At 38.4% G+C, this 144,179-nt stretch overlaps 8 protein-coding genes across 13 annotated transcripts in view; 2 read left to right on the top strand and 6 right to left on the bottom strand.

Annotated features, from left to right (window-relative positions):
* Nucleotides 1-22,319, bottom strand: part of camsap3 (calmodulin regulated spectrin-associated protein family, member 3) — a 40,080-nt gene extending 17,761 nt beyond the window's left edge. For all 3 annotated transcript variants that reach the window (XM_084423880.1, XM_084423881.1, XM_084423882.1), the window contains exons 1-2: nucleotides 21,083-22,319; nucleotides 1,506-1,858 (exon numbers count right to left, since the gene is read on the bottom strand). In XM_084423880.1, the coding sequence (XP_084280006.1) occupies nucleotides 1,506-1,858; nucleotides 21,083-21,215 (486 nt within the window). In that variant the 5' untranslated portion in view covers nucleotides 21,216-22,319. The remainder of the gene's footprint in view (nucleotides 1-1,505; nucleotides 1,859-21,082) is intronic.
* A 202-nt stretch (nucleotides 22,320-22,521) lies between these two features.
* xab2 (XPA binding protein 2) lies at nucleotides 22,522-31,898 on the bottom strand. The gene is made up of 19 exons (XM_084423907.1): nucleotides 31,723-31,898; nucleotides 31,208-31,356; nucleotides 30,987-31,110; nucleotides 30,673-30,870; nucleotides 30,392-30,526; nucleotides 29,398-29,562; nucleotides 28,970-29,114; nucleotides 28,737-28,888; nucleotides 28,532-28,651; nucleotides 28,324-28,455; nucleotides 27,144-27,275; nucleotides 26,938-27,051; nucleotides 26,625-26,787; nucleotides 26,292-26,482; nucleotides 26,081-26,203; nucleotides 25,822-25,993; nucleotides 23,194-23,320; nucleotides 22,930-23,039; nucleotides 22,522-22,817 (listed from the first exon to the last, which is right to left on the bottom strand). The coding sequence occupies exons 1-19, from the start codon at nucleotides 31,762-31,764 to the stop codon at nucleotides 22,756-22,758; spliced, it is 2,556 nt and encodes an 851-aa protein (XP_084280033.1). The 5' UTR covers nucleotides 31,765-31,898; the 3' UTR covers nucleotides 22,522-22,755.
* An 885-nt stretch (nucleotides 31,899-32,783) lies between these two features.
* LOC311305414 (uncharacterized protein) lies at nucleotides 32,784-43,999 on the bottom strand. 2 transcript variants are annotated; one of them, XM_084433107.1, is made up of 11 exons: nucleotides 43,753-43,999; nucleotides 43,477-43,600; nucleotides 41,148-41,323; nucleotides 40,092-40,268; nucleotides 39,866-39,986; nucleotides 39,589-39,749; nucleotides 38,610-38,762; nucleotides 37,212-37,353; nucleotides 36,798-37,117; nucleotides 36,653-36,691; nucleotides 32,784-33,399 (listed from the first exon to the last, which is right to left on the bottom strand). In XM_084433107.1, exons 1-11 carry the CDS (start codon nucleotides 43,777-43,779, stop codon nucleotides 32,992-32,994), a joined length of 1,848 nt encoding a protein of 615 aa, XP_084289233.1. In that variant the 5' UTR covers nucleotides 43,780-43,999; the 3' UTR covers nucleotides 32,784-32,991. The 2 variants fall into 2 exon arrangements, with proteins under 2 accessions (XP_084289233.1, XP_084289232.1); XM_084433106.1 differs by having other exon boundaries at nucleotides 41,148-41,326; nucleotides 43,753-43,938.
* A 1,431-nt stretch (nucleotides 44,000-45,430) lies between these two features.
* stxbp2 (syntaxin binding protein 2) lies at nucleotides 45,431-58,648 on the bottom strand. The gene is made up of 19 exons (XM_084429477.1): nucleotides 58,549-58,648; nucleotides 57,555-57,604; nucleotides 57,363-57,444; nucleotides 57,041-57,117; nucleotides 56,827-56,902; nucleotides 56,610-56,713; nucleotides 55,747-55,901; nucleotides 55,584-55,668; nucleotides 53,162-53,292; nucleotides 52,946-53,053; nucleotides 52,813-52,870; nucleotides 50,872-50,937; nucleotides 50,692-50,772; nucleotides 49,292-49,433; nucleotides 49,092-49,198; nucleotides 47,681-47,779; nucleotides 47,509-47,597; nucleotides 46,469-46,629; nucleotides 45,431-46,223 (listed from the first exon to the last, which is right to left on the bottom strand). The coding sequence occupies exons 1-19, from the start codon at nucleotides 58,583-58,585 to the stop codon at nucleotides 46,150-46,152; spliced, it is 1,782 nt and encodes a 593-aa protein (XP_084285603.1). The 5' UTR covers nucleotides 58,586-58,648; the 3' UTR covers nucleotides 45,431-46,149.
* A 2,911-nt stretch (nucleotides 58,649-61,559) lies between these two features.
* pet100 (PET100 cytochrome c oxidase chaperone) lies at nucleotides 61,560-63,401 on the bottom strand. Its single transcript, XM_084430539.1, has 4 exons — nucleotides 63,011-63,401; nucleotides 62,682-62,768; nucleotides 62,404-62,436; nucleotides 61,560-61,902 (listed from the first exon to the last, which is right to left on the bottom strand). Exons 1-4 carry the CDS (start codon nucleotides 63,035-63,037, stop codon nucleotides 61,813-61,815), a joined length of 237 nt encoding a protein of 78 aa, XP_084286665.1. The 5' UTR covers nucleotides 63,038-63,401; the 3' UTR covers nucleotides 61,560-61,812.
* Nucleotides 63,402-68,474: 5,073 nt separating this feature from the next.
* Nucleotides 68,475-123,096, bottom strand: brd4 (bromodomain containing 4). 3 transcript variants are annotated; one of them, XM_084423847.1, is made up of 20 exons: nucleotides 122,915-123,096; nucleotides 111,691-111,838; nucleotides 83,380-83,749; nucleotides 82,764-82,901; nucleotides 82,537-82,672; nucleotides 81,762-82,144; nucleotides 81,301-81,666; nucleotides 81,083-81,211; nucleotides 79,913-80,134; nucleotides 79,546-79,766; nucleotides 79,058-79,437; nucleotides 77,849-77,959; nucleotides 77,351-77,737; nucleotides 75,428-76,126; nucleotides 74,401-74,495; nucleotides 74,107-74,263; nucleotides 73,616-73,752; nucleotides 73,308-73,513; nucleotides 72,967-73,225; nucleotides 68,475-70,595 (listed from the first exon to the last, which is right to left on the bottom strand). In XM_084423847.1, the coding sequence occupies exons 3-20, from the start codon at nucleotides 83,617-83,619 to the stop codon at nucleotides 70,527-70,529; spliced, it is 4,335 nt and encodes a 1,444-aa protein (XP_084279973.1). In that variant the 5' UTR covers nucleotides 83,620-83,749; nucleotides 111,691-111,838; nucleotides 122,915-123,096; the 3' UTR covers nucleotides 68,475-70,526. The 3 variants fall into 3 exon arrangements, with proteins under 3 accessions (XP_084279973.1, XP_084279974.1, XP_084279972.1); XM_084423848.1 differs by lacking the exon at nucleotides 111,691-111,838 and having other exon boundaries at nucleotides 122,915-123,001; XM_084423846.1 differs by lacking the exons at nucleotides 111,691-111,838; nucleotides 122,915-123,096 and adding an exon at nucleotides 100,720-101,342.
* Nucleotides 123,097-124,510: 1,414 nt separating this feature from the next.
* LOC311306960 (epoxide hydrolase 4) lies at nucleotides 124,511-129,871 on the top strand. The gene is made up of 7 exons (XM_084435622.1): nucleotides 124,511-124,856; nucleotides 125,241-125,326; nucleotides 126,924-127,081; nucleotides 127,159-127,287; nucleotides 127,387-127,490; nucleotides 128,508-128,656; nucleotides 128,749-129,871. The coding sequence occupies exons 1-7, from the start codon at nucleotides 124,614-124,616 to the stop codon at nucleotides 128,984-128,986; spliced, it is 1,107 nt and encodes a 368-aa protein (XP_084291748.1). The 5' UTR covers nucleotides 124,511-124,613; the 3' UTR covers nucleotides 128,987-129,871.
* Nucleotides 129,872-131,358: 1,487 nt separating this feature from the next.
* Nucleotides 131,359-141,654, top strand: lpar2a (lysophosphatidic acid receptor 2a). Its single transcript, XM_084435209.1, has 3 exons — nucleotides 131,359-131,623; nucleotides 132,093-133,015; nucleotides 141,072-141,654. The coding sequence occupies exons 2-3, from the start codon at nucleotides 132,262-132,264 to the stop codon at nucleotides 141,401-141,403; spliced, it is 1,086 nt and encodes a 361-aa protein (XP_084291335.1). The 5' UTR covers nucleotides 131,359-131,623; nucleotides 132,093-132,261; the 3' UTR covers nucleotides 141,404-141,654.
* Nucleotides 141,655-144,179: the final 2,525 nt, after the last annotated feature.

The following is a 144,179-nucleotide window of genomic DNA, read 5'->3' as shown; positions in this document are numbered from 1 at the left end:
GTGAACTAATCCTTTAAAGGTGCAGTGTGTGATTTTTAGCGGCATCTAGTGGTGAGATTTGCGAATTGCAACCGGTCAATAATTCGCGGCCTTTCCTTGAAATTTCAAACTCGAATGAGAGGCTACGGTGGTCGACGTAGGAAGCCGCGTCTTTTTCTGCTGCTTCTCATTCAAGTTAGTGATGAAACGCGCTCTGTAGCGCTGTCTGTTCGCTGTCGGCTACGGTAGAAACATGACGTCACGATATGGCGACCTTCATAGAAGGGGTGGCCGCGGTTATGTACATATAAATGACTCATTCTAAGGTAATAAAAACATAACGGTTCATTAAGTAAGGTCTTTATACACCACTGAAAACATAGTTATGGATCTTATATTGCATTTCTGTCAATAGATCCTCAGAAATATCACACATTGCACCTTTAACAGCAGCATTCAAGAAAGAAATGTAATCTTATTAAAGCTATTAAAGTTATTCACTCTAGAGCAGTGTGTGATTTTCTATTTTTCCATATTAACAGCATATATAGCAGTAGGCACAGTATATAACGCTGCTTTCACTTTAATACGCTGATCTAATACACACATGCGATTTCTAAATTGCTAATTACTAAATTACCTTACCAGTGCTAATGCTACTCTCTCTCCTTTTGCAGTCTTTAATCTTGAAATTAGCAGATGATAAATGAAATGCAGCACATATCTGTTGCTTTTGCTGACGTGAACTCTGTTAGATTTGTATATAGCGTGCAAATTGAAGATCAGATTTATATTAATTTCGCAGAGATACATTCATGTGGTCAAGTGCAAATGGAACAGCTTTAACAAATCCGATAGCTATCCGATCAGGAAAAAAAAATGCTGTGACCAGGTTGTATAGGCCCTTTAATAAATAGTTCAAATCTATTCCATTCAATAAGTAAGTGTACTACAAATAGTGTTTAGAGAATCAGGATTTAAAAGAAAATTTATATTTAGTAATATTATTGATTTAACTGCGCTGACGCTATCGGAAGAGAACAAAATTGGACTTAAATGGAGCTGGATAAGGACACTTAAACTAAATCAACATTGAAATAATGATGATACTTTCGCCTTATGGCCTTATCGCTTACAGCTGCTTATGGCTGAACTGAACTCATTTTATAATTGATGCAACATTGACAGTTATTGAACTGAATTGAATCAATATTTAACTAAATTGAGCTGAATAATGATACTTACCTTCTGTTCAGCTGCTGCTTTTTGATGAATTTAATAACATTAACACTGTTATTTTCCTGCTAGAAACAATCTGTACTGTATAAAACACTGCATAAACGTGACCGGACTATCAACTCTTTACCTTAGCTACCATCAGAATCAATCGTGATTGATAGTTGAGTCTCCCAGGCGATTCATAAGCGGAAGGATATTAATGTGGTGCACATGAGAGCACTTGAGGCTGAAATTCGATTCGACAGCAGACAGCAAGTCAGTTCTGGGTTTTGAGATACAAAGGCTACGGTATCAACTCCACATTTCTGTTTAATGAAACTCAGCTCTGCACATAATTCAGACAGGAATGTGCTGACTCCGCTCATACGTCTTACCATTTTTATGGGCTTCTGTTGGAGCTCGGCCTCCGTCACAGGGGCATTCTGGTCTTTGGGTGCCAAGCCCTTCCTGCCCAGGACCTGTAGGAGCGCTGGAATGTCTTTGGGGGGCCCCTCGGCCCCAGGGCTTCCCCCCAGCAGTAGGCCGTAAGCGCGACAGTAGAGTTCAGGGGACAGCAGCAGGCGTGTGACGGGAGGCTTCAGGTGTTCCTGCTCATACTGATCACAGTAGAACGGCTCTCGCAGCTCCACTGGAACATTCTCTGCAAGCAAGAGAGAGAAACACGTGTTCAGAGTGCATACTACATAGTATATACTGTATACAATTTATTAAAACAGTAGCCTATGTGGTACAATATGCAACAAACCATGTTAAATTCTATCATAGAAGTGTTGATTGGTCGGTATAGCGCTCACATGTGCTATGTTATTTCACAAAGGAACGTTTGCCGAGCTACTTGTTTCCATCACTGCGCAGCACCTCAAGTTTACATGTCAAAGACCATATCTTAAAGTGGAAGAATGACATTTAAATTTGCTTAATAAAATAAAACAATAAATTTTTATAATTAGCCAATAATAAAGCGATAAAGCACTTGAGTTTGTACATCTGCGAAAGGCATCGAGTTTTCACTATGGAATCAAATGTAACTTTTCTAGGGACTTTAACAAAAAAAAAAATACTATCAAAACATGATTATTGTTGATAATTGTTCTGCTTCAAGTTAATTTGCAATTATCTGTCATTTACTGTCTCAGCTTCACAGACTATTTCACGGCAGATTCCACATTAAAAATTACAAACAATATAATAATTAATAAAAAAAATTATCTATACAATACACAAAAATATATACATAACTCTGTAAGAGATTCTTTAATTGTGCTTAAAAAAAAAAAAAAAAAAAAAGTATGATAAAAGTTAATGGTTTTTACCTTAAAAAAAAAAAAAAAAAAAAAGTCCTTCAAATTTTGTCCTGATCCCATTTATTGAGAATGAAAATGTAAAATTGTGGGATTGAGTACACAGGACGGTGTGCCCTTGTCACATGCTGCACACTTTGGCAAATAAAGTAGGTCAACCGGGAGTGTATGTAGCAATCAGCCCTATTAATGTGATTAGATACAGTAGATCTGAGTGTCATGAAAAAATAAAACAACAGAACAGAGAATTTACATGTGCAAACTTTATGCTTAATGATAAGCCCCCCAAAAAATAGATTGTGTCATGATGGCAAGCCTCATCAACAGATGTAAATTTTCAGCTGCTATTATGGTATACCTTTGCATGCAACTTTAGCAGCGTTTAAGGCATTTACATGACCTGGGGGCTTTTAAATAGTATAATCAGTCTAAACATGACTTTTGTGTTTTTATAATGAAGTGATTTTATGATGAACTGAATAGCTGTCAGCATTTTATTGTGTGTATGGGGTCAGCAAGATATAAGTGAGATCTTATGCACATCAAGGCTACATTTATTTGATCAAAAATAAAAGTAAAATCAGTAATATTGATCAGTAATATTATTGTTTTCTATTTAAATATATTTATTCCTGTGATCAAAGCTGAATTTTCAGCATCATTACTCCAGTCTTCAGTGTCACATGATCCTTCAGAAATCATATTCATATGCTGATTTGATACTCGGGAATCATCAATGTTGGAGAAACAGCAACGCGTGTTTGTAATGGATTCTTTGAAGAAATAGAAAGTTCAAAGAATAGTATTCAGATCTTACTGACCCCAAACGTTTGAATGGCAGTGCACTGTACATAAACACTCCTTAACAACATTAGAACAACCTGGGAAAACATAAGAGAAAGATAAATCTATCTAACAGAAGAAAACATGTTACGTCTAGTGTTGAGGAAATGCCCTACAGCCCAAATCATCTGATCGAGTGAGCAGAGCAAGAGTTCAACAAACCACACACACACGCGAACACGCATGTCGCCAGAAACCTACAGACACTCAGGAGTTGAAGCAGTAGATGTGATGGTGAAGACACTCCTGGTCCCAATTCTGCTAATTGGTCGTTTGCTTCCACTCGCTGCCTCTCCAATAATCGGCTCTATGGGCAACGGTGACATCACTTTCCCCAGGGTGCACCACAGCTGAGCGCACATACACAGGCACAAAGAGCCCAGTTTTAGAAAGCCACACACCCCGGGATGGCTTCAAAAGCTAAGCAGTTCAGGGCCGAGGTCTGTGGAGCCAATAAGAGGCAGGTGTGTATCGTCTGCAGAGCGTTTGATGTGCCGTACAATAGGAGACATCCAACCTGTCTGGATCTCTTTTCTTCACACAAACACACAGACACACGGCCCTATGATTTCAGTGATGTGGCACAAAAATATTACTATTGAAATAATAATGATCATAAACTATTTATTTTTTAAAGATCACACAATTTTTCTTCTATCCTTTCATTTTAACAGTAAACCAGCACTTTGTTGGCAAACAAATTAAAGGAATTGTAATTAAATTTTCATTTGATTACATTTTAAAAGATTAATTAGATTAGTGTCCCATGCCTTGATTTGATTACCACCGTTTTTGATAATAAACTCGTATTACAATAATTACATCATAAACCCATAAAAAGGTACAAAAAAAAAAAAAGACAGCACAAAACATTTCATAGGGCCCTATTATTGTAAAACTTTATAAATTATTGAATTTTTAAAGTCTAATGAATTCAACTGATAAAAACTGCTTTGGATTATTAATGTTATTAAACCATTAAAACGGAATTCAGAAAAATGTAAACAGAAAACACAGAATTTGATTAAAAAAAATTAAAAATTTTGTTTGATGTTTTTGATTAATAAAATTTAATTAAACGCAACATTTCTTATAAAAAAAAGGAAATTAAAAATGGATTATGAAGGGCTCTAAATATGTCATTTTTTTTATTATACTTTCAATAGTGTTGTACATTAGGTTTCATGATTTCAAATCATTAGACATGTTTTTTTGTGTTTTTTTTTACTAAAATTTTATTTAACCATACAACCAAATACAGACATTTATGGAAAAAATTCTAATGGAATTTGGGAAAAAATATATTTCTTAGGGCCCTACAGACAGTCCAAGTGAGGTGTAATCTGAAGCACGTCGACTGGAGAACAGCGATCCACATACGCCACAATAAATGATTATTTTACACACTCGTGCTTTGTCAAGCAGATAGTTTGAATTTAAATGTCAACACCTGTGAAAGGTCAGAACAGGGAGACAGCTCCTGGGCTGGTGTGAGACCAAACACACACAAAACCTTGAGAAACGCAAACTTGAAATGTACACCTCACACGCCCACTGTGAACTGGTTCTGCTGCATTCAGGGCCAATCATGAATCCACAATAAGAATGGCACCTCTCCACCACATCCATGTTTAACCAGCAGCCAGAAGTCGTGGGACCAGTTCTAGGACACATTAGAGGACAAAAACCCTATGATAGGAGCAGCTAAAATATGTGATACCAGTGTACATAAACAATGTAGTTTGTATTTGACCTTATATTGCAATCAATGCGTACGATCAGTAAATCCCACCCATCCTGAAGACGCCGATCACTCTCAAAACACAGTTACACTATGAATCATGTAATTGTACACCTGTACACAGAGCTTCACGCCAGCAGGAACACCAATTCATTGTGTCCTTGAAGTCAACTGAAACATTTTACTTCCATTATGGGAGTACACTACTATTCAAAACTGTGGGGTCAGTATTTTTTTTTTTTTTTTTTTTACTGCTTTCTATTCAAAGAATTCTGAAAAAAATGTTGTACAACCGTTTTCATTAATAATAATAATAATCAGATATGTTTCATCAAATCATCATATTAGACTGATTTCTGAAGGATCATGTGACACTGAAGACTGGAGTAATGATGCTGAAACTTCAGATTTGCCATCACAGGAATAAATTCAATTTAAAATATATTTAAAAAAAGAAAGTAGTTAATTTAAACTGCGGTAATATTTATATAGTTCCCCAATAACTATAATCTGTCTCGCCACAGTTTCATAATGAACCGAAAACATATTTACATCCCATGATAAAGTTGTTGTGTTTTGTGACATTGCTTTGGTAAAGTATCAATCAAACTAAAACCCCAAATTGCGATATGGCTTTGTGCACTTATGAAATCGTAAGAGGCTACAGTTTAATTAAGTTTATAGTCTGCGGATGCTGCTGCTGTTTTCACTTGTTCAAAGTGAAGTGCGGCATGAAAGCAGATCGTGAAGCAGCACTTTCCGAGTTTTTGAGAATGGCTCAATTCACAGTAAAGTGATGCAGGGAACTCAATCTCTGCGTGTGCTGTCAGATCACTAGTCTAATAACCTACTAGACTACATCACGTAGAGAATGCGTGCACTCTAGATGTGTTTTTGTGAAGTGAGACAAACTCAATGTCAGATTGCACATCGTTAAAACAATAATCATGATATTATCATAGACGATATAATCACACACCCCTACTGTACAATATTTATTAATATACTTATAAAATATTCATGGGGAATGCCCGAGGTCCGCCATAAACATAACAAAAACATACCAAGCTCAAACCTATGCTCGGTAGTGTATTTTTGAGTGAAACTGGATTCAATGGGGATGAGAAAAAATAAAGAAGTACTTAATTTTATCCAAAACTAATTGATTGGATCATGAAAAGTGGGTGTCTAAACTAACAGATAACATTATGCAATGTGACATCGGCAACCAACTAAGCCAAAAATAAATAAATAAATAAATAAATAAATAAATAAATAAATAAATAAATACATGAATGAGAATTCGTAAAATAAAGGGGGCAGCAATACATTGCCCACCGACTGGGTGACACATAAAACTCAAACCCAGAATGCAAAGCAGGATGCAAAAGCCGCAGTGATGCGAGATAAGGGTGTCTGATAGAGGCTTCATTTCCCTGTAGGACTGGCAGTCAATGAATGACTGGTCTGTACTGCACCTTCAGAGAAAAGATGGGAGAGCAATACCTGAAAACAGAGAGGGCGACGCTAAACTAGGACAGAATTTAATGGGACAAGCACCGGATACACACACACACACACACACACACACACACACAGACACGCACACACACACACACACACACACACACAGACACAGACACACACACACACAGACACACACACAGACACACACACAGACACACACACACACACACACACACACACACACACACACACACACACAGACACAGACACAGACACACACAGACACACACACACAGACACACACACGGCAGTGCTGGGGAAGCTAGTTTGGAACTGTAGCTCATCAAATTACAAGCTACTCACAATTTAAAGTAGTCCTAAAAAGCAGTTAGCTCAGTAGTATTTTTCTGAACTGGTTAAATCAAAACCATCCCAAATTAACATAAATATGATGTACATTACCGTTCAAAAGTTAGGGGTCGGTAAGATTTTAAAAGTCATCTACTATGCTCACCAAGGCTGCATTTATTTAAAATATATATTTCTATATTTATCTATATTTAATTATTTAAAATCTATATTACGATGTAATTTATCCCTGTGATGGTAAAGCAGAATTTCCCCACATTTTCAGCATCATTACTCTAGTCTCTAGTGTCACATGATCCTTCAGTGTCACATGATCCTTCAGTGTCACATGACCCTTCAGACATAATTCTAATATGCTGATTTGCTGCTCAAGAAACATTTGATGAAAAATCTTACTGTCCCCAAAGTGTAAAAATGTGTTTTGTTTCCTCTGTGTCAAAACAAGGGCACGACCTGTGACTCATGTTCAGTGTCAAGATGTTTTGGTGATCGTTTCATTTTTGCTGCATCATGCAAGCTAGCTCTGCGCAAATCTCATTGGTCAAAAATACCACTACAGACAAACTTATTATATGTTCTGTCTGGCTGTAATGGTGTTCTGTCATGCAGCATTTTCACATTCAATGTGGACAAACTTGGTCAGTAAAAAAATTCTAACATGTAAAAGCTTCTAACTGGAAAAGCGACACTATTTTGAATGAATGGCCAAGCAAAACCTAGTTCAGGTCAGTTAGTAAAGCACACTAGCTGCATTTACATGGGCCCTTTTGCAATCGGACTAGTAGGACAGTCGGAATAAAACAAGTCCCATGTAATCATGTCAATCGGAATGAATTGACCAAAGCCACTTTAAATTTCATTCAGATTGTATATAAACCTCTTCTAATCTGTTTGTTAGGATCTGTAAACTCTTGATGGGATTGAGAACTGAAACTGAAAGTACTGGGCTTGAAGCTTTATTTATTTCTACACTGTTTGGATGCAAAAGGTGTTCATGTAAATGAGGCTATGGTTTAGATAAGGAACATCACAAGTGGGAGAAAGGGAATCAGCAAGGAAAGAGAGGTCAGATGAGAAGCACCACCAATGTCCTAGACACTATTATGACAGCAAACATCTAAATGTGTAAACATTACCCATATCACACTGTTCTTCCTTGACGTACACTCTATCTGATGTGCTTTTGCTCTCTCTCTCTCTTTCTCTCTCACACACACGCGCACCAAATTGAGTCAATGAAGAGGTGAAAGGTCAAGAGATTCAGGAGGTCTGGCTCAATGGTGGCAGAGGACAGAAGCGTGGAATCAATAAACGAAAGGAGACGATCGCTCATTAAAATGGTTTGACTCAAGTCAGCTGAGCAGGACTCCAAAAGCAAACAGACATTTTACATAGAAGTCTGCAGAGAGAGACATCAGCAAATAGGATGTAGCGTACTAGCGTCTCCACACCCACAGTTCATGCGGTGACGCGACTGACGGGTCAGCTGAGCTCTACACGACTGTCACATCTCAGTACGTCTCCAAACACGGACAGCTAAAGCCAACAAAAGAGCATTACACCTTTATGATCTCTATCATAAGACCACTGTTTCAAGTTTCCAATAAGCTTCTTTACACTACAGAGAAGGGTCAACCTCAGATTTGAAGAGGGTTGTCATGGGAACATTGAGCATTAAAGTTCATTTTTGTTTTAATTAAAGGCCAGCGGGCTCAATCAGAGGACCACACAGACCTTTTATGACCATCATGCTCTGGTCTACTGGCCTCTCGGGTTAGGAATAATCCATTTAAAATGACGAGACCGCTTCATCAACAAAATGTTAGTATGTGCTTGATAAAAACAATTCAGATACACTGATATTAAGCAATAACCCAGTCGGTTGTCATAATATTTCACTATTTAAGTGAGGACATTTGGCCCTCAACAGCCAAACCTGTACACACACACACACACACACACACACACAAACAATTCACAGAAGTCTTTTTAGATTAACATATTACTGAGGAATCTACATTCTTTACATTTCGCAACAGGATAAGCTGGACTGAAATGTGTACTTATATGTATGTGCACTACATTACTGTTAACAAGTCTGGAGTTAGAAAGGTTTTTTTTTAAAGAAAAGAAAATGAATACTCAGCAAGAACACACTTTGAACAAAGACATTTGCTGTATAATGATGCAAAATATTTCTATTTCAAATAAAAGCTTTTTTATTGTTATTCAACAAAGAATCCTAAAAAAAAAGATCAGTTTCCACAAAAATCATCATATCAGAATGATTTCTGAAGGATCATGTGACACTGAAGACTGGAGTAATGATGAAAATTCAGCTTTTAACATCACAGGAATCAATTATATTTTAAAGTATATAAATGTTACACAATTTTACTGTATTTTTGATCAAATAAATGAATTTATTTTTAGCAATGTTTGGTCTCACAAACATGAATGATGTTAAAGGGTGAATTTTTCTGTTGGATAATCTTTTACCAGACAAGCTTCTCTTTTAAGTTAATGTTTCTGAACAAAAGGCTTTCTTTTCCAAATCTTCCCTAATTAACTTCTTACTGTGAAGGCTGTGGTAGTGTTTGACCAGCATATGTACATGGGCATGCCCACAAACAAAGCATTCTTCATATCTCTAACAAACACCAACACAGCAAGCTGAGTCAGCAAACTAAAAAGAAAACGCAAGTGGCCACTTTGTGTCCAACCTTCACTGGGAAAACGACAAGACGACGACACTGGAGTCTCATTATAATCTTAGCTTTCATGTCTTCAGATTGTAAGGGCGTGTTCATCGAGTGATTACCTAAACAACATGATAAAAAGGCCACAGTCGTTCTGCGCCACATCACCTGTTGAGTCACCGCAGTGACACACTGATGATTCCAGCATGACTAATACAGGCAAAACACTCACAAGACCATTAGAGAGGAACGAGCCTACCGGGTCATAACAACACTGGCCATCCTTAAACATTCGTGGATGAAGAACACGTTATCAGTGAAACTGTATCATTCTTCCTTGCTGATGTGCATAAAACCTTTTTAAGGGGCTAGATGTACCAGTATCAATGTACGCTTCGCTTACCCTACTAACAGCCTTGCTTGAAACCAGTATCAGATTATTTTAACATTTGTGTTCAAGCTATACTTGAACTGAAATCTCTTACAACTAGGACAGAGCTCCAAGGACTGCCGCCAAATTCATCCAGGCTCACAGAATGAAAGTCAAAGTCGATTTTTACATTGTCTGTAGACAATTTGAGTAGCCATGTAAAACTGACTACCCGTATGCTAGGATGGTTGATATGGGCACTGATATATGGTTGCTAAAGTGCTAAACTGAATAGTATACATAAGTAGATTTTAGCAGTTGATACCAATAGCAGGAAAATTCATTTGTACCATCAGTTCACATAGTAATCATAAAAAGAAAAAAAAAAAAAGTATATATGTGTGTGTGTGTATATATTATATTATATATTATATTATATTATATTATATTATATTATATTATATTATATTATATTAATATATATGTAGGTAAGTTTACATGCAATAATTTTCATAAATCAAAAAATGAAATGCACTGAGCACTTGAAATATTAAAAGAATATATCTGCATGTAATCTTTTTATGGATACGCAGCAAATACATTTCAAGTATTGAGTTCTTTACTCATTTTAGAGGGATTTAAATATCTTGGAATCATTTTATATGTGGATTAAAAAACGCGCAAGATCCTCTTCATTTTGACAGTATGGCCAATGTTTTACCTCCAATATCATGCTTGATGCTTATAGCAGAAATTGTATAAATACTAAAGGCTGGAATACAATACACAAATTTTTTACAGTTTTTTCCCACCGATTTACAGTCTGGATGAGTAAAAGTCGCATTGAAAAACTGGTAATGTGAAAGCTGTCATGCGGACTATTGCGGACCCAGGAGCGCACCGGGGTAACATACCGAGACTACCTGTAGGAGGTTGCCAGAGTTTGGTTGCACTCGAACTGTGGCTCGATTCGCATCAATGTGAAAGCAACTTGGGTGCGCATTTGTTCAGGTAAAGTAACCTGTTCAGAAGTAAAGTAACCTGTGCATGCATTTGAGCAGATGATGATGTCATTAGTTAAATAAATCACATACAGGGGATGAAAGTTTGATAATCATTTATTATTATAGTCATTGTGCAGAGTGAGTGCAATCAAATGGCAAATGAATGGCTCGCAATCAGCTTTCACCTCAAAGCCCTGTGACTAACAGTAAATGCAAGCGTCGTTCACTTTGCTGCACATTCTAACACCAAATTAATTTTAAAAACAGTATATTCACCTGCGTTCTGTTTTCTATCATGCACCGTGCATTTTTATGATGCACCAGTGTGAAACGAGACCAGCGCTGTGGGGAGACCGCAGCAAACAAGCTGATGTGAAAGCCACCTTAAAATCTGTTCAGATTTTAAAAAGTTAGAAAAGCAACGCACTCTCCCTTTAACAAGCTGCGTGATTTGAGGGATCATTTACGTCCTCAGCACCATGCAACAAAACAATAGCAGTCATGCTTGCCTTGGCTCAATCATCTGCATTCAGGCTGTACTTGAACTCGAAAGCTCTTGCATCTAGGACAGCACTCCGAGGATAGATCTTTATTGAGCCGAGTTCATCCAGAGTGAAGCTTTGGCCAAAAAACACATTAAACAAAAAAAAAAAAAAAAAAAAACCTTGCTGATAACACAGGTAGCAATTAGCAGCACAGTGGGCCTTAAAAGCGTGGGTTCACTGCAGAGATACAGCTCAGCGCGGGACCAGGGCTCTGAGGGCTACATCACAGACTCGCAGTGAGAATGATGATGTCATCGGGTTCAAGCAGGAAAACGAGTGCAGCGCTGGATCAGAGGTCTGAGGTCACGCACACACACACACACACACTCATGTCTCAACGCTGAAATCCAGCCAAGCCTCTTTAATCTAGTCTGATTTCTCTCTGGCTCGGCTGTGTGTGACTTTGACCAGCGGGTGTGGTCGTACAGGTCTGCTATTGATGCAGGGAGTGAAGACAAACACTGGAGCCACACACTAGAGCTCACAACCTAGTAATTATACATCAACCAGGTGAATTAGGGAGATTTCAGTTTCTCACACTCAGGGAAAATCCTAACTATGTGTGGCGGTTAATCATTTTGGAACATTTTGTGAGAAAACCTGGAAGTTTTAAAGAGGACCTATTATGCAAAATTCATCTGTGTTTGAACACAGATGTGTGTCCACAGTGTATGTAAACAACCAGCCTATATTAGTAAAAGATACAGCCACTCCTTTTTTTATAATCTCTATACATCATAAACAGTCTCTCCAAACGAGCGGTTACGATTTGCCCTACTAGCAGCGTAGATCCCGCCCTGAGTGAGCCGCAGCAGTCCGCCATTTCTGTAGATATACAATGTCAACGCCAAACAACATTACAAATATTCTGTTATTGGATGTACCAACAAACATAAGAGTCTCCACTGACTCTTTCATTTATGAAGGAAATGAGCCGAAGAAAGTCGTTGAAGAGTTATACATTTGCGCAAATCATTTTATGCCAGAGACTCCTTCACAAACGAGGGTCAGTTCAACGCTGGATTTGAACAAACGTTGTTTCTGAAAGCCTTTTTGATTAACATGACGGTACATGCTAGTCAATGAGGTGAATCAACTTAAATGTATCGACTAACCAATCAGAAACATCCAGTTGCATTCTGAAAGTTGTAACTTCTTCCTGAGTCTCTCAATCAGTGTCCGACTCCAGTTCGAACACGTAAGGCTGAACCCCGCTACTGACAATTTCAGACATTTCGGCTGTGTGACATTCTTCAGTTTTGTTGTTGCCAGAGTATCCAAAGCATGAGCTGTAAAGGCTCCGCCCTCTTCTGGAAAGGGGGCAGAGAGCAGCAGCTCATTTGCATTTAAAGGGGCACACACAAAAACGGCATGTTTTTGCTCACACCCAAATAGGGGCAAACTTGACAAGCTATAATAAAATGATCTGTGGGGCATTTTGATCTGAAACTTCAGACACATTCTGGGGACACCAGAGACTTGTATTACAACTTGTAAAAGGGGGCATAATAGGTCCCCTTTAATGTATGCAGAGTTTAAGGCATTTCTATATTGCATTTAAATAATTGTGATCATATTGTGGCTGAAACATTAGCCATGCTCAAAAAATAGAGAGCTGCCTCACTGCTTACTTCTTTCCTAAACAATCAGTAAGACAGTATCCTGACCATCATGGAGTCTCATGAGCGACAGACCTGAAACGCAACTCCACGCACCATTCAAATAGCCCTCGGCACAAAAGCCATGACTTACAATTGATTCCAAGAGAACAACATTGCCACAACTTTGTTTCTGGAAGTATTTTTCCCATTCGTGTTTCCCATAAGGATTTGAAAAAAAGTCTTTGCTAAAGCGTTATAAGCCATCAGCCGAACGAACCAGCTATGAGGTGAATCACAACAATACAAACTTTGTTTTGAAGCAAAAAAGTATTTGAAAATTGTACAAAAAGACAAACGAACACAACTAATATTAATATTTTGAAAATACAGTGGTAAATTTTGTAAACAAAGCACTCAAGTTGCTTCATAAAATTCAGGTTTAACCACTGGAGTCACTTTTATGATGTCTTTACTACCTTTCTGGGGCTTGAAAGTGGTAGTTGTGCAGACTGTCAATGGAGGGACAGAAAGCTCTCAGATTTCATCACAAAGATCTTTCTCTGTGTTCTGAAGATGAACGAAGGTCTTACGGGTTTGGAACGACGTGAGGGTGAGTAATTAATGACAGAATTTTCATTTTTGGGTGAACTATCCCTTTAACAGCTTTAATGAGGCAAAGAACTACAATCCCATTAAGCACTGCGAATGACAATGAAGCCAAAATCAATGGAGAAATACAATACTATTGATTTAAGGTAGGGCTGAACAATCAATCGAAATAAAACCGCATGCGATTTGGCAAAGGCTGCGATTATCTTATGCGCAGCTTGTCAGTGGAGTGCGGCTGATTGGTAGTAAATACTGCCCCATTTGAACGCCAGAGGGCCCTCTCACGCGAACACGATAAATATGCCCCGCCACAGAAGTACAATAATGCGCATCATTCCAGGAAATCCCTATCGCTGTAGCTGAATAAACAGAAGATTGAAACGCTTTGATTAAACATGACTTATAAATAGGCTACATGACTTATAAATACATGACTTATAAATACATGACTTATAAATACATGACGTATGACTTATAAATACATGACTTATAAATACATGACTTATTCTGTGTAAGAAGGCACATCATCTCACAGAAGGAGGAGCTCAACCGTTGTTATGAAGTGAGTTTGGAAGTAAATGCATGTTATTAAATGTTGTCTGTTGTTGGACAAGAGGTTCATAAATGCTTCTCATGTTTTGGAAAGATGTTTGACGCGTGTTGTTTTTTTCAAAAGCACGTTAAAAGTGACTCAAACTCTCAGTTCTTTCAGATGGAGCAGCGTTTACAGAGCCGTAAAAAAAAATAAAAATAACGCAGCCTTTGCAATTTTAAAATCGCGATAAGCCATCTCGATTTAAGTGCGATTACATGTAAAGTGCGATTAATCGTTCAGCCCTAATTTAAAGATGAATATTTAATATATATATATATATATATATATATAGAAACAATATAAATGTAAATTTATTGCAAAACTTGCATACAAATATTTATGCAGTCTGAGAGAATAGAAGAGACTGACTACTATCACGCCATGTGCAGTGCTTCATGGGGGTGGGTGGGCTCTAAAGAAATCTTTTAGCACGATTTGTTTGTTTTGATTCTTTGATTGTTGGAGATTACTTTGCAGAATCGCGGGTAATGTAGTTTTTCACCAGGGGACACATTACAGAAAGATCCTAACCTATCTTATCTGTTTGGTAACCATGGCAATTTCAGTTAGGACCTCATTGAGGACAAAAGCTATTACAGAATGACATTTCTTAAGTGCATAATCTTATCTTAACTACGTATAGGAAAAGGGTATTACAGAAGCATCCTAAAAACGGTCTTAAAGGTCCCGTTCTACGTGATCCCATGTTTCAAACTTTAGTTAGTGTGTAATGTTGTTGTTAGAGTATAAATAATATCTGTAAAATTATAAAGCTCAAAGTTCAATGCCAAGCGAGATATTTTATTTAACAGAAGTTGACTACATAAAACGGCTCGATTGGACTACACCCCTCTACTTCCTTCATTAGTGACATCACCAGAACCGTGTTTAGACTAACCTCCGCCCACAGGAATGCTCCCTCAACTCTACTGGCTACTTGCGCACTTCTTATAACTAAGGCTACTGTGTTTACTCAGCTCTTACCGTGATTTTCTGAAGTAAAACTGACGCTTCATCTTTTGTGTGATGTACAATAAACTTTATTAAACTCATCAGTACATGTTTGATCATCATTCGGACCTGGTCCGAAACAGCAGACTTGTAGGCTGTTAATAAATAATGGATACATACAAGCAGATGACAATACATTATAATAACCGTAATTAAACTACTAAACCATACCTGTTTCATCTCTATACAGCACTCTGACTCTGTAGGCATTATTGTCCGACTCGAAATGAACGCCGTTACTGAGAGTTTCTGATATTATCATCATTCCGTGAGATGAATTTGTCCTGACAGACTGAGCGCGAGCTCATGAAGCTCCGCCCCCTGGGTCGTCCAGCAGCAGCTCATTTGCATTTAAAGGGCACACACTGAAACAGCTCGTTTTTCTGAGCCCCAAAAAATGTCAATTTAAACATGCTGTAAAAAATGATATGTTGGGTATTTTGAGCTCAAACTTCACATACACACTCTGGGGACATCAGAGACTTATTTTACATCTTGTGAAAAGGGGCATACAACGGGACCTTTAACTTTAGGACAACCCCAATGGTGTCCTAACTTCAAAAGTATTTGAAAGCCAACTATAAAAATCTCATAACAATGGCCCTGTCTGAGAATGGCGTCACATTTAATAATGATACAAGATGAAGAACAGTGATGTTTGATGGTGGAATGACTTTGTGAACACCCAAATGATGCACTTTGACGACAAATAATTACAGACTCCTATGAAATAAAAGGATTGGGCTTTGCCTTTTCTACCAAGCTTATCAACACTTCATTTGGGCTAATGAAAAGCACCACCATCGTGGTCGAGGGCCATGAGAAAACGGCGCGAGGCCAGTGGCGTGATTACTGATGAGCGCCACCTGTGGACATAAGTGTTCCTGCACCGGTCTCGTATAAATCTCACGGAGGAGCGGAACCATAAAAGGAGGAGTGACGAGAGAGGACCAGGCCTGGACTATTTATGTTATTTAATGTGTTGTTTAGTTTATGTGTGTGCGGCAGTTGGCTGTGAGGGGCTGATGCCTTTACTTTCGTTTTGTGTTTTTTTATTTTATGACTATTAAAGTTGTTAAATGCTCGCCAGTTCCCGCCTCCTCCTTCCCACAACAACATACCTTTGTTACAACCACTTATTTTATTTCTACATTCTAATCTCTAGAGTTTTTCCGTTTTACTTCACACAGCAGCTGTTTGTTGCTTGGTAAATGGTAACAGACCTGAGAGTTGATTACCGAACTCGATGGAGGGGTTTAAGATTTCCTATCTACAGATAAGATGAGATTTTGTAAGATAGGATAAGAATCCTAAATCAACTTAAGGTTTGCTTCTGAAATACGAATTTGTGAAAAATCCTAAATTAACTTGTCAGATCTTAACTTACGACTTAAGATAGAACGTTTCTGTAATACGCCCCCAGGAATACTCTCAAATATTTAAAAAAAGATAAGTTAAATTAATGCAGGCTGATATCTTCAACAAAAGCATATAACATTGATTAACAGCCTTGTGGTTCACAGTTGGTCTGTCTTTAAAGGTTTAGAAGTCATCATTAAAAAAATAAGTTTCCCTATGTAGAAAAATAATGGGATTTTTACTCCTGGAACCCAACTGCTGTAGAGCTTGCAGTCTTGTACATCCTAACATGTTGATGTTATCATGTTGCTAAGCTAACGGTGGGAAACTTTAAGCACAAAAACACAGGGTTCAAACCATTTTTAATTACATTGAACTATTTCTAGCAATATTTTTCAGTAATAAAATGTTTATTTCCTTTAAAGCTGCAGTCCGTAACTTTTTTGGGTTAAAAATTATCCAAAATAAATTTGAGCAAGTACATTACCAGCCAGTTTTCAAAACTATCTGCTTGCCTTAGCTCGATTCAAAACTTTAAGCTTGTAATAGCCTAATGTTTTTAATTCCAGTTGTACTGGTGGATTTCCGCGGGAAATTCGAGCATGTCTTTGCGTCATTACGTCACATCTGTACACATAAAGGAGGAGTCTCGGCTAGTAGGCTATATTGCGTGTGAGGATGTTGGAGGTGGAGATTTATAGCCTTTTCTCACAGCACTTGTGTTTATATTTCAAAGAGAACCAGTTCTAAGGAACATTAATTTGTTGGTATGACAATTAGAAATTAGACTGCAGAGAAATGGAAACTGAACCACAGGTAGCCCTAATACACATTAAATGTAGTCACGCAATGCTGATGTTGTTAACATTAACAATTTGAGAACAGAGTATACTTTGCACGGTTTGACATGATATGATAAGCGATCGTTAGATTTAATGCAGTGCTTTTTTTCCCTTAGTTGGTCAGAACAAAAGTGCATGTTACTTGTTCAGATGACATTTTCCGGTGAAAATTATTATGTCGGTCATACTTCCAAAAAGTAGAATCTGTGATTCCGAATGACAGTATCCACACCGGCGCACACACCTCAAAACAATGGATTCATCCGCACAGTGCCGTGCCACAATCCATGTACAGTTGATAATTCCGTAAATAACTGCAATTGCAGATTTCAAACAGAGATGGCGACAAAGAGGAAAAACTACAGACTGCAGCTTTAACTAAGCAACGAAATCTTGGGCAGAAATATCTTATCAGAAACAAAACAGCATAGCTCTATAGCTTATGTAAGGTTATTTATGATATGTTATGTTATTTTTGACTTCCCTGATGCCATAAATGTAATGCTCTAGAAGAACCTAAATAATACAGAGGTCACACAGTTGAAACTCCATCGAAACCAGTTTGTAGTTGAAAATTACAGACTGCAGATTGCATATTACATTACTCATGCCAACACAAAACATCTTTAATTATCTTCTAATTATCCACCTGTTTCAGAGTTAAATGTTATGAGTAATGTGAACCGTTAAATCTAGGTCTTTCTAAAAATGACTCTAAACGGGCTCAAAACAAGGACTAAAGCAAGTACAGGAATGCAGACTTACAATCTGAATTAACGGTGGTTCATTAGGTGGACACAATAAGGCTTTTAAAAACAATCCACAAACACACTCACACTAGCCCGTCTGCAGCACCCACAAAGAAAAACAAATCTTGTGTGTTTCAATTCTCAGGCCAGGATCTGACAGCGAGACCATCCTCTTCTGACTATGAGAAACACAGAGGTTAGGGCCTACACACTGAAAAAAGGCCTAGAAACAAAAAGAGTGATGTAGATCTAGCCCTTTTTTTAAACCCGATAACCAATATTGATGTCACTGTACAAGCGCAACAGGGGAAAACAGTAACAGATTATGTAAGGCTGCATTGGTGCATGGTTACAGTGGGAAATAAATTACATGGACGAATCTTCCTTTATATGAATGTATAAAGTGAAACTGCATATTTTAGACACTGGGACAGGTCACCATTTCTTTTAAGGCAAGACACTACAGGTAAAACGATTATTGTTGTTATTCATGCACTGGTCAATTTTAAGATTTTGGGCTATTTTACTTCCACGTCTTCATTCAGACTAGTAGAAAGAAGATTTAGTTTATTTAATTATTAGCCAACTCTTCAAACTGTCTCAAACTGAGTTGTTTCTCCATAAATGAACCAGAAACCGCCACTTCGGTTACACTTACACACTAGACTTTACAGTTATTCTGAAGGTTTTTAAAGAGGAGTTTGTCCCTGACTTATGGAGTGATATAAAGGGATATCCAAAATCCCCTTCAGTAAAATCCTTTCTAACATGCCATCAAAATGAAACAAGCAATTTGAACCTGGCTTTATCTAATGTTCAGACTTCTGTACAGGGAATTCATGCAAATGAGTTGCATATTTAACTGCATTTTAAACATAACATCTCAGAAAACCTGCAATACACAGTATGCCTTAATGTACTGTGATTGGCCAACTAGGGAAGTATGGTGGTCTTGCCTTAAAGGTAGGGTAGGCAATTTTCGGAGCGGCTAGCAATAGCGAGCTAGCTTTGAAAGCTTAAGATCCCACCCTCCCTTCAGAGTGTCTCTAAAGCCACGCCTACTTCAAAACACATAAACACACACAGCAAAGTCTGCAAAGCGTCACAAGACGAAAGATTGAGTTAAACTACCTCAAAGCACATAACATTACAATAATAATGAACATAAACAACAAAAAGAGCTCTGACCTGTACCACCTGACTGCTGCAGATTCATTTCACCTTGATAGAGTTGACATTATCTGATACTGAGTTTAACGTCACGGGGTTGCCATCTCTTCCAAATTACAGTAGTTATGGCGTGAACGCAGCATAAGCTGGTTGTTTTGGTTCAGGGGGAACTTTAAAAGGTGGCTGCTGTTTCGGTCGTGGTGCTCTTGACTGACGTCTGTCTAACTCATAGCATGAAACGTGCTGATGAAGAGTGATGTCTGTGCGAGCAGGTGCACGGAGGTGTGGAAATACATACACTCACAGGACGAACATTTTATGGTCCTACGCCTTCTACAGATTATATACAAATACATTTAGACCATTTAACTTAGTGATTGCTATCAGGATGGGAAGAGATTTTAAACCAGCATAACAAAAAAAAAAAAAACGAAAAATTAGGGAACAAATCACCTACCCTGCCTTTTGAGAGAGAGAGAGAGAGAGAGAGAGAGAGAGAGAGAGAGACGTTTTAGATGGAGTAAAATGATGTCACTGCAGGACACTGCTGTCACTGATTGACGTCATCAAGCATCGATCAGTTTATAGTTTCCTTTTTATTATTTCTGAAGTAAAAAAAAAAAATTTAAACATACCGAGCACTTTAGTGTAATTATCAGCCGTCTGCTCAAGACCTCCATCATCTTTGTGGGTGTATTAACAAAGGGGTTCGTGATAGTGGGCGAATATGACACATAGGTGCGTTCAGAGCACGCGCTCACATGATAGGCTACATATTCATAGTCATATTCAGGTCAAAACTACAACATTTCTTCCCATCATAATTCCCAGACAACACCATGTCTGCTGAAAGGATTAAGCACGTGCGATTAAAGTCCTCATGGAAAACGATCACGGGGAAATTGTATACTGTCTCATATTAAGGCATATTTAGTTTTTATATTATGTATTTTACTTAGGGGTGAATTCAGATTGATTGGGACACTTTTTCCCAGTCATCTCAATGGCAAAAAGGGACCCAATCAACCTGAATTCACTCCTTTATTTGATACAATTTTTTATTGTAGTTACTGTTAGTATTATAAACATCCCATCAGATTATTCATGTTCTCGGTGCCCAATGGGTGGAAGAAAGCACACTTTTAGACCTTTTAACAGACTATTATTCTGTTCGATTCATTAAGAGAGCCAGACTGAACGCGTATCGTATAGTAAGACATTGCTGGGCCACAACCAACAGCTTTCCACCTCTCATATGGTCTTTGTGTTGTGAAAAACGCTGAGTTTACACACTGTTCACCTTCACACATGCTTTCCTCCGCAGTCACTGAACAATGAGCAAACCCTGCTCTCAAAACAGACAGGTGAGAGGGAACAGAAGATTTGAGAAGGAAACAAAAATGTGTCAAGACTCAATGGGCTGCGTCTCAAAAACATAGCAGCAGCCTAACGTTAGCTAGACTGGCTTTTGGCGTTTTTGCGCAGTTTTGGGGCTCTCGTGCTGCCTACACATGTTCAGCTGACTCGGAAGAAGAAATTGCACTCTAGAAAGGTAGCACACTAGGGTTTGACACACGGCCACTTCATACCTGCATTGCCGTAGGATTTCGCCAGCAGCCACCCGACACTGGCGCAGATTCTGGCTCTGCTCGAGTCATACTGATCCAACGGCTTTATGTCCGGGACCACAAAAGTCTTCCTCATTGCATTCGAGTCCACCATAGCAGGTCCAAAACAGACGGGCCGGGAAAAACAGAGGAAGGCGATGCGGTGAGGAATGAAACAAAAATCAAACGCTCATCCTTTTCTTTCACGCGACCACAGCACGGCCGATGATTCTGGTAACTTAGCGTTCCGGCGAAAAATAATAATAAAGTAATTCGCAATTTATTCCTCTTTAGATCTTCTTTTAATACATCCAGTGTAGCTGGCGGTTGTATATGGCTGTTTTAGTCTATCGGAGCGACAAATTCAGCGATATTCCAGGGGATGTTTCACTATTTTCGACCCCGCTTCAGAGTCCACATCGCTCTAGCTGATACGCTCCGGACTGATTTCCAGGTACTCCATACTCCTGTCAATCATCCTGCCGGGCGTCCAATCAGGTGTCAAGAGTGCTTGAGACAGCGCTGAGGGGGCGGGACTAAGCCTGTGAACTCGAGCAGCAGGTCGGAATGCGCGTTAACTCATGGAAACAGGTGCAGGACAGGTAGAACTTGCCCAGAAGAAATATTAGTCATTATGAACAGCGTTGTTCATATAATTGGCACGGCATTACAATGCTAAACTGGTGCAGTGTTAACAGCAAGTTTCATTGTTTCTTGGGAGGATTTTTTTATTTCAAGACCTATTTTGTTGCAAAGTTAACTTAAGGCCTATAATTTTGCTTCACACCAGCGAGCACGATATTTAATAAAATGGCATACTTCGATAAACCTGTATTTAGGCCACAGCATGTCGTAAACTAGTGCAGACTTTATCAAACCCTCTTAAATCACCAAAACAATGTAAGCACTTAAATGGACTTTCACAGAGAATCGTTTAGAAGTACAGCTGTGAACAACACTAACACGGGACAGAATTCACTGAAGGTCCAGGTCACATGATGTTAGAGAGACCACTGCTGGAACTTTGTAAGAAGATTAACTCACAGAACTATTTTAATCTAATTATGGAGGAACAGTGAATTTGTTTTTTTCTCATTCTTTGGTTTTCCATTTTTCTTTGTAGTAGAACCAGCACTTAATGTACTGCTCATTAACAAATACAATTATGCTTATTGATATAAGCAGCCTCGAACATCTTTAAAAGAATAAATGTACATCCCATTACAAACAGAATAAGAAACTTGAACAAAAAGAAAGTTTAGAGACAGAGTGATCAATAACCAGATGTGCCAAATTTACATATTAGTGAAACCACAGCATTCAGATTCAACTGCTCCACCCATGTGTCCGTGCAACAACGGGCAGAGCCTTCTGAGACTTTGCAGCATTGCGATCTGATAACAAACCATTTGTAGATGTCATGCATGGGGATTGATCTTTTAATGTACAGTAGACAGAGGGAAAACAATGCAATTCTAGCGCTTTAACATTTTATCTACCCAATGTCATCATGAAAAAAAAATGAAAGCATACAAATGCTGCAAAGAGTGACACCATGTGGTCTGAATTGGTATTGCTAAAGTGTAGCAAACCATTTACATAATTCATGTTGCTAATAATTTTCACTGTTTCTTGGTTACTGAACTGCAACAAAATTAGTCCTCCTTTAGTCCTCCGAAGACAGCAGTAGGGACCGACTTCTGCTCCAACTGGACTTCTGAAATGACACGCATGCAAATGATCAGCAACTGTTCAAAATCAAAATGCTGATGAAGTGTTCGAGTATCTAGGAAAAAAAACAAAAACAATCATGTCTCATCTGAACTAACCATCCGGTTCCCCATCCTCTGCATCCTCATCATCATCATCATCAATGTCAATCTCATCAGGATTAGCTTGTTTGGCCAGTTGGGCGAGTTCACTGCGAGAGGTGTCACTTCTGTACAAATCAAACAAATGTCAAGTGATGTAAACAGCACAATAGAAACTTCATTGCCGAAGAGGGCAGAATCGTTTAAATAAGCCATTGAGCCGGGCTTGTGCTCCGATTGGTTTGTGTGGCCCGCCTCAGACCAGGGCACAGCAGTACACACCTGACGAAAAGGATCTTGTCTTTAGGTTTGGGTTTGTCCTGTTCGGCCTCTACAGCCAGTTGCTGAGCCTTCTGCTCCAGCAGCCTCATGTCATCCACTCCGCTCTGCCCTGGAGCAAGATCTGACACTGAAACACACAACACAAACGTTTACCTACACACTGGATAATCAGGGCTCCAGACTGCGACCAAATGGTCGCATTTTGCGACCAAAATTTGAGAGTGTGCTACTGAATTTTACATCCAGTCGCACATGTGCGACCAGTAAATTTCATCTCGTATAGTGTGTCATAGTGGGCGACAACCGACGTCGCGTCTGCGATGCTTTACGATATCATGACAAAAAGACTAGCATGTTTAATTTTTTAACGGTCCTCCATGACGGTTCCGTCAAGAGTGAATGAGTGTGTGTGTGCGCGAGTGAGTGAGTGAGCGAGCGAGCTAGAGTGAGTGAGAGAGTGTGTGCACCAGTGAGTGAGTGAGAGTGTGTGTGTGCGCAAGCAAGCGAGAGTGAGTGAGTGAGTGAGTGAGTGTGTGAGTGAGAGCGTGGTGAGTGTGTGTGTGTGTGTGAGTGCGTGTGTACATATATGTGCGAGTGAATGTGTGTGTGAGACGGCTCGCGATGACTGATCGTAAAGCAACGTGTAGTCTGACATGTTTCTTGTCCACGACATGACAAGATTTGTAGGAGTCAAAATCGTGTAATCTGACACATTGACTATCGTAACATACAAAAAAATTGTGTAATCTGAACCAGGCATAACTATGGTATACTATGGTTATAAAAGTAGCATCCATCTTTTTCCAGCACTTCAAAACTATCATATTTAAATGTTATTTTTAATGTGTTGACCAAAACATTTTTGTTCATCCATTAAAGATTGTCTATTTATAAAACTGAAAGTTTCAAGAAGTAGGAAAACTCACACTTATTTAAAATTACCATCAAATTAAATTACCATTGTAAACATAGCTGCAGAGGACGCTTATTGGCTATTTTCACTCCCTAATATCTATTTTGTCACTCATTTTGCTTTTGAATTAATATTAAAGACATTATGAATGATAATAATTAAAGTTAACTTTATCTATACACCTCAAATTTAGCTCAGTGCTTTGTCCTCCCACAGTGCTACCAAACACTTTCAGTAGAACTTAGTGCCGCTGCCCTCAGATGTTAGTCTGGAGCCTGTGATCTTAAAATAAAACTGCACCATAATTTCTGTACGTTAAGTATATTTATTATCAAAGCATTTGTCTGTAATAGTTATTTAGGGGGAAAATGTGAAGGTGTGCCCCTACATTTTCTGCTTGCGCTCCTAAAATTTTAAGTCAGGGGCTACAGCGCTCCTAATAAAAAAAGTTAGTCTGGAGCCCTGATAATGATAATATGCTGTTACATAACCTCAGTTTGTGGATTACTCCAACACCCATTTGCTTACCACATAAATTTCACATGCAAATATAGATTGGCATTCTAGAAAATGACAGATTCCGCACCATTCTCAGGTTATTTTAGTATAATATATAATATTAATTAATATTTTAATTATATATATTTTCATATTTCATTTCAAAGTTTTAGTAATTGTTATGCATGTAATTTATTTTTATATATAGTAGCTTTAATTTACTTTTCAGTTCTATTTTTTAAAACTTCAACTTAAATAGGTTTTTTATTTTAAGTTTTGTCTAATATTTTTTTCAGCCTTAATTCAATTAACAAAACCCATTTTTAATTGTTTTCAAATTTAGTTAACAATTGAAACACTACTCCAGTTATTAGTGTGGAAGAATCAACTGTTTTCATAAAGACACATTTTTCCTGCAAAGTGAACATGAAACAACAGCCACACCAGTAGCCCAAATCAACTTTTGACTAACGTTCAAGCCAAAAGAACATTAAAAACAATAAATGTTCATTTCCTGTTGGCTTTAAAGGGGTCATAACATGTATTTTTCATTTTAATATGTTCCTTGAGGTTCATATACGTTAATAAAGGTTTTTGCACAAAAAAACCCCAAATATATATATGCAGAAAATGATTATTTTCAACCCTCATTCTGACCCTCTGTCTGAATTGACACGTATTTAAGGGGCGGCTCCTTTAAGGCTTGTCAGTAAACGGCCACTGTTATGATTATAACGTCATTGCATTGGAAACAGTATCAACGCCCACTCTCTGTTGCACAAGAGAAGTGTTGTGCAATTGAATGATGAAGCATTATTTAAGCAACAAATGGCCGCGTCTGCTCTTATGTTAAACACTAAGCTGGATGCGGTATCCAGTGTAGACAGCATCAGTGATTATAGTGGGTTTTATTTGATTTTGACAAGTGTTAACCGACTGAACACCAGTGGGCGGGGCAAACTGTGTGATGGTGTACAATGATTCGTCGATGTCTTGCTCTAGAGGCAGTCATATGCAAATCTATTTTCCTATGTGACGTCACAGATCCCACAATACCCAAACAAACCATTGTTTGAAGCTTGATTCCACAAATGCTTTTTTTCTACACGAGGAGGACGTTAAGCTATGAAACTGTTTTAATGCTGCAAAGACCTCTAACACGTCAAAATCTCAATTTGATTTCTAATGTCATGATCCCTTTAATGAATGAAACTTGCCTGTTCCAGTAGCATTAGTGGTTGCCTTGAGCATCTGAGAGGACATGAAGTTGACTTGTGTATTGTATGTGGCCTGCACACTGCGTTTGATCCGCAGCATCTCACGGATGGTGTCCTCGTTACCGTGGCGAATCTCAAACTCCTTCCAGCTTTGCCAGAAATGAGCGGTCAACTGTTCAAGAAATGGTACGGGAGGGCGTTCAAAATCCAGCAACACAGACAACATGACCAAAGCAATGTGAAACAGTGAGGTAAGTACCCTGGGATCACAGATCTGAGAGCAGTAAGAGTAGATGGCTCTCGCTCTGTCAATCTCTCCAAGTTTGCTCTCCATGTCAGCGAAGCGCAGGCACATGTCTCTGGCGTGTTCATCTGGCAGGACCTGCACCAGACCAAGTTAACTCATTACAGCACAAAACATGTTAGAAATCCTGATATATTTTCTAAGCGATACCAGCTGAGTGGTTTACCTCAATGGCTTTCTGATAGATGGCTCTTGTGTGAGTGACTCCATAAATCTCTGCTGCGCGTTTGATGTAGATGTTGAACATCTGATGGCGTTCCTGTGGCTCTACAGCCGAAGTGGCTCTCTCATACACAGCCATGGCATGTCGCGCCAAACCGTACTCCTCTTCCAGCTTAGCGTACAGCAGGTAGATCGCTGTTAAACGACACAAATTAAATCAGGATTTTATATCTAACAGAGCTGACTATGTATTTCCAAAGGTTAGAGCTGATCAAATGGATTCTAGATTTTATGATAAACATTTTAAACAAAATTTTTGTGTTTTCTGTATTATTACTTTTGGCATATTTAGGAGGACACCTATCCAGCGCTTGCTCAAACAGATCTCGTGCTCTCTCCAGCTTCTTGCCTCCATATCGGTCGATGAACTTAGTGAGGTACGTGTTCCAGATGTCATGGACATTGGGCCACCTAAAGAGGGCGATGCCACGCTCATATGCCTACGATCAAAATTAAATCCAGATTTATTTATAAACAAATATGATTTGATGAATAAATAAACATGTTTGTTAAAGCGAAAATATATAAATTCCCAAAAGAATGAAACACTAATGGTCCATGTGACAGACAGACTGATTAAATTCCATTACCTTGAAGCTTTCTTCAAAGTAGTTGTGTTCTTCAAGAAACATGGCATAGTTAATGATGATCTGAGGTGTGGCGATGCGGAGGTCAATGATTCGATCATACACCGCCTTTGTGGACTGACAAAAGCAAGTTCCATTAACACACAACATTGCAACAAGATTCTAAGAGTCTTACTGCTAAATCTAGCTTGTTAAATGCAGTCGCATACCTGGAATGTGCCAAGACTCTCCTCCAAATCTGCAAGCATGGACCAAACTTTCAGGGATTTATATACTCGATTCTGCACCGGTTCTGATGCGTCAAAATACTCTGCTTTTCTTGAGGGAATCGCTGTTGCTTTCTGAGAAGAAAAAAGATGGTCAACAGCTGGAAAAAGTTTGATGACGTGAAAATTCTCACTGATCTCCAACTTTATCACTTATTGCAAAGAAATTGGGCTGCAAAATGACTTCAAATATTATAATATAAAATAATTAATAATAGCAATGCTGAAAGCCTTGATATATACATAGTGGCCAATTTTCCAATTAAATGATCAAAATATGAGGAAAATGTGTTATATTTTTTAAATGGTTTAAATATGAGGGAAGAACATAACACTAAACTTGGTTAAGGTATTCATCTGACAAATTTAGCAGAACTACAGATACAGGCTGTATTTTTATTTAACAAATCTTGACAGATTGGACAAGTTGCAAGTGCCTGATTGAGGTTGTACTGCGAATGAGAATGTAAGAATAAGAGCAAATATGTCATTGTTTTTCTGTGAATGGCATTTTGCACATTTGTGACTTTTTGTCTGCAACTTCAAATTCAGAATACAGGTTTGAGACTATTTTCTGCTAGTGCACATTTCAACATTCAAATTCAGATTTTTTTGTATTTTACAGGTTTTCACATTGGAGCTGTGAGTGTAAATTGGCATTAAAGTGTATGAATATTTATTGTACAAGTTGTCAAATTCTCATCTACATGCCCTCAAATTTTGCTACTCTTTCACCTTTATAGCCTGGCCAAAAATGACGTTGGCAGAATCTAACACGTCTCATTGCATTACTACAAATGCAACAAATGACTCCAAGCACAACTACGCAATATGCTTACAAATTTGTAATAATTTTTGAATAAAGGGTGATGTCAATTTTCTACTAGGTACTTTAATTTTTTCCCCTCAACAACTCTTGCCTTTGAGGAACAAAGCGTTTTTGAAACTTCTGGAATCATGAAATCGATTTTAGTTCATTATTTGAATCTATTGACACTCCTAGTTTATGTTATAACGACAGGTTTTACAGCTTTGTCATCATTACACCAGAAGTACCAGTGGAAATATGGTTGGGAACCGCTGCACTAAAGCACTAGTGGTAATGTGTGACACTGTCTCTTACCCTTAGTATACGCAAAGCCTGGTCATAGTTCTCATGTCTCAGCTCCATCTCTCCATACTCGCACCACACTGCAGCAAGATCATCCACCTGTTTGTAGTTGACCTTTGTGGCCTTCTCGAAGATAGTCCGAGCCTTGAAGTTCAAGTCAAATAGTTAGCCATCAGTTTACAGTAATGTGCCCAGTAATTATCGATGGGAAGTTTCGTACATCATCTAGCTGTTCGTTATCCTCATAGAATCTGGCGAAGGACACCCAGAGATTGTGAGGCTTTCCTGTGGCTTTCACGGGATCTACTGTTTGCACAGCCTCTGTGTATGTGTTGATGATCTACAGGACAAAGCAACATAGGATGTGTAAATCACACATCGAGACAAATATCGACTGATTTATTTATGTAAATGACATTTCTGACCTGTCGAGGTTGGCCGTCGTAGAGTTTGACTCTCTTGTGCCACTCGTGAACGTTGTGAGGGTTCTGACGGAGCAGCACACTGTTTAATAAGAGCGGCCGTCGAGTTATCAGCAACTCGAAACGGGCCAATCGCAACTCCAAGTCGATGTCTTCTACAGTGGGGAAATCAGCATTTCTGTAAGACCAACATCAAGGATTATTTGCTGTAAAGGTCTGTAAGAAGAATCTCTCACCATCTTCGTCTTGTCCCAGTTCAGACGTGGTCTCCATCTTGGCAGCGATCATACTCTCTTCAAACTGCGCATAGCTGTCGAAAACCTGGGTGAAGTCTCTCACAGTGACTACGGTTAGGATGGCTTCCTCGTATACATCTCGAGCCTTGAAAAAACAAAAACAAGATAGTTAATGGTGTCAACCTGTGTGTGAACAGAGTTAGTATATTCAGGAGTCTAAGAGTACGTTTACAAGACAACGATGTACTAAAAACAGGAAAGGTTCTCCTTTGCGTGTTTCGCCTACAGACAACAAGGTGGTCGAAATGATCCCTGTTCACACAGATCATGTAAAATGTATTATACGTTGACGTGTAAATGAACGGCCAAAATGCATAAATTTTTTTTTGTTTTAATTGGAAATGAGCCCTCAGATTACACAGATTTACCTTCTCAAAGTGTCCACTCCGGATGTAGTAATCCGCCAGAGAACACCAGAGTCTGCCAAGCTGGTCAGTAAAGCGGGTGAGACCACCTCGGATAATCGCTCCCACGTTTAGTGAGGTCACCTTGTCCGGGTTTTGTGAGATGAGGTCACAGAGCTCGTGCCAAAGCTGTAATTGAATTTCAAGTTTTTATTTTTCATGTAAAAAATATGGAGAATTTATATAATGTATAATATATTTGCATGGTGCATAATTCACAAATCTGATTAATATGGACATAAAGATAGATGCAAATACTTTGATGCATCACAGTGCATTGACCTCAGAATGAAGATTGCATGAATTGATTAGGGACTTTAATAATTAAAATTCCTATAATAATGACCAGTGTATTAAATGTTCATTTTTAATCCAAAATACAATTCTTGACATATTTTAAGCCACCAAATCAAGATCCGCAACCTACATTTGTGTCTTCAGCATTTTTTGTCTTCCAGCATGAATTATGCCAAAATAATCTAATCAAACGGTGAAAAGTTTGAGGTTAGTAAGATTTTCTTTTTAATTAATACTTTTATTCAGCAAGGATGCATTGAATTGATCATAATAAATCGACAGTTAAGACTTTATAATGTTACAAAATGTTTCCATTTCAAATAAATTATGCTCTTTTGAACTTTCTATTCAACTAAAAAATGATATATAAAAAAATAAAAAAATCACGATTAAAAAGATATAAAGCAGCACAACTGTAATCATCGTTGATAATAATAACTAATGTTTTTGCATCAAATCAGATTATATTAGAATGATTTCTGAAGGATCATGTGACACTGAAGACTGGAGTAATGATGCTGAAAATTCAGCTTTGATCACAGGAATAAATTACATTTTAAAATATATTCAAATAGAAAAGAGTTATTTTAAACCTTTGCAACCTTTGAACAGTAGTATATTTACACTGCACATGTTTAGGTGGACAAACTCATTTTCTGACCTGATAATTGGACTTTCCCTCTTTAGAAACAAAGTTTTCATCATTGACCACAGCTGCCAGTCGGAGCGCAGCTTCATCCAGACGTCCAACTGAACGCAGGTAATCAATGTATTCCTCTGCATTCTCAGGAGACAACTACAGACAGGACAGAGGCTCTTAAACAAGGCAACACAGCAAGCAGAAAGAAATCTTACAGCACCTCGAAGCACAAGGCTTGAAATGTCACCTTATACAGGCAATCAAGCGTGCATTTGGTATTCAGCATAACGTCCGTCCCTTACCTTTAGGTAACGACGGAAAACACGAATAGCTGTTTCCGGGAGAGGCAAGTTACGGCCAAAGCGAAGATACAAGGGCCAGATGCGAGGATGCTGGGTAACGGGCAGCGCTCGTAACGCCCGATCGAACGTCCGTCTGCTCCGTGTAATTTTGCATTGAGACACCATGAACTGGCAGTAGTCGATCCATATCCTCGGCATCTGAGGAGACAGAGAACAAAAGAAAATGAATGTGCAACCATCAAATCACACAAGTTACTTTGTCACACAGTGCTGCCGCCAAATAAACATGGAAATGCATGAAATGTCAACTTTACCTTGTGCATAAACACAAGTGCTCTCTCATGACAGTTGTTCACCTCCTCATACGTTGGATCTGTGACACACTTGCCTTTCACCTGTTTCCGCCTCTCTCTCAGGTAGTTGTACCACAACTTGTAACTGACAGAAAAAAAACGTAAGAAAAGAAACAAACATCATTTATGTGTATCAAGCACACAGGTTCATTGTAAGAGAGAACAAGATGACACGTACATACCTGCCAGGCAGCTCTTTTAAAGCTCTTTCATAGATCATATTGAGCACTGATTTCTGAGCATTTTGCTTGTGCTCAATATAACGCATCCAACACTTTACTGAGTATGGATTCCTGATGATTTCTTCTTCATAAGGCAAATCATCATCTTCCTACAAAATACACAAGAGCTTTATGAAACACAGATGCTCAAAAGGATAAAATCAAGTTTGAGTAATGGTTACAAGTTATAGAAGGGAACAAGAAAAATGTCGAGCAGAATCATATTTGTTTAATCAAAACAATACCAAACATATATGCTAACTACTGTTACTCGTATTAAATATTACGTTAATCAATGCAAACAACGACACTCCAGTTGATGTTTGACAGTAATATGTTCTAATAAAAATATCCAAACATTATTTTGGCATAAAGTTATTATCTTATACTCTCGTAGTTAGCAAGCTAATCACAGCTAGCTGAGAACAGGCTCGATTAAATGTCACGAAACTGATTTAAGACACTCAAATACTTACGAATATAACGTCTGCCTTTCCGTTAAGAGTCGGCATTTTCATTAGCAAGAGAAAATCCGTCTAATAGTGCTAAAAACTCTGTGAAATTCTTGACAAAACAAACACTTTCCCAACGTGCTGAGATCGTTGAATACAAACGCCCCGCCCTTTCCGAGTGAAGTCGCTTCCTATTGGCTGAGGTGGACAGTGCGGTAGACAGGCAGGTTGTGTCAGGGCTTCTCCTCTAGGGGGAGCCTTAGTGCGTCTTTGAATGGAAGTCAATGAAAGAGAGGCTTCAGTACTCTGAATAACCTTGTTAAATGAATTGAATCTTCAGCGTATTTTCCATTATTCTGCAGTGCGCTAAATTTGGAGTTTACAAATATATATATTTTATTACAGTTGACAATTAACTGTGGTAAACCACGCATCTATAATAGATAGTCTATCAGACCTTAACAGAGTCGATGAGGATTTTCACCCTTGAGAAAAAGTGTGCAGTGCAAATCAAATCTTTACTTGCTTGCAGATTTATAATATTAGTGAAATAAAGGCCAATTAAGTGCATGTCAGTTTTGATGTGCATGTAAAGCACTTGATTACAATTTTAAGTGGAGTGTGTTTGTTTGACATTACATTTAAATTTAATGTATTTAAAATGTACTTTTATGTAATTACAAATATATTTAAATATATGACAAATTTCAATTTTGAAATGCCATTAAACTATATTTTAGTTGATCATAAATGCTTGTCTGTACATTCGGCAATGGACTTCAACCATATTTCATAAGACCATAGAAGTAATTATCAAATTACATATAAGATGTACTTAAGTCCTTCCAAAGTAGTCTATGTCAAAAAGCACTTCACTTAAGTTCAGCTGATTGCATTTAGCATCAATTTAAACTATAATAATTTTTTATTTCATTGAAGTTAACATAGAATTAAGTGTACAGAAAAGCATTTATGTAGCCTACTGTATATTATTTTAAACATATAATTTCCGTAATAAGTTAGAAGTATACTAAAGTGTATACACAAATGCTGGTAGTAACGGTATGTCATTTGAAAAACAGGTATAAAGCAACACACAAATATATATTTATTTATGTCAAACACAACAGAAGCAGCTCAAGCATATTTGATCATCCATCACAGCAGATTTATCTGAATATTGCACATTTACACCTTCACTTAATACAGACACACAAATAAAAACATGTTTCGCTTATTTGTAACTCTGCCATTCATCCAGCTGATGTGAAACACATACATTAAACAAGCGTCTTATTTTCTCTTTTCTTTGTTTCCCTCTTTTTTCTCTTTCTTTCCACTGCTCTTTCCCTTCTCCTTCTCCTTCTTAGCCTCTTTGCTGGGCTCTGCTCTGTCGGGTCCATTATTCTGCAGCAGCTGAGCGCTGTGGACTCTTTGGATGAGCGAGAAGTAGTCCTCATGTGGGCTGATTGGACTGGCCGTGTCCCGTGGGTGTGGAGTCGAGGGTCTCGATTGTTTCTGTCTGGCAGGAGACCGGCGAGGGGACGGAGAGCTGGAGCGATGGTTTCTGGGTGGGTTCACATTGAGAGAGATTGGTCTGCCAGGCCTAGCGCTGAGAGGAAGCACTATAGTCTCCCCTGGTTGTTCAATTGTGAGGAAAACTTCAGGGAATGTACACGGCTGATTGTTTACTCCATGCGTCTGAAGGAGACACAAAAATAGACTTTAGACCTATAGGGGTTCTCAACTTTGGACTTCGAGGTGTTTTCAGGATTACTAGAAAGTTGTAGGCAGGTGAGCTTGATCAGGGTTGGAGCAAAACTCTGCAGAAAAGTGGACCTCGAGGGCCAGTTGAGTTGAGAACCCTTGCATTTAGACATTAATGTTCAGTCATGAATAAGTAGCCATCTTGAACATGGAAACCAATACTTAAGTCCTAAGTTTACTCTGAGCTGCAAGATCAGCTCATGTCTAGCACTTCCTTGAAGGTGCACTAAGTTTTGCTTAAGTGTACTTACTCTGTAGTCAATCATTTTATCCCTTAAAACTCATCTTTGATCACCAAAATGACATATTTAAAAGTTTTTTCCTTGAAAAAAGAAAATCTTCATGCCTTAAAATAGCTTGAATGTAACTCTACACCCTGGCCTCATTTAGTATATGCGGTTCTTTGAATATGTAAATTAGCCCCGCCTCCACTCACTCACACCAGCTCAGAGACCCACTCGTTGACGATCACACATTGACCTGATTGGTTACAAGGTAAATTGTGACGTCAGAAACACCAGCGATTTCTTGAGACTGTCTTTGGTTCACTGCAGTTTTAATGTTATCGTTATCAGCCCGATGAGAAAATTTGGCTAATATCTTAAAGCCGATAAATAATGGATTACTTCCTTCAGCTGAGACACTTCAGATGCAGTGCGCACTGTTCAGCATGATGGTTTTGAATTGCTTGAAATATGATTGCAATCACTTCAAAAAGGAAAATACGGTTAAGTGCAACAGCTGCACAAGTCTTTCATATAGACTTCATAATTCTATTAACATAGAATAATAGATCATTATATTGTGTGCTAGGGACATGGCTTTTAGTGGTGAGACACTTGTTTTTGTAACCCGGCTCTCACAAATTATATTTAGATTTAATAAATACTCAGCAGTGGTGTTGTCTTATGAATTTACACATGGTTCGTCTTAAAGCATATTAAAAACACCACTAGACATATAAACAACATTAAAACCTTGATTTTCACCACAGGGGGACTTTGAGTTTTGCTCAAAGGAGAAGTTAAGTTAAACTTTAAATGTTTAAACCTGCTTTTAGCCTCTTAATATCCTTGATGTGTCATTACAAGTGCACAGCCAATGTACCTGTATTTACATCCTGTTTTCGGTCGAAGTCCAAAGTAGTCGATTGTCGAGTTCACGCCCATAGGTTTAGTACCTATGATCACGCGCGTGAACTCGACAATCGACTACTTTGGACTTCGACCGAAAACAGGATGTAAATACAGGTATTTGCGCTGGCTTAAATAACATCATTTTTATTCTTATCTTTCACATCTACTGCAGTCAGATTCACCCGCGTTCACTCTGAAGGAATCACTCACATTGGCTGTCCACTTGTAATGACACATCAAGGATATTAAGAGGCTAAAAGCAGGTTTAAACATTGCCCCATTGAAGTCAACAGGGTGCAAATTTTAAAAAGAGGATAACACGGTGTAGGCAACACTGATTTTTGTCGTTGTTCTCTGTACTGACAGCACTCCAAATGTACTAAAAAATGAGCTCAATGTTAAAATTGACCGGAGTTCTCCTTTAACGAAACGAACAGCGCTTTTGGCAAATAATGTTACCATGAAGACTCCACCTACTACAGTGGCCTATAGAAAGCTATTTTATTTTATATAAAAAGTATTTTCCATACAACAGCAGTCAATGTAGTGATGGTGATATTTATATATGTTGAGAACAGGCGCGCTCAACTCCCAAATCATTTATTGGTGCGAGTAGTAAAAAAGTTATCAAAAATAAAGATGAAAAACCGCACTCTCAAGGTATAATTTCATAAATTTATGAAATTATACCTTGAGAGTGCGGTTTTTCATCTTTATTTTTGATATTTATATATGAACATTACAAAAAAAGCCTCATAAAAGTGGTCTATAAGCATTTCTTGTGCTATATTGCTCTATATCATATTGTCTTCTGATGCCATATGACAGCTTTGTTTGAGGAACAGACCCAAATTGATGTCGTTATTAATGCATTATTTATAGTGAGCTGTTCACCCAAATATGAAAATTCGGTCATCATTTAATCACCCTCAAGTTGTTCTAAACCTGAATGAATATCTTTCTTCTCCTGAACACAAAGGAAGATATTTTGTAACCAAGATAAAACAGTAAAGAAGATATACAGTAACCAAACAGTTGTTGGGCACCATTGACTTCTATATTTTTCCCATACCATGGAAGTCAATGGTGCCCAACAACTGTTTGGTTCCAAACATTCTTCAAAATATCTTCTTTTGTGTTCAACAGAAGAAAGAAACTCATACAGGTTCGGAACAACTTGAGGATGAGTAAATAATGACAGAATCTTCAATTGTGGCTAAACTATCCCTTTAACTAAGGAACATTGTTTGCAACCAGATCATTAAGTTAGTTGAACTCATCAGGATAGTTCACCCAAAAAGGAAAATTCCTCCCCATCATGTTATTCAAAACTCAGATGATTTTCTTTTTTCTGTTTCTTTTTTTGGAGCTTGAAAGTTTTGGGTCCCACTGACAAAAAACAGCTGACGCATTGTGACATATTTTGGTCTGTTCCTCACACAAATCTATCATATGACTTCAGAAGGGTTGTATTGTATGGACTACTTTTATAGTGCTTTTATGGTTGTGGGTTTATAACTACATAAAGGTTATAGGCTACTAAATACTGACAGAATTTTCATTTTACATATCGTAAGTATTAGGTATTAAAGTTGTGATGAAACATCAATAGACACAGCTTTGTCTTCTATGTTGCGACATACATCTGAGTGAAACTTATTTAGATTTATCGAAAAATAATAAGACGTAAGGCGGGACTTGGTTCTATTGTTGATTGGATTTTGAGATGTGGGCGTTAAAAGAGGCGGGGTTTAAGCGGATTAAATAATTGGATAAGTCCTGCATACATCACCAGAGAGAAGTCTGTCGATTTCACCAAAAGATTGAGTTATGGCATTATGAATTATAAAAAATACACTTACATCGATGAATCGTTCACAATGAGATCAATTAATGCATTTAGAATATACTGTAGATATGGTGAATTTTTTTTTTATGCTGACTTTGTGTAATTTGCAGACATTCACTTGTTTCACACTTTTAATGAGAACCTTTCACTTAATATTCTTTCATTCGGACAAACACGTTTCGTGGTCATTTACTGCACTTACCTGATGTGGAGGGAAGCGCATGGAAATTTGAAATGATATCTGTAAAACAAGAATGTGCTATTAATATCAACCACTTCAGCTCAATTTTCAGGAATCAAAGTCAAAAATAGATGCAGTACATGCTGAAAAAAAAGAAGTCCCTCACCTGCGCAGACATGTCATCATACGGTAATCTCTCTCTATCTGACGCTGGGCAAAATGAGGGCGATCTGGGGGGAGGCCTGCCAGGTGTGTCTGAGTCACAGACGGTCAGAGAGGGAGAGGACGGACTGGGACAAGCTTTCTTTGGTGCAGCAGGTGACGCGGGGGTCAGCATGATTTGGGGTGCTGCTTTAATTGTCTCTCTTTTTGTCTCTATTCCGGAGGGCTGGAGGCCTGGCAATGCGCCAAGTGTCACACGTTGATCATCCAGTCGTCCTCTTTGAAAGTTGGCCAGTAGATTGAAAAGGTCCTCAGGATCTTCCGCTGTATGCAACAAGCCAGAAGTACAGTGTGAAAAGTCTGAGTTGCAATGATTCGGTCATTAATAATCATCATTATCCGAGCAGACTTCAGTTACCTGTGGGATTAGCGTTCGGGCTATTTGGAGAGGGGGAAGGTTTTCTAAAGGGATCAAATGAGCACCGCTGGTCGTCCATTCGCCGATGTTGTGAATGATGCACCAGGGACAAAAACTGGTCCTGATCAATACAATTTTGTACCTGATTCAGAGAAAGAAAACACTATATGAATCAATGTGAATTTATGATTTTCAGGGGCATTCTACCTTTACAGACATATTTTACTATCCTAAGAAAAACTATAGTAACCGACAGCATACCACAGACTTATTTTGAACCCACAACATTTATATATTTATTATATATATATATTAGTGCAGTCAATCAATTAAAAACAGATTAAATCAATAGATTAATAACACATTTTTTCTGTGATTAATTAAGATAAAATCTATCTGCTTTTTTTTTTTACATTTATTAGGCTTCAAAAATATAACAACTTTTACCTTAGATGAACTTGAAACGTATTTCCTTTGTGTACAAACATACAGACATTGTCAAAACGATCCCCATTCACACGGATCTACAAAAACGATTAAAACACTGTATTATTCATGCCAGGCCAGTAGTTGGCGATGTCACTTTGTAAAGAAACACTACACACACTATAGACTGAACACGTGATACGCATGCGCATGATGTCACCGTTTTCACAAATTTCACATTTTTGTAGTTTACACAGAGACGATAACAGTATCGGTTTCAAAAGTTTGCATTTTCAGGCCCCCAAAATGCCGCTGTCGTGTAAATGAACGACCAAAATGCATGAAAAGTTTTCAGTTTTTTGTTGGAAATGGTGTCGTGTAAACGAGACCCTAAGGTTTGCTACACTTTTGCAATGTTCACACAAAGGGGCCGTTTACACGACACTGTTTTCAGCTGAAAACTTTTCATGCATTTTCGCCGTTTATTTACACGTCAGTGTTTTGGGGGCCTGAAAATACAAACCTCTGAACACGGGTTTCAAAGTGCAAGTTTTTGAAAACGACACCGTTGTCTCTGTATAAACTACAAAAGCACGAGTTTGTGAAACCGGTGACATCATGCGCATGCGTATCACGTGTTCAGTCTATAGGCGGGTAGTGTTTCTTTACAAAGTGACATCGCCAACTACTGGCCTGGCATGAATAATACAGCATGTTTACTCCTTTCCGTGGATTCGTGTGAACGGGGATCGTTTTGACAACGTTGTCGTCTGTACGCAAAACTTTTCTAAAACCAAAAGGAAAAACGTTACCGTTTTTAGTACATCGTTGTCGTGTAAACGCACCCTAAATATGGTGCAAACTAATTTGAGAGCTATAACTTAGAAATTTGAAATACATAAAACATACAATATTTGAAATATACAGTAAAATAAATATTATTAAATATAGGCCTATATATATATAAAACACCTCAGAGGAAGGACTGAATGATCCTGATCTCCTGGTTGATTCAGATGGAGGGTTAGTCGGGGATACAGGTTGAGAATAAGTCTTCTTTGGGGGGGCAGGAGACCCCAGCTGGATTTTAGGAGCAGAGCAGCACTGATCATCCATCCGAGAGCCCTGCCAAAGAGAAAATAATACAAGCGTGCCTTGTTATCAGGGAGTGCTTTTAAATTAATGATATTCTGTCCAGGTTTCTATTTCTGTGCACGTACCAGTTATGGAAACAGGAGAGCGCTAGTAAATGTTGATTAAGATCTTAAAATAAGCCCTTTTTTGCTGGCCAATATTTGAGCTCTTGCCCTTATTAGAGCTGTGCATAGTCTCACAAATGTATCTCAAAGGGGTCGTTTCATCACATTTTCCATGATTTTGAATAAACTAAGAAAATATACTATCACTTTTTTAAACTTTCTCCACATAATTAAATAAATATGTATGTATGTATGCATGTAGGCCTATGTATTGGAATTAAGCTGCATAAATAATGACAGATAAATACATTAACATGGACTACCTTTCAAAAGTTTTGGGTCGGTCAGATTTTTGAATGTTTCTGAAAAAAGTTTCTTCTGCTCCCCAAGGCCACATTTATTTGATCAAATATACAGTAACAACAGTAATATTATAAAATTTTAAAATAACTGTTTTCTATTTGAAAAAATATTTGAAATTTGAAATATTCAGAATTTTTAGCATCATTACTCCAGTCGTCAGTGTCACATGATCCTTCAGAAATTATTCTGATATAGTGATTTGATGCTCAAGAAACATTTCTGATTATCAATGTTGTGCTGCTTTATATTTTAGTGAAAACCATAATACTTCTTTTAATACTTCTTTTAATACTTCAATTAATGCACGCCTGCTGAATAAAAGCATTAATTTCTTTCAGACTTTGGAACCGTATTATATAACCGTTTGAAATGTCGGAAGCGTTACACACCTGTATTCTGGAGACCATGTTGAAGAGCTGATCTGATTCCTGAGCTGTCATCCCAGGAGGTGCTTGTTTTCCTGGCAACGGCTTTAGCGTCACCCGCTGGTCATCGAACCGTCGATTTTGGGTGTTAGAAATTAGTTTAAAAAAATTCTCGACATCTTGATCTGTTTAGAGGGTGTATACAAACATGCACTTAGTAAAGAACCTTCTCTGATTGGTTGGCTTTTTAATGCATTTGTTGAATTATTACCTTGATTCAACTTAATTATTACAGACTAACCTGACTGGCTGTTTTCCATATGTCTGGGTGAAGGCGATAAGGGGTTAATGGAGCAGCGCTGTTCATCCATACGTCCACGTTGTGTTTGACTAACTAGACACAACAGCTGGTCCTGCTCACCCTGATGAATTAAGAACGAGAACAACAGGCTTTTGTACTTTAAGTAAGTAGGAAGTTTTGAGAGAAAGTATCTGAGGCCACTGTAAATATATGCATTCATACTCACTTGAAAACTTTCCACTCTGTCCTTGTCTGATATGGGGTTGAATGAGGCTGATCTGGTTCTGAGCGTGTTATAAGTGTCTGAATCAGCAGGAGGTTGAGGACTGTAGCTCACTCTTCTCACAGAGTCCGGGGCCTCAGGGGTCAGGGTGTTTTTTGGATGGGTCTGTTTCCTGAAACTCTACATTGCCGGTTAAGAAATTTGAAGATAAAAAAAGTTATTTTCGAATCTCTCCTGTATATACAATCAAAAATAAATTGCAGGATTTACTTTAAAAAAAAGGCTAGAAAACAATTTTCAGTTGCACTTAAAGCTACACTGTGTCATTTTTTTAAGTTGATTCTTAGCGAAAAACACTTTGTTCTTTCAAAATGATATGTGCTCATTAATGTGTAATTATTTCTACCAACTAATCAAGTATTCTCGTAAGCGTAAAATCTGCCATTTAGAATACATACGAGCGAGTGGCTCGAATGGCGGCAGCCATGTTGCGCCTCCATCTTGAAAATACATTAGCCAAAGAGGGACATACCTGGAAATTCAAGCTTTGCCTTTTGCGTTTTTACACTCAGTGGCACCGTGACGAATGCGAGGGGGAGGGAGATTACTGAAGATTTTAAATAATACGGCCACCATAGGAGTTAAAACGCCCTCGGAATGGGAGGGGCTAGAAAGTAATATTCAGTTGGTAGTCATAAACAATTTCACCGCTAGATGGGAGAAAATCCTACACAGTGTAGCTTTAATGTTAGGTTTATGGGTAGGTTCAGGGTTAGTACTTGTTGAAAGTAGTTGTTATATACTATAATAAGTACATAGTATGTATATGCAGAACAGGGCTGTAAAATAAAACGCTACTAAATTTCAAATATAAATACAAAAAATTCAGAAATTGCTAGTAAACTTCACAAATAATTACAATGAAATGGCAAGTAACGTAGGGAATTAAATGTGACATTTTGAAATAGAAAGACTAAAACAGTATTTTCTTGTAAAATATGCTCCAATAAACTTTGTTTTACTAATCAGATGTCCTCCAAAGTTCACTGGAAAACTCACGTGAGCTCTGCTGACCATGTTGCAAAACTGATCAAAGTTTGTCTTCAGTACATTTCCATCTTTCGGATCTCTGATGGTGAATGCCTCCATCCCTGGCAATGAACTAAGCGTCACTCGTTGGTCATCTAATCGTTGGCCCTGACTCTTGACCAGGAACTGTAAAAAGTCATCGCCATCTGCTGCAGTGTCGTCCAAAGAAACATGAACATGTAAATGTTACTTTTAAGGCAAGACACTACAGACAAAACCTGTGCTTTTCCTGTTCGGTTTTTGCTTCCACAACAGTCAGAAATCTGCACTTCAGCAGCACTTATATACACCAACATTTTAAGTTTTATTACTATCAATACAGAGCCCCTAAGGGACACGTGGTGGAAACATGGGATAGGAGGGGAAAAAAAATTCAAAGCTTTTGCATTTTCTCGCAAAACTTTTGCGTTCCCCTGAGAAATTTTACGTTCCCTCGCAAAGATATTTGCGTCCATTCGCAAACTTTTGGGCAAAACCTGTTGTGAGTTTGGACAAACACTTTCTAATTAATTTATCGCTGGCAGTGGTTCAGTTCTATGGAGAACCTAAAGGGACATGGTGAAGGAAAAAAATATGAGACGGGATGAAAAATTATTTGTCAATGTTTTTGCGTTCTCTCATGAATGTTTTGGGTTTCGCCGAGAAACTTTCCGTTCTCTCGCAAACCTTTGCATTCGCTCGCAAAGATATTTGCATTTGTTCGCAAACTTTTCCATTCACTCGCAAACTTTTGCATTCGATCGCAAAGAAATTTGCGTTAGTTCATAAACTTTTCCGCTCAGTTGCAAACTTTTGCATTCGATCGCAAAGAAATTTGCTTTTGTTCGTAAACTTTTGCGCTCACTTGCAAACTTTTGCATTCTCTTGCAAATATATTTGCGTTCATTCGTAAACTTGTTTGCTCACTCGCAAAAAGGTATTCGCATTCGTTCGCAAACTTTTCAATTCACTTGCAAACTTTTGCATTCTCTCCCAAAGATATTTGCGTTTGCTTGCAAACTTTTGCATTCTCTCGTAAAGATATTTGTATTTGTTCGGAAACTTTTCCGTTCACACAAACTTTTGCTTTCTCTCGCAAAGATATTTGTATTTGTTCGGAAACTTTTCCGTTCACACAAACTTTTGCTTTCTCTCGCAAAGATATTTGTATTTGTTCGGAAACTTTTCCGTTCACACAAACTTTTGCTTTCTCTCGCAAAGATATTTGTATTTGTTCGGAAACTTTTCCGTTCACACAAACTTTTGCTTTCTCTCGCAAAGATATTTGTATTTGTTCGGAAACTTTTCCGTTCACACAAACTTTTGCTTTCTCTCGCAAAGATATTTGTATTTGTTCGCAAACTTTTCCGTTCACACAAACTTTTGCTTTCTCTCGCAAAGATATTTGCGTTTGTTCGCAAACTTTTCGATTCACTCGCAAACTTTTCCATTCTCTTGCAAAGATATTTGCGTTTGTTCGCAAACTTTTCCACTCACAAACTTTTGCATTCTCTCTTAATGCTATTTGCGTTCGCTCGCAAAATGTTTGTGTTCCCCCGAGAAACTTTGTGTTCCCCGAGAAACTTTCCGTTCGCTTCTCGTTCTCTCTGAAAGATATTTCCGTTAACTCTCAAACTTAAGTATTCTCTCGCAAAGATATTTGTATTTGTCGGCAAACGTTTCCGTTCACTCGCAAACTTTTGCATTTCCTGGAGAACGAACGCAAACTTTCCCGGGGGAACGCAAAAGTTTAGTGAGAGAAAGCAAAAGCATTGAAATCTTTTTTGTTGTATAATGTCCCTTTAAGAGGCTCCGAAAAAAAGAGATATCACAATCCCCTCTGTAAAAACCATTGACTGGGTTTATCCAATGTTCATATTTCTGATATGGAAATTTATGTGAATTAGTTCATATTTATTCAAAAATGCCTCATTTGCATCTAGTGCTGTCAAATCGATTAATCGTGATTAATTGCATCTAACATGAAAGTTTTTGTTTATACGTGTGTGTGTGTGTGTGTGTGTGTGTGTAATGTATATATATATATATATGTGTGTGTGTGTGTGTGTGTGTGTGTGTGTAAATATATATATATATATATATATATATACATACACACACACACACATAAATGATATAAACAAACTTTTATGTTAGAATTGATTAATCGTGATTAATCGATTTGACAGCATTTTAGAAAACTGGAAATACAAAAGCATTTGTCTAAATGTGCTGTGATTAATCAACTGTGTAAATAGGGTGATGCCTATTTAAAAAAAAAAAAATCATTACCATTACCAAAATTACAAAGACATCTGACCTGGGCTGTTGGCATGAAGTTGTTGAGGTTTTGTTGGACCCAATGTGCAGCGCTGTTCATCTAATCTTCCACGCTGAGCGTTACTAACGAGGGAAAACAACTGATCTTGTTTCCCTGAAACTTGCTGCCAAGACCAAACATTTCAATCAATTTGAACATTCTTAACAGGTTGTAGTAAACATACATGATTCATATCAATGAAGTAATAATCAAATATAGCAGAAAAATTTAGGTTCAAAAGTTTAGAAATGTAAAAAATATATATATATGAAATACCTCCATGTTGTCCGCCACAGATGTCATCTCCTACAATCTTCATCTGTATATTCTTCTTAATAAGATACAAATATCAATGCATACTTCTTTAGAACAAGTATTACAATTTCAGTCATAGTGCAATCTAGTACTTGTGTACAAACTTGCGGGCAAGCTTCTCTCTCCAGACTGAAGTAAAGCTCTACCAGGATGGATGGATGGAGTGCTTTTAGAAGGTCTTAAGCTTTGAATATAAACCCGCACCCATTAGGAAACCTAGATGGGGGCAGTCTTTAATCCCAGATAAAAACAGTTAATCCTCTCTATCATGAAGCGATGATCTTTTATCATGGGAGACAATTATTGGAGCAGTGACATCAGTATCAGTACCAATAAAGACCTCCTGACACCATCAGTCTGTGTTTAGGTTGGTAACTCTATGGAAATGATTAATGGATTTCTAAAAACCTGCAGGCTTAAACAAACATAGGATGATTCGGTTCAAGGAAATTCACCTAGAGTGGAGCTACAGGAAGTTAAGCTGCAAATATGTACAAAAATAGGACGTGAAACTCTTAAAAAATGAATTATTATTATTTAACAAATGGTTGAAATGAAGTACTTTCAATGAAAATACAAATTGCAGCTTCAGGAAGTCAACCTATTAGCTGTTTGCATTTTATTTTTTACCATGCTATCGAATTCTGGATTGTAGAAGAATAGGATGCAGTAAAATAAAATTCAACACTCTTACTTCAGCAATAAAAGAAATAAAGAAACTCAAATGTGATGTAAATCTGAAGTCATTTTCGCTTATTGGTGTGGTTGAATCAGATCATCGAATGTCAGCATCAAAGACATTGGTTAATAAAGTGAGATTAAATACATAAAGTCTATTTGTGACCCTGGACCACAAAACCAGTCACATGGGTCAATTTTTTTAAATTGAGATTTATCAAATTATTAAGATGAATAAATAAGCTTTCCACTGATGTTATGGTTTGTTAGAATAGGACAATATTTGGCCGAGATACAACTATTTGAAGATCTGGAATCTGATGGTGCAAAAAAAACGAAACATTGAGAAAATCACCTTTAAAGTTGTCCATTTATGTTCGTGATTGTGCTGAATTCACTCACAAAAATAAATGTTTTATATATTTAGGATAGGAAATTTACAAAATATGGAACATGATTTTTACTTAATGTCCTAATGATTTTTGGCATAAAAGAAAAATCGATAATTTTGACCCATACAATGTATTGTTGGCTATTGCCACAAATATACCCGTGCGACATGTGACTGGTTTGTGTTATTTAACATATATAACTATTGCATGTTTGTGTAATATTCTGAGTTTGCATTTCACGGTTTTCATTCATTTTGAGGAGTACTGAATCTGTTTTTGTGTGAGTGATATGAGTAAATTCTCACATTAGTCTAGATCTACAATAATCATCATGTTCACACACAGCGCACACAACGCCTCTGCACTTACTCCTGATTTCTCTCAACATGGGGACAGGAGAGCTGTCAGTCAATAAATGGGAAACCTGCATTACTTTTTTGAAAAAGTAACTGCGATATTTTGTTGTAAATTTAAAAGTAATGCATCACTTATTAGTTGAAAAAAGTAATCTATTTGAGTTACTTGTAATGCGTAACCCCCCAACAATGCTCAAGCATCTCTTTCTGGAATGAGGTATAAGCAACATTTATTTAGAATTGTTAACAAATAGACAACAGACACTAAGAGCCAGTGAACCACATCCAACGATATGTGATAACGTAACAGTAAAAGAAAAAAAAGTGCACAAGTTCAGAGCATGAAAAACAAAAAGACACCTATACTGAGATAAAACACTTCATGCCTTCAGAAAATATCACAAAACCTGACTGGAAATCAGAAATGAACAACTGTACCATAAGCAGGCTTATCTTGCTAATTCCTTTTTTCCCACATTGTGCAGCTTTACAGTAGCAGTAAGACAGTAAGTAAAGGCAGGTGGTACAGCATGTCTCAGAATCCAGGGTGATCATTTGGTCCAAAGAAGTCTTCAAATCACATCAGAACTTGATACGACTGATATTCAAAGGGTGTAAGGCAAGATTTAATCCCTATATCTGCACATTTTTAAGCCTCTGGCAACAGGTTCTCAAACAATTTCACATATATCATCGTCTCAAATATATATCATTTTTCTTTTAAATTAAGCATCAGTCATCAACAGCATGAATATATATACACATACATATATCACCAGTTTAGCTTGGGTAATTAAAATGACTACTTTAAAAGCAAACAATCAGTAAGCTAGATCTAAAGGTCTTTTCACTGGTCATTTGAGAGAATCCTAACTTCAGAGTATCAGGTTTCACAGGAGTTCAGCGGGACGAATCTCTTCAGGGATGTACTGCTAAACGGCTGCAGGCTTGTCCAAATCCCTCAGGTCATCCAGAAAGCTGGTTGGAGTGACAATGTGAGATGATCCTGCAGAAGAAAACCATATTAGACATTTTAAACAACACTGAAGACAATTAATGCTATCTTCAACCCTGCTCTTGGAGACCCACTGTCCCAGAGAGTTTGGCTCCAAGCCTCATCAAACACACTCGAACCAGCGAATCAGACTCTCGTGACAATCACACTGGTGTGAAATTCAGGTTGGATGTAAACTTTGCAGGACAGTGGGTCTCCAGGAGGAGGGTTGAAGTCCAGAAGTCATCTCCTCTTACCAATCAGAACCTCCCACTTGCCCTCGGTGGCCCGGGTCACTTCATAAGCACAGCGCATCTCAGAATGGGTCACGCCGCCAATCACAAAGATGATGAGGCGAGGGCCGCTGCGGTACTCCGTGGCAGACTTGTTCTTGTGCCAGTGTCCAAACCGTGCGCTGCTGGAGTAGGGTTCAAGAGAAATGTCAGACCACACGACGATATTTGACGTCGAGGAGACCGATGTCTCGCAATATCAGCATGAAGGAGCTGAGCTCGTGGCAAAACCTTTTACAGTGCTTGCATTATGTTGTTCTGTCTCATACTCAGACAGTAGAACTGAAGTGACATTCGTTACAAGATAGGCCTGTCACGATTCCTCGTTTAAATGACTGATTGATTGCTTAAAAAAAATGATTGATCGCATACCCATGTTGTTTAACCAGCAAAGCTAATAGACACGCAGGCCAACATGGTATGAATGAACAATACAAAACTTTTGCCTACAACACATGAACGATCTGTCCAGTGTCCATACAGGATTTTTTTGATCAAATGTGCATAATTATGCAGTTTTTTCAAATCCCACCATATGGCTATACAGACACTTAGAGGTCTCTATAAATGAAAAGCACATTTAGGCAAATATGAGCCTTTACTGTCATATAATATCAGGGACATTTCAGCGGATTCACTCTGCATTTAAATGCGGTCATCTCTCCTGAAACTGCAGTATACGTGGCCGTTGATCCTCTTAGCAGCATGTAAGATAAAACTTTTATTAAAATTGCAAATAGATTATATACATAAAGCGAGCAAAGAGCACTCCCTTAATGGCTGAAACTGTCAATCACTTCAGTCGCTGCAAATCGCGTTGTAACTGGAAACCTTTGACGTTCACTGAAGAGCGTGAACACAAATAAGCACGGGACCGCTTGAAAGCAGTTGCCTATCAGTGGGTACCGAGTTAGTCTTGGGTACTGGACCAGCCCGTGCCTATTGATTCCTGACCCGCACCGCAAGTGTGCAACTTATCTATTGGCTGTGAGAAGTGCTGATACCTGACTGTAGTTGATGTGGTGGTGGTGATGGGGGCGGGATCAGACAGGAACGGCCACAGCTTCCTGTCACACTTGTCATCAATGATGTTCTGCAGAGCAAGCCGAATTTAAATAAGAATCATTACATTCTTACACGATTATAAAAAATCTTACGGACACAGCGTTTCCTGACCTCCATCACATCTTTCAGGATGGGCGTCCACCGGGAGAGCTGATATGTGGATTCTGTGCGTTCTTTCCTGTCGGGCAGATTCTTACCAGAATTAGTGCCCTAAAAGACATGACAGAGAACAGTTTGGTAATGTGTTATCATACTGATCTTCAGCAGCTGTTTCCTATGAAGAAAATCAGTACAGCTCCTATGTTCCTGAACAAGGAAAGACTGAATTTTAAATGAATGAAACATCATCATTTTACAGACATGAATGATAATTGTGAAATATTATTATTTAAAATGACTTTCTTTTTGAATATTTTGAAATGTCATTTATTCCTGTGATCAAAGCATCATTACTCCAGTCTTCAGTGTCACATGATCCTCCAGAAATCATTATAATATGATGATTTGATGCTCAAGAAACATTTCTTATTGTTATTAAAGTTGCATACAGTTGTGCCACTTAACATTTTTATGGAAACCGTGAAGCATTTTTCAGTATATATATTTTTTTTTAGTTGCACGATTAAACGTTATAAGATGGCGATCTTGAATCAAAAATCCAAGTTCTTATTCCATGATTCACCTGTGTCTATCTTTGACAAAACCACACCGGAACATTCAAATTTGCGTTTGCGCTGCAGCTGAGCCAGAGAGAGCCATTTCAAAATAACGATTGCATCAATTCCATCATTACACCAGTAGGTGGCGACAAGTGACTGTTAAAAATGTATTTGTCAATGAATCATTCAATCAAGAGATTCTTATAAAAATTCTGATTCGCCCAGTAATGAAACAAGTGTTCACGAGTGAGTAATTGAATCATTCATTCAAACAGATTCTTTTATTTTTATTTTTAAAGTTAATAAAAAAAAATTAAAATAGACTGCAGCAATTAACATTCTGTCAGAACTTTTGGCTTTTGATTAGATAAAAACTTTTTTTTTTTCTTTTTTTTTTCAATTGTTTATATTTTGTATGCTGCATGGTTTCTTTTTATATGCTCAATGTTTTATTGCACAGCACTTTGGTCCAACTTTTAAATGTGCTATAGAAAGAAATTTTGACTTGAGAACTTCTAGTAAATGACATGTTATTTTGTTTAGTTGTCTGTTCGGAATCATGGGAGAATCGTGATCTCTATTTGAAACAAAAAAATCATGATTCTCATCATTACTGAATAAAAGTATTAGTTACAAAAACATTTCAAAGAAGCAATGGTATCCTAAATCTTACTTTTTCAGGCTGGTCCTCCAGTTAATGCACAGTAAACAAATCTAACAAGGTGACTGCCTCTTAACAGCCATTTCTACAGTGTGATCAGTGTCTGACTCTGTTTTAAATCCATTCTGGAGATTTCCCCATAAATTCAGCACAACACATTGCACATGGGCCTGTTTTCAGACATTAGAGCGTCTCATCTTACCCCAGCGATGATGGGGCAGCCCAGGAGCTGCAGGTTGGTGATGATGTTACTGTCCTTCTGCACGTTTGCGTGCTGGATGAGTTTGGTGAGGTTCTCTTCACCAATGCCTGTGTGTAAGGATGAGTCACTTCTGCTTAATTAATTCAGAGCTTAAGCTGTCAGCTTTCAATAAAGTTATACACAAATGCGAGTGTTCATACCCTTCTTCTTATGGAAAATGTAAAGCAGTATGATGCGGATTTTGTCGTAGGGTTCGATCTCGGTGTTGAGCAGAACGGGGACGATACTCTTCATGGCATCTTTGAGCGGTTCCCCCTCAGCATCTGAACCCATGGCCAAGTCCTGAGGAGGGAAACACAAAACCACTTCTGAGAACAGGAAAGACTGAAATGTGAAATATTTGTACAATTTAAAACAAGCGTTTTTTATTCGAGTATATTTTCAGATGTAATTTATTCCTGTAATATAGAGCTGAATTTTCAGCATAATTACTCCAGTCTTCAGTCACATGATCCTTCAGAAAACATTCTGATATGATCATAAACATTTCTTATTATTATCAATGTTGAATGTTGCTTTTTCAAAAGAACAACATTTATTTGAATCAGAAACATTTTTTAACATTGTATGCGTCTTAACTATCACTTTTGATCAATGTAACGCATCCTAGCTGAATAAAATGATCAGTTTCTAAACTTTTGAATAGTAGTGTATGTTTACAGTTTGTTGCATTACTTCTGAAAACAATGGAAACGCATTGAAAATATTGAATGTTTTGATGGCCACATTTGTTTGTTAAACTCATTTAAACATCTTTGAATCATAAAAATCATACAAATGAATCAGGCAAACTATTTCCAATGCTTTTTAGTAATAAATCAGCAGAATAAGATGTTCACGATGTTAATTTAAAGCAAACAAGGGAGCGAGATTATACATTTGATATTTTACTGCCGCGGTAAAACATATCCACACTACCAATTGTGTGAAAAAAATGTTGTGTGTCATTTTTGTGCTTTGTTTATTTATTTATATACAAAATTTTGCTAAAATATCCAGAACTTCACCCCCAGGTGTTGAGGCAGATATTTACATAACAATTACATAAAATAATATAAGTTGTGAGTCCATCAAAACAAGAGGAAGTTGAGATTATCCATCAGAAGGCACCAAGTGCACAAACACGGCACATAAAGAACGGCATATGCTGCAGTCATGTCCAGACATTAACCAGCTGCTTATAATACCTCCACACACAGAACGGTGCACTTAGGAAAAATCGCCCATCTGTTATACATAAAACGGGGAGATGGCTTCCTGTACATTATTTTATTGCAACAGATCAAAGTTCAGCGCACAAGCTGTTGCATAAATTGACAATAAGAAGCTTAGAAATAGTAGTGAAAGATAGCAACAGACCTTCTGAAATCAACATAAACATAAACAGTATAAACTGCATTTCATCAGAACATATGGTTAAATGTAGCCTCACAAAATATACTACACAAAACATTTCACTAACATTAGATATTAAACTCATAAAATGAAATAATACTGCTAAATATAGTGATGGAATCTGACAAAAGCAGACGGCACTGACCTGCTCCACCGCACAGAGCTTGTCTAATGTGTTCTTGAACTTCTTCATGCAGGCATCAGCGAGGTTCAGATGAGTGGAGTACTGTCGACATCACAAACAACAACACGTTGAAGTCATCGTGACTATATACAAGCGTCAGGGGAAAAAGGGAAGCTGTGTTTTGTGAGAGAGAAGTCGTACCAGGCTTAGTTCTTTCTGGTACTGTGGCATCTTCTTCAGCATCTGAGACAGATCTTTGATGTTGGCCTGAGGGAAGACGTATCAATGACACTTTAGCATGAATCAGGTACAAAAGAGAGCGTTAGTTAAAAGTCAATTTGTTTGTTCTTTTTCCATCAAGATTTCAAAAAATGTTGCTATTTAGAAAATGTGGTTTGTTAACCACCCTCGTGAAAAAGAAGTGCGATTAATTGTATTGAATGCGCACTTGTCGTTTACTTCAAATATTAAAGTCCCCCTGTAGTCAATAATTGTATCCCTTAAAGACTCATCTTTGATAACCAAAATTACATATTTAAATGTTTTTTTCCCGAACAAAGAATTCCTACATGACTTAAATAGCTTGAATGTAACTCTACACCCTTGCTTCATTTAGTATATGCAGTCTAATGAATATGCAAATTCACCTCCACTCACACCAGCTCAGATTACCTGATCCACTCGCTCAACTTCACTGTAGTAAATGCTGCACAATGGCAAGTGGAAATACTGGTTTAATTCAGCCATATATATTTGAACCAGAAACTGATTCAGAAGAAGAGGAAGAGCAAATTATACAGACTCGTACTCAAGTCGATGTATCAGAATGATAATGTGTTTTATGTATCGCTCTCTACAATGACGGACACATAACGGTAATTGATATGATTAGCCTTTTGCTTGACTACGTTATCAAACGGCTAATAACGTGTTGCTAATGTTACACAAGCCATGTTCCTGTTCACCATTTCAGAGTCTGACAGCCGTCTTTAAAAATCTGCATCCTTAGAAACGCTTTGAACATCATAGAAAGTCAGTGGATAAAAGTGCAGGATTGGTCACGTGTTTGTGATGGTGGGAAACAGGGGCGGGATCAAACCGGGTTTTTGAGACTGTCTTTTTTCATTGCAGTTTTAAGGAGAAAATACTCAGCAATGACTGATGAATTTGCACATGATTTGTCTTAAAGCATATTAAAAACACCACAGAGAGTTAGGATGCTTAACATAGACCGCTTAAAGGGATACTCCACTTTTTTTGGAAATAGGCTCATTTTACAACTCCCCCAGAGTTAAACAGTTGAGTTTTACCGTTTTCGAATCCATTCAGCTGAACTCCGGGTCTGGCCGTACCACTTGTAGCATAGCTTAGCATAGATCATTGAATCGGACAAGACCATTAGCATCTCTCTCAAAAAAATGACCAAAGAGTTTCGATATTTTTCCTATTTAAAACTTGACTCTTCTGTAGTTACATCGTGCACTAAGACCAACGGAAAATGAAAAGTTGCGATTTTCTAGGCTGATTTGGCTAGGAACTATACTCTCATTCCTGCGTAATAATCAAGAAACTTTGCTGCCGTACCATGAGTGCAGCAGGTGTAATGATATGACACAGCGCCTGAAAATAGGTCTAATAGGTTAGACAAACTTAGTCCCGGTCACGTTGCAAGTTACCGAGCTGGGGACTATTTTCAGGCGCTGCGTCATATCATTGCGCCTGCTGGACTCATGGTACGGCAGCAAAGTTTCTTGATCGGCTGAATGGATTCGAAAACGGTAAAACTCAACTGTTTAACTCTGGGGGAGTTGTAAAATGAGCCTATTTCCAAAAAAAGTGGAGTATCCCTTTAACAGTGATTACTTTCAACCTGCATAACAAAAAATATTTCTGTAGAGAATCACCTATTGCACATTTAACCAAGATATGTAACAAGTGTTAGTTATTGTGTTATTCATAATGCATTTACTAATGTTAACCAACAGAACCTTATTGTGTGAAGTGATGCCATATTTTAGTACTTAAACCATCATACGAAGTTTAATTGTCAATGCAAATACATCTGAACTTCTAGATAACACTAACACGTTGGATCAAGTGCGGTGTGACGTCATCAATAGTGGACAAAGAATGTGTGTTTACCTTGTCTGTGTTCATCCTCTTGCTCTCACAGAAGGTGCGCAGCAGCTCCGTCACTTTCCTGAAACAAAGCAGAAGGTGTGAGCACAAAAGCCCATCAGACAAGCAGGAAAGGTGATGGTTGATCTGCTCTTACTTGGTGACATCTGCTATGTGCATGTGCCGCAGCTGCACCCACAACTCGTCGTCCTCGTCCAGCAACACTTCCTTCTCTCGAGCCTCGCCGATCCCTGCCGTCTGATACCTGCCAGCAACATGCCACAGTTCACTGACTAACAGTAATCATTTCATACATCGCTGGTCATATTAACTGCTCAAAAGTTACAATGGGAACCGGTAGACAATCACGCACTTGTAAATGTCTTGCTCGATGTCCAGCAGATCGTAAGCCATGGCCTGAAAGGTGAGCTCATGCAGGATTGGAGAGATGGGATCATATCCACGGTCCACTATAAGCAGCTGGGAGCGAGCTTTATCTGTGCCCTGTCAGTCAAACAACACACAGGCTGTTAAACTGCAGTTCCTTACAATGAGCATTTAAAGAACATGCAAACCAGGGTTGTGGATCAGTATATTAGACAGGTTCCAATGTCAGATTTAATCAGACATCTGCTTAAGGCACACTATGTCATTTTTTGTCGCTGGAGGTCGCCTATTCGAAGCAAAAGCGTAGCTTGATGACGTCGTGATTTCGGCTCGAGAGCAGTGGAGCAATTATTATGCCGCAGACGACCTCTTCCGGTCATATATGTGGGGTAACAGTTTAGATACATTTGAGTAAAGTTATGTTATAATGCTACTCTGTGTGTTCGCTACTATGCGGCTACTATATGAAACACTTGTTACACACTGCAGTGAGCTAGATCGATGTTAGGTATGGTAAAACATGGTACTCGCAGTGTATCAAGAAAACGAGATTTAAAAAATAAAGACTAACTGTGTTGAGCTGTATAACAATGATTCGTTTTCTGTCGATGAATGTATCCAAACAGTTGCTCACCTGTCTAATACAACACACAATGTATTAAAGCGACTTTTGGTGTTAGAAACATTTGGGATAATGTAAGTACACAAATCAATAAAATTAATAACAGTGGTTTTTGGATATTTTAATCCAAAAATCTTACATATTGTGCCTTTAATACTTGCTTGTCTGTCACTTTTAATATATTTAGAGCTATCAATTTCTTTCACAAATACTTTTTTTTACGTTTTTGAAAGGAGTCTCTAATGCTCACCCAGGCTGCATTATTTGATCAACAGTAATATTATTACAATGTAAAATAACTGTTTTCTATTTGAATACATTCTAAAATGTAATTTATTCCTGTGATGTCAAAACTGAAAACCTCCAGTCTTCAGTGTCACATGATCCTTCAGAAATCATTCTAAAATGATGATTTGATGCTCAAGAAACATTTATTATTATTATCAATGTTGAAAACAGTTGTGCTGCTCATTATTTCTGTGGAAACCGTGATAGATTTAAGGATTCTTTGATTATTGTTAAGTTCAAAACAACAGCAGTTATTGGAAACAGAAATATTTTATAACATTCATTATAAACGTATTTATTGTCACTTTTGATTAATTTAATAAATCCTTGATGAATAAAACTATCAATTTCTTTCTTTAAATAATAAAAAATAAATCTTACTGACCCCAAACTTTTGAATGGTAGTGTATAATCAGGCTCCAAAATAAACGTATCCGCCATGAAACAGATTTTGTTGTATTTCATTAAAAATATGTTAACAAATTTTTATTAGAAATGTGTTAATCATGTAACAAACTTATTATTTAGTTGTTTATTTCCCTGTATATTTATCAACAGCGTTTTTACGTCATAAAAGGTTGGGCGATAAGTTGAAATTGTTAAATTGCAATTTAAAACACACAGGCCTGGTTTCACAAACAGAGCTTAGATTAAGCCAGGATTAGGCCTTAGTTCAATTAGGATATGTAAGTAATATACATGCCTTAAAAATTATATTATTATTATTATTAGAAAATATTATTTAAGAAACATAACTGGTGTTCATCTTGAGACAAAACAATGGCAATCTTGACATTTTTAATATATATCAGTGCAAGTTTCTTTCATTTAAAACAGCTCAAACATGCATTTTAGTCTGGGACTATCTTCAGCCTTGTCTGTGAAACCGGGGGAGTATGTTGCAATACCTAAAAAAATCTGTTCGGTAACAAATTGGAAATGTTTCAGTTTACGCAATATCTGGTGTTGTCAGCCAGGGGAGTCTTGGTTCCTTCCTCATCTATTTAAACAACATCCTAGGGAGTTCACCGGAGGATTTTAACTTAAGGGACAATTTTTATTCACATTTTCTCTACTTTGTTTTTTTTATTGTCTGTAAAGCTGCTTTGGAACAAGCGCTGGTGACTGGAATTGAATTTAATAATAATGTGAAATTTCATCAAATGAAATGCAGGATCAGAGAGAAAACAGATGAGGGGTTAGAAGTAAAAAAAAAAAAAAGAAATACGACAAGAACACAGATGTAACAGAACACAAGGAGACAGCAAAAGCAAGACTTGCATTGACACCCACCTGAACCTCGAAAAAATACCAGCTGGCATTGGAGAACAGGAAGAAAAAAAACAGAGAGAAGAGAAAATAGTCCAGAAAGCAGAGTAAGAAATGATACAACAATCAGGAAGTGTGACTTTGAATTGAAGAAACGGAAGAAAGTATTTGTGTGACAACATATTAGAAGGCGTTTATAATTATATATATATATATGCCAACATCTCACCTCTCCCATACTGGGATTGTCTGCTTTATGTGCATTCAGACGGTCCATCACCATCTCAGCCAGGGTGAAATTCTCCTTTGGGCCCCTTAGAGAAACAAAGTTGGTTTACACTTACACTTCAAACTAATCATGTTACACCAGGAAACAAAGCCTTGACACGTACTGGCGGTAGCGGATGGCAGGGTATTCCTTCAGTGTGTCACAGAGTGTGGCGATCTGCTCGGCCATGGCCTCCATCATCCTGGTCCTGTCATCTAGATTCGTCTGATTTGGGCTGTAGAAAGTGTGGAAGGAACTAGGGTTGTCCAGAGAAAACACCTGCAACAAAATCCATTCAAAAGTTTGGGCTCAGTAAGAATTTTACTTTTTTTTTTAAAACAAGAAACTAATCCTTTTATTTAGCAAGGATGCATAAAAGACACACCATGTAACGTTTGGCCCTCTAGAGGTTAAAAAACAAAACTGCATGCATTCTGCGTAAAAACACTTTATTTCAAGGTGACGTAGTTACATTATACTTACTCTATTTACAACATGTACTTACTATAGAGCTACAGTTAAGGTTAGGTTAATGGTTAGTTACTTGTAATTATGCATAGTTTACTGTTATTACTATAGTAAGTACATGTAGTAACGTGTAACTACGTCACCTTAAATTAAAGTGTTACCAAACATTGTTTTGGTTGTGCTTCGGCTGTGCGGATGAACGCAATTTCCCACAAAAACCTTCCAGTCAGGTCTAAAATATAAACACCTATAATAGGCCAACCATAGTGAATCAGGGTAAGACAAAAACATAGTGTGTAAGTGACAGTTAAGACATTTATAATGTTACAAAATTTCTATTTCAAATAAATGCCAATCTTTTAAAATGTCTGTTAATCAAAGAATAATGGAAAAATTGCATCACATTTCCACAAATCTATTAAGCAGTTTTCAACACTGATAATAACAAGAAAATGCAAATCAGTATATTAGAATAATGTTTTGTATGGTAGTGTATGTGCTTGTTATTCTGACACGCACCTGAGACTCGTACGGTATGAAAGCCACATTGATTTCCTTCAGGGTTTTGATGACCTTGGCAACCTTCGACCTCCCGATCTCAGCAAAAAGCCCATCAGGACAAGCTGTACAATTTACAATACAATTAATACACAAATCCAGATCACACAAGAGTAGGCAACCAAAACAGACTGTATTCGAGCTGAAGCAAAGCTAATAGTGAAATGAATAGCCTTACTGTCTGTAAAGAAGATGTGTGCTGCTTTGTATGTAAGGCTGTCTCTTTGAAAATCACTGATTAGAGATTGAATTGACTGGAAAAACAAATATGAGATCATTTCAACATGCTTAAGACCATGAGTGTTAACGAAAATGATCAAAGAGACATTAACAACACTAGGCAACATATTAACACTTCAACTGTACGACGTGTGCTAGTAAAGATGGCTCACCTTTGGCACAGGGGAGATGAGGTAAATGGCCTCCAGACTGGGGATCGGCTCCCTCCGCTTGTTAATGTCCTCTACAACTGTGAAGAAAAACAGGACAGCTCACATCTTGTGTTCTTAGGTCAAGATTGCACCGAGTGGTTCATAGGATAACCAGTGAAGTGTAACAGACACATGATTACGCAATAAAAACATGCTAATAAAAAAATCATCATTCACACTTTAGTATCTGACACTGGTGACTTTAAGATGGAAAGTGTTTCATAGTGAAACAGTGAACTGATTTGTGAAAGAAAAGAATTAAAAAAAAAATTGATATACTCACTTGTAACGCCCTCCGCCATGATGTCAGACATCTTACAGCAAGAGGACAGAATCCGCATACTGATGTGATCCACGATGAGAACCTAAATAAACACAACAAAGATACACAGAGTCAAAGTCATTTGCAAACAGATTAACAACTAGGCCTACACAACTTCAGTCTACTGTACCAATATTTTACTAATATTATTACCTTCCATTCTCCATCTTTCTTCACACTCTTGATGACGCCACTGAGGATTTCTACAGACAAATGCAATCATGTATATCACGTATAGAGTTTAATACAGGACAGATATATGGAAAATCAGGATATTTACGGCATTTACAATGATGATGCGTATTATGATGATAAGCTTTCGTTTGCTGAAGCAGGTTAAATGTCTTTCTGGACTACCAGAAATAAGAAATAAATAACTGACGGTCCTTAATTTGTGTTCCAAAGATGAGTGAAGATCTTACGGGTTCAGAACGACGTGAGGGTGAGTTATTAAAAACTGAAATTTAATTTTTGGGTGAACTATCCCTTTAAGATTTGGTTCTTTAAATTACCTGCCTGGTTAATTCAAGTTTATTTTGTGTAAGTGAGTAAATATATAAATACATTCAGAAATGTGTTTATTTCTTCGTACAGAGGAGCCTGCAAAAAATGCAGACTCGTTTCTTATCCAAATATAGTAAGTGTTATTTTGTCAAATTTGGCAAGAAGGAAACATGACGTAAGATAAATGTAAATAAAACATAACTCTGGTGAAATGCAATAGTAATATATTAATACTGTGTAGGGTGTTGAGAAATTTACATTTCCTGCTGTGTGTTTTTATAATGTCCGGCGTGATGTTGATCACAAGACCACAATAGCTTTCTAAATCGTGCAGTACAAACAAGTCTATTATCCCCTCCATTAACATAAATGACATTTCTGAGGAGTAAACGTGTTGGGTAAAGTCATTAAACTTTCCTGAATTTGTACTAAATGAAAGTTCAAGTTTCTGTAAAAACTTCAGCAGCTTCATACGGAAGTTTGGTCCATTATGACGTATTGAGCGCTCACTGTACACCTGTTGCTATGATTACATATCAGATGACAGGGTATTATATTAATATTTAAGCTCTTAATTATTATATATAATGTCAGTAACGTTAGATGTTTTAAAGGCCGTATTGTGAGATTAAATCAAACTTACTCTCGTTTGCGAGCGCTTTTAGTCCACTCGGGGCCATCTTGACACTTCCCTGTTGACAGACTCCAGCAGGGCTGTGAAGGCAGACTCTTCCACACCCTGATGGACGAGAACACCCGGAAGACACAATTCAAAATAAAAGTCCTCGAAGATGTCTTCTTTTTACGATGACTTGACCAATATTTATAGAAACTATGGTTTCTTTAAAACGAATTAAAAACTAAAAGCAACAGCAACGTTAACATAAACTAGGCAACATTAACATAAACTAGGCTCCATCTCGTTTTATACTGGGGCTAGTTGCACAGTCAGTGTTGGGAAAAGTTACGTTTAAAGTCCTCATGAAATAAAATTAGATTTTTTTTTTTTTTTACTTTATGAATATGTTAGCCTTACTGTTGTCTATATAAGCTAGTGTGCTCCAAACCAATGACAAAATTCACATTTAGAAGATAAGCGTTCAAAACTTACAGTCTCTCACTTCCATCAATATGGATCAACGATTTTGATGACATAACTCTGCACTTCAGCTTCTCATCAGATTTTCTGTCCAGTCAAATGCTCTCTAGAATCTAAAGCGTCCTGCCCCCTATATTATGAATAGAGACTGAAGCTAAGCAGGTCTAATGTGCGAGTTGGCGCAGGCCAGAAAACATATCAACCCATTTTGATTTCTGCACAGAATGCTATATTTTAAAGCGATATGGAGGAGATTAGGAGGAGAAACGGTTAGAGATTAGAGATTGATGGTTAGAGACTGAAGTTTATCTGCAGAGCTCTTACTATCTGGCCTCTGTAACACTCACCCCCCTAAACCTCACTCCCATCTGGGTCACGGCACCAATGTAACCCCTACTCGCCCCACTCCAAGCGGGATTCATCTCCGACATGGGAGGCGGGTGCGCTAACAAGGACGTTAAAGACGGTAACATGTCTGTAGCGTCAGTTGCTAGTGCGCCTCTTGAGATCAGGGGAGTGAGGTTTACCTGCACAGCTCTCACTATCTGGCCTCCGTTACACTTGTATTGCTTAAAATGGCATACAGACACTAGATGTCCATTTAGCAGCATACCATCTAGCATGGAATTGCTAATTCTGCAGCCTCGACTGTTGTGTAATAGACGAAAGCATAGCCTTTAGGTTCGCTGTTACTTTTCGCGCACAACTCTGTTTGACAGGATTTCCCCAAAACACAAAAAAGTTTTGTACAAACAATGTCATTTGCTAGGCCCTTAATAATTATTACCGATTCCACTTTTTCTCAACGCAGAATCCAATTATCCCAACAGGATACACCTCAGTTTGCCTATGAGCTCCGAAAAAAAATCAGCATTTAGTGTGATGTGCATAAGTGCGACATAGCATTACCTGTTGCTCCAGCACCAACACACAAATATGGGTTGATATACAGGATTTTTAAAAAAAATTATTATTATTGTTTTATGGCCTTTATATTCATTTTTGGCTGGGAAAATAATATTAGTAGTCCTTAGTATTCAATCTTGATAGTTTGTTTACAATTGAAGTAACTGGCAGTTTAAAGACGAAGTGCATTGTGAGTGAGGAGGTTATTGCTTTATTAATTAAGTTTTGTTTTCTAATCCAGATGACTAATTTGAGGCTAATTTCTCCATGATAAATGCTACATATTTTGTTGATCTGCCCGCCGGGACACACCAGTAGCCTACTGGTTAAAGATACTCTAAAACACAATGTGAAGATTTAAATTCAAGAAAACATGACCCAGAAGTTGAGCTTTTTTTTTTCTCTGTGACCGCTCGGCACTTCAGGCACATAATGTTGCTCAACACAGGACTGTAATGGTACAAGTCTGACATCTGTGCCTTTGTGAAAAGGAATTTGGGAGCAATTTTGAACAGTTTATAAACTATTCAAACTATTTATCGGTTGATTTATTTTCATAATTTATTGGTTGTGCAGGAACGTGTTGTTTAGTTAGACTAGGCTAAAAAAATGCGCTTGATGTAGCAGCTACTTTCTCAGAGAGAGAGAGAGAGACATTACTCCTTGGGGAAAGAACATAGAGACCTCGTTTATCAGAACTAATGAACAGCAACTGACCTTTAGATACTGTATGTGTTGTCTAATTTGTTGTCAATGTAATTATATTCCTCCAGGAGGCAGCGTTGCACAGTGTTTCCAGAACCTACATGAAACAGAAGCCTAGCGGTAAAAATCTCAATAGATAATGCTCTATTTTAATGTTTCAATACTAGCAACAATACAAAGAGTACACTATCCCCGGTTTCACAGACAAGGCAGCTAGTCCCAGACCAAAATTAACGTTTGAGCTGTTTTAACTGAAAGCAACTTGCATTGGCATATCTTCAAATATGTCAGTGCCATGTTTTGTCTCAAGGTGAACACAAGAAATGTTTTATTCTAAGGCACGTTTATAAAAGCTACTTAAATGTCCTAACTAAACAAAGGCCTAACCCTGGCTTAATCTAAGCCCTGTCTGTGAAACAGTGGGTAGGTTTAGGTATGTAAAATGGGAGGACCATCTCGTGAAACCGGGCCTATATTTAATTTTAATGTGAACCAAACTCGCTTGCTAACAGTCTCTGTGTAATATCTAGTTTTACAACTTCATTGGCATGACAATGCATTAACGCCCAAAACACTAAAATGACTGTAAAAATTATGCTTTAAACCGTTTTAAATCTTAAACACATGTTTTAACATAAGAATGGATCTAAATCATTTGATAAATATATTAGTTTCATATTTATTTTTAAATCTAGTCACTCCCATTGTAAGAGTCTCAAAAAGATAAATTTTTGCTTTTTTAAACATACAAGGAAAACACAAGTCTGAATAATTTTTCTGGTAATCAGCATTATGCCACAAATGCTGTCGACTGAGATGAACTTGCATTGAACCTAAATTATTCCATTAAGCAAACATAATACTCTTTACAACATGAAAATATATAATGACCAAATGTATAATAGAATTAAAAATGAATAAAAAAAATGACACTGCAGACAAGATTAAAAAAGAAATTCCTTTTTATTTATTTTCAAATTGGAAAAAAGACAAAGGATCAACAGCAAAAACAAAAAGCAGTGTTCTTATTTATTCACTACAAAAGTAGTTACACACACACTGAAGTCCAACCACTCAATTGTAACTGTTTAAAGACATATATTTACAAAAAATATATACATTTTCCATGTCACACATGAAGTCTTGATCTCAAGGTTGTGATATGACACAATAGCATGTGATGTTGTTGTTTTATAGTCATTCCTCAGACTCCATGGCCATCTGTTTCAGCATCTTCTGCTCTTTCCGGTTTCTCATGCGCTGTTTGAAATCCTCCAGTTCTTGCCTCTGTTCCAGAATGAGAAACGGCACAAGTAAAAGAGAGCACGTGACATTGCATCTCACTTCTCAAATATATATATATATATATATATATATATATATATATATTGCCCGGCCATGTTTGGATTTAACAGAGTGCTGGACTTTACAGAGTGCTGGACTCTTGCATTGTCAATTCAAGATCTTGACCAAAAATGTATGCACCTCTTGATGGAAATAATGTTGTGATGTGTCTTCCTACATGGTTGTTTAAGAAATGAAAAGCTACACACTTCATCAATTAGGGTTAGAAGAACTGATGCCAAACATATAACATGATAGAAACATAATAATCACTGCAATAATGATCCAATCATAGACTCTCAAGCATTCGCCTCTTTAAATCTAAACAGAAACTTTTTTTTGGGCCAGGCAGTGTGTATATGTGTGTGTGTATATACTATATATTATATCTATTATCTACCCAAATATCAGTTGTGTGCATCAAATTAAAGAGGAAATACTTACATGCATTTTCTCATCAGGTGGGAAAATCTCCCTCTGAAAAATGTGATAATATATTGTGATCATACAACAGCAACTGAATATAGGACATGCTAAATAACACACATAAGAGAAACTCCCAGTGAAACCAGAATATGATTTTAAAACAAAGAGAGATTTTAGACAAAAATGTAAGTATCGTCATAACTTTAAACAAATGCTGATATTGTATTATACAATATTTACGTATTAAATGAATAATACTATAATAATTGACTTAGATTATTAGGGCAATTATACACCTTTCGCTTCACGATGTATTCCTCAAAATACTCGGCTTGGTTTGATATCCAAAACATCGCCACTGGAAACGATAGATACACCATCATCTGTGTAAATAAATAAATAAATAAACACTGCATATTCATATATACATTCACTTTTGTATCGGTTATTATTCACATAGACAGGCAGTGAGGAGCAATACAGTGTTTAGCAAATTGGGACGTTTAACGCGTCTGCTCGTTTTATTTTTAAATTATGTATCTCCCCAAAGTTGGTTTAGTTTGTGTCTCTATGTTTATATAGACAGACCGGGGTGCTTAGAAAGTCTAAACGTAATCAAACTCACCCTAAAAACCTCTATTTTAACCCCCATGTCCTACAGCTTGACAGTCACGCATGCAGGCACTTCCTGTTGTTAAGATGTCAAAATAAAAGTCCGCTCTGAACACGCGCAGTCACAGCTAGTTTCATTCTTAAGGCCTCATTATACTTCTGCGTCGGACCTACGCCGGAGCCTATACGCCGTAGGCAACGTGTTGGTTTTAATTTATACTTCTGTGTCGTTGTCCGCGTTGACGCGTACCTAGGGAGCGTGTGAAACCCCGAGGGAGGGGTTCTGGCAGACCAATCACAGCGCTTGTGTCCGCGTAGAATTGACGCGTTGTTACATTTTTGGAGAGGTGCACGTCAGGGTACGCCGTAGGGTACGCGCGCTACACACAGCCTACGACGTAGCTACGGCGGCAGTTCGACGCAGAAGCATAAAACAGGCTTTACGTAAGCCAGCGGCAGGCTTATGAAACAGCGTGCAATCGTTGACCGGATGCTGGTACATCAACATGATGATGTAAGCATGCAGTAATTTTACATCAGAATCAGATACACGATATCAAACTGTAAGACCACTATTCGCCTCTGTTTAACCACATCTAAAGATATTTGAAGACAATTAAATGGTTAGTTCGTCTAAAAATGACGTCATCATTTACTCACCCTCATGTTATTTCAAAGCTGTATGACTTTCTAATGTGGACATATATAGCCTAAGTTGATAATTTTAGGGAGAATGACGTTTTTCAGACATCATCTACTTTAATTTTATATAATTATTATAATTATTATAATTTTTTTTTTTTTTTGCAAAGGAAGTGTTTTCTCATGTTGTAAAGACACGGGTGAGTACATTTTTTGGGGTGAATCACAGAAACTGCCAAGAAATGTCCGGGTCATATTTCACCCCAAATCAAAGGGTGAAAAGTACATTAAATCTGCTGTATTGAAATCTTAAAGGGACAGTTCACTCAAAAATGACAATGTTGTCATTTCCATGCTGTTCCAAACCTGTACCAGTTTATTTCTTCTGTTGAACACAAAAGAAGATATTTTGAAGAATGTTGGTAACTAGACAGTGATTCTATATTAATTGGAGTTACATTTTGCATTTCAAAACGTTTAAAAAAAACGGTTCACTTACAGAAATTCTTTCCAGTAATCTTATTGAAAACATACAATTTTAATAATTCAGTGCTTGTCAAACACAAGTTACTTCCTATTTTACATAAAAAAATAAATAAAAAACCCCCCAGATTTCTTCATAGAATTGTTTGTCAACTCTGTCACATATTGTCAACATTGTTACCCTGGAAACAGAGTTTGACGGTGTTGTATAATATCAAGAAAATGCAATTACCTGCCTCCTTGTTTATTATAGATGCCTTTTTGTTACACATATTTAGCCAATGTATTGGATATAATGCATTGCATTCAATGTTGTTATTTATTTTGGTTGTAAAAGATGGCTTATATTGTTTTGGCATAGATGTACAGTAATTGGTTATGTATGTATATGGGTCAAAATCACCATAAAGTGCCTTTGAGACTTCACAATTTCCACAAAAAAATCTGAGATTTTCCATTTAACTTCATATGTGTTGTATTAAGGAGACATTAGGCTGTTAGAAATGCATATTGGTCAAGCTCCAGCACTTTTTATAAATTAACTGCAAGCTGACAATATACGAGCAAACCATAAAATATGTCCACCCTGTCATGGACAAACTCATAGTAGAATAAATACATTTTCATTGCATAGTGATTATAAAATGTAGATCTGAGGAAAGAGAATGTGTCCCTTTCCCAACAAAACATTTTAGTTAATGGTAAAAGTATTTTGATAATAATGAAGTTACTGCTTAAATATGTATTGCCCAATAAAATATGCGATAGTTGCACATTCTATTCTAAATAAAATCTAACAACAAAGATATTTAGTCAAAATTTAAAACAATACTAACTGGCCCTCATTTGTTTATTAAGAAATCACACACAAGGTTTTGTTAACTTGTTAAAATAATTAGTTTATTTTCATCATAAAAGTTGAACATGACAGGGTGGACAACAAAATGACAGGGTGGACAACAAGACGACAGGGTGGACAAATGCTTTAATGGGTGAACTAGAATGGGGGAACATTTTAAAAACAACAGGACCTTCAAGAAACCCTTAACCAATATAGAAGAAGGAGGGGCCTGGCTCAGGCTGATTTCCAGGAGTTGCAAATGTCCACCCTGTCATGAACCATGTCCACCCTGTCATGTGACAGGGTGGACATTTTTTGGCTAAATTTAGTATTTAATGAGCACATGGTGTGCAGCAGTAAGCAAAGTGATTCACTGTTGAAGCTGACTGCGCACTGTTTAAAATGTATATTTAGAATTTCTGAAAAGTTTTTATATTAATTAATATTTCACAATGACAGGGTGGACATGTTAAGCTTGACAACACACAACTACAAACACAATATGATGAAAATTAGGAAATATAAGTGTAGATACTTTCTGTGTGTGTTGCAGATGTTTTAACCTCCACTGAAGAAAGACCAAATGGGGGAGGGGATGTCACTGAGTACATCAGTTGGTTTCTTAAAGGGGCGTTTACCCCATAATGACAGGGTGGACAGCAATTTCAGGGACACATGCAAACTGCTTAATATTATTATGAAAATAAAATATAAATAATCAAAATGACTTGTTTTATTAAATAACTTGCTGAGGACAATAAGTACATTAAAAAAGTATTATAATTGTATGTAATTTAACCACTTTTTACACTCACTGAAGTTAGCTGAGCAGCGTGCGGGACATGCCAAAATCACATACATCCAATCAAAGAAAATGGTATAAAATCAGAAAAACACATTTCAAGAGACGTATCATTGTACTTGTATGTGTGTAAGTGTTTGGCCATTTATAATAAAACCTCAGAATTTCATTATTTTGCATTATGTTCATGATGACTGAGCGATTCTGATGAGGACACCAAAGGCACTTTATAGTGATATTGACCCATATGTGACTGTGCCAACCCATGTTAAGAGGAGCAGAAAAGTGCGATTATGTGTGTGCGCTAGACTCCTAGAACTTTAAATGAACTCAGCCATCTTAGTTGAGTTTACTGAAGTTCAAGGACATGAAGAGGTGGACCGCTTGCACCTGCCTGGAGAAGGATCTGGGAAACTTTGGAGGAGTATCAACCTAACGCCTGTTGTAAACAAGGAGTATAAAAGACTGATGAACTGACTGCCTCTCGGGATACTGATACGCCAGTGCCCCCGACGCCTAGAAGCCCAGAGCTGAGGACAAGAAACCCCAAGCAGAAGATAAGAAGCCCAGAGCTTACTACACCTTTGATTCAAAACGTGATTATTGTATTTTATACTTAAACGATGAAGTTCTATTTGCCTTTATATTTTTGTTTATTATAAAAAGAAAAATAACCAATTAAGAGAAATGTAATTGATTACAAAATCTGCCTTCTGAGATTTATGATGCTGGAAGACTTTTAATGAGAACATACCACAGAGGAGTCTTCTGACCAAATTGTAAGTACCTTTTGAATGCTTACGGTTTAGGTCAGATTTGACTTTCTTTACCTTACCTGAGAATAATAAATAAATAGGTAAAAGGTGTTAAGAGTAAAGTACACACCGTAAAACAACGGTAACAGAATTTACCATTTTAATCTTTTTAGTTAAAAACTCCACTCGCTAGCATAAATGACAAGAGCTCATGGCACTAATGAAATCATGATTAAAATACTTTTAAACAACCCATTGTGTGATCAGTGATAAATTCTGTTTTCCTTTTGATATTGCGGTAACAGTTTTAAGAACTTTTTAGATTAAAATACATTAAATACATACCTTTCACCGCTTCAGATCTTATGAGGTCAAGTGACGTAATTTCCTGTATCTTACATAGTTGTGGGAGAGAATTACACCAATTTAAAGGCAAAGTATGGTACAGTAACAGAACTGACAAGATTTATGGACACATTTTTTTTCTAAGATAAATGTTATTTTAAACAATTTAATGTTGTAGAATTGGGAAAATGACTATTTGGGGCTTTTATAAATAGAATAAATGAAATATTACCTGCAAAAAAAGTTAATATTAAAGTTAAATATAATATTTTGAGTACACAATGATAAATGATGGAAAAAAATACACTGACTAATTTAGACTAACATGATTTTCACCTATATAGACCTTATGCACCAGAGAAACAAGGGCGCCGCCATCTTTGGAAAATTGTCTTTTAACTTCCGTTTTGCGGTCGCTCTGTATATTTATATGGCATTGCTGTCCAGGAGTAATTAGCTTTTTAAGTGGATTTACTACGAAAGTTATCATGAGGACTGTAATGTTTAAAGCAGATGACTTAACAAATGTAAATCGACCGGGAAGATTTTAAAACGAGCCGTTCATTAATAAACACGCAAAACGCTGTGAAAATACAGACCGGAAGTCAAAAGACAATGAGCGCAGCGCTGAAAAGGGGCGGAGCTACATAAGGTCAGACAGAAAATATGTTATGGCCTGTAACATCGTGATCCATGATCTCAAATTATAAAAAAAAAAAAAAAAAAAACATTTGAAAACAGTAAAGAAATGACGACTTTGGACACGAAATGTACCTGCAATAATAGAATCGCTCAGCTGACGGCACCCATTGATTGCCATAGTAGTAAAACTAAAATAAAAAAATACTATGGAAGTCAATGGGGTCCATCAACTGTTTGATTACCAACATTCCTCAAAATATCTTCTTTTGAATTCAGCAGAAGAAATAAACTTGTATAAGTTTGGAATAACCTGAGGGCGAGTAAATTACCATTTTAAATTTTGGGGTGAACTATCCCTTTAATGTCCCTTATTTTCCTCACACAAAATTTCTCTTGATTTTAGGGTGAAATATGACCCAGCATTTTCTCGTGTGCTTTAATAAGATGCTGAGCAGTACAACAAATGTTGCATATGAAGGCACAGGTTTCTTTGCACCATTTTCATTCAAACAAACAGTCAGCTTCTCAACTCGAGCTGAAGAGTGAAAACTGATAGGTGGCAACACAATGGAAAACACAGCATATGCACAAACGTGTAGAACTGAACTGTGATGAATTGCAAAAAAAGGAGACAGACTCATTTTTGTTTAATTTTAATTTTCTATAAAAGAGATGAGTTTATTTCATGATCATAACAGATTGAACCATTGACCTCGATAGCCCACGCACATACCAAACAGTAATCGAGGAAAATGTTAAACAAAAAAAAACAAAAAAAAAAAACAAAAAAAAAAAAAAGAAAATAACAAAATACCTGAATAAAGCAAACTCTCTGCTGAGCTGCAGGTCAGCACATTCTCCGGAGAATCCGAAACTATGGCACATAATGTCCAACTGTTACCATGGAAAAGAAAATACATTTAAAGGCTTGAAGGAATGAAGTGTTGCTCTTCTTTTAACTTGTACAGACCAAATTAACCAAAGAAAAAGAAAAAAATAGATATTTATATAAGTGGACTTCATGAGGAAGAAGAAAAAAAAAAAAACAAGTTTGCAAAGCAATATCGTTTAAATGAAGTGTTGCGATTTAAACCTCAGGGTAAGAACACCCTCCCCAGCCACATGACGTACACATCCAAACATCCAGACACACACACACACACACACTCACTCACACGATGACGATGGGTCATGTCCTCTTAGCAGTTTCGAGAAAATGAAAACTAGTTGTTCGGTGTATACTTAAGAAGTCCAGCTAAAACTAGATTTAAACCTGAATATTGTAAATGGGTAAAATATAAAATGTTTACGTTCCTTTTTTCGTCTTTTAAACACAAGCTCTCGCACCTAAATCCCCAATTTTCCCCTCCCCGGTCCAACCGTGCCCCCTCCCCTCGCCCTCCCAGAACGTAATATATGCCAACTAGAATCGCAATACAATACAGGCACTGGAGAAAACACTATAAGAGAAAACTCAGAGGACCTGCCAAGGTCTCGAATTGTGCCCCCCCCGCCCCCCTTGCCGAGTCAAATAACAGAATTAGAACACATATCCACTATAATCGAACAAGAACAATGATAAATCAGAACGGTTTGATTTTTTTTTGTAACTTTTTTTTTCCTTTCAAACTTTTTGCAATTATATCTAGCACAGCATACGGAGTTCTCTCTGTGCCGCTGTAATAAAATGATCTGTGAAAAGAAAAAGAGGAGTCATGCAGTAACCAGCTGAGAGCTCCGTCGCGTTGGCCTGGTGTTCGCGTGACGCTTCCACCAGCTGCACAGAGTCGCATGTTTTCCTTCTGTATGTATAATACACTTAAAATAGTATTCTTTAAATTATACTCAAAACTAAACGATACTCAGAAACCGCCCCCGCATGGGTCAACGCTCCGGCCCGTGGCGAGACTCCCCGCCAGGCTAACATGAAAACCATGAGCAATGAAAGTATATCTTCCATGATTCTGTCCTCAATTAACACTTTTCAGAATAATGCATATATTAGGGTTTATTTTCTACAAGGCTACCTAAAACTTTTAATGACGAGTGGGGAGAACAAGAAAATATATTTATATATTTAGAAAGACATGTTAAGTGAAGCGTTTCGGGTCTCGGCTATCAGCATAAAAGGATATGGGTGTTTGGCATAGACATCAGAGGGTAAAGGTGTTGGTAAGAGAGTTAAAAATATTTAAAAAAAGAAAAACAACAACGAAGAAAAAGAAAAAAAAAGAAGAAGAAAAAAAAAAAGGAGAAGATAAACAAAAATACAACCAACCAATCAACCAAAAACAGTAATTAAGAAAATACCTTTTTACAGTAGATCCTACATAATGAAAAATCTGCACATGATAACAGTGTGAAACACACCATGTTTAGTCATTTGTCACAGCCCCTGGTGAATATTGTTTGTGTTGTCAGAGGTGTAAGGCGAGCTGTACCTCCTCTCCCGAGGAAGATCATCTAAGTGCCCCGGATCCCATCCTGCCGTTTGCCTGCGTGTTTTCGCGAAAAAGGGGAGGAGGGGGAGGATATAGCGAAAACGAAACGATGGGAAGGAAACCAAATCAAACAGGAAACAAAGACGTTTTCTATTCCCCCCACAGACGTCTGGCAGTCGACGGATGCCGTAACTAGAGAATCAGTACATGTTATTGTTGTCGTTCAGATATTCCTCCGGCGATCGCATTGTCCATTGCTCCCATATTCTGAATTAAAGAGTCACACAACAAGTCCTCTCTTTCCCGCCATGGTCACAATGGCAAATCCAGGAGGAATGCCGGAGAGGCGGAGCCGTCCCAGTGTGAGGGTCCCTCTTTCTGCTAAGGCAAAAGGAGAGCTACAGCCTCCCTCCCTCTCTCTCTCTCTCTCTCAGGGCCTCAGCTTATCCATCGCTAGTTCAGCCTCTTCAGTGTTTCTTGTGGTCAGATGGGGTCTTTTTCCCTTGCTGCTTTTTTGAGTTCATTCTAGAGGAATCCATGAGCTTCTGTTTTCGCAGTTTATCTCTTCCTCTCGCACTTCAGAACAAGTTCTCCTCAAAGATAGCCATCAAATCGCTTTGGAAATTCATGTCAATAGTAGCTGCCATCTGTAGACGTGGAGAAAAAAACGAAATGAAACATTGGCACATGTAGCAAATTTATTCAATAATACCATTTAGAATCTCAAATTATATCCACATTTTTATGGAAAAGTGATTCAAGAGTTACTGTAAAGACACACATTTGTTGCTCGAGTTCAACTGCCCACTGCTATACTGAGTGACAGTGCCACTCAAATGTTTGGGGTTAGTAATGACGCTGAAAATTCAGCTTTGACATTTTGAAATATAGAAAGCAATTATTTAAAATCACTATAATGTGTCACAATATCACTGTTTGGGGAATAACAGACTTCTTTTAAAACATCTTACAGATCCTAAACTTTTGAACGGTAGTGGCTGCAGCTGTCGATTATTTTAGTAATCGAGTATCCTACCAATTATTCCGTCGATTAATCGTATAACAAAATTGTGGTATTAAAAATAGATCCAAGTTAACAAAAGTACAAATTTGTAATAACAAGCAATAATAATTGTGCTTCTCTGTGGAAAAACGAACAAACAGCGCATATATTTATTTAACTGAATCGCAGCCTTTGTGATTTCACAACAGCACATTTTAAATAGCTTTAATATATCGGGTAGCCTTAGAAAACGGTTCATGGATTCTCATCTGTGGAACACGGCACTTAATCGAGGAATCAGGACAGCCAGGGCCGGATCTAGACATTTGGAGGCCCTAGGCAAAATTCATGTTGGAGGCCCCCCCCCCCACCCCCAATAAAACACACTTGAAACAAATATGATTCCTAACCTTTTTATTTATACAACATTTAATTTTAAATTTAGTATATTTTTACTTACACAGTACATAAGTTTGGACAAATTACTATTTGTAATGTTTTTGAAAGAAGTCTCTTATGCTCATCAAGCCTGGATTTATTTGTTCAAAAATACAGAAAAATAATATAGTGAAATATTATTACAATTTAAAATAATGGTTTTCTATTTTACTAGGCTATACTTTAAAATATATTTCTGTGATGCAAAGCTGAATTTAGTGTCACGTGATCCTTCAGAAAACTTTATAATATTCTGATTTATTATCAAATGTTAGAAATGGTGCTTAATATTTATTTTATAACATGTGATACTTTTTTTCATGATTCTTTGATTATTAAAAAGTTGTTTTAAAAAAGTCTTCAATATCACTTTTATAAATTTAACACATCTTTGCTGAATATTCCTGTTTTTTTTCTGTATTTTTGATCAAATAAATGCAGGCTTGTAGCATAATAATAAACTTCTTTCAAAAACATTAAAAATAGTAATGGGTCCAGACTTGTTACTGGTAGCCTATCAAACTTTATCTAAGCTAATCTCTTTTTTGTTTAATGAAGATGTTATTGTTCTTGTTGTTATTTTGCTGTTTTATTCAGTTTATTCACAGTTCCAGAATACCACTTCAGTAGATGAACATGAACGTGCTTTTATAATTTTTCTGCGTTATGGGCAGGATTTTTCCCTCCCATTTAATCAATATTGACTGCAGATATTGTCATATTATTAATATCAGTAATATGTTATTATGTATTGCATTGCTACCTTAAATATGCTATACACAAATCAAGTGGAAGGGAAAGACACGATCGCTACTGAGCAGGAAAAAAAATCTAATCTAATATTCGTATAGGCTATGATGTCAGGGTATTATCTAATCATCAGCATCAGAATATAGACCCATAGATATGAGATCCTTTATTTGAAACATTTAAAAATGTTGCAGTGTGTTGGTTTTTTAACTTTGAATACAAACGTCTTGTCTTTTACTTTTGTAGCTTTTTTACTAGTCAGCTCTGGACGCGATGTTATTCATTGATTGTACGCGCAAATTCAAAGCGTCGCGTCTGGGCACGTTAATGACGCTCGCGCGCTCTTTTAAACTCACAAAGCGGTGAATGATTTTTCCAGAAATGACGCTGATCTACAGTAGCCCACAAGTTTATATTTAAAATACATTGCAATCACACCAAAATCGATGACCTGCATTACGAGCTGTGCTTCTTTGCGTGCCTATTTCTGCTTTTGCTTCGCACTCGCAGCACCTGATGGATGCGTTCGTTGACCGCCTCTGATCGCCTCTGACGTCCCCTCGGACTAAACTGGCTGGCGCCTCTATACAGTCATGGGCTGGCGTTAATGTGACGTAATGTAACAGTCTATGGTTAAGATAAACATCGTCACTATTTTTAGTTGATTAATAGGCTACATTTTGAAATAAATTGTAGATAGGACATTTAATTTTTTTTTTGTCCCTCTGTCTGGGCCCCATCCCGCCAATCGGGCCCTAGGCACGTGCCTAGTTTGCCTTTGCGTTAATCCGGCTCTGAGGACAGCCCTAGCTGCAGCTGTAACTCACCGCCTCTCTCCTCCTCCTCTCCTGCTCCCGGCGACGTGCGAGCTCTCTGTCAAGTGCACCCTGGGAGGCGGCGGGCGAGTGGGGCGGGGCTTGGGAAGGTTGCGGGGCCGAGGGCGGCTGGGCCGGGTTCTGGGCTTGGGGCTGAGTTGGAGTTTGGTGCTGCTGCGGTGGTGCCTGAACCTGCTGCTGCTCCGGCCGCCTGCGGGGCTCCTCCTGGGGCCTTCGAGACGTCTCAATGGAGTCCTCCTCATCACGTCCCCTTCGGAGAGCAAGACCAAGAAAATGTCTTGAAACTGCTAAAAGTGACCTTTGATTAAACCAGACAAGTTCAGCTCTCTTACCGAAGTTTCTCTTGTTCTCTGCGCTGACGGTCTTTCTCGGCTTGCTCAGCCTGGGCTTTCAGGGCCTTCTCTCGCTCTTCCTTCTCTCGGGCCGCACGTCGAAACTGTTCGAAGCTGTCGCTGGAGGACCTCAGAGCAGACGAGGGAGTGGAGGTGGATTTCTGTGCCAGGCTCGCCCAGGAACCCATGTTCTTTAGTTTCACATCCTGGGCACAAAACGATACGAGGCGTGAAAACGACATAACATTCTAGAAATGTTAACAGTTGTATTCATGGAGAAGTAAAACAAAGTTGTCCCTTCCACCCACCTGTCCCTTTTTAGGTGCCATTGATGTTTTGGGCTCCTGTTTGAATTTCTCTTTGTCCTGCATGGAAGGAGGTGGACCGCTTTGCTCAGAGGAGCGGATGACAGGACGGGAACTTTCATGTGATTTCATATCTGCTCCTAAAACGAGTTGATAAACAGTTATACTCCTTTTATTTGATTGACAGAGCGGAACCAAGAGTAATATTTAGTATAACCGGGATGTTTCACGGTTTGTGGAAGATGTGAGCAGTGCGTAGTGGAAGCAAAGATGTGCGATTTTGCATGGGGTGCAGAGCGGCTTTTTTGGCCGTGAAATGCTTTGTGAAATGCTTCTAAACAATTTTATTAAATGTAAAAAAAAAAACCTACATATTAATTGTTTATAAAATAAAAGCAATATAACATGCAAGAGTGATGCAATTTTGAATATCAGCATATAACAGCACAAAGTGTGCTTAAATTAAACATACAATTGCATGCTTTGAAACTCACTCTGTTGGCTGTGACCTTGCATTGTGGGTTTGCTCTCAGGGTGTTTGTGAGGCTCTGGTCTCAAGGCTGGACTGAAGGGCTCACCACGCATCACAGGTGACGGGGGCAGCTTCTCTTCTTTAATGCCAGCCAAAGCTGAAGGACCTCGCTGCGGTTCCTGTAGCAAAACCAAAGCTTCAGTTACACCACACCGAACACACATCTAGAAAACCGCGAACTATTCATCACACAAAAATCCATGTGGATATCGTAAAGAATCTGTGTCAATGCAAGAAACATGGAAATGGTACTGACCTTTTTGGCCTGAGGAGGGGACTGGTGGACTAAAGCATACTGAGGGATTTGAGGGGAATGCATCATGAGCGGAGAGGGGTTATCTCGCATGTGTGCTGTTAAAATATAGACACAATTAAAACACTTGCAATGGTGTCCAATACATATAACAAACGAGATGTGTCAGGGAAGCTTTTATATATAGCGTTTATACTAAGCAGCTTTTTTAAATTAGTAGGTTTTGGCAAATTCAACTTTAAAAAACAAAAACTGTGATAATCATCAGTTTAATAGACAATAATAAACAAATACGGTATTGTTCCGAATATAAGACGACCCTAATTATAAGACAAGATAAGATGCATCTTTTGGAAAAAAGACTTTTTGATAAAGAAAATACATAAAAAAAAAAAAAAGAAATCATACTGCATATTTAAATTTTCGTATTGCAAGTATGGCAAATACTGGTAAACCGTACCAACGATCACATTTAAAAAAATAACACTTTTTGGCATACCATAAAAATAACCTGTAGCACATCTAAATTATATAACAATTGGCTATCCATCTCATAGTGAAAACCATGTAGGCTACTAAAATATCCTAAACAGTAGAAGTGAAATCATATTGTAGTTTTGAAATCTGGGTCCCGTCTTACGTTTTAAAATCACGTACGGGGAAAGTTTGATCGTAAACATGTAATCATGACAGTCACGCGGATCTTAGACGGCTTGTGTTTTTAAGGCTGTCTTATTGCGCTCGCGATCTTCTAACATTCTACTCTGACATTGTATTTCTTGGCACACTCGTTTTACACGTATTTGCCGCCACCTATTGCTGCGGGTGTATTATTGACATGTAAAAGTCTAGACCCTGAATATAAGAACCACCCGGTTTTTCAAATGTATTTCTAAGAAAAAAAAAAGGTCTTATATTCTGAACAATATGGTAAATAGTTTCTGGAAGAGTTACACCATTAAAAAAAAATGTGCGAAAATTATTACTTTTTTTTATTAAACTGCTATTTTTTGTAATGCTGCTGTTTTACCTGAGTTATAGGGGTCGGACTTGTGTTGACGTGGAGAGTGATGCTGCTGTGGCTGTTGCTGGATGATCTGCTGTGCTTTCGAGGAGGGCATGGAGACCTTGTGTTGACTAGATTGCGTTTGCGTGGTCTGCACTGGGCCTTGAGAGAAGCTCAGCTGCTGCGAGTGCTGCATGTGTCTGGCCTGGTGCTGCGAGAGCTGCGGGGAGGGCTGGGCTTGAGTCTGAACGGGGAGCTGTGGCGGGGGTCCCAGCTGAGATTGAACCTGGACCGACTGCAGCAGAGACGGCTGGCCCGGCTGCTGCGACCTGCTCTGCAGAGACTGCATTAGTGACGTCGGCGGCGGCTGCTGCTGCAGGCGGTTCGGCTGCAGGTGCTGCAGGTACATGGGCAAGGGCATGGAGGGAACGGGCTCCTCGTCGTCCTCTAGCAGCATCTGTGGGGGCTGGGAGGAGAGCAGGCCCTGGGGAGTGAGTGTGGGAGGGGAGAGCGGCCGCTGGCGCAGTTGCTGTGGAGGGTGCAGGAGGTGAGGAGGCAGGTGGTGCTGGGGTGGAGGGGGTTGCTGGGGCTGGAGCTGCTGGGGCAGGGTCTGCTGCGGTTGCTGCTGCTGCTGGGGCGTGCTTTGCTGAGGAGGTTTAGGAGGTAGTGGGGCTGCCCTATTACTGGGTCGTGAAGGCTGCTGGGGCATTGCGTTGTGCAGGGCTGTAAACCAATGAATATAGAAAAAGGAAGGGGTCAATATAGATCACCAGCAATTTTTTTAACAATACTTAATAAAACTAAATGCTGTATAAAGATAAGAATATAGCTAAGCCTGAACATTTAACATGCAGAGCACCATTTTGAACCAATGAGATGTGGGCAGTTTGACAACGTGACATGGTAGCCTGGCAATAGGTGTCTAACCAATAGTACAACTGCTTGAAATGATTTCCATAGAACAGATGGACCCCATCATATATATATATATGTTGTGGAGTAAAGGGAACTAAAATACATGTTTATAGTGTTTATAATATTTGTAAAAGTTTTGTTTTATTTACTATTTTACATTATTTCTTAATTTATCTAAAAATATTATTTGCTTATATGTATTCAATCAGTGCTGCTGCTTATACATGATCAATTTTGTTAATCATGAGAAAATGTCATTTGTTTTTAACATATAGATATCTATATGTAACCATTGCATATACTGAAAATAGGTTTTCTAACTTTATTGTTTTTTTTTTAAAGATATATTGTTTCTGACAGAGGGAGTAGTAAAGGAGTAATGGTTTAAAAAGAGTATTAACTGTTTAAGAACGTTAGAGGACGAATCGAAGGTTTCAAGCATGTCGCTGCCCAACGGAGGTTATGCCGTACAAGTTAATCTACAAATGCTGTGAGAAGAGATTTGGGAATAATGATTCTTTCTGCTGTCAAGGTCAGTTACGCCGGGGAGAGTTTAGGAAGTCAGATAAGATGTTATTCACAAAGGTCAGGTGGGCATGCATATTATGGGATGTCGACGCCGGAAATTGTACTTATAAGATTAAAAAGAAGTAGGAGGCCTTATGATAAACTGCTCTTTTGTTTATCAAACCATTTTTGAAAGTCTTTGTTTGCTAAAAAATAACTGCAACTGTTTGCTCCAGTTTGTCTGGAGCTCATTTTGTAGCTCTCCAAGGTATGTTTTGGTTTAAGAAAGACTACTCTGAATTTCAATTTTTCAGAAATAAATTTGGTTTGATAATTTTACTATTGAGTGGCCTTGACTTTAATCTTATAGTTGAATTTCCACCACACTTCTACAAACAGATGCAACTTATCATTTTTCTTTTCTCGCAACAATGCAATTTTGACCTGGTACATTTGGAAAAAATACGCTACATCAAACCAGGTTAGGACAATAACTTGATGTAATAAACAGTAGTTTCCACTCACCTGGGGATGGGAGGATGGGGTGCTGGTTCAGGAACGGGTGCGTCTCAGGTGACACTTGGCCTCCTGGAGGGTGAGCGTTGAGGTGAGGCGGCGCAGGGGAGGACGAGTCATTGGCGTGGTGGGGAAGGTGCATGACGGGCTGGCCAAAGTGGGCCAGAGGGTCAAAGGGGTTTTCCAGGAGCTGCGAGGGCTCCAGAGCCGTGACCTGAGGAGGCATGTAAGCGGCGGGAGAGGGATGCTGTTGTGGTTTCAGCTGAGCGCTGGGCTGCAGCGCAGGGGTCAGAGGTTGATGGGGAACCTGCGGCTGAGGCATGCCCAGAGACACCGCCTGGTGATGAGCCTTCTTTCCTTCACCCCTCCCTCTCTTCTTCGGCTTAGACGCCACCCCTGAGTTTGTGAAGAGGAGATTCTTTATGCAATGCAGCTTCTTGGATCATTTAACATAGCAAATGCATTAGAAAATCAGTTGGTCAGACGTTATCAAGTTGCAGGGCTCACCTGTCTCTGAGTCTTCACTTTCTGAGGAGCTGGACTCGCTGCTGCTGCCCGACTCGGATGATGAGCCTTTTGTCTTTGCAACACTCATTGCCTCCATGGTCTTCTCTGGAACTAAAGGATGTTAAACAATAAATAACAACCAATTCGAACTTGTAGACACTTGTATTTAATGCTGTCCATGTTGCATCATCTGTGATGGACATTATTACCAAGTGTAAAAAGGATCCAATGTGGTGTTAGTGTGTGAAACACACTATGTTTGCATTCACTAATTTTCGTAATTCAGATTGAAACCAGTCTGACTTCAGATTCTGAAAGTTCAGTTTGTATGAACCCTGATTTACATATTCGTTTACATGTGCATTATATGTATTCTGAACTCTTTTGACAAATATTTATTAACTATTCTGACCAGCTCACAAGACGTGAGATGTAAATAAACATATGCACATTCTTAAGATTATATGTAAACTTGTGGCACATAAAATCATGGCACTTTTTATTTAAAGGCATGGCACATTTCATGGCACACTTTAATGGCACAAGTTATTTTTTTAATCAGATTCGGATTCAAGCGTTTACATCCTTAATTTGTTCCTACAGTTCAGATTATTACACCAGCCCTTCCAATCTGATTGAAATTTCATTCAGATCAAGCTCAAACGACTCGACTAAGGTGTTCGAGTAAAGGCTTTTTTTTTTCTTTCTTTTTTACGATTGAACAATTAATGCAATTACTAACAGATTATTTGGGTGCATGTAAACGTAGCTTGTGTTTTGCAATTACTCAAAACTGTCTTCTGTGGACGTGAGGAACTCAAATGGACATCACATTTGAAAGGTCAATGCTAATGTGCCCCAAACTACATTCTGGGACAGGAGTGTCCAATCCTGCTCCTGGAGGGCCACCTTCCAGCAGAGTTTACCTCTAGCCCTAATTAAACTCACCTGAAGCAGCTCATCAAGGTCTTCAGGATCACTAGAAACTTTCAAGCAGGGCTGTTGGAGCTCAAACTAAAGAGCAGGATTGGAAACCCCTGTTCTAGGGCCACTTACTCATGCAAAATGCAATTATGCCAAAACAAGAGTTTTTTCTAGGTAGGTACAGCCAATCATCTGATCCAACTGAGTACTTGTGATTGACATGAGAGGCCGATATTAATAGGTGTAAACAGGGCCTCAGTGTTAAAGAAAGTGATGATCACTCACCGACAGGCTTCTTCTTCTTGCGTAGACAAGATGACACGTATCTCTCCAGCTCCCGCAGCGTAGAAGGCTTCAACGTCTCAAAGTCGATCTCAATCTCGTCTGGATTGGAGTTCTTGAGCGAGGGCTCACGGGACTGGATGATGTGGACCACACGGCCCAGCTTGTCTCCAGGGAGCTTGTTAATGTCCAGACTCAGTTGTCTCTTCTCTTCATAGGACATGGGCTTACACTTCTCTCCAGCAGCCATGCCTGCCATTGCGGCTCCGCCAGTCAGGCCCAGATCCTCCTCAGAATCCAGGCCTACCACAGGCTGCAGGATTGGTGGGGCGGCACCTGGCGGAGCCATGGAGCGACTGCCCTTACCACCTCCCTCCTTCTTGCTATAGAGCATAAGACAAGAACATCTCATTTTCCATGACTACACAGTTACAGGGTTGACCACAAAATTCTAAGGAAATGGGTTTGCATAATCAAATGTCTCAGCCTACCTCAGCTTCTTGGACTTCTTAGGAAGAGGATCCTTGTTCTTAGGCTTTCCTTGAACCTTGAGGGCAGGAGGCGGCTCCAGGATCTCCTCCAGTGCAGGCATGACTGCTGCTTTCCTTTTGTGCTTGTCTTTCTTCTTCTCCTTCTTTTCCTTCTCTTTCTTCTTTGGTTTGCTGGCCGGAGGCTGGGACAAGGCAGCCAGCTGCTCATGAACCGCTTTCAGCTGAGCAACCAAAAAACAAGAAATTGGGAGATTACAGTCTTTTAGTAGAAAGCATCACGTCCACAATATCTATAGTGACCAATCTCTTGGCCAGGTCTTTAGGGACGTGCTGGCAAAAGCCAAGTAGTAAAGATGATCTAACTCACCTGCTCCTGAAGCTCTGCTAACCTCTGGGCTCTCTCCTCTTCAGAGTCATCCGTGGAGGAGTCGGATTCCGATGAGGAATCACTGGAGCTGTCTGAGGACGAGGCAGGGCCCATGGGCGGCTGTGTCTTTACAGGAGCCGGGTGGAGCACTGGCGCAGGAGCGGGTGCCAGCATTTCCTCTGGCTCATCGGGCATTTTAGCAAAACGCATCTCAAACACATCCTACAGAAAGAAAGAACCTTTTGAGGATCTAGTATAAGACTCTTTTCATCCTCCTTTCAGAGTTCAGCAATGACATTCTAACAACATAGTTTCTATACTGAACACCTGAATTTTCCTATAAGTGGAACATTACTAAACCCCTTCCACACTTCACTGTCAATTAGGAAATTAACAGCGGCTTGTGGCAAAAATACTACCAAAAATAAATAATGAACAAAATCTATTACGACTGCTCCAATTAAAGTGTGAAAAATGTGAAAGTGTGTGAAGAGTGTTGATTGCATCATTACATTTAGAATACATTTGCTCACGTTGCATTTCTTTGTATGCATTTTTTTGCAACGTTGAGCATTACTCGCGCTAGACTAAAGTGCTGGACTGCTTCAGTGATGGGGAACGTTCTTGGCTTGCTTTATGTATTTAGTTTATTTTGAGTTTGAATAACCATTTTGTCTTTCATGCTACTAAAATAACCAATGTGAAGTCTTGAATTTCTAATGCATGAAAAGCAATAAACTAATTCATTAATAGTCTTTAGCATTTTTCTGTGAAGCCAGTATATGACGTGCCGTTTCAGCAAACACAATTTTATTTCATTAAATTGACATAATCATCATTAAAATATCAAGAGCAATAATTGACAATGCTTTTTGTCCTAATATTGAAGCCCTACCCTTTAATGAGCTCCTGTTCTTGTTTTATAATTTATAAATGTAGGCTATTTACATTACGCTACCTTTGAGCAGCATTAAACAGTGTGTAAATAAACATGCCATGTCAGATTCAGCTCCCGTGCCACCTTTGCAGTGTAATGATGACTTTGGCATGGTCTATTGCGAGTCACTTACATAAAGTACACAGTGACTAGCAGACTAGACGTCTGACTAAAAAAATTACGCGTCATGCAAGCCCTAATGTACACAGTGTCTTTTGCAGGTGTCCATGTACCTGCAGTTTGCGTGCCATAGCCACCACTTCATGGTCTGGAGGGTTGTACTTGTAGCAGTTGGAGAACATTAACCGTACATCTGCTGCAAACTCCTGAGCATCTCTGTACTGTCTGGTTTCCAACTTGTCCTGCACAACCAAAGAGAAAACTGAACAAATAAGCATGGAGAGCAAACAAGGCTCATCCTTCGATTTAGATCCAGCAACTGCATTTTCACCTTAATAGTGCTGAGGTCCATGGGATGTTTAATGATGTCATGGTAATCGTGCAGCCCTAAAGCATCCACATCCACTGGCTTGTAGAAGGGCCAAGCGTATGCTGCATGTTTCTTAGCGTACATGTCCTTTACGATGCCCAAGCAGTAGCGTAACTGTTCTTGTTGCTTAGGGCTGTGGGTCCCAGTGGCGACTGTCCCATGGTGCTGGGAGTCTGGTGCCTCCTTTTTGGGTAGTTTGCTTGGTCGTGTACTATCCCGGCGTGGCAGAGTCTTCCCTGACTTTGACTCGGCGGGCGAGGACTCGCTCAGCTGGTCATTTGCCGTAGGTGTCGTGGTGTCTGCTTTCCTTTTCTGACTTTTTCTCTGCTGCAGATGAAAAGTTTTATTTAAGCGAGTGAGGAGAGAAAGACGCAACTTAAAAACAAAGATCGACTATGGTTGAATGTTATGGGCCAACTTACTTTGGGAGGCATTGGGATGGGGCTTTGTAGAATAGGAGCAGTGCTCTGCTGCATGTGCACGGGCGGCAGGGCGGTTTGAGTGGGAGGAGGCACAGCCGTCAAGATGGGGGCCGGTGGGTTGCAGTCAGTGGGGCCCAAAGAAAAAGGTGGCCCTAATTGAGGCGCGAGGGTAGGGAGTGAAGGGAGTGAAGGTAGTGAAGGGAGCGAAGGGAGCGAAGGGGGCACTCGAGAGGGCAAGGCTTGCATGGCAGATTGGGGAGGTAAAGTAGGCGGACCCAGTGGTGGTCCTCTCGTTTGTGGCCCAGGGGCAAGACCGGAAAGGCCACGTGTTTGAGGGATTGTGGGCGAAGACTCAAGGACAGGCCCAATCTTCAGGTTTATGTCTAATAATGTAGAGAAAGAGAATACAAAAGAATTAAGGCCCGTTCACACAGATAACGATAACTATATTAGTGTCCACACCAGCTGACAACAACATTGTTTATTCTAAGTGCACACTGCAGTTTTGTCGTCTGATAATCTGAGATCTGTAAAATCTGTAGTTATCAAAATCAGATGCTACACCATTCAGGATAAAAGGACACTGACAGCAGTTCATAGCAGCAAAGCAACATCATTCAAATAAAGGCTGGAGATTTGAGGTGATGTACACCGTCAGAGATACAAAGAGACTTTAAGACAGATGATCTTCTGGTCGATACAGCAGTCAAGTAGGACACGTAAAAGGGCAGCTGTGTGAGTGGCCCTCAAGTAAGAGAGAGTATGAGATTTATACCTGGATCCCTCCTGCCCCGGCCACGACCCTTGCCGGATGAGGTCGACATCTCGATCTCCTGCTGGGGCATCTCTGAAATCTTGGTGAGGAACACCTTCTCCAGCGCTTCTGCCATTAAGACTATGTCATCCCCAGGCTGCAGGGGGCGACACATACCATTAACCACATGCCCAATCACACCACTTCAGTCCATTGTGAATGATGGGAGCAGAGATGTGAACCAGTACCTTATTGTAAATGTAGCAGTTAGTAAACATGGTGTTGAAGTCTTGAATACATTCTTGGGCATTGACGTAGAAACTGTTCTCTAGGCGTTTCTTGATTGTTCCCATGTCCATAGGATTTTTGATTATCTTGTAATAGTCCTAGGGAGAGGTGGTTACAAAAAGTCAGCATGACTCATCACAATCCATAACATAATGGCCTTATGATGTTATAATAACAGCAAGCAACATTTTTGACAGTGGTCCATTTGAATTTGAACTTCTAAAATGCGTGTAAATGTACTTAATGCATTTTCTGACAATTATTTCATGTCAAGAATTACAGGGTTAAGACTGTAGCCCGACTATCCTAAAACCCACAATAGCTTGATTATAACTACTTGATGTAAACTGATGCGTTTTATTTGTGAGAAGGTTATGTAGCAACATACTGAGTGGAAATGCAGGGCAGTACAGAGAATAAATCACACATCATCAGACAGAGGACCTGCTCCAGCATGACAACTAGCACCATCTCAGTGGCAAAAGAATTGCAGTAAACATCAGTGCAACTACACTGTCTGACAGGACCTGCTCATCACAGACATGACAGGACTGTAAATGGATGTAGATCACTCACAGGCAGATTTAGCTTAATGGCGTCAACAGGAGAGTGGAAAGGCCAAGCGAACTGATGCTTCCAAAGAGACTTCAGCACCACCTTAAGCAGGTACTGCAGCTGGTTGGTCTGACGCTTGGGCCGAGTAGGGTTGGCGATTTCTGGGGGATTGGGGTTTAAGAGGGAAGGGGCCTGGGACGAGGGCTGCCCCTGACTGCTGCTGCTCCCCGACATCTGCACTGCGTCCAGGCCGTCTCCCATAATGATGGGGTGGAGCGGGGGCAGAGGGACAGGAGGGGGTGGGGCAGGACACCACTCGTTCAGTCTCGAGCCAGGCGCGGGCTCCACAGGGAGAGCACCGCTAATTCCATTGCACTCCTCGCTGGACTCTCTGTGAAGGAAGCAAATCATAGTCATTAGCTCTTTAATTTACATCTATGCCATCTGCATCAGATCCATCACTGTAATCATCACTATCATCTCAATTATACTTAACTATCCGCACACATCCTCTCTGCCCCCCCCCCAAACAGCATTATTCAAATGGTTCATGTTTGCTTAAGTAATTGGCCGTGGATTCTCGAATTATCCCCTGATGTGACCTGAATCATTTACATCTTCCAAAGGACTCGTACTGAGTTTTAAAGAAGGACCCGACTGCTTCAAGTAGGTGCTGTCTAGCCCAATGTGGCACAGGTTTTTAGTGTATAATATTATAAAATGTACAGTAATCTGCAGGAATAACAGAAACATGTCACCTTTTTGTTGACCAGTGAGTCTTGTAGGCTAGTCTATATAATCTGTACAATGAAATAATTTATTTTAGCCTTTCAGTAATGCTTTTAGCAGCATGTAACCAATAGGAGCGTGAATAAGTCACATACAAATTTCATCATCAAGCTTTTCAATGGGCATAAAAGAATACACAAAGTGATGACAGCCTTATTCAGGCAAGTCAATGTTTTGAGTTTTGCTTTGTTTGTAATGTTATGGATTTATTTATTTTTTTACACTTAATTACCGGCATAGGTGAAGACCTGAGGAATAGGCTACAAGGACAGCATCTGGCAACGTGCATGCGTGTCAGCATTAATGGCCCCCCACAATAGTATTCAATTACCAAAGGGCCTTCGAGATCTTCTATGAAAAGCCCAGAAAAATTAAGTGCTCACAGATTGGGTGTGGCCTTTGCCATTATGGTACAATTTTCAATAAATTGTAAATAAATCTTTTTCTAGGTTGTGCCATTTAATTTTTCCCCTATCAATTTCTACCTTATAGCTGAAAATTAACACAAAGAAAACCATGAATAAACCTGTCTAAAATTGTAAAATGAAGGTTCCTGTTTGTGACCAGTTCAAGGTACGTGCTGCAATAATCATGCCTTGAATCTGTTGATGGTATATTTGTATGTCTCAAAATGTCAATTTCTAGCCACAAAACTTGCCAGATGTCATGGTTTAAGGCAGTGGTTCCCAATTCCAGTCCTCGTGACCCACTGCTCTGCACATTTTGTAGGTCTCTCTTATCTGATACACTCAGTTCAGTTCATGGAGTCTCTCCTAATGAGCTGATGATCTGGTTCAGGTGTGTTAAATAAGGGAGACATACAAAATGTGCAGAGCAGTGGGTCACGAGGACTGGAATTGGGAACCACTGGTTTAAGGGGTTATTTAAAAAAAAAAAAAAAAAAAAAAAAAAAAAAACTCTTCCGGAGGTGCATGCCCACGTAACACGTAACAAAACTTAACAGCACCGCTGCTGGAAAAATTTCTAGGGGAAACACTGATATGCATTTAGAATGTTAATTTCATGCTGACTTTGCCGTTTAAACCTGAATACTTAATTCTGCTGATACCTAAAACCATCTACTGTGTTTGTTTGAAATGTGTATATTTTCAACAGCTGTTTTGTTTTGAAAATCTGTAGTGACGACAGCAAAAGTTGGCACTGGTATCAACTACTGAAATTTACAAAGAAAAATCACATCTTGCTTTACAATTTAAAACCATACAACTTTGCATGAGATTACGACTTTCTTTACTAAAATGATGCTTTAAATAAAATAAAATAAAAATGCACCACACAGCGTTCTATGGGCTAGGCAATGGCTAGTGTTCTGCTTATGTAAGATGATCAGATAATTGTGTTTGAGTAGGGGAAAGAGAGAGATGAAGAGCAATGTGTGAGCTCATCAACACGACGTGCCCAGGTGACCTCACGACCAAATGAAGCCTCAGAGTAATGTGGCAGAGTACAGCTTATGTCGAGCTCAGCAGAAAAAACGTATTCATTCCCACAGACCATCCCGCACCTCCACAATCAATTCTTGCTCCTCAGCCAGTTGTTTTTCGATTGGAGCGTGTTAAAGGTCAGCCTGGTAATTGATACCAAAAGAGCGCCTAAATGTCTTTGCCTCTCTAGTAATCACACTCCCAACCACCGCCTCTGTAATCTGGCAATCCCCACAACTACCCTTCCTGCTAATGAAACCTCACGTGACCTCATACTGCTCTCTCAAGAGCCTTAGATTTAATCTCTCTACAGGCTCACGGCTTTCAAGAGGAACCTATAAACATCACAACTGCAGCACTACTACTGAAAGCATGACTCGGGTGAGTCAACTGAAAAAGGCTTCAGGTTTAGACAGCCGTAAATAATCAGAATGGGGACATTCAGAGCGAAACTGGATGTCTCCGTGCTTAAAGAAATGAGAAAACGGGATCAGAGGAACGCGTTATGACATCTGATGAAGTGTGTGGACAGACTGCTATTCCCCTGCAGCGTGTATCTCAATCATACAAGAGTTGTAGTGACTCGTTGGCACAGTTGCTCTGTCTCCTGTCAAGTCTTCATAAAACATGATACACCAGAATGTATTCAGTCGGGATCAGTCCACGGTGACTTCCATTCCTGAATCATTCAAAATGACTGAGACGTAGCAAAAATAATCAGAATTTGCTACAACAGGATGAAGCAAAAGGGATCCAGTCTTAAAGTGCCCTCCAGTGTACTTTTCTGCAGTCAGATTAGGGGTATTAACCGCTGCAGGTCGGACAATAAAAAGGTAGTAGACTTGTGTTCTGTCGTTAAATGTCGAAAGCTTTGGCTGTAATAAAAACAACAGTGTTATAATGATTTTACAGCACAGCAGCTGCCAAGTGTTCTCTCAAGTTGAGACACTTCATTTCATGTCGTCTTTAGTTTTTGTTAGAACATTAAATCGTGATATTATGCCATTCATTGGGTCTCAATCGTGAAACCTGAGCAAAACAAAACCTGTAAGTGTTTCATAAAACCATCCTTATATAAACCGCTGCACCGAACTCCATGCAACAGTTTACACAAGAGCGGCTTAAAAAATATTTATACAAAATTCATCATGCTGGTGTTTCCTGAAGCACACACCATTAACTAATAATTTGAGTATAAAATGGACTTAATTTCTCAGTGGTGTGGCAGAGGAAAAACTCCTAGTAGAGAAACAAGATCATGGGTTCAATTCCCAGGGAACTCACAAACTAATGAAAAAGAATGAATGATGTCTGGGATAAAAACATTAAATGAAAATCTCACAAAAAGCCAAACACAAGCAATTTCTCTCTCACACACACACACACACACACACACACACGCCTACAATGTACTAAACCTTTAACTCCTGTTAAACGGACTTAAATGAAGATTGAGTGATGGAAAAAAATAAACCACTAACACTGTTGTTTGGAATGATTCATCGGAATTAATTCGTAGAAATTAATCGGTCCGTTTTTGTAAATGATGTTTAGAGTATGAAGTGCAATAAATGGTGTGAAGAAACTTTTTCAGTTCCCTTCAGACATGCATTCATATACCCCCCCCCCCCCCACCCCTCTTTAAAGCCTCACAAATTTGCACGCACCACATGAATGGCCTAACTCAATGTCAGAATGGTCCATTTTGGGGACACTGGGTCTATTCTCTAAAGTAGAGCTGTCAAAACTCGTGAAGGACAGTCAGCGTGAAGCACGCCACGAGACTAATCGTTTACAAGATGCTAATAGTCCCATTTGCAGTGAAGATCCCCGGGATTGGGCAACAGTCTGTGACTGTGTAACTCCAGAACAGGATGTGTGAAAAATTGTTCTTCAAGTGCGAGTGCTTGAGGGTAAACATATTTATTTTGCCTGTAGCTGCTGCGAGGGTCTGCGGGTTCAGCAGCATCCACTCCCCTTCATGGTGCGGGTCTCTGGAGGGCTCAGGACGTGGGAGTTCAGCTCAGAGTACACTTCACTGTTCCTTTCAGCTCCGTAATGGGGGACATCATGTCCAAGTCGGTACACAAAAGAGCATGAGACTAATCTTCGGTCCAAGGCCACGAGCACACACACACACACACACACAGCTAAAAATACCCCGAACTATGGAGGAAATGCAACCAAAACGGGGTGGGCTGGGGCTGAGCTGAAATACCATGCAGGTCCTCGGACATGACATAGTCAGGTTGCCATACATTTCGCTTCTTTTCCGAGTCTAAAAGTCTCTGTATACACACACAAAGCACTTGTTTATGTCTGACTAACCGCATTCTTGATGACTCACATAGTGACGAGAGAAACAGTTGAGATCACATGACCACTGTATCAACCCTAGAGCTCAGACTCAGAAAGAGGGAGCTGACGATCTGCCAGCGTGACTGCTCAGGAAAGAATGCCAAACTGTCTGTTACCAGTAAATGCTCACTCATAAGCTGCTGCAGGGAAACATTTTCAGATCCTCCCTAAAAATCCAGTTAGAACTCATTTAGATGAAGACATGTCACACAAAGCTGAGCTAATTACACTATCGGTCACAAGTTCAATGTCAGTAAGGTTTTTTTTTTAAAAGAACTGAATACCTTTATTCAGTAAGGATGCATTAAATTGAAAAGTGACAGTAGACATTTATAACATCAGAAAAGATTTCTATTTGAAATAAATGCTGTTCTTTTAACCTTCTATTTCAAGAATCCTGAAAAAATTAAAAATCACAAATGAAGCAGCGCAACTGTTAGTTGTAGAAAATGTTAAATTGTAATATTTCACAATATTACTGTTTTTGTTGTATTTGTGATCAAATAAATTCAGACATGGTGAGCATAAGAGACTTTTCAAAATCATTGAAAAAACGTATCCCTAAACTTTTGAACTGTAGTGTATACTTAAATATTTCAAGTTTAACAACTCCAGTGCGTTCTGCAGCATGCTGTCCATTTCCACAGACAATGATTTTGACCAGTCCCTCAGTCTGTCAGGATAAATAATGGAAACCAATGATGCTATGCGTTCAAAAAGGTATTACAATCCACTTCTGGCATCCTTGTTCTGGTAAAAGTTGTACTAGAGTAACTTTACATGGACATGACAACAGATTATATGACTACAACCAGTAAGTGATTATTTTAATAATCTAATGTTAACATCTATAAATGTTTACGGGCTTCTAGAAATGCTTTCAAAGCAGTATTTTAACACTTTTCCAAGTCAATACAGCACTATATTTCACTTGGATTGCAAATGCATTAATATTAGGGCTGAGCATTGACAAAGTTTACGATTTGATTCACAAGCTTACGATTCAATTAGATTTACGATTTGATATGGATTAATTGGGGCCTATCAGGTTCAGTACTCAGTTTTTCAAATATAAACATTTAAAATGGCGGCTATCATAAAAACGTTGGATTTATTCATACATTAAATATTGAAGAACAGGTTAAGTAACAATATGAATTATGCAATAATGCATAGCCCATATTTAGCAAAATGGTCCTCTAGGTATTAAATGTAACATTGTTTACAAGCTTTTTCTGACATTTCCACGGCTGAAACAGTGAGCGATGACATGAGACATGATACGGATTCTGAGTAAATTGTACTGTATCTTTCATCATACCTTCTGATGTTCATTCATGTTTATTTCATGTTGTAACTAGTAAAGCAGAAGAGATGATCGAGTTCATGTGTGCTTTGTGGTGCCTTGAACTAAAGGAGCTGCACGATCTGTTACACCACACTAAACAGCGCCAAAATGGTATTTATTGTTTGAATTTCATAATAAAATGTACAGAATTTGAAAGCAGAGACATTTTCCTATCAGAAGTAGCTTATTGCGATATATTAGATGGGGGGTGCGCTACAAAGTTTTGTTCATTCATCAACTGAAAATAGCACAGGCTGAAAGATACCGGTTCTTCAAAATGAGAATCGATTAAAAACGAGAAATTGATCATTTTTAACCCAGCCCTAATTCATATATATGCCATTTCTGTTTAAAAAAAGCAGTATTTAGCTTCACTTTGTATAGCCTATTATCTTTGATGCACACAACTGTCAATGGTAGTTTACTAACAACTGCTGACCGTTAATGTGCCTACAGTTGCTAAAATCTCTTTCTTCAAAAAGCATAGGCTGTTTGCACCAGTGTGTTTACAGTACAGAGATTATCACCATGTCAAACACTGGGTTTCCGCACATTACTGCAATTAAATGTGGTAGACGCTTCCAAAATGATGTCATGCATGTTGATAGAGCTCAACTAGTATTTGCCCAGAACTTTCCTTTTAAAGCCCAAGAGGCCTCTTGAATTCACCTAGTAATTCACCACGTCAAATGGTTTGACACGGAAGAGCTCCCAAACTGAACAAACACATCAGAAATTCACAAGCCAATGTGAGACAAAACACACGCCAACTGTCTTGTACCAGCAACATGCAAATGAGCCGTTGTGACAGCAGTGAAAGTGGAGCGATCACACACACGCACACATGGGATGTTTGGAAAACACATCAGAAATACAGGAAGAGATCACACTTAAGTGACAGACTGGAGCTGGAAGCACTACATGACCCCGCCATGAGTTTAGTCCAGCTGGTGTGGCATGAACACACACACACAGATGGCCAATAACCGCCAAATCTGTGTGGTGCTGTAACCTCATTCAATACGCTTATAAAGTTCAACAGCCAAATAATTCATTCAAACATAATGGGGATTTTTTTTCCATAAACAAGTTGCTTCATTAACAACTCAAGAGTTGTTATCCAGCTGTTCAGAGCAGATTTTAAATTAACTCTTTAAATTAAAAGAGGTTTAGAATAACAGTCAACAGACTATTTGGTTATTATCAATTGACAACTCTGTCTGTGTAAAGTGTTGAAGAAGAAACTAGACACATTCAAGTCAGGCTCTGAATTTTCCCATATTAATAAACCAGGGAAAACTTCCTCTTGTGTAAAGTCCCCTCAGTAATGCTAGTTTCAGTCTCTTTTGTTACACTCGTGTTTTGTCCTGTTGCTTCCATACAAGCAACAGGACATCTTGATTACCCAATTTCTCTACTCTATAGTGCTGAAACAATTACGAGTTATATATTGTGACTTTTGACATCAATAGCAAGAATATTTTTCTAAAGTTCTTCACTGAAACAGACAAAAAGAAAACACCGATGTGCGTCTAAGTCTTCTAGCGTTTTTGTGTTGTGTTGATGTGATGTATTTCACAAGAAAATTACACGAAAGTAAAAGAAACCATGTTTTTACCAAGCAAATCTGGGCAAAACAATCAGGATCTCTCAAATACAATTCCGCACAATACCAAACATAGATTAAACTATTATCTAATATTACACAAAGTCGATAAAAGTACTAGCTTAAACTTATTTTGTTGTAGTATTGAACAGATACACCAAAGTCAAGCGACAAACATCACTGTGAGCGGCATGAACAATCAAGATTCATTTTCAGGTGGCGGCCAAAGAACCGAACTTTCCAAAAAACCCCAAAAATTTGGTAAATTACATTGATTATAATACAAAGTGAAACTATAAAACTAAACTAAATCTGAAATTGTAATTGTTGACTTTCTAATGATATTGAAATAAACATTCATTATTACATTAATGGATTAAAAAACTTAATTTGTCTCACATTATGTACACACACACACAACAAAAACTCATCTTAGACTGCTTAAATCTAGTTTATTCAGACTAGCTGATGAACACAACAGACATCTGTGACACCGATGAACTGTGGCATAAACTGAAACTTTGACGCAATGCTAGTTCACGCAATTGCTGCATCCTTAATTACATTCATTACAAAGTGCTCTAACCAGGTCAGACACAACAAGCTTCCTGAACACTAAACTCGGAAACGCAGTGCAATATTGCAATCACAGCCAAACAGAACGGTGTGTGCAGAAGTTCACGGTTTACTCGCTCGTAATGCACTGCACAGTGTAAAACGCATACCTTGAGTTCTGACGCTTCACCTGACAACTTTTTATGGTACTTATTGTGGAGCTTGAGGGATGTGTCAACATACGGCATACATAAGGAGCATCAGGAATATAAAGCAAGCGACTGTCAAACTGTACGGACACAGCTGATGGACAATACTAGTATATGTGCATTTTAGTTTTAATATGTACTGAGGAATTTAAAAAACAAAAATCTAAAAATGAAAACAGTGAATGTTACACATCACGGGTCCAAATGTATGTCACAGGTTGTCAAGCTGATTGAGGACTTCAGCTTTAATTGAGAAGCATTGTGTAAAAAAAGCAAGTTGCTACAGGCCTAGACTATACACCAGTTGTATGATAGAAACAGACGTGTTTGATTCAGACAGGATTCAACATCACAATGATCATTAATGAAACACAGATTTACTGATAGCCCAAGAAAACTTGCCCCATCATAGACCGTGAGTCAGATTCTGAGAACTAAAACCAGGAACAAATCTTGGTCGTAATCTGCAATGAGCAATACAGTATCTGGAAAAATGTTGGTCAAAATCAGAGTAGTAGTAAATAGTCAAGCTCTTCTGACCACTTAAGAGTCATCTGGAGCAGCATTTGTAGATGTAAGTGAACCATTACACAAAAGTTAAAAAGTTAAAAGTACAACTAGACAATTCCTGTAGGTAGACTCCAGACGTCTGAATAAAAGGTAGTGCCACTGACCACTGGACACTGTCACCTTGTCGGTAGGGTCACTAAGATGTGGCAGGTCACTTAAAATGTTGTGGTTACATTAAATATGGCTGGCAGAAAATCTTTATTTGAAAGATCTTAAAAGCTTTATTTTTGGTCCACACCTCATATGTGGTGGATGACCAATGCAATGCATTTAAATCCATTTTAGAGTGAAATATGGACTTAATTTCAACGTTTTTTTATTTAGCATTTTGACAGTTGGGCAAATCCATTAAATTGTTAATCTTACCATGAAAAAAAAAATAATAATAAATCAAGCTATAAGAAAAGCATGTAACTGAACAGCCTCACGAGACACAAGGAGGATGAAGATTGTAATGTGACGGCATTAGCATTGTGATTAAACCTGTCTGAATACAATGTTGAAAAGGGAAATGCAAGTCTTACAAATGCCTTTTAAATCACTTAACATCTAAACAAATTTCATTAGAGATGCACAATTTATCAAATTAAAATGTCAAAATGTTTAATGTTTGCTGTCACGTTCCGCTACGTCAGGGGTCCCCAAATTTTTCCATTCCAGAACCCACTTAGATGAGTATAATCCATCTCGAAACCCCCCAACATATTTGAGATTTGAGGGCGGACGGAGGGGATGCCCAGAAGTACTGTAAGTTTATTTAAAAGTTTGACAGAAATTGAGTATTTAATTAAAAAAGAATCTTTTTTTTGTTAATAGTACAACTGTAAAATTTCAATACTAATATTTAAGGTGTAATTTCTTTATTTGCAGACGTTAAAAAGTATATTAAATATGTCCATAAAAACTTGAAACATGCTCGCTCCGGTCCGGATATGAACTGTAATCCACGCTGCGAATGTTGTTAAACTCTTGCATTGCTTTGTTTAGCACAGAAAACGATCTCATGCTTGTTCCATGTGTGTACACGTCATATGCTTTTTACAGACATATTTTTCCTTATGTGTTGGTAGGTAGCCAAATGCATGCGAGGGAACGCAAACAACGTACTCTTATGCCCGGTTCAGGCTACACGATTTTAGCATGATTCATTTAACGTAGGGTGTCATGGGAATTCATAAACGACAATGGCCATCGGGATGCAAGAAGCGATTGTTTTATCTCGTATAGTGTGTCATAGTGGACGACAACTGACAATCACGACAGAAAGAATAGCATGTTTTTTCGGTCTTCCACAACGGGTTCTGTCACATCTGTGACATTGACCAATGGGAGCACAGAAGCTCTTCCGTTCACAGCTTTCAAACTAGCGATCGGCCGATATATCGGGCCGATATTTGCGGGTTTTACGTGTATCGGCCGATACGCGGCTGCTGCGTTCGCCGATAGTTTTTTCCCGGCATTATTTTCAGACAGGCGTCCGCAGGCAGCTCTGTGTTGCTGGAGACGCTGCAGTGTGCAGCCCATGCACTGCCCCTCCCACACTAGCAGAGTGCTGGAAGCCTCTTCAAGACAACGGTTAGTTTTAAACTTTCAAAGCATCTTTTAACTGTTTGACTTAGCTGAAATATTGCCATACACTTTGAAAGTGGAAACACGTTGCTCTATATGTGCGTGCAACTATAGCTAAGCATGTTCGTGGGTCCAAATGGAAAATGCGAATGCCGAATGCCTCATCTATAAAACTGCTTGTCATTGTATTTAGGGAGCTGCAAATAGCTAAGTTTGAGGCTTTCCATATGCATACGGAAGCTGTTACGAACACTGGTCATAGCAGGATTAAAGAATGCCGACGTTGTTCCGTGATATTTGTGGGAGTTTTATTCAGCGACCACCTGGCTGAGGTTTGGACGTGTGCTCATAAAAGAATCGACGCGGTTGCGACACGCATGCGATGCAGAGCGCTCGTTTGTCCAGGCGCTCCTATGCCGTGGTGAGATGAAAACATCTAAACTTTTCAGAATGCCGCAAGCGCACGCAGGTCATGTGACAAAAAACAACTGACCTTTCCATGACGACATTGAAAGTTCGGCCGCACAGCTGATCATAGCTGGACAGGGCGGGTTTTTATTTCTCATCTCCATAAATATATGTAGTCGTAAAGGGCTAGAAATAAATTAATCCTTACTTCCTCGTCATCATGGAGACGGCAGTTCATGGTTGCATAGCAACGACAGACGCCACGGGAGCGCAAGCGCTTGTAGAAAGGAGAAAGCGGTGTGGCCATGCTTTCCACACGTTTTAAATCGTTTTTGTTTTGTTTAAAATGGAGGAAAAGCCATTTTCTTAGGAAAGCCATTTGCTCTACAAGAGATTAAGTTAAGTGCACTACAATTTAGGCCTAAGCATTAAATGACTAGGTTGTAAATAGTTGGTTACTTTTAAAATTAAGTATAGTACAGTTTGCACTTTATTATGCTGCTTGCTTGTTGCTACTGTGTGCAATAGTGTAATTAATTTATGCTTAAATATTTATTTTCAGAATTTGAATTATGCTTAAATATTTATTTTCAGAATTTGAATTATGCTTAAATATTTATTTTCAGAATTTTCAGCACTGAACTTTTTTTTTTTTTTTTTACTTGTTCTACCTCACGTTTTTAATATTTGTCAAATATTGTTTTTTTAAGTTCAATAAATGTTCCTTTTTTAAATTGAGACTTGTAACATTTGTTATCATCGTGTCATTTTTATGATGTAAATTGAGTGAGCAAAAGCAGTATCGGCTCCAAATATCGGCCCAAGAAAATCGGCAGCCCGTATCGGTCATCGGCTAAGGCTGATGAAAAAAAAAAAACATATCGGTCGATCCCTATTTCAAACATGCCAAAACGAAAGAGACAATTAGTATTGGTGCACTTAAGATTCGTGGAGCTATGGCAGTACTCCTGCCTTTATGATGTTTTCTCGAGGGACAACCACGACAGAGTGAAAAAAGATAAATGCTGGCAAAAGATAGCGGAGGCGAGTAAATTGAGTAAATTTATTTTTGCTACTGGTTAAAAATAAACAATATTTTACCTCGAGTTCTCTTTGGAGGATTCCATGCGGTCCTCTTCGTGCAATCTAGGAACGTGTCCCACTGTCAGGTTCTTTATTTTGGGGGCTTTTCTGACAACAAGGCATGCAGTGCAAAACATGCCGCTTCAGTAGCCATTGTTTGTTTACATTCACAACAGCTGTCAGTCGATAGTTTCACCTTCTCAATGATATCACACGTTGGTAAAGACAGCAAGCGATAATTGGCCGGAAAGCAACGTGTAGTCTGACTTGGGGAACAGTATCACTTTCAAGGCTTAATGCAGTTTGAAAGTGCCCCTATTGTGCCATTTTAAAGGTTCATAATTTTGTTTTGGACGTCTCCTACAACAGGTTTACATGCATCAAAGGTATATATAAAAAAAAAAAAATTTCTCATAATAGACATTGCACATCACTAAATTTTTTTAAAGATTCTTAAATGACTATATATATATATCCTAAGATCCAGTCTCTCTAAATCCCTCCTTTCAGTGAGCCTGCTCTGCTCTGATTGGTCAGATGGCCCAGTCTGTTGTGAATGGTCTACTGCTTACAGCGTGTCGAAAAAGAAACGCCCATTGCCATAACTGAACTTCAGCTTCAGTCCTCAGCAATTGTACACACTTGTAAAGAGTAACAATGGTGTCGATTTTACCATATCAAATTGAGCACAAGTCCGAAATATCGCAAGACCTAGTTGTTCAACCCGAACCTCCATCGCAAGGACGACTTGAGCAGGACGTTTCTCAGTAATACACTAGAGGTTTATTAATAGATGTAATTCAACTGTAATTCCTCACCATCAGCATTAACAAGAGTATGTCCAACGATGTGAACATGTTTAATTTATTGCAGTGAACATAAATTACTGTCTCGATAACAGAGCAAACGTTAGCCCAGCACTAACGCGAATCACTGATGTAACAAAGTTTGTACAACAAATCTTGCTCCATACTTTATCTTGACTCAAAGTAGTAAGAACGCCAGACAAACTGCATTAATTGACAGTTTTAGGTAATAATGGCCCACAGCTGATTAGCAGAACTATTTCAATAAGACAGTAATAACGGGAGTTAGCCGGAGACCTACACAATATAAAACACAAAACTACGTATTCTGAACACCCGGTAAAAAATATACACATCACTAATTAATCATACTTACAGGTTGTGACTCAGGAGCAAGTTGGTCCAAATAAAGTGGTTACTGTCCCATCTTTAATGGATAAGCATTTTGCAAATCCCGAGTTGACCTCGCCGAAATTTGAGAAGCAATCGTCAGAAAAATGAACACAAAAAAAGTTTATACTGCTGTTGTCTCGCTGTGGTAATTTTAACCACTGACTCTTCACATCCTCATTCTTTTGGGTGTATACAAAGATAATTTGAAGTAATTTAGCTGGTTTGAACGTTAAGTTTGGGTTTTTGGGGAGGAACGAAAGAGCCCCGAGGTGAAGGAAAGAAATGTACTAAAATCATTCACTAATAATAGTGTGCATTATTCATACTTAAACGCACAGGAGAACTTCACGAAAAATGTTCACCTATTACACAACAAGCGTGTACACACATGAATTTGTTCTTAACCTCGTTTTGATGTTAATGACTTTGGAGTATTCTAAATTAGCGACAGCATGCAGGATAGCCATCTCCATAAAACAAGCCTAAACCATCTTAACCACACAACCTTTAACCAGCTGTGTATAAGTGAAACCTCACAGCTTGAGCTATAATTGCACATTTTCTTACTCTTTATGATGAAATACACTGAAGAGAAAATTTCCATGGCGAAAATTTCAACTTGAAGGCCACCGAGAGTGATTTCTGCATTTTTGTGGTTTCAGTTGTTCTTACATTTTGTCTGATAGTGTCAAAATTATTATAAATAAACAAAATAATGCTCAAATATTATATATTATTATCAAACAAAATAATTAGATTTTTATTCCATTAGCCTTGACATCCTTGACCCCTTAATTGCTATTCTAAATGAGAAGCGTCAAGAGTCTAACAATCATCGCATAAGTTTAACTTGTTTATGTTTATGCAAACTTTGTGTTCAATGGTTTTTGAAACCACCATTCAGAATATTAAATGGTATAGCTATCTACTACCAATCTCCAGAAAAAAGTGCCTGGTCTGTTAAGTCCACCATTATCATAAGCCTGAATTTGTTCACATGAAACTTTTGTGAACATGTTTCCAGCGCAGGCTTGGTTAAAAGGTCCCATTGCATGGATTATTTTATTATTTTAGAATGTTTCCTGGGGTGCCCTTATAATGTTAGTATGTTTTTTTTAGATCAAAAGTTGTTATAATTTAGAAATAAAAGGCATATTTCCTAGCCTGATTTTAGCCTCTGATTTGAACGCTCTGTTTGAAGGGGCGTGTCTGCTGTGAGACTTCAGTGTAAACGCCCACTGCTGTGATTGGCTGACATGCTTGCATATGAAATATTTAGCATTACATGTGGAACTCTCTCGAAAACTTTTACTATTACAGCTATTATACGTTTTTACTATTACAGCTATCGGGATTAACGAATCGTGAGACGTTTTAAGTATTTAGATCTATTCTCATCACATAAAAGGTTGCAGTGATGAGCATTGAGCAGATGACAGTGTTGATCGCGTGAATGAAGATCTTATTGCAACGCAGTTTCTGATTTCACCAATGCAAACATGAGGTAAGTACAGTAAGAGCTTCGTTATGCAGTGTAACAGCGTCATTGATTTCATAACGAGTTTTGGAAAGTGTCCAGTGTGACTGACAGCTTGGGCGATTGGAAAGGGATTGTTCTTTGATCGCTTTCTGTATATTAATCACAGTTTAAGTAAGATTATTTTCATCCTACTAAGAGAAACGACGTGAAGTTGATCGTTTAGTCACTGGCTTGATTTACTGATGCATAAACAGTATTGAACGACTTTGAGAGAAAGATTATCTGTCTGAACTTGAACAATTACACATCAGAAATTCACATAACCCACTGCTTCTTCAGAGGCTCGGATGAAGGAACTAAAAAAATACTTTTGTGTTCATTTGTACATCCAAACACTGAGCAACTGCCATGCTTCGCTCGTTTGCAAGCCATGATGTCTCACAGAAAAACCAATATTGCGCAGCTCATTTTCTCATGGGCGGCCAAATTCTTTTTGCGGGCAAAAAAGAGAAAGGGGAGGTAACCTTTCCCCTTATGACGACATAAGGGGAAGCTTTCTAGATTCGCCCGTCTGAGCTTTCATTTTCTCAAAAATACCCAGGGCTTGGTTTACACCCATCAAAAAGTCTAGCCACTGGGGGATCATAGGCAGGCTAGGGAAACTCATATTAAGGTTAAAACATTTTCATGCAATGGGACCTTTAGAATCCACAACAAGTCCGATGATAAGACGGCTTCATATGCTTTCGAATCGCACTCGCTGCACTTTCACCGTCATACACACGGTCTGTGCAGCGTCGCTTCAAGTCAAACACGCCGAAATAACTGCAGCGGTGTCTGTCCTGGGCCGTTAAACTTCCTGCCCCAAACACCCTGTGGAATAAAAGTTGACCTCTGAACTGGACACAGATCATTACATACCACTATGGAATGTGTGTGAGGGAGGAAGTAGCTCTGGTTACTGTGAACCTGAGCGCACTCACCAGGAAATCTGGTTCTACAGGCAGGCCAAGCCCAAGCATGACGCATCAAAGGGAGGGTGTAAAAACCGACGGCAAACAAAATGACTGCATCCCTAACGAAAGTAAACAATTAATCATTAATGCTTACTGGGAGTTTCTCAGGACAGAAAGCTCCAGGCTCCCAATTGAGTTCTAGGTACAGGGCAGGGGCAGCAGGTTTGCTTGCTTGAAAGCATTTGCATAAATAATAAATGAAACTGTACCGAGTCAGTTGCTCAGGCCAATAGTCCCACCTCCCTCATCCATCTCCCCTCTATTCTTTCACACTTTTGTCTCGCCAGCACTCCTGGGAGCTGTTCTTCCCTACATCTCAGGCTTCATAGCAGCCTCAACTGCCAGGAGAAAGTACAACAACCGTCTAACTTGTTGTGTTTGTGTGTTACAAACTGCTCTCGACATGGAGGGAACTAATCTGTGCAAACATCAGCATGGGCACCTCTGACAAACAAAACAGAGGTGTTTTTTTCCTTACTTGAACATTTGCTGTGCCATGTCGTGTTTGTTCTAGCGCTTTGATCAGTGACCTAAAACGACTCCGAACAGGGTCTAACAAATGTCTATTGGAGAACGGAGCCAGGAGCGAACTGGCAGCGCAGCACACGCTAGGCATGTGCGCAATGTGACTGGAGAACTTTTTTCCCCAATGCAACTGTTCCACATGCCTCTCACGACTCAAACTTCAGGGTGGGAATGTCCAGCTCGCATGTGACACCTTCACAAGTCTCAAGGCCGTTTGTTATGCTAAGAGGTTTAGTAGAAGAATATTCAGAATATTCAGTAGGTACAGTTTCATGGGAGTGTTTGGTCACTTTAATTTACTAAAATGCAACATTAGTACCGCAAAACCGAGCTAGACCATCCATTTAAAAAAGATATAAAGTGAGTTGAGTTGCTTTACTAAGGACACCTGAGGAATACTGTCTGGTTAAACAAGCGAAGGATGTTAGGATGTTACTTAATAGGTCCATTCTAAGACCAGCACAGAAATAGATTAAAAAAAAAAACAAGGACAAACTTCCTAAGAAAAAAAGTGGCCCTATATTAAATGCAGACCTCGTGAAGCAATTGAAGGTTGCCAACTAAAAACAGATATTTTCAGCATTAGGAAACATCTACAAACTTTTTTCTCCCAGATGTGTTTCAGTGTTTAAAAAAAGATTTGAAATATCTGCAGTGAACCAAATGATGTCGTATATTAATATAAAAAAATAAATAATCATTTAAATATGCTTATTTGCAGTGAGTCTAAGATGAATACTGACTAAAGTTGCTAAATCATAGCCGGGTGAACCCTCTCCTTTTGCCACAACAAATACACCACCCCCTTCTTCCTCTGAAAAACCCACCCCCTCCCCCTGCTTACTCACACACCCCCTCCGTCCCTCCGGGAGGCTGCCTGTTCGGGGCTTTTAGCTTTCTTACCAACAATGCCACCCTTTAAAACACTATTTTGAGGCCATTCTGGGGAAAACTCCCAGTGAAGGACAATATTAAAAAATATTACTGACCCGACAAAGTGACGACTACAAAATAATGCAAAAACGAGTAATACAAACCAAAAGACTACAACAAAAACTTAAAGTCTATGAATATTAACTTCATCAGGAGTAAACAACAAGCTAGAAAGCAACACAAAGAGATACTGCACAAGCAAACAACACTGGTGATCAGTTGTGTAATGTTCAGAAAAGCAAATTCACAAAAAGCTGATCAGTTTTACCTTTTAACAGGGACAGAGCAATGTGCAATTTTTTCCAAAAGGGCATCCAGCGTCTGAAAATCCAGCAAATCATTGGACTTGGAATGCATTTTGTAATCCATTTATGTGGAATCAAAAGCAAAACAGAAAGGGAACTAAAGGCAAGAAAAGTTCGTCACTCGATCCCAAAACACAGTAACCTCTCGCTCTCAAATCTCCAGTTCTGACGTATGTGTCCCAAAATCCACTGCGCCAAATACATGTTAATCCATAGTTAGTCCACCATAGTCCTGAGAGAAAGGTTTCGCGGTTCCTGAGAAGCCTCTGATCGTAGTCTCGCGGGCGGGCAAGTGTGTGTGATAGAGAGGCGCAGAGGCCTGAGGCCGGCTGGATCTGTTAGCTCTGTGCGCCGGTCGGCTCTCGACACCCTCCCCCCGTCAGCAGCACAACGGCCCAGTTGCCACAGGCACTTCGCCCCATTGTGTGTCCACCCGAGGCCTCTCACACAAACCACCTCCAGCGGGGCGCCAGAAAGCGGGGGAGAGCGAGAGCGAGCGAAGTAAAACCCAGAATGCGCACTTTCTTTCTCTCACTCGTTCGCCGAGAACAGCGTGCTCTTACTCAACAGTGAAAATGGCTCTGGCGCTTCCTCATTGAGAAGAGGCTCTACCCACACACCCCTCCCTCGGCTCTCTCCGGCGCTTGCTCATTCTCTAACCCCTCCCTTCTTTCACCATCAATAGCTTGAGCACTCTCCACTCTCCACCCTCCCTCTCTCTCTCTCTCTTCCTGCCTCTTTCTCTCTCCTCAGCACACACACACACACACACACACACCTTTAGCTCCCCACCCCCTTCCTCCCTCCATTTCACCCTCCCCCACTCATTCTTTTCAGACGATCTCCTGCGTGCCTCCCCCACTACACCGAGGGCCGTCTTATCTGCTGCCTCTCCACACGCCGCACACATTCACACGTCTAGACTGCACCGGCACAAAAAACAAGCCACACTGGGGCGGTCCAACCGGCGCACAGAAACTGCCCTCCGTGCCAAACTACACGGATGCACGAGACGCTGAAGCTCAGATGGGAGGGTTTACAAGGAGTAGATGGAAACGGTGAGTGAGTGGACCCAGGGGAGGATGAATTAGAGGACAACACAGGGGTATACCTCCATAAAACACATGAAAATACTCCTTGGACACCACTCGCTTAATGCGAGAGGATGTTGATTTTGGTAGTGTCAAACTGAGGGGAGGATTTTTTTTTCATGTGTTCTTTGAGGTAACGTTGTCACTTTCCTGTACTGGTGCATGATTCACAAACTCTGATACAGACACCTCAAGTTTGGTGTGAAAATTATGAGCGTTTATTTCGCATCAGGGTTCTTGGTGTTGAGTCTGGAGCCGACCGGTTGATCGCTTGATAGCTTTCATGTCATCGCTGTTCCTCATGTGTTTCTAAACATGTTTGTCCTCATGTCTGAATGACGATGTACTCCATGGAACAGAGTAAAGCATCATAATTCATTCATATGACTCATGCGCTATATTAGAAGTCGCCTGAAGCAATGCTGTAGATTTGTGAAAGTAAAAGACAGAAGTCAATATTCACTAAAAATCTTTCCCTTTTTTCACAACTCTCATTTGTCATTTGTAATTCCTTGCAACTCGTTTGCATATTCAAACAAGAGACTCGTGAGAACTAAAAGCTGTTGATCTCACTGAAGTTAAACCTTGATGTTTGAACACGCGCAAGTGCAAATGACATTTGAGAAGATTTTCAGAAAGTTGCAATTTAATTCAGGTCTATTTATCACACAAAGCTTTTGCAGATAACACCTTACAATAAGGTTTCATCTGTTCACATTAGTTAACTACACTAGTAAACATGAACTAAGAATGAACAGAGCATTTATTAATCTGATGTCATGTACATTTCAACATTTACTAATACGCTTTTAAAAGTACTTTTGGTGTGTTCGCACTGCAGGAACTAGGAACGATTTAGTTCTTTGGGGGAACTAAATTAGATCCTACTTCAGATTAGGGTCTAAACCAGCATTATAGGAACTACCAGAGACGTAAGTGTTCATTGATTTGCCACACACGCATGTCAAACACCGGCACCTAACATTCTTAAAATGTGTAAACATTTACTCCACAAACATGGAAAACAGCGATAACGGCATTTACCTGTTGTCTGCAGCATTGGGGGAATTAGTTCTCGGGGAACTATTCGAGTGGCTAGTTCCTATAACCAAGTTCCTAGAACTACTCAGTGCGAAAGCCCCTAAAAAAAAGCTTGAATATATTTAGCAACTTCACCAGCACACCAACTCAAATTCTAGAGCAAGAATAGCATTTATTTATTTATTTTTACAATAGACGGAAGATCTTCTTGAGCTTTATCAGCAGGTAAAACTGTTAATTACAGTCATGAGGCAAAGTTACCTCTAAAATATAGATTTATCGGAGCCCTTTGGCACTTTTATTTGCAGGAAGCTGAAGGCAGTATATTCCTCAAGTGTACACAGGCTGACTAGACTGTTTTTAGGAAGAACAACTTAGAATACCACATCACTACACAATACAAAAGAACACTACATTTCAAATCCATTTATCATGTCTTTTCTTTCCACTCTTGTCTTAAACACTGTGAATCTCAGAAAGCAGACAGTCCTAAAATATCTTCCCTTGTTTCGCCATGAAGATTTATCTTCACTGCTTAAAACATGTCTGGTGAGTATGATTTATTAATTCTTCTGCTGAAAGCCTTGACAACATCTTGCCACATAACCATGAGTGACTAAAAGGGATGCAAATCTTCATGACAGCAAATTTATTTATTTATTTTTGGTTATCAATTCAAAATTGATTTAGTAAAAATGTGTTCGATCGTGCCAAAATGTTAGATCGGATGGATCCCCATGTCAGAAATATTAAATATATTAGATTCAACCAAGGGGTGCCGAATCCCTGCCAGAAGATATAAGTCTTCCATCAGCCTAAGAGTTCGACTGCGAGAGCCAAGGAAGAGCAGAAGCAGTGAGAAACAATGGAAAATTACTGCTTCAAAACATCGTCCTGTGACGTTAAAAACCTGGAAATGGAGACATTATTTTATCTCCAACTCGTGAAGACAAACATGCTTTCAAACCACACAATCATAAGATTAAACAATAAGGATTGCAAGAGGAAGGAAATAAGTAAAAAAGTAATATAAAATATAAAAATTACATTAATAATAATAATAATAATAAGGATAAATGATAAATCAAATGTCAACTAGACAAGTGACTGATTATAAAATTATTATAAAATTAAATCATAAAAACAGTAAATAAACAAATGTATGATTGCATTCTTAAAATCTTTAGATCTTTCAAATGGGAAGTTGTTCTCAATCTGTTTTCTAAATGTCTTGAAACATGATTACATGATAATAAATGATCAATTTCGGTAATTTGTACTGTATATGAACACGAATGTGCTATAACTAGTAGTAAAGAGGAAGAGATGATCAGTTCATGTGTGTGTCGTGCCACATTAAAGAGCGCTAGAACTATATTGCTTGAAATTCATGATAAGTGACAATTTGAAATCAACTCGTTTCATATCAAAAAGTAACAAAGCTTATTGCAATTTATTGGATGGGAGGCATGTAACAAATAATGTTTAGAATGTCTTATGCATCAAATGAAAAAAAAGCAAAAAAGATCAATCTATTCCTTTAAAAAAAAAAAAGCAATTATTTGATGGGTTTAATGTAAGGTGATATTGATTTATTTTTTGTTTCTTTGAATAAATGAAAGCGTGGATTCTTATTGCAACTGAAGATAATGACGTCCCGACTCCGAGCACACTGCCTAATGTCACAAACTTTGCTATTTTGTTGGAGGAAGAGATTTTCAAAAATGCTTCAGACCTGTAATCTGCAGTTTCTTACTCTTTGCCTTGGACTTTTGAGTACTTTGAGCTTTTTTATATTGTTTTAATTTATTGTTGTATTAATTTTATAGTTAAGGAGTATGGTTGTGGTGTTTGACACTGTTCATATTTCCATTTCCATATGTAAAAAGGAGTTTTTGCTGCTGGTTTCTATTAAAAGTTAGGACAAAACTTCCAAGCCTGCAGTTATAGCTTTATTTCATAACCTTGTTTTAATGTTAACTAGAGCAAAACACCTTTTTCAATAAACCCACATCCTTTGAGGTAGCCTATAATCAAGAAAACATTACAAGTTTACATTTATTAATTCAAATAAACAAGTTGACTTGGAAATTTAAGTTAAGTCAACTTTTTATTTTTTATTAGTGTACAATGCTTTGGTGTTACTTCCACTGTATGGAAAATCAGGAGTTTGGAATGACAGGAGCGTGAGCAAATATGACAATTTTCATTTTTGCGTGAACTATTCCTTTAGGCACAGAACTACACAATGTTTCTGTGACAGCCTCTCATTCCCCTAAAGACCTACAGACTACATCAACTCTCTCCTCCCCTGATGGCATCATCACACCATCTGTTCACACACACACACCTCATCATCATCATCATGACTCAGGCTAATTTCCTTCCACCCCCCTCTCCCCTCTCTGCCACCTTTACCTCACTTTCAGTTCAGGACCACCCAGTTACACAGTGGTCACAGTCACACACGCTGAAAGTCAGCACAGAGAAAAACAGTGGAACGGAAGAGTGGAGGTTTGTGAGCTCCTGTAACTGGTAGAAGGTCACAGAGGGAAAAAAATGAAATGAAATGAAATGACAGTGACTGTCGAAGCTGAATACTCTCAAGTCAGCAGCTGATCATTTACAACCAAGGTTTATAGATCGACATTTGTCTATTTATAAGCCTTTTTTTTTTAATCAAAACATACATTTTAAAATGTATGTATTCGGCAAAATTATTTTTAGGCTTATCTGAGTCCATCAGAGGAAAATTTCAATATTTCAAACCTTGTACCCAAGATGATTGAAAATGTAAATGTAATTGGAGTAATTAAAAATGCATTTATATGTCACAAGAATACATAAGAGCAATAATTTACCTTCATACTTTTTTTACTAACATTTATGCATGCAAATTGTTCCCAAATCTATTAAAAGATTCCAGAGGCCCCCCCAAAAAATGCGTATGTTGTGACCAAGGACCCCATGAACAGGCTGTACTTCTATCCCTCAAAGCCTCGCATTAATTCATGTCACATTAAACCCAGTGTCTACTCTAAGGTCCATGTAGATTTGATTCTGTCTCATTAAAGGACACTTGTAAACAATCATTCTAGCCCAAAAGGGAGATGGATTTACATTAGAAGCTAACAAGCAATTAGCACGTATTGAACGCCAGTGAGAATAAAAGTGGGGTGTTGTGTTGGCCATGTGAAAGTGACAGATCTCTAAACAGATGAAGTCACAACAGCAGATACAATGTCGATGAACGGGTGAACACATGATGTGGCAGGGACAATCCTGTGTAAGCTTCTTTCTAAACCAACACTCGCCTTCTGCGAAGACAAAAAAAAAAAGAGTCACTTTTGACTTTTACGTTGTTTGATACTTTCATTCGCAGTTGCGGTACAGAGGGGCGAAAGTCGAGTGTGTGCGCGTGCTGGAAGAAAGCTGTGGGCAGGACTGACAGATCTGAACATAAATATTCTTCTTCAGTTGTTTAGGCTACGCGGGAACCACCGGAACTTCCTGTAAATGGTCTGAAAGTCCGAACCAAACAGAAAATGCTTTCACACTAGAAACGAACCGAACCTTTGCTCGGTTTGATCCGGGCCGAGACTACCTCTTTTCGTCGGACCAAATTTCATCTGTTCGGTCCGGGGGAGCTTTCACACCTGTAATTTTGATTCGGACCAAACTGAAAAGTCCGAAAGTCCGGACCAAACAAGGTAGGTGTGAAAGGGCCCTTAAACACTAATGCCAAAGGTAGTGTCCAAAATAGAGTAAATCACCTTTTGAAAATAACTTCATAATTAAATTAAAGTTTGTATTAAATTACAGTGAATAGTGAACACATTTTTATTTTTCACTGAATCATAAGCCCCTTTCACACAGCGCGATGATCCCGGCAAATTGCCGGGAAATTGCCAGAACGCCTTCTGTGTGAACGCAAACACGACCCGGGATTGATGCCGGCATCGATGTGTGCGTATCATATGCACGTAAAAACTCATTTTCGCGTATAAATTGCACGATAAATACAGAGAAATCGCATCTCATAAGCAAACTTAAGACGCTGCTGAGACATTACAAGTCACATCGATGTCACGTGTCTTTACGAGATTTTTACGGGTTGTGTGTGAACGCACTCTCTGATTCCGGAAAATCACTGCCAGTGTGAATGAACCAAAATCAAACGAACCCGGGTCAAATCCCGGGTCACTTTATCCGTGTATTTTCCGGAATCTCTGTGTGAAAGGGGCTATTCATTCATTCAAAAAGATTTGTTCAAAAATTGCTGATTTATCCAGCAATGAAACAAGTAAAGTCTCTATGAATGAGTCATTGAATCATTCATCAAACCCAATTTTAAAAAAGAATCCTAAGTTAAACATTTTTAAATTTTAAACAGCAATTAACATTGTCAAAATCTCTAGTAAATGACATCGTTTTGTAGTTGTCTATTCAGAATCAGAAAAGAGATCTCTATTTAAATAACCGAACCAACCCCTAAAAGTTAACCGTCACAAAAACTTGTAGCCTACATCAATAAGATTTGGCTTATTTCTGAACATTTTTACACAAAACGTCTTCACAAACACAAGGTATCGCTCAATTAGGGAGGACATTTGGCCTCACACACACACACACACACAGTGCTTCCTGACCCACCAGAGGGGACAGGAACCCTAACCTTTGACCTTAATTGCTCACATTCCAGGTAAACCTATCCAGCCCAACCATCTGCACTCACTTTTATTGCCCCATCCCATGACTCAACCACTCCTTTAAGTGTGTGGGGGGGTGTGTGAGAGTATGGGAAATCTGTACGTTTTCCATGTCTTTAGGCTGTGTATATTGCTGGGGGGAGGAAGAGACGGCCTCCAATTTCACATTCTGTCAGGAAACCCTCTGCAGCCAGAGCCTGGCCAACCAGCGGCAATCCCTCCACCCAGTGCACGTGCCTTCCCCAACACCGCCTGAGACAATACAGCAGCTGCCCGAGTGACAAAGCACAACTCTGAGAGGCTGGGACGACCCTCACCAGCATTTGGTGACTGTTTCTGTGTGTGTGTGTGTGTGTGCTCCTGCATTCAAACATAGATGGGATTGGGGAGGGTAGGGGAGTGAGAAGAACAAGGGGGATGGGAGGAATGGATGAGAAGACGGTGGCGGCGGCAGAGAGCGCCTTCAGATTTCTGAGCCCATTAATCATCTGAACGTTTGAGAAGCCCAAGCCAACAGGGACCTGGCTGGAGAGAACAGGGACAAGTAATCTGCTCTGCCTGCATATGTGTGTGTGTGTGTGCGTGCGAGTGTGTGTGTGTGTGTGTGTGTGCGTGCGAGCGAGTGTGTCTGCATCAGGGAGGAGTATAAACGGTAAAGCAGTTGAGAGTGAGCACATGAAGAAAAGAGGCAAGTACAGGATACCCAAAAAACAAGACAATGAAAGGCTTTCATGTGGCCCATTGAGTGAAACGCTCAAAAAGAGCTCTCCTCTCTTCCCCATCTGCTCCTAACGTAAGCCTCCTGTGGCACACAAGAGACATCTGTCGTTTGCGGCGGTGTGCCCTGCGCTGACACAGTAGCCATACACTGGCACACAAGAGCGCCAACAGACACCTTGACCATTCTCTGTCTCCTGTCAAACAGCCGCTGCGCTGCACACACCCGTCGCAGCTCGTACACGCTCACAGCAGCACACACGTCCTCTGGAGGACACAGATCTTCTTCAAAAGGGCACAAGCAGAAACAAGTCAACTATTTTTTGACACAGATACAAACACTCATGCGCACAGCCCTAAAGACTAGCTGAAAATGTTTGCTGCCTGGTGTAGTTTTGTAAATTCATGAATAAGATAAATCATTACACTCAACATAAAAGTCCCGCCTTCCTTTAAATGGCCAATTTCCTTTTTTGTTTACACTAAAGCACTTAACTTGAACAGCCTGAAAAAGACTGTTTTTAGTGTGATTTTATCTTAAACCATTTCTGACGGCACTACTGTAAGATTTTATTTGTGATTTGAAATACACTACCAGTCAAAAGTTTGGGGTTATTTGGGGTATTACAATTTAAAATAAGGGTTTCGTATTGTATTTTATTTTAAAATGTAATTTATTCCTGTCATGCAAAGCTGAATTTTCAACATCGTTACTCCAATCTTCAGTGTCACATGATCATTATAAATGTCATTATTGCCAGTTGATCAATTTAACACATCCTTGCTGAAAAGTATCAGTTCTATATATATATTATTTTTTATTATCTTACTGACCTCAAACTTTTGAAAGGTAGTGTATGTTTTATGACACGCACATCCAGAGCACAAGCTCCCATTACATCAACGTTCACACAGCAGATGCAATCGTTTTTCGATGCACTTTCACTGGGCATTAACCTAGAGATCATTAGCCTAAGATAATAACAGAACGAGCGTCCGCTCAAGCATGATTACTATATTGTACTGGGAACTACACCGTTTTTATTTGCTATACAATCTAAAAGTGCACTTTAGTTAACTGAGGATACATAAAGCAAACAGACTAAAGCCTCCCAAACAAGAGGGGGATCAAAGGATTTTTAGCAAAGATGGAAACAGTTCAGCAGTAGAGGTCCTGAAACTGAAGAGCTGCTGTGCATTACACAAACATACCACTGATCCATATTATACACTGAGAAACTGACAAAGAGATTTATTCTCTACTGTCCTAAATTAAGAGTCTGACGAGCACAAATTGTGATGTTTTCTTTAAAAGCTGATCTTAAGTGTTGGTCCTAACACGCTGTAGCTTTTAAATTCATTATTATTCCTTTTTTTCCCCACTTACGTTAGCCAAGTTTTTTTTCCCGATTTTTACAAACATTTTGCACCCTCTCTCTGATCCTTAAGATTTAAACTGTCAGCGATGAGCATTTTCTCCAACCTGCAAATTCACTGTCATTTAAAGTACAGTTTTAAACTTCTAAAATAGCCTATTTTTAAAGTAATTGTAAGAAGACTCATCAAAAAAGATCCACGCTGAAATGCGCAACACAAATGATTAAGATCAGTCTGAAAAGATCAGCGACACGGTTTAAAAATAAACTTCTGCTACTTGTTTCTAAAGTTGGGATTCCTCAGAAAGATGCGCAGCGGGGCAGGAGCGAGACACAGCCAGGAACACGAAAGTTTTGGGAAAAGTTCCTTGATATTATATAAGAAAATGTATTGTTCTAAAAATACAGTGGGGATGAAGAACTTCCCGTAGTTTGGTGCGTCAACAGCTTCAACACATACAAGACTTGCATAAATACCAAAAATAAATTGTAATAATTATTATATACCCCAAATTATTCAGACACCAGTTATAATTTCTTATATCTTTTTAACTAGTGGGTGCAAAGTCAGGATAGGAAAATAAAGTAAACTGTGACATATTATACCCAAAAATTCTTCATACAGTGGACAACCAGTAAAATCTATAAAAATTTGGGACCAAAACTGATTCAGACACTTTGACCTGACCATGTTTTGCTTAAGTGTTTTAAAATCAAAAGCTTTCTGGTAAAATCTTAGTAAAGTGAGCTTACTAAAAACGTTGTCTTACTTCAAAAGCAGGACACAGTCCAATAAAATATGTTTGATAGACAGGGGGATATTGCAGAACATACATGGAGTTGGATTTTCACCTTTCAGTAGAAATGACTTGAATGTTGATTCAGTAGCAGTCACAAACAAATTAGATGTGATGACAGCCAAATAAATGCATGCGCAAAATATAATAACGTAACATAATACAATAATTTATGTAGTTTTATTTTACATTGTTTGTGCATTTCACTTTATATTACTGCCAGTTTTAATACATTACATTTTTGTTGTGGCATGGTGTTAAAGGGGTGGTATAATGCCCTTTTCACAAGATGTAAAATAAGTCTTTGATGTCCCCAGAGTGTGTATGTGAAGTTTTAGCTCAAAATAGCCCACAGATATTTTTATATAGCATGTTAAAGTTGTCACTTTTTGAGGGTGAGTAAAAATACATCGTTTTGTGTCTGTCCCTTTAAATGCAAATGAGCTGCTGCTCCCCGCACAGGGGGGCGGAGCTTCAACAGCTTGTGTTATTTTACCTGTTAATGGACATGCACTGAAATGGACATTTCAAAAACTTTTAGCATTTTATGTTTAAACCGGAGTCAGACAATGATGGAGAGACTCAAGAAGAGGTGACAACATGTAGAAGCAACAGGACATTTCTGAATGGTTAGTTGATGAGTTTATGCTGCTGATGTGGAGTTAACTATCTTCTAGTCATTGATTAGCATATTCTGTCATGATAATCTATAACTCGTGTTCAGGGGGTGGGGTTTATGTAAATTTTAGGGTTGGTGATGTCACTAACCCAGGAGGAAGCTTGTGTGGTCCCTACCAGCCGTTTGTTGTAGTCCTTAAAAAACGATTTCTTTAAAAGAAAGTATCTCCCTTTGCTTTGAACTTTGAGCGTCGTAACTTTGCAGATGTTGTTTATGTTCAAACAGCAACATTACACACTAACTAAAGTTAGAAAAATGAAATCAATCAACCACCCCTTTAACCCTGTGAGACACCAAATCACCATGTTTTGAAGGACTGCCTCTCAAGGTAAATATGTTTGCTGTGAAAATGTAATAAAAGCATTCAGACTCCAGAGACATGATCATGATCTAACGTACACAAACCCCGCATTTTATAAAGCCGTTAGCCTATTTGGCAGACATTATTTAGAGATTAAGCTTTTATTACCCGGCAGGAATTATGACGGGACTGAATGGAAGAAGCTGTCAGGTTATTGACTCACATTTTTGTCTCTCGTGTGAAGAGTCTCTTATCTGTGCGCACACATCTTCTCCAAGAGCACTCAGCAGAAGAGCTGCCTTCACGCGGTCCAGAGAGAAGTCACCAGCTCAGACGCAGGCTACGCTGATCACACGGTACGAGGGCCACTACTGTAGATAGACAGAGAGAGACAGACAGATGAGTGACTTGTTTGAAGTCTTCACACATTTAACAGCAGCACTCACACAGTAAGCAGTCTTTCTTCACCTCGAACTCTCATTCACTGATACGCACGATCAAACGGGCTGCAGCTTCCCTGATGCCTTTTAGAAATTAAATTTAAATCACTCATTACGAAAGGCACCTTTTGCTCTGATACATTCAAAGATGTGGCGCACACATCACAAGGGGGTGTGCAAAACTACCTTTTTAAATTTGACTAGTTGGTGGGTCACCTGAATGGCTACTCAACTAATTGGTCTTAAAAGGGATGGGTTGTCTTCGTTCTCATGCCATTCTTTTTTCAAGCGAAACACAAAAGGAGACATTTTGAAGAACGTTTTGTTTTTGTACATGCAATGAAAGTCAGTGGGGTACAAAACAACATTGACTTTCATTGCAAAAAACATTTTTCAAAACGGGGAATCAATTATTTCTTTTTTAAACCCTTTTAAGCAGAAGGCCTGTATTATTAGGATGATTTTGGGTTCACCTGACCCCCTATACACATTACGAGGCGTTCATCTAACAGCGTTCTTGTGTTCAAATGACTGGAATGGAACAGATTGAAGACAAATTCTTAAAAAGACTATTTTACCTTGAGAAGTCATTTTGAAAGTGCAACACTTAAGGTGGAAACGCAACGGCCAAAGGAGTCTGTCTGAACGTGTGTGGCTGTAGCAGTGGTGAACTAGACGAGATTCAATTTAAATATGCAATTTTTCTGAGAGACTTTAACCAAATCATGCCATCTCCGCGCCACTTAAAACATCAAAACAACAAAAAAATAGGGATGCACAATATATCAGTCACTATATTGGTATCGGCCGATATACAGTATCTCACAAAAGTGAATACACCCCTCACATTTCAGCAAACATTTTAGTACATCTTCTCAAGGGACAATACTATAGAAATGAAACTTGGATATATTCTAGAGTAGTCAGTGTGCTGCTTGTATAGCAGTATAGATTTACCGTCCTCTGAAAATAACTCAACATACAGCCATTATTGTCAAAATAGCTGGCAATAAAAGTGAGTACACCCTAAGAGAACATGTCAAAACTGTGTCCAAAGTGTCAATATTTTGTGTGAGCACCATTGTTATCTAGCACTGCCTCAATCCTCCTGGGCATGGAGTTCACCAGAGCTGCACAGGTTGTTGCTGGGACCCTCTTCCACGCCTCCATAATGACATCACGGAGCTGCTGGATGTTAGACACATGGTGCTTCTCCACATTCCGCTTGAGGACGCCCCACAGGTGCTCAATAGGGTTCAGGTCTGGAGAAATACTTGGCCACTCCTTCACCTTCAGCTTCCTCAGCAAGGCAGTTGCCATCTTGGCAGTGTGTTTGGGGTCATTATCAATGCCGTTCGGCCCAGTTTCTGAAGGGAGGGCATCATGTTCTGCTTCAGAATGTCACAGTACATGTTGGAATCCATGTTTCCCTCCATGAAGCGCAGCTCCCCAGTACCAGCAGCACTCGTGCAGCCCCAGACCATGATGCAACCACCACCATGCTCGACTGTAGGCAAGACACAATGTTCTTGGTACTGCTCACCAGGGCGTCGCCACACATGCTGGACACCATCTGAGCCAAAGAAGTTTATCTTAGTCTCAGCAGACCACAGGACTTGGTTCCAGGAATTCATGCTCTTGGACAGGTTGCTTTCAGCAAACTGTTTGCGGGCTTTCTTGTGAGCCAGCTTCAGAAGAGGCTTCCTACTGGGACGACGGCCATGCAAACCGACTTGTTGCAGTGTGCGGCATATGGTCTGAGAACTGACAAGCTGACCTTCCGCTTCTGCAACCTCTAAAGCAATGCTGGCGGCACTCATGCGTCTGTTTTTTGAAGCCAGCTTCTGAACTTGACGCACAGCACGAGGACTCAACTTCTTTGATTGACCCTTGCGAGGCCTGTTACGAGTGGAACCCGTCTTGGAAAACCTCTGTTTAACCCTGGCCTGCACTGTAACTCAGTTTCAGGGTGTTACCAATCTTCTTATAGCCTAGGCCATCTTTGTGGAGAGCAACAATTCTAATTCTCAAATCCTTAGAGAGTTCTTTGCCATGAGGTGCCATGTTGAACATCCAGGTGTTCAGTATGAGAGAATTGTACTCAAAGCACACATTATAACTGCTCTAATACAAGATACACAAATTTGATGCCTTTTGATGCAAGCTGTTTTGACAATAATGGCTGTATGTTGAGTTATTTTCAGAGGACGGTAAATCTACACTGCTATACAAGCAGCACATTGACTACTCTAAAATATATCCAAGTTTCATTTCTATAGTATTGTCCCAAGATATATTGTGATTGTGAAGATATACTAAAATGTTTGCTGAAATGTGAGGGGTGTACTCACTTTTGTGAGATACTGTATGTTCAATTTAATGTTGTCGACCCAATACAAAAATGTGGTTGATATATTAAAGCCGATAAATAATGGATTATTTCCTTCAGCTGAGACAGTTCAGATGCGCACTGTTCGCCATAATTGTTTTAAATTGCTTGAAATATGATTGGAATCACGCTGAAAAGGAAAAGTGCGGCTTTAGTGACGTCACTAAAGCCGCATTCTGAAAACAGGTCGTTGGGAGACACTGCTGATGATTTATGGGGATTAATAAAAAAGGAGAGAGTGGATTTTTATCACAATTGGGGGGTTGTGTACACACACTGCCAACACACATTTATGTCCAAACAGCATGCAAAAGTGAATTTTGCATAATAGGTCTCCTTTAAATGCTTTGGCATTAACTGTTTAATGTTTTGAACTAAAATTAAACTTTAACATAAGCTTGTTGTGTATATTGCCTAATCGTAATCCTTGTTCAGAAATGGTGACAAAAACTTAAAAAAAATTTAACTAACTTAAAAAATTACGTATTTTTCGTTAAACGTAATTTAAATAAACGAATATTCGATTTTTATGAGCCTGAATATATATATATATATATATATATATATATATATGTCTGATGTGTCATATAGAATGCATTAGGTTAAGTAAATTAACGCTGTAGCAAAGCACAGTTTACCGGTGATCATCCTCAGTGCATGCGGCTCAAAAAGCAATGCACAACGTTAATAACTATGATTGGGACTGTCATATTACATAACATTGTAAAGAGAATAGTACTGTAAAAAATGTTGTGAATTCTTTGGGTTTAGTTGCAGTGTATCAGCGTGTTGTTACGGGAAGAGCGCATCCACAGCAGGAGTTACACATTCTGACTAGCACATAACTTAGGCCTAGTTCAAGATCACTTGTGCATTCGCATCATTTTGCGCAGATATAAGTTGTAATATTATATTAATGCTATATAAGTATCTGATTAATCTCATATAGGTTTTGTTAAGTATCTTACATCTAATTATTTTCTTATCAGTGCATCCCTAAAGACTGATATAGTATTTTCTTATACGGCACTCTCCAATTATCATTGTTTTATTTATAACTTAAAGAAATATTCTTATCAGTGGAGCTTTTCCTAAATAATTCAGCCCTAAAAGGATTTTGCTGTTTAAAACATCTTCAGAGTAAAAAAAAAGTAATGTTTCAGCTTTGTTCTTTTCCATGCAGATGCACTCAAGAAAATCACTCGCCCACACTAGAAAAAATTCATTCTTTCCAAATATAGATTGTCATCTGGTGAAAATTCCTGAACATTTATATCGGAATACATATCGTTGAAAAACTAAATAATCGCAACAGTTTTCCAATATGCTTAGCACTAACAAAAACTAGATTTAAAAAAAAAAAAAAAAAAAAAAAAAAAAAAAAACAATAACTGATAAAAATGACAAACACGCACAATTACAGAAACAGAAAACAGAATATATATTTTTTTAAATATTAGAAATAAAACAAAAACTGTAATAATAGTATCTCAGTGATACTAAAATAACACTGTTACAACCACAACCTCCCACACACAGATTTGTAACCATCATCAAATACGGGATAACTTGGCATTTCTGATGTACAATGCAAAGAAAGAAAGAAACACAGATACAAGGAAATTTCTGTTTCTCTTCTCCCATCCATTCACTCCTGCTCCCCTTATTCAGAGCAGAGGTCACATCCTAAATGAGGCCAATGATGGAGTTGCTATGGCAACAAAAACTGCAAGGAGGGAAAACAACCAGACCTGCACACATAGGCTACACACAGAGGAGTTCCAGCCAACAAGAGCACTCAAATACACTCTACAAGATCACTGTAAAGTTACAACCAAGCAGAAAACACTGGCCTACAGTCATCTGTACATTAAGACACATCTAACGCTGTTTGTGTTTCTCCCCTAGCCTGACCTCTGCCCTGCTATCTCTGTGCACTTTATGCTGTCTGAGGGCGAGGTACAGTCACACAGCCTATAGCCCTATTCGGGCGGGACTAGTTTAACATGGAGAGGTGGGGTCAAGTAAAGTAATAATTACCAGAGCTTCTCTGTGATTTTTAGTCCCGTCCGAATCGTGCCATCTCAGTAATAATTACGGACAATGTCAGTAAAGATTACGGCGACTTTTACCTTCAGTAAAAAGGGCTGGAAAAATTACCTCAGGTGATACTAATCCCGTGCGAATAGACCCGCTGTAAATATGTACGTAAATATTTAGTCATTTTGTGTTTAAAAGTAGTTTTCTGCGTTTTTTTAAGTATGGAGACGCTTGAAAAAGCATTCAGTTGCGCTCTAGACGCTGGGACGAGTCTGTGGCAAAACTCAAAGGCCAGGTCATGTTTGTAAATGAGAAGTGGTTCTCAAACAGTTTACCTGGATAAATAAAGGTTAAATAAAATAAAATAAAAAAAACTCAAGTGTTTTCCACATACAATTCAGATCAAGATCGAAAGCACTTGTCAGAGGCACGAAACATCTTTTAGCGTTAGGTAATTGCCTATCACCAACACAATCCAATATGAAGTCACTTAATACATCGTTCGACCGGACATAACTGTTTTTTTTTATATATATAAAAACATAGGTTATATGTGTTTGCGCACATGATGTCAGGAAGCAACATAATACGCACATGACGACATGAGGGTGACGGCGATGCGCAAATCGAGTTACCCCTCCCACTTCTGCTAGTTTTACTGAGATATCTTATCCCGTGCGAATTGGCCATTAATATTACAAACGTCCTGTGGTAAAATTACATTACTCCATCTACCCTTGTAAAGTTAATCCCATCCGAATAGGGCTTACGAGTATGAAAGGTACAGAGGTTACCATCCCTGTGTGTTAGTCGTACTAAAGTGAGTCAATTAAACCCATTACATCACTAAACTCTCCTAAGAAGTGAGACGTTCTCTATACGGATGTGTTGCATGTTCACAGCGGATGCCATGCAGAAGGAAAGAAAGTCAGTCTATAGGGGCTTTAGCACCGGAGGAACCTTTTCATAGTTCCTAAAACTAATGGCGTGTTCACACCGCAGGAAATGAGAATGATTTTATTCCTAGCAACGTCTTTTGGGGGTACTAATCTAGCTCCTACTTCAGAGTAGGGTCTAAACCAGCACTACCAGTGACGTTAGTATTCGCTGATTGGCCGAACGCCGAAAAAACACCAGCACCCGCCATTTTTTAAAAGCTGTGTAAACACACAGATTATAGCCTATACATTTACTCCACAAACTAGGGCTGCACGATATTGAAGAAAAGTGCGATATGTCATTAAATAATGCGACATTCGATATGCGATACGATAATGCTTAAAGTGTGTAAAATAAACTTAAATTGTCTTTAAAATATATTTAAAATGACATAACCTACATACATGTTTCACATTCTTTTTGCAGCAGTGTTTTACTGTAGCATAAGAAGTGTTATTTTAACATACGTGTAAACTAGTGTTGGGTGATAGGCTTCATTTTCATATCGTCCTATTGTCAGCCTGTGAGATCGGCGATACACGATATTATCGTGAGGGGAAAATTTATGAAATTAATGAGTAAATAAGCAAGCTAATAATCAAATAAGCTCTTATTTGATTATTAGCTTGCTTATTTACTCATTAATTTGCTTGTTTTATTACTTCGTTTTACGTATGAGAATCTTTTTCTATTTGCTAGCAAAGGTGGAGTGTTTATTAATAGGCTAAATCAGGATATTTCCCGGTATAGTGGGGTAAAAAAAAAGATCCTAATAATTCTTGTATCTGACTCGGAGTATTTCAACATGTCAGCGGGAAATTTACGGACACACATTATCCTCTCATGCCGTTACAGATGCAGCATTTTGACTGTTCTTCTGCACGAGATGGGAACACGTTTTAATAATTTCTTGGGTCAAGAAAGAGTCGGAGTTTGCGATATATGTCCTCCTACCAGTGCTCTCTCTGTCTGGATGCACTTCACATATGCACACTTCGATAAGCCCAAAGAACCCACGCGGCTTAATGTGTTTTAAATGCCGGGAGAAATCAGAGTAAGGGGCAAAAATCTATCTGAATCGATCGGTTTATACTTAAACTTATGACTTGACTCCGATAAAGGAAAACGGGTTAATGTGTTTACATGACCACATGCATCGTCAGTCTATTCAGCAGAATCGGGTTTTCTTGTTAAACAAGTGTTTGAAGTGTTCTTGTTAAACAAGTGTTTATATTGTTTTAATTGTCATTAAAAGTTTTGTTAATGTGCTATGGAAACAAAATACTGACGAACAACGATGCCGTTTTCATCTTGGATCTGTACAAGAATGATGCGTCTGTTAAAACAAGCACTCTTGACAATTTGTGAATGGATCACCTTGCAATTAAAGTTTGATGTGGGATGTAGTTTTTTTTGTCTGTTTTACAAACATTTTCTTAGAGGAGTCCTCATACGCACATGTCGGGGATGCCGCTCTGAATTTAGGCAAGTCAAATGAATTGTAGTTCCTAATATCAATTTAATAACAATACTAGCTTTATAATAAAAATAATAATAATACTTTAATACATAGAAAACAAGCCAATTATCGTATTGATATCGTTCAAGATATCTGCCATCAGCGATAACCATGACTATCGTCGATACGTGATAATATTGTCTATTGGCACAACCCTAGTGTAAACCACAGGGTTAGGGTTTCAGGTAGGCCTACATTAGAGTTTACAACAGAAACTGAATAATCAAATGTAAAAATAAAACACTGCTTAGTTTTCACTATATGAATTGTGAGTGATTTTCTCTGTCTTTTATTCATGACCCCAGTTATTGCAAGCTGTTGCGATATGCACAGCGCTATATATACATTCGCGATATTTCAAAAATGTCTATATATTGTGCAGCCCTACCACAAACTAACTCTACGAAGTTACGAACATGGAAAACTGATAGATGGACCTCTCAACCTTTACGCTGAGGAGAAAATCCAACGCAACTCTGTAGGGGACCAAACGAAACACTTATGTACTTCTGCTCAGCTAGCGACACTGTACATCAGTCACCGACACTGTACATCAGCCACACGGCAAACGCTAATACTTTCTCATATACTGTCTACTTTCTTTGTATAACAGTTCTAATAAAGTATTGGACAGGACTGTTAAACAGACCGTAAACTAATGAAGACAGAGAATGGGAGCACAGCGCCGTTAAAACAAAAGTCATAACAAGCGTGGCTTACGTCACTTCAGAATTCCTACTTGCGGTGCGAATGCAACCAGGAAAATGGCCCTCGGGGAACATTTAGTTCCACCCTGGCGGCTAGCTCCTAGAAATATACAGTGCGAAAGAGGTTCATGATAGGGGGGTTTGTCAGGGGGCTGGTTGACACTGCTCATTCATAGGAGGTCTCACATTTGGCTGATCACAAAAAGCAATCCATAACACTGCAAAGCTGCTTTCACTTGTCATTTTCCCCTTGATGGTTTGAATATTTAAATGGAGAGTTTGTTTGTGTGTTATTTAACTCGATGCCCGATTCTGTGGACCTCGCTCATTTTTGGTGACGCAATGTATTGCCCATTGTTTACATAAAAATGAACGTCACCAACATTTTGTTGATCGCGCTGCCTCTGTCATCTTATCAGCTCTCCATGTTGGAGGCGAGAGCAGGGCTCGGGCAGCTCCTTCATACACAGAGGACATTGACAGGTGAAAAGGCGGTGTCATTTGAAATATTACGGTGTTTTTCTGACATCTACAGACAGTTTGGAAGTAAAAGTCTAAATGCACTCAGATTTTAAAAGCAGCAATCCACTGCTCCGGTGCACATATAAACCTGACAGCGCGAAATGGAGATCTTTCACAGTTTCATAGAGAACGCGGCTTCCCATTGTTTTTCTATGTAAACATGCACAAGACGGATATTTTATTTTTGATACTGATTCCAGTATCTAAATATTCTTAATAAAAAAAAAATTCATTTTAACGCGTGTAGGCCCACTTGCATTATTATGTTGTTTTATTATGATTATATATTAAGTGGCATAAAGTGGTCTTAAAATGACAATATAGCCTAGTTTATCGCAGTTATTTCAGGAACAATATAATCACCCAACAAAAAGAAGTTATTGTAACAGGCCAAGCTCCAACCCTAATAAACACACCTGATCCAGCTAATCAAGGTCTTCAAGATTACTAGAGGTGAGTTGGAGCTAAACTCTGCAGGACAATGGCCCTTCAAGGAGCTGAGTTTGAGATAAGTAGATATTAAGTAATTAAATTACTTAAATAGTCCCTCCTTTTCATGATTAGTGATTACAGTGGAAAAGTCACATTTCTGCAATCCTGCATAATTTGCCACAGCAAAATGATTGCAAAAAACGCAATACTAAACTTTATTGACAAAGTTAGCGTGATAAAGAAACATACATGATTGAGATGGGATGCAGGACTCGACAGTAAGGACTGCCCGACGGCCCTGGCTGTATGAACTACGCTCGGGACAGCTGACGGAACTTTCCGGTCACTTGCCCGATCGGGCCAGTGCCGTACCGTACCATTATGAAAGTTTATCATTTGCACGTGTTTTTACGCCTTGCCAGTTTAAATATTCAAGTGCAAAAAGATGCGAAAGAGAACAATGTTTTTTTTCCTACGTGTTATTTTTGTTAGAAAGTTTTTTTTGGGGGGGGATATTTATTTTTTGACAGCATTACCATCTAAATGTTCTAAAGAATTATAAAAAAAAAAAAATGTTTTTACTATTTCTGGGACAATATATCGTGTTACACATGTTATTGTATAAGTTATCATGAGAGGCCTATTTGAGCCACTTTGCCTGCAGTCTGCACATAACCTAAGGCCAGTGAGCAAAATTGCTAAGTGACAAAAATTACTTCCAAACACACACACACACAAAAATCACTTTAAATCAGCATGAAATTGAAATTGTAATAGTATTTTCTTCCCCATTGTGTGACGCATATCCGAGTGAAACAGCTCCCTGAACAAACTTTTTTTTTTTTTTTTTTTTAAGCAGGACTTGATATTGTCCATCAGGAATTGATTGGATCATTCTGGTTTGCTATTGCTGTGATCTTGTGTGAGTGACAGGTTGCCTAGTGCCAGTAAACAAGTCATCAGAGAAAATATCGTTGCAAGTTATTTTGATTATAGATTTCCAGGGTACATAAATAAATAATATGCACTGATCAATTACTTTTATGTGCAATATTCCATAAAAAAAAGTCATTTTTGATTTCATCGTGCCTTTAATAAGCGACCAAAATTGCCAAGTAACTAAAAATCACACCCGAACACAAAAGCAAATCACGCAAGGAAACCTGTCAGTCATCCAAGCAGCTGTCAATCACAGAGCTATGATGTCAGATAACAAACACACCACAGATATATGCTCCTCACACAAGTTTACGTGTAAAACAAAAAGTGTTTAATGGCTGCATTTAATATTCCGAATATCTAAACCGCGCAATAATCGTTTATCTGATATTTCTGCAACAAAATCTTTAGACTCACTGACTCTGAGCGCAAACCGAAAGCGCTGCGCGGCTAATAACGCTACTGACATGACAAGAGCTCTATCGAAACTGACACCGTTTTTAACAAAACACACTTTAATATAAAGAATAATAATGCTACTAACCACGGAAAGATATAATTTAAATATGCCTACAGACTCTCTCACATTTTCATGTAAACGTAAAGGTTGTGTGTTTCTCCGTTACACGGAGAAGCAATACAAAATGGCGACCGCGGGCAGCTCGGATGAGTCCTTAACACGCAAAGTCGCTAAACACCAAGGCCATGCCGTTATATTAACGTTAAACGAGTTCGTGTCGAATTAAAACATTTACTAGGAGGGTTCAATGAGGTTGAGGCACTGTAATAGGCCTTAAGAGCATGAAAATAAGCCACATATTTCCTCCGACCCGCTATCAATGCTAGCGATGTGTGACACGGACTCGTCCGGCGTCGTGCACGTATCTCAATGTGTGTGTGTGTGCGTGCGTGCACACGATCAAAACACACACTCTCACCCCAGACCAAAAGCCTGAAACAACCACGGTCCACATTATCACACATCTGTCAATGTCAGACGCTCGAAACGAGCTCAGATCAAATGAACCCGAGTTAATTAATCTGACCGTGCGTTAATGTACGCACATTCTCGTACAATTCTACGTCAAATCCACAAGCATTCCCGCACAGGGAAACGTGAGATTTGTGCGAAGCTGCGCAGAGCAGGGATGCGATGCTGTGCTAGCTTTAACCAGCAAACGGCCTAATGCTAATAAACAACCTCAGGGCCCTGCATTCCTCGCTTTCTTTGACGCACACGCGATGTAGGTGTCGTAATTCAGCACTAAAACACAAATGCAACGAGCCAAAGAGCAAAATGATATCCAGACTGACCCGTTGTCATGAATGAGTTTGTCTTTCCTAGCAGCTAGCGTTAGCACTCGGCGACACACAGGCCGCTTTCACCGCGCGCGCACCAGACAATCATTTCAGCGCTGATTAGCGCGCTTGACCGTTACACGAAACGACGCAGCACATGCCGGGACCGTTAATAAGAAATAATCGCTTTGCATAAGTGTAAAGGCTGCTTGTTTATTTACCTTCTTTATTTTGTTGTGAGGGCGCGCGGGCTCTTTCTCTCCCACAATCCAGAACAAACAGATCGAGACGTCGGTGACGTCATGCGCGCGGAGGACGCACAGGACGTGGGAGGACAGCGAGCGCTCCTGTCTGTCACACGTGTGAAAGATCACCTAAAACCCCTCTCAACTCTGATCTCTTCCGTTTGCCCTTTGATCGGTGTCATTTAAACACTCTCTGAAGTAACAATAACAATAAAATATATGCTTAAATATTTAAATAAATAACACATCCGCTCTATATTATTCATTTCATGAAATAAAGTCTCAAAATCCAAGGTGTGACGGAGGTCTGACTTATTAAAAATATGAAGCTTTACCTGTAGATATGAAGAAATTGTGAAATTTAAATTGTAATTTTGGCCACCCCTAAAATGGTTCATAACATAGAAAACCCATTTAAAGGGATAGTTCACCCAAACATTTAAATTCTGTCATCATTTACTCACCCTCATGATGTTCCAAACCTGTATGAATGTCTTTCTTCTGTTGAACGCAAACAGTTGATGAACCCCATTGACTGATAGTATTTTTCGATGGCTACCGTCATATTTTGGTTATTATTATATTTTCGTATTCTTCAAAATATCTTATTTTGTGTTCAACAGAAGAAAGACATTCATACAGGTTTCGAAAACCTTGAGGGTGCGAAAATAATGACAGAATTTTCATTTTTGGGTGAACTGTCACTTTAAGGACGTGCATGTATTGAACGTACGGAGCGAGAACACAGCGTAAATGTCTACAATGGAATAAGAAAAAGGCACTGAGACTTCAAACACAAGTGAACACACCACGAGCCAGAGAAAGAGAACAAATAAGAATACTTTTTTAATAATCAGTGAAGAAAAGTTCGTTTAGGGTTGTTTGCACTGTCAGAGTTTATTCTGTGGTAGTTATTATATTAAGTAAATTATACTATTAAGTAGCCTATATTTATAGATTAACATTTATAGAAAATAACACTACGATCATTTGTAAAAGGAGAAGTTGAGCTTATGTTTTAATAGCCAACAATTAGGCTATTGGTACAAAAGTAGCCTACGTGCCGTCATTATGTTGGTAGCCTACATTTATAATGTCTTGCAATTAAAGCCGGCACTTTAATTGCAAGGAATTTACGTTTAAATGTCACTTTTACTTCGTTGATGCACATTACTAGTGGTGAAGTTGATTCACACACATTTGTAATCTTTGAACAAAATCTGAAAATGTAGGCTACCGTACTTAGAAGAGCCTTCCTTCGCTGATGACGTCAGTTTGAAGGCTTGTAGAACATTCCTCCAGCTGTCAGTCAGTCTGCAGCGATCACTGACAGCGAGCTGAATGGAACTTTTAGAACTTTTCAGTCAATTCCCAGCGGGGAAAACAAACAAGCAACGGTCTCTATGTTCTCATTATATTCAATTTCACTGGGAAAATGCATCATAATACTTAAGTAAAGTTGGTCGCAACTTCCGGTTCACGCACTGTGACTCAAGCCAAGCTCCCAGACAGTTTATTTGTGATACAAAAATAGCTCAGCGACAGTTGTTTCCACACAGTCACATGGGGTGTATTTTAAAATAGCTGAACCAAAGACGAGGGACAGTTGCTACATCGAGCCTGTGCTTTGACATATGTCTCTGATTATTAAAATTACTAGCTGCCTATAATCATCATGAGTCATTCTTTGATGCACTTGCTTTTACTACCAACTCGGCTAAGTTTATGGATTCTCTCTTTGGTATATTATATGGTTGTGTATGGCACCGCTGGAATCACTGCCTGTTTGGTTTTGATCCGAATTGCCTGGACTGGATTTAAGGATCCATATAGAACTTTTCAATGGACCATCCGAAAGAAACCCCCAGACTGCCTCCAAGACCCTGCACTTGGCCACCATGCATATCTGAAGGGCAGGGTGAGAGGATTTATAATGAACAAATATGAACAAGAATTAATCTGATGTCTTTAAAAACATTAAACAACGTAATCTGTACGAGGTCGTTAATGAAAGGTGAATGAACGGGTAAATAATGATTGCCCATATCTTGTGTTCTTGCGCCACCTGTGTTTAAAAATAGACGTTCACAATAGATTTCACATTCCTTTGTTTTAATGGGGGACACACGTAACCCTGTGATATTACAGTCAATGTCAGATGGAATATATATATATCTTTCACCAAATTTGATATTGATCCAGGATTGCTAGTTATTGAAAATAATGGCTAGGTCTTTCTTTCTTATCAAATAATGTGACTCTTTTGTTTTGTGACTTCTTTTGGTCGTTCTTCACGTTTCAGAGCTCAGGCTTGAGGTTCCATTATGTAACTAAAGGAGACCACAGAAAGCCTCTAATGCTGTTTCTTCATGGATTCCCAGAGAACTGGTGACTTCCTTTGCTTCATTTTCTCCGTCTGCTTATTTAAAATTGTACATATGCTGCCCTTTATTCTTTTATTATATCATATTTGATGCAGGGAGGAGATCCAGTCAGATGATTAAGTCAAATTTTATATCTTAACAGCAGACAATCAAATAATAAATGAAGAGTCAAATCAATTCATCCATAATCAGGATTAAAAGTTTAATAAAGAAACATAAAATGAACAGTTAAAATCACTTCTAATATTTCTATTCTAAGTAAAATATAATTAAAACACTCTGAGTATAATATTCTCAGCCTAAGAGTCCAAGGTAGACTGACCTGTACAATGGATCTCCCTATTATATAGGTGCTTATCGGAACAGAGCTAAGTTCCTCTTTTCATAGTATATTGCATCGAAGGAGACACACAAGACACAAACATATCTAGTTTTCATGATTTCACACTCTGAGGTGTAAAAGTTCACCCTAAGTCAACCAGCTACATTTGAGGCATAAAGATTAATAAAAGAAAAGCATTAAACATACATTTCAAATTATATAAATGATTGATGATGAAACATATTAAGCAAGATTCATCAATATTATATTTGTAGTCTATATTATTAAATATCAACAACAATAATATTTATTCATAAAGCACATTTAGCGTTTACAGTACCGGTAAAAAGTTTGGAAACATTACTATTTTTAATATTTTTGAAAGAAGTCTCGTATGCTCAAGCCTGCATTTATTTGTAAAAAAAAACAGTAATATTGTGAAATATTATTAGAGTTTAAAACAATGGTTTTCTATTTTAATATACTTTAAAGTATCATTTATTTCTGTGATGCAAAGCTGTATTTTCAGCATCATTACTCCAGTCTTCAGTGTCACATGACCCTTCAGAAATCATTCTAATATGATCTGATTTATAATGTTGAAAACAGTTGTGCTGCTTAATATTTTTTTGGGAACCTGTGAAACTTTCTTCAGGATTCGTAGATGAATAAAAAGTTATAAAGAACAGCATTTATTCAAAATAGATTTTATTTTTCTACAAATATCAATCTTTATCACCACTATTCATCAATTTCACACATCCTTGCTGAATAAAAGTACTAATTTCTTTCAACGACAAAAAAAGAAAGAAAAAAATGACTGACCCCAAACTTTTGAATGGTATATTGTCACAAAATATTTCTATTTTAAATAAATGCTGTTCTTTTTCAACTTTTTATTCATCAAAGAATCCTGAAAGAAATACCACAGGTTATAATATATATATATATATTAAGCAGCACAACTGTTTCCAACATTGATAATAAATCAGATCATATCTGAATGATTTCTGAAGGATCATGTGATACTGAAGACTGGAGTAATGATGCTGAAAATACAGCTTTGCATCACAGAAATAAATGATACTTTAAAGTATATTCAAATAGAAAACCACTATTTTTACTTGTTATTATATTTCACAATATGACAGTTTTACTGTTCAAATAAATGCAGGCTTAATGAGCATAAGAGACTTCTTTAAAAAAACATTCAAAACAGAAATAGTTTCTTTTGACCACCACTGTAGAAAGTCAGAGTTTGTATCGGTATGATCTGCAGGTACTCCTGGCGTTACCAATTACATGAATTCGGCAGTCATTACCACACGGTGGCGCTAGATCTGCGTGGCTGTGGAGACTCGGACGCACCCGTCCGGCTGGAGGAATACTCGCTGGAGACACTCTTATATGACATCAGAGATACCATCGATGAATTGGGTAGGCCTGCTGACTAAATCACAGTGTGAGAAATAGACACTAAATGCACTGGAATGAGAAACTGTGTTTACTCACAGGTCACACGAGTTGTATATTGGTGGGCCATGACTGGGGTGGGATGCTGGCATGGCATTTTGCACTGGAGCGGCCCGACATGGTGCAACTTCTCATCGTCATGAACGCCCCTCACCCTGCCTCGTGGCTGGGTAAGAGAGCCAGACAGGTCGTCGTTTCACTTGTGTTTCTAAACGCTGGTCTGATTCTGAACTGAAACTGAAATGTGGGCGCATTTCTGTAAAATCCAGATGCAGTTTTGAGAAGACCCTCTCAGCTGTTGCGGTCAGGACATGCATGTTTCTTTCAGTTACCCCTGCTGCCCGAATTTGTTTTGTCTCTTGAAGATTTTAAGGTATAGTGTGAACACTTTTAACGGTTTACTCTTTATGCCCGAACTGTCTGACACTGTGGTTAATAGTTTCTGCTTATTTTATGTCTTGACACTTTTTTTGTTGTACTGTAACAGGAAACACTAAATACCATTTTTAGGTCACTTCCTGTCCTCGGTCTCATATAGTTACAGCTCGTTTCTGTCATGTGCAGTGTTGCGGGTAACTCAATACAAGTAATGCGAGTTACATAATCATCAGAATACTTTTTTCAAATAACCAGTAAAGTAACGCATTGCTTTTGAATTTTCAACTAAATATCTGTTACATTTTCACATAAGTAACGCAAGTTACTTTGTTTTCCCATTTATTGAGTGACATCTCTGTGTTGAGAGAAATCGTAAGTGCAGAGGCGCTGTGTTTGAACATGCTTATAGTTCTAGACTAAATGTGAGCATTTACTCATCTCACTTGCACAAAAACAGATTCAGTATTCCTCAAAATGAATGAAAACTCAGAATATTACTATTATGTTAAAGATGTTAAATAATGCAAATATACTTAATGTATTTAATCTCACTTTATTAACCAAGTCTTTGCTGCTGACCTTCGATGATCCAATTCAACCATACGAATAAGCTAAAACGACTTCAGATTTACATGACATTTGGGTTTCATCTTTTTGTTTTTATTGCTGAAGTATGAGTGTTGAACTTTCTTTTACTGCGTCCTATTCTTCAGCTGAAAGGTTTGCTTGAGCTGCACCCTCTACTGTACAGGCCTACGTTTTTATTTCCTTCAGCCTGAGGCTTTTTTTTTTTTTTTTACTTTTGGTAAACTTTTGGGCCTTTACATTTGCTTTTATAAATAAAAACGAACAAGCAAACCCAGCCCATGTGAGAAAATGTAATGCGAAAGTACTGTAACGCATTACTTTCCATAAAAAGTAACTGTTACAATTAGTTACTTTTTACGGGATTAACGCAATGTAATGCATTACTTTTAAAAGTAACTTTCTCCAACACTGGTCATGTGCATAGTTGGTTCGAGGTCTATTTTGTGGCACGAACGTGGGCATCAAGAACAAAGCCAGAAGACTGACTGAGTCCCAGCTGGAGGGTTACCTGTACCGGCTGTCCCAGCCTGGAGGGCTCACAGCCCCTCTGAACTACTTCCGCTCTCTCCTCAGGTTTAAAACACATCACACTCCCATTTCTATATCATGGGCCTAAACTGCAGTACATTGCTTAAAGTGGTTACTGTGTACCTCTCTTTCTACAGTAACACTCTGTACAAGCATCAGGATGTTGGTGTGTCCTGCATGTTAATTTGGGGTGAGGCAGACAATATACTGGTGGAGGGCATGTCCGGTGGAACGAGGCCTTACGCAAGGGGTCCCGTCGTCATTCACACTATTCCCGAATGCAGTCACTGGGTTCAGCAGGATCAACCTGAGATAGTCAACAAACTCATATGGGACTTTGTTCTGGATAAAGATATCATAAAACACAATCATTGATTGCCTTTGGTTCACTTGGCGCAATGAAGAATATATATTTTTTTCGTCTTTGGCTCCGGCAATGTTTCAGATTTCAGAGAAAATGTATGTTGTGCAATTTGTTATCTCAGTAAATATTTGAAACTATGCAAAGTTTTAAGTTTAAGTTCAGCTTTTACATATTTGTTCCTTGTAATATTGCATTTTATGAGATCTTCAATTCAAGACACTTCGACAGATAAGGATTTCAAGGATGGTATATATAATAATATATCATAACTTTGCCATAGCGTCTTTCCTGCGAGCTGTTTAACTGAAAATCCAACATAGTTATCAAAAATTTTAACTAATTTAAATTTAGTGTGACTAAATACTGTATAACCACATCAAAATGCCTGATATGCTTGTTCTATTTGGCTTAGTATTCCTGTGAGTATTGGACGGCATGTTAACTGCTCAATATGTTGAATTATCTCAGCATTAGTGACAACAATAAACATATTCTCATAGAGAAAAACCCAAATTCTTGAGGATGGTACATACTGAACATATGATTATGATACGTCACAGTTAAAAACAAAAACCTTTGTTGCACAATGCAATTAACATTCTTTCAAGGCCATTTTAGTCTGTCGTTGCTAACATTTATTTCAATTAATAGCTCAAACTTTAAATCTGTTTCACACATAAAATATTGCTTTGGAAGACGTTGAATATAGTGCATGTGTCATACAGACTACTTTTGAAATACTTTTATGGTACTTATATGATGGTTTTATGATGATTTGGAGCCAGACCGTCTGAGCAGGACATTCTGATAAATATCTTTTTGTGTTATTTCGGTTTCTGTTGTGTTTCGTGTAGAAAATAATTCTAAGTAAAAATTCATTTTGTTGTGAACTCTTTAACAAGTCCTAGTCACAGTCATCATTTTAAAATCAATTTCTCTGTGACTTTCGTTATATGCTCACCTCATGTGGCAAGCTATATAACAGTATAAAAGTAGCCTATCCAAGTAGTCACTATCCAAATAGTTATAAATTAAGTAACATTCAGTTTTTACTGAAGCAATACTATTTGTAGTAATGCTTCTACTAATACTGATAGCAATACTATTTACTTTTGACTACATATTCCAATTGATGATCCTATTTGTACTAGTAACTTTTTATTTGGAGACACCATCTTTCCATGTTGTTGCTAGTAAAAAATATTTTTTAATTGCCATTTTACTTGTCATATGTCAGAATGTCTACTTTATATTTTAATTAAAATATAACTAACATTTTAGTGTCTAGTAAATATGTAATAGCCTACTGTCTAGTGACTAGTCAATTTGTAGGGTATACAGCAGGACTAGAGGCGCACCGGGGTAAAGGATGCCTTTGATTTTATTTTCCTCTAAACCTAGATGCTTTTCATGATGCACATGGAAATTTGGCTGATCCTTGACGCGATCGCAGACAGCAGTGCAAAGTTGATTCTGCGCTAATTTGATCAGAAATGTTATGTTTTTTTATTTTTTTATTTATGTTGTAGGTTTAAGTAGCAAATAAAAATCGCTAAAATTATTAAATATATATTTTGAGACAAATGTCTTAATGATTTTCAGTTTGGTTCAAGCTTATTAAATCAACAGTTTTTCAAGAATATGTAAAAGTATGGTATTTGGTGTAAAAAGCGCCCCTGCTGTTGGGGCGAAAGGCACAATAATTAACAGCTGAAGGACTTTTCCATTTGTTGACATCACATGGTAAAATCTGTATAAAATTATTATGGGATCTCCTTAAGATTGCTTTCAGAATCGTAACTTTTTAAAATAATTTTGTTTCTTTCTTTTTTTTTTAAATCAACGTATTTTAGTATCAGTATATTGAACAAAAATGAATTATTTTATTTATCAAAATAAACAGAAAATAGTAGGCTACAAACTTCGCTAAAGTAATTGTTTTGACCAAGTATTACCTTAGACATGATTAAAAACATATTTTAGCTAAAGTGTTTGTGTAAATACTTTGCACCTTAGTCTTACCCCTGTATGTGGGGTAAAAGGCGCACATTGCCACCTCATATACGTGTTTTAAACAAACAAACAAACAATGAAATAAACAAACAAACAAACAAACAAACCACTTTTATGATTGATTTTCACACTAACTGTTGCTCCTTCTATGTTCAATGAAAACATCTATATTTTTTCTCCAATCATTTACTATGGGAGTAATAAAAAAAACACATTTTTCTTAAGGTGTAATAATTGGAATAGTTATTATGAGTAACTAAATAAGTAGGCCTAGCCTACTATCTAATGGAACTGACATGGAATCTAGTGATAAGCCATTATTGGATTATGGAATAATTATAAAAACGGCTTGCCATACGCCCTGTGTGCCAGATTCTGGGAAATGAATCCCAATATCAATTTTCTAAACCTGTCGTCAAAGGTTTTGAACAATCGTCTCGTGTTCATTGGATCTTTGGGCGGCGATTCCGTCAAATCAGGTTTGAGGGAGGTGTGATCTGCGGATCTTCACTCGAACATCAAGATTTCTTCTCGAGCTCCTCCGCCAGATGAGCGTTTCCGGCGGCGAGTGCCAGAACATCGACACAGCTGCTGTTATGTGTCTTTTCTTTGTTTGCTCTGACACTCTGGCAACGGTAAGTGTGTTTCTCTAGTGTTGTTTTAGAACAAAGTAGTTGTTGTTTTTGTGCTGAGTGACAACCGAGCCAAACTGTACAGTGTGTAACACTGCAGGGGCCAATAAATTCCGCGTGTTTCTGCAGTAGATTTGTTGCGTCCAGGTTTCACTTAAACATTTCAATACCCGCAACTAGTTTTATTTCCAGTTCTCTTAATGCTACCTCTTAAACTTATGTTAAGTAATACATTGAGCAGTTGGGATTGTAATGGTGCAAAACGTCACTCTCCCGTTTACTTTGCGGTTAATTTTTAATGTGTAAATTTGTAATCTGTAAATTTGTTAAAAGCAATGTTTGCGTGTTGCGTGTCCAATGAAGACTAGTTATTATCATTTCCGCTATTGCCTCGTTAAAGATTAACTTTTTCACTTGTCTTGGACGTGTACGGACAAATAACGTTGGTGTCCTCATGCTTCCTGTGTTTTAGGGTTGGAAAACAATAAAAGACACGCCTTGTAAGCAGCAACATTGGCACACTTTTGATATGTAAAAGGAAAATTTCAAATGGTGGCTAATCGCATCATTAGGACTACAGCATCAGGGAGAACTGGCCAAACTGGCAACAACTGAACGACTAAAGGGATTTACATAAATGAATGTCTCTAATAATGGTATTAAATTATACCTGCGAGGCTTATGACAATTCAGTGTACTACTTCTACAACAAGACTGGCAAGAACATCAGCGCTGAGTGGCGCGCACATGACTATGTGGTGGTCGGCCTCGGGCTCCCGATTTGCATCTTTATCATTCTGGCAAATATGTTGGTCGTAGCGGCCATAATCATCAATCGACAGTTCCACTTTCCCATTTATTACTTACTTGGGAACATGGCTGCCGCTGACCTCTTCGCCGGCATCTCGTATCTCTACCTTGTGTTCCACACGGGGCCGTGGACTATCAAATTGACCATCAAAGAGTGGTTTGTCCGTGGGGCTTTGATCAACATGAGCCTGACCGCCTCTGTGGTCAACCTTCTGGCCGTGGCAGTGGAGCGTCACCAGACCATCTTCACCATGCAGCTGCACAGCACCATGACCAAGTGGCGTGTGGTGATGCTGATAGTTTTTATCTGGTTGGTGGCGGTCATCATGGGTCTGGTGCCCACCATGGGCTGGAACTGCGTTTGTGACCTGAGAACCTGCTCAACGGTAGCGCCACTATATTCCCGCAGCTTCCTGGTGTTCTGGGCGGTCCTCAACCTCCTGGCCTTCTTCATCATGGTGGCCGTCTACACACACATCTTCATCTACGTCCGCCACCGGAATCGACTGATGTCGCCTCACACGGATCAGCCCACGCACAATCAGACCGTTATCAGCCTCATGAAGACCATGTCCATGATTCTGGGTAAGGCCTTGACTCTTATGTAGACTTCGGGCGTTTGGGAGATTACTCCGTCTGAGTGAAACTCTTCTGAAACCTTTTTTTGTGTCTCTTAACTGTATGGAGAAGTACTGTTAACTTGTTTTAGGACAAACAAGTCTGTCAGCCCCAAAACAAGTTAACCAAACCGGTTTGGCACAGATTTGCTTGTCAAGCACTCGCTTGTTTGAGTACCTCGAGCAGGAATCGGTTATTTAAGTTACCCCTAAGGCTGTAGGCTGAGGCTTCTGCTTGTGGATTTAACTGAAGTGGTGTGAGCAGTGAGCACATGGTGTTATTGTGAGGAAGTGTCCATAAAATGAAATGCAATTTATACATTATATATTATAGTAGTGAATGATTTACACACTTATTCTGAAGAATAATTAAATATGTATCAAATATTCTAAAGAGTATCTTGAAATGGGAGTCAACACTTTTGAAGTTATATAAAAAAACTAGCAAAAAATTATGCACAAAGATGCAGGGAAAATGGTCTATAATAAATATCTTAAAATATGAAATGATCGAACTTTGACAAGGAAAGATTAGTTCCGGTTGTAAAACATCATGTGGTGATATTTATTAATGAATGATATTTGTAAAGAAAACATTTGAAAAACATCAATTATCTGCAAAAACATAAAACAAATACCATAAAATGTAAGTAACTGGAGAGTGTACTTCAGAGAAATGTCACTTACATTTTAGTGTTTAGGTACTTTGAGTTCATGAAACTGCAGCTTAACAGTTTAAACATCTAAAAATATTTGCCAAAGTGCAAAAACGTCAAAAACACCATAAAATGCGAGTAACTGGAGAGGGTTACTTCAAATGTTCAGTGTAACTTCACTTGAATTTTTGTATTCTCACAAGAGGTACTCATGAAACTGCATCTTAAAAGTTTAGGCTAAACATTAAACATCTAAAACATTTACAAATATTTGAAAGACTGCAAAAGTCACACAAATAAAGGAAAATCGGGAAGTACTTCAGGGTTACTTCACTCTGTGTTTAGTGTAATTTCATCTGAATTTTAGTATTACAATTCCTGTGAGGTAATTTGAACTCATGATGACCTCTTAAATGGTGAAGAAATGTTGATTGAGAGCAGATGTCCTTAAAATCTCAGTTGGTACAAGAAAATGTGGCATTCTCCTTAATGCCAGTCTTTGGATGTACCCCCCACAGATGTGTTTAAACAATTCTTTTGAAAATACAAACGCATTCTGGGTGCAAACAGGGAAAGGAAGTTGCATTAACTGACCAATGGCAAGCTCTGTAGTGCTTGAAAAGGATGTCTTGGTGAGGTGATGAAAACTTGCATAATAGATAAATGACAAAGCCTCGTTGCATCAAATAGCTGACGACAAGTGACAGAACAGAAGTTATTTTACATAACACTGCCCGATTTGATTAATTTATGTCTTTAAATCACATGCGGCAATATTTTTTACCTTAAAACATCTTAATGAATTTTAAATTCATGAGGATGTCTAGTGGCGGACCCTGGCTGTAACACTGGGCAGCAAATGAATTGGAAGTCTTGCCTATTCATGCAAAATAGCTTACTTCTGCATTGATAATAAGGTGGATACATTATTGGATTACAGCAAACAAATTTGGTCCTCGTTCCTGATGTACATGCACTGACATACCGCTGCAAGTTTGATTTATTAAAATAAAAGGTATATGAGGGACAACTACTTAAAATCAAAACTTGCCACTAGATCTGGTTACACGTCATCAGTTAAAGGCAGGGTAGGCAGGTTTTTAAAAAAAAAAAAAACTTTTTCCCAAATTTTTTTAAACTGTCTTTATATACCAATACATAATTTAAATGTAAGTACTCTGAAAAGGAGAGTATAAAAATCGAGTGTCTCTAGTCCTCTCAGTGCTGCAATAAACACAGCTACTTATTCCATTCACTCCCACCCCCTCCCTTCTGGGCTCCTTCCAAAGCCACGCCCCCAAAACACATGAACGCGCAGTGAATGAAGTGCAGTGACATCATGTCAGAATCACATGTAATAAAATACCTAACTTTAGCATTATGAATATAAACTAGAGATGCACCGATTACAATTTTCTAGGCCGATTCCGATTTTTCATTGAGTTTGACCTGCCGATACCGATTTTAGCCGATTCCGATTAAATTTTTTTCTAACCACTTTACAGCACACACAAATATTTATTTTCGATCTTTTCTTTAACCCTTTCACGCGTAAGTTTAAAAATTCTAACTGACACCCCCACTCCCAGAGTGAGTTTTTTCAAGGTGAACGTTCCCTTTAATGTTTCCATGGGGACGCGTCACGCGATACACCGCAGCCACAATAATACTGTATGATAGGTGTGTCGCTTTTATTTCGCTTTTCCTTTTTTATTCAAAATATTATAATATAACAAACTTGCTTACCATGTCAACTAGCCTATCTGATATTCCGATTCTCAAATACGTGTAAGTGAGTGTGTTTGGTCGTTTAAAAACCTTTATAAATAATCTTGATCTATAACATGAGATGGGCGCCGCAATGTTGTCCTGTCAGTCGGATTTAAAGCACGCGAATTCGTCAGTTTCTCCCGAAATAAATGCAAGAAAGTGGCCGGTGAACTGAGAAGAATAGAGTAAACACTGCTTAGTTGTGATATATGACAGCGCTGAACGCGTCCGACTCTGGCTCAGCGCCAGCCAACGCGCAAAAGCACAGTTTGAATCTGGCAGTTATGCGACGTCACTGAACATTCTAAATGTGGCACCGTAACGTTACTCAAGGGGCACAGAAATAAAAATCCCATATATGAGACCATACCTCTCAAAAGGTTAATCATGCTGCGCCCGAGTGCATTTGACCGGCATAAAATCGGCATATGTCAGACTGACCGGCCGGTCGCCGGTCATGGCCGATCACGTGAAAATCGGCCAATTCCGGTCACCAGCCGATCAATCGGTGCATCTCTAATATAAACAACTAACATGGCTGTTAGTACTCACTATCAAGCTAGCATATCGATACTGGTAAAGTTTAAAATATGAGTTTGATTCGGTAACAAGCTAGTAACATAAGGCAAAGCTAAAAACAGGTTGCATTGATACACGTTTTCCCGTTACCATCAGTTACACTGTGATGAAGGTGAATTTCGTGTAAGATTCATAACATATGCGGTGTTTTGCATGTAAGAGCTTCCACGATGAAAGCACTGTTGGCTCTGATGAGGACTAACATTACACTCCGGAGACAAGTAACCTACCTTTTTTTTACCTTACTAGTTCCTTTTTTTGCCTTGTTTGCCTTCGCTGACTGTATATGCAGGTACTGGGAATTTTGACTGCTCTTTCTCTGCCATAATTGTGATTCTTCCTAGCTTCCGTGCCTCTTCGCCTCCTCGAGTCAAACGGGTGCGCGCATGTGGACAGCTCCTGTAGCAGCAGGGGTGGTAGCCATGGTAGCGAGGGAGAGTGACAGTCGCCCAGCCAATCATTTCATTCGTTCCGAATGAGCTGTGTTTATTGCAGCCCTGAGAGGACTAGAGACACTTGATTTTTATACTCTCCTTTTCAGAGTACTTATATTTTAATTATGTATTGGTATATAAAGACAGTTTAAACAAATTTGGGAAAAAGTTTTTTTAGAAAAAACCTACCTACCCTGCCTTTATGTATTTATCCACTGACCTACAGAATATGACAGTATGGTTGGCATAGATGGACGATAAAGTTATGAAATGAAATATTTCACAAGTTCATTTGAGCAATTGAATGAGTCTAAGATTTACTGCTGTCCTTTTTACAACAAAGTGACATCCATGAAATTCATACACTGACATAAAGTTGCTAACTCTAAATTCATTAAATTAGTCAATTAATTAATAATGTCAATGTAATATCATCAAATAATAGGCTACTACGTTTTGAAGTAACATTAGCATTAACCCAAACACCACTTTTATTTTTATTGATATTCTTATTGTATTTGGCCTGACATAACAACATTTATTCAATAAATTAAAAATGTTTTGAAAATTGGTTTTGGTTTATAGTTCTGTATTAATAACAAAAATGGTTAATTGTTATTTATTTATTTTTTTTCTAATTTAGAGGCTCCATATCTAATCTTGCCTATAGGGCACTAAGTAAGCAAGAACCAACTGAGGATATCAGGTTGCCTAAAATGATATCATGGCCACGTTGTGTCCTCAACAAGCCAGTACTAGGAGTTCCCTCCAGACTAACACAAAATGGCAGACATCAACTTCATAACTTATGCAGCCTGAATTACACTGTCACATGTTTTAGCGGTCTCATGGCTGAATGAACAAATATGCAATAACAACTCTTGTTAAATACTCACTAAAAGTCGTAATGGTTCCGTTTTCTTCACTGATACCTGGTGAGTCAGACCTGACGATGCTGGGTTACATTGGGAAAAAAAAATGTATGTAGCTTATTATGTGTAGTTATCTTCTAGTCATTGATTAGCATATTCTGTCTTGATAATCTATAAATCGTGTTCAGGGGGCGGGTTTATGTAAATTCTAGGGTTGGTGATGTCACTAACCCTGGATGAATGTGTTTGTAGTCCTTAAAAAGCTATTTCTTTAAAAGCAAGTATCTCCCTTTGCTTTGAACTTTGAGCATTGTAACTTTGCAGATGTTGTTTATGCTCAAACAGTAACATTACACACTAACTGAAGTTAAAAAAGTGAAATCATCATCAACCACACACCCCTAAAATACAGAGTTCAGTACTCACCATAACTTAAATGACGAAAAATCTGTCTGGAAATGATGTTCTGTCGTCGTCCTTTGACGACTCACTCTCCCGCGCATTTTTTTTTTTTTTTTCAAGGCTTGTTCGGCAAAAAGATTTTTAAATACTTGATGGATTGGCTGAACACAATTTAATATGTTCAGTTTATTTTACCTTCAGACTAAAATTACCACAATGCATCTTTTTGTTTGGGGATAATTAGTTGGAAGCAATTTGTTGAGTCAGTATTTAATTGTCAGTTTCCAAATAATTTCAATACATATACATACATATATATATATATATACATATATATATATATATATATATATATATATATATATATATATATTTATTTATTATTTACAAACAAATGTTAATACTCTTGTTACATTGAGTTAATTTGTTAACATTATTTAATGCATCAGTTATATAAACTAACAACAAACTTTTACAGCATTTTTTGATCTTGGTTAATGTTCATATCTACATAATCTTGTAACATTTTTGCTGCATAAATTATATGTGTGTGTGTATGTATATACTGTAAACGTGTGTGTGTGTGTATGTATACATATATAGATAGATAGATATAGATATATATAGATGTGTGTGTGTGTGTGTGTGTGTGTGTGTTTTTGTAGGAAGTCTCTTTTTGCTGCTCACCAAGGCTGTAGTTATTTGATTAGAAATGCAGTAAAAAAGCAATATTATTAAATATTATAAAATTTTTAAACAACTGTTCGGTAATTTAATATATTTTTACATGTAATTTATTCCTGTGATTGCAAAGCTGATTTTTTGAAAAACAAACAAAAAACAACTTTAGTAAAACATGTTTTTTTTTTTTTTTTACTATCGCTTTTCATCTTTAATGCATCTTTAATGCATCTTTGCTGAATAAAAGTATTCATCTTATCTTACTGACCCCAAACTTTTGAACGGTTGTGCATTTATGAATACAAATTAAATGCTGGCAAAAAAATATTGGTCATTGTTAGTTTGTGACACTTATTGCAAAATATTAATGCTCATTTTTACATTACGTTTGAGTCATTAAATTGAAACCGTATTGAAAATTATGTAAACATCAGGCACGGGTTTGTCCGTGTGTGTGAAAATTCCACCTTTTATGTTGTGAAATGTCATTGCCCACGAAAAATATACTCGTGTTAATTGTTCACAGTATGTTACAGTATTACTGTATAAAGCGTTTCGCCAGATGATGCAAGATTTCGTTTGCATGCTTCAGTGGTTATCAGTGATGCGCGGGTCAATGTATAAACAACCCGCACCCGACCGACGTTTTCAACTAACCCGCCCGCAACTCGGACCGCAAAAAAAGAAAAAGAAAATATTGTACCCGACCCGCTTCCTGACCCGCATTTTTTAAAAGTAGTAAATGCTCATCGTAGCGTCATTGGGCCATATAGGAACTAGGGGTCGATAAGCTCATAATTTGTACTAAAATAGTCTAAATGTTTAGTTTTAAAAACAAATTTAAAAAGCTGGCTATGTCTATTTTGATGTTTCTGCGCAAGTTCAGCAGACAGTGGGGTTCGGGTTTGTTCCGATCAGAGCTCGTGAGCGGAGAGCGCATTTCTGAATATTCCGCTCCGCTCGCTCATTCCGCAGGGTCGCTCGCTCAACCCAGAATGGCCTGCTGGTTCGAAAATATGTGGAATAAGGGCTGCCTCCGACTAAAGTTTTTTCCTAGTCTACTAGTAGTTGTTCATTTAAGCCATTCGTGGACAAATCGCCCCTTTATATTAATTGAATTACTTAAATAGGCTATAGCCTACAGGATAATAAGCGTTATGACCGCACGCATACAGATTGCCACAAAGAACCGGTTAAAGTAATGATTATGAATGTCTAAATTAGCAAGGAGACATTTAATTGTTTAGTAATAAACTGGTGTTTTCTGTGTCGCTGCAAAGATGAAGTTGACGATGCGGACTCGCCATGAACGCCAGAGAGAAATGCACATTTCATATGGATTACATAATCAGAGAGTAGCCTATTTATTTTGGTTTGAATATTTTCATTTAAAAGTAGACATTTCAAGCTTTCTGTAATATATAGCCTATATTTCTCGAATCTGTGAGGCACAAGCTGAGTTTCGGCGCCCTCCAGTTCACGTGCAATGCAAGTGATCGTGCTGGCGCCTTATTACATTGCCTGCTATATATTTGCTTCTTATTTATTAAATACAGGCAATTGATTGATAAAACATTGATCAAAATGAAGATACAATTTATACAAAACGAAAATCTTTTAAAAAGAGTTTTCTATAAAACAAAACTTAATGAAGTCGTCAAAATCATGTTTTACCAAAAACAACGCTGTTGCTAAGAGGGCGCCAGCGCCTCTGCCTTTCAGCGCCTCTGCCTCGCGAGTGTATGATAGCCCTGAAGACACCTAGCAATGATATACCTTTAGTTAAGTTATACCTTAAGCGTCTTTGTAGCGCGCTAAGAGACAATTTATTGGGAAACACAGCCCAGGTATGATGCGTATGATGCGTAATGGAGATTCCAAAGCGGTCAGAACCATGGAGAGCGGTCGCGGATAGGTCTGTCCTATGCACCGAAACTTTTAACAATGCAACAAAATATTTAAAGGACATCAAGCTATTAAAATCTATATTATGTATACGCACAGACAATATAACAGTAGGCTATATTAATCAATATTTTTTTATTAGGTTAAGCAGTGATTGGATAACGTTTTTTGTTTTATTTTTTAATTTAAGGCCCACCCACAATCAGTCTGGCCCATCCAAAACTGGAATCCTGGCGCCGTGGCTGGTTGGTTGTGCCAGTTTTGTGGCTATCTAATGTGTAAATAGCATCGCAAGAAGTACACATGACAAAGCCAGCACTTTGGTCATCATCTTTCATTATTTCGGCAAATGTCTCCCACACTCCAACAGCTTCCACTCCCCAGTCTTCGCCTTTTCTCTTGCCGCCTCCATCTCTACCTGCAGACTGAGCTCGTGCGTCATCGTACTTCTTACCAGTTATTCAGCCAATAAAGTGTAGGCCTATGTATTTCATAGAAAATTGTCTAGTACTATAAATTACAAAGGTTTAATTGGCATCTTTATTTCAAACGACCCGACCGACCGTGACCCGAATATCATTAAAAATATTTTTGGATGACTCGTAACCGCGGGTAACCTCATTTTAAGTAACCTCATCAACGCTCATTTTGGATCAACCCGCGCATCACTGGTGGTTATCACCAAACTACCACTGCATCAACAACTTTTTTCTCTCTCTCTACAGGAGCCTTTGTGATCTGTTGGACGCCGGGTCTAGTGATTCTCTTACTGGATGGTCTCAGTTGCAGTAAATGTGAGGTTCTTAAATATGAGAAGTACTGCCTGGTGCTGGCTGAGTGTAACTCTCTGGTGAACCCTATCATCTATTCGTTTCGGGACGAGGACATGAGGAACACTTACAAACGCATTCTCTGCTTCCCTTGGAGAAGAATGCGCCAGCATGAGGGGCCTTCTGGCATCCGCTTTGAGTCTGTGAAAACAGGGGCTCCCCCTGAGAAAAACAACTATAACTCCACCAGTTTAGAGCCCATTTCTGAACAAAGCCTATTGAAATGATAGAAAAAGAATTTCTCTCTGTAAATAAATGACTTTGTATTTGCTTAGTGAAATGATCACAGCGTGTACAAAGAGTAAATAATACTTCATTTTTGATAAGCTTGTTTTGGTGCGTGTTTTTGTCTCTCTTTGACAATAGATGTATTAGTGGTCTTTTGTGTCAGTTAGTTGCTCTGCTGCCCACAGGAAGTGTTTCTTTTCCCAAAGCACAAGCATTAATATTCATAAAAGGCCCTTTTTGGACCATTTTGTTTTGTTGGGAATGAGATCTGACGGATCAGGAAAAATACCAAGTCTAAGACTGACAGCGTGGTGCAATTATTGTTTCTAACAAATCAGACTTTTTTAGATTCTCATTTTAAAGTGCCCTTAGTATAGTCATTAACGAGTTTGTAATATTATTTTTGAAGTCTGCTAAAAATATTTACATGAAATGTAAAAAAAAAAAAAAGTTACAGTTCAAAAACCTTTTTCTCATACTCTACATTGCTGCAGCACCTCTTTTCTTCCTCTGCCTGAAATGCTGTTTTAGATCATGTCTCTTTAAATCCGCCTTTCTGAAAAGCCCAGTCTGCTCTGATTGGTTGGCCGGCCCAGTCTGTTGTGATTGGTCAACCACTTATAGCATGTGATTGACTTCATGAGCAGCTATAGAGCTAAAGTCCCGCCCCTTCCGCTAACCCCACTGGACCTCTAGGTTGAAAAATAGTCAATGCAAGTGAATGTGAGAAAATAATTTTCTGGTCCTGTTTGAATTTTGCCATGAATGTGAACATGTTGTCTGTGAATTTTTTATATATTTTTTCGTGTGAAGAATGCTAGAATTTAGCGGGTAGAAGTTTGATACGGTTAGACTTTGTGTAAGAGCACTTTGTGGACTACAACTCTTCGCTGCTTTCAGACGGGAATCTGAAGAAAGAACAGCCCATTTGGTTCGAATGGTGACATTTGGGTACAAAACACACAGGCATCTCGATCTGTCTCCATAGATTATCGTAGCATTAGCACCGTGATTTGACAAGTGGAGGGAAAATGTGTTATGGGGTGACGTCACATAGGCGACATGTAGTCTTTCTCATTATGTCTTTTCCACAACTGCAAGCCAAAGAATCATACAATATACTGTCAAACTCGTAACATGAAAAATTATATAAAAAATTCACAGACCTAGAGGTCCACTTGGGGTTTTACGGATGGGCGAGACGTCCCCTACCAGCTCTATATCTATGGTCGACGGTATTGGAAGTCCATACAATGTTTTTTTTTGCCTTGGTAATGAAATTGCATACTCAGTAGGTAGCCTACTATATTTGAATTTACCTTTTTTACTTCGAAATCTCACCCGAAGTAGTAGGTCATCCAGGTACTTTTCACCTACTGTTTTTCGAATACTATACTCAGACATACTACTCTGTTCGCATAGGCCTACTATGTAGTAGGAAAGTATTCGATTTCGGACTCATCGCTACTGTTGTTTGAAAAATATAGCTGCATCCTAATACAGAGGCTCCATCCTTTGAAGGCCACATTCGAAGGCTGTCCCAATCATGCAGCATTAGTTTATCATGCAAAGAAGGAAACAACAGATGGATCCTTCCTTGCTTGCCTACCCCAGAATTCATTTTTTTCGGAAAAATTGCTGAATTACACTTAAAAATAAGCATTGGGTTTCAGCTTATTAAAATATGATACAAATGTTTAAAAACAACAAAAAAAACTTTAAGGCGGTTCAAATTTTGACATATCTTAATAAGATGTGAATATATTTTATACTCTTTATAATATACAGTAATGAACCATGGTGAACATATTTAGACAGTTTGTGAACCCCCTATTGTTTTCTGACAGTTTATAACTTTCAAAAATGTCCAATACGTTACTGCCGCCGCTCGTCAACGGCAGCCCTCACAGTTGCTAGGCGACAAGAACAGTCCTCTGTCGCTCGGTCTGACTCTGACCTGCGAGGGATCGGACATGTGATGTGTTCAAGTCATGTTGAAAAGATCGTATTTACGAGTTGAGCGCACATGAATGCCACCACGAAGTCGTAAATACGAGTGAGAAGCTCGGAATTTTCTTTTAGCCCCGTTTATGAGTTGGGGCGTGTCAGAGAAGTGGCGGACCACAATATATTTTAGATGTTTTGCAGTGATATTGTCAGGCTTTTTTATTTACAATAAAATAAGCTAATTCCCTGCACAAAATAGTAATAATAGCATTGAAATATAACATAATGAGAAAGTTTACAGTGGCTTTATGAATTCGTTCAAAAAGCAAAACACACCTGAAGCACATTTGTTGTTCTTCATTTTCAAGAAGTAACTTAGTTTAAAAACCTTGGTGTATTTTTATGTAGTATTAAGAGAAGGTACATAGGCTACACGGCCACAATTGCTACGATGAAAGAGACTTCAACGCACCTGCCGTCATAAACACGACTTCCCAACTCGTAAAAACAAACGTTCAGGACGACTTGAACTCACCAATACTACTCTTTTGGTGTAGGGAAGTCTTCAATTTCGGATGCAGCGAGCGTCTCGTCGACATGGCAAAATCACTTACCCAACTGTTCTTTGTGGATGAGCCAAAGCAGCCAGTAGGCAAGCATTATGCAAACGTGTAGAAACCAAGCAACCTTTCGACAACAATCTTAGCAACCACATTTGGAAGTGACTTTTGCACAGACCAGCACATGTTTTTCAAGACGAAACGTAAAATGTAATTGATAATAAACCGCGGTTCTAATGACCATGAATTACTGACTCGCTGATGCTTT

The sequence above is a fragment of the Rutilus rutilus genome (assembly GCF_951802725.1).
Source record: "Rutilus rutilus genome assembly, chromosome: 1".
Classification (NCBI taxonomy): domain Eukaryota; kingdom Metazoa; phylum Chordata; class Actinopteri; order Cypriniformes; family Leuciscidae; genus Rutilus; species Rutilus rutilus.
The sequence above is the reverse complement of the archived record's forward strand: the minus strand, read 5'-3'. Positions and strand labels throughout refer to the sequence as shown.

Excerpts from the sequence above, each read along its gene's own strand:
- xab2 (XM_084423907.1), bottom strand. The coding sequence starts at position 31,764 with ATGAAAATGCCGACTCTTAACGGAAAGGCAGACGTTATATTC. Across the intron at positions 30,527-30,672 it reads TTTTCCGTCGTTACCTAAAG|TTGTCTCCTGAGAATGCAGA; the intron begins GTAAGGGACGGA and ends TCCTGTCTGTAG. Across the intron at positions 26,483-26,624 it reads TCCTCCTAAATATGCCAAAA|CGATCTACCTGCTGTACGCT; the intron begins GTAATAATACAG and ends GTCGTTTAACAG.
- LOC311305414 (XM_084433106.1), bottom strand. The coding sequence starts at position 43,779 with ATGACATCTGTGGCGGACAACATGGAG. Across the intron at positions 37,354-38,609 it reads CATTCAGTCCTTCCTCTGAG|GTACAAAATTGTATTGATCA; the intron begins GTGTTTTATATA and ends TCTCTGAATCAG. Across the intron at positions 36,692-36,797 it reads ATGATGACATGTCTGCGCAG|ATATCATTTCAAATTTCCAT; the intron begins GTGAGGGACTTC and ends CTTGTTTTACAG.
- stxbp2 (XM_084429477.1), bottom strand. The coding sequence starts at position 58,585 with ATGGCCCCGAGTGGACTAAAAGCGCTCGCAAACGAGA. Across the intron at positions 50,938-52,812 it reads AGAGGATGAACACAGACAAG|GCCAACATCAAAGATCTGTC; the intron begins GTAAACACACAT and ends GTCTTCCCTCAG. Across the intron at positions 49,199-49,291 it reads CATTTTCCATAAGAAGAAGG|GCATTGGTGAAGAGAACCTC; the intron begins GTATGAACACTC and ends CCTTACACACAG.
- pet100 (XM_084430539.1), bottom strand. The coding sequence starts at position 63,037 with ATGGGGGTTAAAATAGAGGTTTTTAGG. Across the intron at positions 62,769-63,010 it reads TTAAAATAGAGGTTTTTAGG|ATGATGGTGTATCTATCGTT; the intron begins GTGAGTTTGATT and ends TTATTTACACAG. Across the intron at positions 61,903-62,403 it reads CACCTGATGAGAAAATGCAT|AGGCAAGAACTGGAGGATTT; the intron begins GTAAGTATTTCC and ends ATTCTGGAACAG.
- brd4 (XM_084423846.1), bottom strand. The coding sequence starts at position 100,820 with ATGGATTACAAAATGCATTCCAAGTCCAATGATTTGCTGGATTTTCAG. Across the intron at positions 83,750-100,719 it reads TGCTCTGTCCCTGTTAAAAG|AGAGTCCAGCGAGGAGTGCA; the intron begins GTAAAACTGATC and ends CTTCCTTCACAG. Across the intron at positions 81,212-81,300 it reads TGGACCTCAGCACTATTAAG|GACAAGTTGGAAACCAGACA; the intron begins GTGAAAATGCAG and ends TTGGTTGTGCAG.
- LOC311306960 (XM_084435622.1), top strand. The coding sequence starts at position 124,614 with ATGAGTCATTCTTTGATGCACTTGCTTTTACTACCAACTCGGCTAAGT. Across the intron at positions 127,082-127,158 it reads AGATACCATCGATGAATTGG|GTCACACGAGTTGTATATTG; the intron begins GTAGGCCTGCTG and ends GTTTACTCACAG. Across the intron at positions 127,288-127,386 it reads TCACCCTGCCTCGTGGCTGG|ATGCAGTTTTGAGAAGACCC; the intron begins GTAAGAGAGCCA and ends TGTAAAATCCAG.
- lpar2a (XM_084435209.1), top strand. The coding sequence starts at position 132,262 with ATGTCTCTAATAATGGTATTAAATTATACCTGCGAGGCTTATGACAAT. Across the intron at positions 133,016-141,071 it reads GACCATGTCCATGATTCTGG|GAGCCTTTGTGATCTGTTGG; the intron begins GTAAGGCCTTGA and ends CTCTCTCTACAG.